Raw genomic sequence first — 121,896 nt, 5'->3', positions numbered from 1 at the left:
TTACAATTGTCTAAATGCAAAATGCATGATTTTGAGGGAAAATGTGTGTTGACTTCAAGAAATACATTATTCAAATCCACGTCTAGCGTATTTTTCAAATAATATCAACTAATAATGCCACGAAAAGAAGAGGTTTTACACGCTACATTAATCTCAACTCGTGTCTCTCGTGGGGATTTTGATTGATTTGACTATACAACTGTGACGGCCTTTCATAATAGTGGATGTAAAACCATTCTTTTTGACTAAAGTCCAACTAATTATTCCTATTAAATCGCAGCAGAGCTAGTGTCATGCTTCTGATGCAGCCTGCGAGACCAGACTCGGGGAAGTGCGCGTTTCCTCGCCTGTGCGTGCAACGTCATGACGCAGCCTCAGCTGCGCTCTTCTCGACCTCCGCGAGCTCCGAGGATACTCTCTCCGAGTCCCCGCCGTCATTTAGACGCTCATGCGGTTTGTCAATCGCCCGTTACCGGAGCATCTGCTGCTATGAGTGCTTTCTGTCGCCTGATCCATAGAGGGCTGTTGAGCCTCCGGCCGTCGTGTCGTTTTTTCCCCGGGCAGCAGGATGCGTGCGCGGTGGCTCCTTTGGCTCACACGGTCCGGACGGCTAGCTCATCCAGGTACCCGTGCTAGCTCCCCGGCTAACAGATGCCCTCTGTCTCTCCGAGCCGTTAGGGCGGTGTGATGGTGCTCGGAGGACATGACAGCTCAATGTTTCAGTCTTTGAAAGCCGCCCGTTCCATTGGGATTCATCACCGTGACTTCGTATCTCTCATCAGCTCGCGTTCATATAACGGTTAACTTTAAACATTTGAAATAAATGACATTCAGGCGGTTAGCAAAAGGCTTCCAAGGCAGTTGAGCTATTTTCATGTTTAGTTATGGATTCTCCCCCTTATTTCTATTTGGTTATTGTGCATCTAGCTACATAAAGACCGTTTGGTGATAACGTTACATGTTGTATGTGGGACGCAATGCTAAACCACTGCTAAGCTGCTAGTGTATTAACGTTAAGCTTAGCTAAAAGGAATGCAGCCTGATACAAAACCCTTCCAATAAATCCTATATTTATGAATGTCACTGCGTGACAGTGGTAGGTCTGTTTTTAAAAACTAATTTAGGAAGAAATAGAACTTACCGTTTGTTATATTTTATGTAGAGAAAAGTGTGCTGTATTTTGTCCACAGCATTAGTATTGAGAGTGTATATATATTATTATTATTGAGGCCTGTGGTATTCGACATGGGACACAGCGAGGCGCACCGGGGGTAGTTATTACAATATAATATACCTGCAAAGTGGAGTCCTAGAACATGTAAACGTACTGCTGTAAACTGTACTTAAGTAGGTTAGGTAAATTCTCTGTATAAAATGTAATATAAAACTACTGTTAAATTAAGGAGTGGGCTAAGAACTAGGTTGCAGTTACTCAAGTTCAACAACAAGTCCCGATTTGTCCAAACATGTGATTTGTCGTAGCTGTAATGTTTACACGCCCCTCTCACTGGACGCCACGCCCCCTTCGCCACATCCGGGCCACAAGTCTCAATGTGAGCAAAACGATCTGAAAGTTTAAAAAAAGATTTTAAACTTGAAAATATATGTTTTGAATCTGAAAATATAATATCTGCAACCCAAAAACCACAACAAATAACAAAAATCTATATATTTAAATAAAAATATTTTATTCAAAGCAAATGATAGAACTGAGCCAAAACTATATTGAACCCAAAATACTTTTTGTCTGCTTTTTATTTTGAATACATTGTTGTATTTTTCAATAGAACAAAACTTTTGCTCCGTATATTACTACATTATATGCAACTATGCCACTGTCAACAAACTTTGAAAGCTTCACACGGCTTTTAGACCAATTTTGTATTGTATTACTTAATTGTGTAGGTGGCAATCTGGCTGTAACATCAACAGTTGAACATTGTAATTTTGAAGTTCATGAACGTTGCAAATTATGCAGTCAAGTAATTCATTTAAAACCTATTCAAACATTTATTTAACAACAATTCTCTACACTTAATGTTAGCCTATATGCACAGCGGTTGCCACTGTATATAGTATGTCATTGAACAAGGCTGCCACTGTTGTCTTCTCTTTGTATAATCTGTGATATCCTATTTGAATCTGTCAATTTTGGAGAGTTAGGTACAGCGTTTTTCCCTGTTTCATGGGTTTGCAGGGTTTTGTAACTCATTTCTGTTCCTGTAGTTTCAATTCTCACCCCAGACATTACCAGAACCTACTGGACTCAACTGTTTTTCTTTCCTCAGCCCAGTCAACTTGACCTATGATGTCTTCGACGGGAAAGGGGAGAGCACTCCCCTGGTGTTTCTTCATGGTCTTTTTGGCAGCAAATCTAACTTCCACTCAATAGCTAAGTCCTTGGTGCAGCGCACAGGCCGGAAGGTAATGCAGTGATGAAGATATCCCACCTGTATGCCCCAAAAAAACAATACAGCTGACTTAGAAGTTTTCTCGTCTCTACTCAGTTGCCCCCCACCCCTCCTTTCCAAGTGTCCTGACTGTCCTTTGTCCAGTTAGGTGCTGACTGTAGATGCCCGTAACCATGGCAACAGCCCTCACAGCTCGGAACTGACCTATGAAGCGATGACCGATGATTTGAAACACCTCCTCGCCAAGCTGCACATCGAGAAGTGCGTCCTCATCGGCCACAGCATGGGAGGCAAAACGGCCATGACGACCGCCCTGTCGCAGGTTTGCAGCCAAGGAAATGTCAACATGACTTAAAAATGACGCCGCCGCCCGGTGTCACCTGATGTCACATTCCTGTCCTCTCGGACCGTAATGGCAGAGCCTCTTTGGGTCTAAATTTCCCAACCAGCTGTCGTGTTTCTATTTTGTCATTGGTTTCCTCCGCCCACCTACACATCTCTCCTTACCGGTTTACGCCCATCTACCTGTCTCTGTTTGCAGTCTGGTTTAGTGGAAAGGCTGGTGGTGGTGGACATCAGTCCAGCCCGGACCACATCGCGAACAAACTTTCGCTACTACATCCAGGCCATGCAAGAGGTGAAGATCTCCAGCGACATCCCCCGTTCCACCGCCAGGCGGATGGCTGAGGATCAGCTGCGCACTTTAGTCAAGGTCAGGACTCCTTCTCTGCATGTAGTTTCTCATTTGAATATTGCTTTAACTAATCTGCTTGGAATTTTAGGAATAATGTATGCAGAAATGTAAACAAAGCAAGGATAGCTTGAATATTAAGAGAGCGTAACTTCATTCTCTCTTCAGTTAGACATTACTCAGGGTTCCCGCGGGTCCTTAAAAAGTCTTAAAATGTCTTAAAATTCGGGTAATTAAGGTCTTAAATTGTCTTAAATTTCACGTAAAGTTGCTGTAGGTATTAATTTTTTTGCCGGTGCGCTTAATGACGACGAGAAAGCACAGTGGCGCATCGTAAAACATCTAAAAGTTGTTTAATTGAGTATTGTGCGAAATGAGTCTCCGCAATTGAATAGCTGTTTACGGTATGTCGGCTACAGACGCTGACGTCAGGCTGCGTGTCGCCATTACGCGGTTGTCGATGTGAGGTTGAAAATGCAAAGAAGATGGGGAAGTGCGGGGTCATTGTGGCGCAGGGGTTAGAGAAGGTGTGCTGGGAAGCACAAGGTTGGTGGTTCGATTCCAGGCTGCCCCATGTTCCATGTTGAAGTGTCCCTGAGCAAGACACCTAACCCCTAATTGCTCCCCGGGCAAAAATGTGAAAAGCCATGGGTTTAAAGTGTAATGTAAGTCGCTTTGGATAAAAGCGTCTGCTAAATGACCTGTAATGTAATGTAAAAGTGCAAATTTAACGACAAGTGGATGGAAGAGGATGCATTTAGGAGGTGGTTGGCGCCGATTGAAAACAACAATGAGGCAATGTGTAAACTATGCAAAAAGACCTTTTCATTAGGGACCATGGGGCTCAAAGCCGTCGAGTCGCACATGAAAGGAGGAAAGCACCAGCGATATGTTGCAGCAGCTAGCCATAGCGGGGCCAGGTTAATCCCTGCATTGTTTGCAGCACGACCTAACGACGTTACAAGTTCAGACGCCACCTCTGAGCCGGCTGTGACAAGTGTGTTAAAAAAGTTTTGATTTCCATTGTAGGAGGCAATAAATTGCGTATTCCAAAGAAATTGTGACATTTTGGGGTCTTAAATTATATTTTTTGAGGTCTTAAAAAGCATTACATTTTACTTTTGAAATGGTGCAAGAACCCTGCTACTGTATATGGACATAGATAGTTGTTTAGTACTGAATGTTGAATACAGATCAGAAGAAGCTAGATTGTTGCTGCCTTGAAGTCATGAAACACATGAAACGTGTTTTTGTTTTTAAAACAGTCTAATCATTAACTGTCCTTTCCTCCCCCAGGAGCGCTCCGTGCGTCAGTTCCTGCTGACTAACCTGGTGGAGCAGAATGGTCACTACGCCTGGCGGGTCAACCTGGAGGCCATTGAGGCGCACCTAGAAGACATCATGAGCTTTCCCAGCTTTAACACTGTCTATGACGGACCCACATTATTTTTGGGGGGAGCCAGTTCTGCATATATCAGGTATGAAACACCAAAGCAGATTTTTTTTTATAGGAACAGATACATAGGCTTAGAATACTGAAAATTGCACCTATTATATCATTTAGAGCCGAGCTGCTTCCTTGCTCCTGCATGGGCTTTTTATGATTTCCTTTAGAAACAATGCATGAACAACTTTTTTTATACGCGCGTCGGTCCAAACAACCTGCATTGTCCCAGTCCTGAAGGTGAGTCTTTATTTATTTATTCATTCATTTATTTTGCAGGGACATTCACACTAATCAACAGCCAGAGAGGCTCATTTCCATCTGCTGCCCCCAGCCAGATTTTTTTAAGGCAGCCTAAAATAGTCTAGAAGTCTTTGTCCTCGCGGTTTATTTGACGGTTGTGATTGGATTATCAGAAGATTTTGGCCGTTTACCTCTGGAAGCATGAAGGAATTCACATGACCATTCACGCATTCGAGTTCATACTGAATGTGTGAACACACCTCCTCTCGTCTCTCCGGTCTCCTCGTTTACCTCACATTGTAATGACTCCCCTCCCCCCCGTGTCTTCAATGTTGATTCAGCTCCGACGATTACCCAGAGATCCAGAGGCTTTTCCCGAGCGCGGATATCCAGTACATCCCTGACGCGAGCCACTGGATCCACGCGGATAAACCCTTAGATTTCATCAGCTCCATCAGCTCCTTCCTCCAGTCCTAGCTGACTTCTGCCTCCGCCTCAGGACTTTTTTTAATGCTCAGCACTCCTGAGCAGATCCTTACTGAAAATGACGGTTTGTATTCTGCAGCCTCAACAAGCGCAAGTGTCTTTAATGATGTCATTGATGATGCTATTATTTGCCAACACTGGACCAAACTTGCTCATGACAGCAGCAGAAGCCAATCCTCCTCTTAACCATTTTAATGTAGTAAAAATAAATTTGTACCAGACAGGTAGTGTTACCAGACGGGCTGATTTTAGATGTGTCTTCACGGATGTATTCCTCGCTAGGTAAACAAAATATAATTTAATGTGGTTTTAGAGATGATGTACTAATCCAAAGAAACTCTCATGAGTGCTTTCTTTATGTTACTGCATTAGAAAAGGTGGCACCAGGCCAAGTATAATCTGGTGAGGGGGACCAGCTAGAGGATCGTTGGATATGAACGTTTTGGACAGCACTGGAATGAAACAAATACTGTATGTATGAGAAGATGAGTTAAGAATATTCTAAGCAAAAGTTGTTTATTTGCCCGAGGGAGTGTGCTGTTGCGTCAGGATGTTTGAGCTGAAGACAAGAGAGTCTGTCGTGCAGAAATTGTCTGCATAGATGGTTTGTTGTAGAGACTTATTTTGATGTTGATAATTGTAATGTGTATTTAATATTTTGGCCTGTAACTATTAAGGTCCTCTCCTTTGTGTGCCTGCTGTACGCCAGAGATGAGGATTTACAGGTCAATGACTGAAGGTCACTAAGAGTGCTGGTTATGTTTCTTTGGCAACATAATGTATAATCTATAAACATGATATATAAAAGCTAATCTGAAACACTCATGTATGGTGTAGTCACAATCTGTGTCCTGATGATCTCAGTGTTTCCTCTAGGTTTACAGCTTTGGGGGGGAGGGGGCGCTCGAAAAATGAAGTTGTCGACCCCCCCGACGCCAGCCGCTGCGCAGGCAGAAACTGCTCACACATGGGACCCCCCCCCCGTTGCCCGGTCTGTCCACGTATGCCCTGGCGTGGGCGGGGTTCTACAACTCCATTTTCTAGGCGTTTTCTCTGTGCGCAGAGATCAGTGGATAATTGTAAGCGTAAAAAAAAAAAACGAGACTGCATTGGGGGTCCGGGGCACCCCCCTAATTGAACGGTGGGGGAGACACTGTCTCAGGTTGCAAGTGGAAATGCAAATTATTCAAATATTCTACTATTTTCCCGTCTGTGTGGCCGAAAGCCAGTGTAGTAATGTCAATGTATTTGTCCACAGTGTTTTGATTAAACCCGTTTCATAAAGCGTATCTCGCTTATCTTTACGAGACGAGGTTATCTCACGAATATGCTGCAGCATCGTATGTTGTTACCTAATCGTAATAGTGTTAATATCATTTCTGTTTCCTTTGTTTGGGGTGGGACAGTCCAGTGTGAACCTCCCATCTGTATGAAAAAAGCAGGGTGTTGTAAGCGTGTGCCTCTTTTGTTAAGAGCTCCTTTTCCATTTCTGTAAGACTTGATAAGAAAAAGAAAAAAAAAAACTTTTATTCTTCAATAAAAACTAGCAGACTTTGGATTGGCAGCTGGGTTGCCAGTTCTGTGAGAGTTTAGAGTTTTGTCCCGAGGAAGCTTGGGCGATGAGGGTGTATCCCTTCACGGCGTTAGATGTTTACAACAATCAGTGTTTTATGTGCGTTTGATGTGAATACAGATGTTTAAAAGGTTTTATTGATCTGAATCTATTTGAAAGAAACTCCTTATTTTTTTATAAATCTCCAGTTAGTGGAGAAGTCCCCACCCCCCGTCCTCCCTCAACTTCCTCAACCACGAGACAGTCACGTCCTGTTGCACAATACAAATAGCTTTTGGGGTGTTGTGTGACGCTGACGTTTGAATGCAGATCCTGATTCAGTTTCTGTGGTTGGACTGGGACAAGTATCTCTGTCAAACTGGGGAAAAATCTGTGTCAACGATGTAGAAAAAAAAGACATTTATTCAATTATATAGAAAAGTTATGACTGTAATCGTCTCCTCTGGATTGTATATTGTTCCACTATAAGCATGCCTTTTCTCTTGTCATCAGGTGTAGCTTTGCTGTGCTATGTACGTCTCATTCTCGATATCTGCATATATACATTTTAGATATGACAATGAATGAAATAGAAGTGGGTTACTAATATATAATTGAAAATGTAAAAACTGATATTATACAATAAAATCTGCTACAAAGTTTATGGTTCTTTCTTTTCAATCGGGAAAATACAAAAATGAAAAGTGCAGACAGTGAGGAGTCAAAAAGGCAATCAACTGTCACAGTGTTAAACAATTCTATAGGTCATTTAGGATCCCAGTTATACTTCAGAAAAATACATTATAACAGTCAATGATCCAAAGCATGTTTTCCCAAGATTATCTGCAAGATCCCCTTCAATTACCGTATTAAAACGTGTTAAAATTATATATATATTCATCCTCGCTTATTGAATCTATAAATATGTAACTATTAATCCTTCCAGGGGTTTAGCTGATGGATTTGATGCATCCAAACTCAGCACAAAGTCTATTTTCAGGGTTGTTGTGCCCTCAAGTCGCATACTTGACCACCATCGGCTACTTTCTGTCACAAATCCTTCACGTACGCAAGCGTGTCGCACTCCGCTTTTATATCACAGAGAGACTTTCCCTCTTCAGCAACTTAGTGTGGGAACAGCAATCTAGTGTCAAACTCACTAATAGGGACCATAAGACAAACACATTCGTGTTGGGGAAATTGTTACACGTGAGTAGTTTTGCTCTCAGTCCTCTCCCGTTTCAATCAAGCGATATGACCTTGAAGCCGGCGTCGCCTCTGACCTCCGACTCCAGCTCCGCTGCACCCTGGCCTCCGTCAGGACCGTTCTTTTTCCTCCTCAGCCTGTCCATCCATTTGCGTGGGGTGGACGGAGACGGGCTGGGATTCGGGGAAGTCGAAACTGCAGCTCTGGGGATGTAGATCTGGTTGTGGTTGGTTGTGGGGGAGACGGGCCGAGATAAAGGGAAGTTTGATGGCCGCTGGATGGGCGCTTTGATGTTCCTGCTCAGCGTGCGCAGGCCGGAGGGCTTCTTCTGGGCCTGCTCGGCCTGCTGCTGACTCTGAAGCTGCTGGTGGAGGATACGCTGAACGTCCTCCTGAATAAGAACAAAACAAAAAAGCTCGTCAGAGCACAACAGAAAAAAACGGTAACGTTGTCACAAATGATGACTAAATGCAAATTGGTCTTTAAGAGGCGTTTGTCTGGGCTCAGTTATTCACGTCAAAGTCAACTGGCTAATAGTGACATTAAACAACAGTGATTTCATGTTATTTCTGCCAACAGTCGTTTCCCCTTTCAGTTTAATTTTTATCATAATTAAAGAAATATATTTATATATCTTTTTTTTATTTATCTCTTTTATAAAATAGTGGCTGTAATATTTTAAAAGTTCCATTATAATTCCACTTATTTCATTTTTGGGATTATTATAAAAACAAGATTATTCCACTCATGGAATAATAATGTGACGGTGAAACAAGTTGTATCAGGTCAGTACTATGTGTACAATGTGAGGCAATAAATATAAATTACATCCAATATATATATATATATATATATATATATATATATATATATATATATATATACATACAAATATCCAATACGTCTGACCAAAAGAGAGTATAAAGGCACAAAGACGGGAGGATATATTTGATCATATCCAGAAGGAATTTAGAATACATTTTTTGGGGGGGGATGCCCCAAACAGCAAACACTTTTTGCTCACAGAGGCTGACCAGATGTGGCCCTGGGCTGGAACAGCTGGCGTTAATGCACATGCTGAATGTGATGTGTGTGGACTTTAATTTTCAGTTCATTCACTGTCATTCATTGTCTCCGTCAAACATGCCACTTGTCTCAGGTTTTACCTTCCAGGTCTCAAGCTCCAGCGCCAGCTCCAGGCGCTTCTGCACCGCCTCCAGCAGCTGGTTGTTCAGCACCATCAACTCTGTTTTACTCCGTAGTAGCTCGGCCTCCATTGCCTTCTTCCTGCACAGAAACAAACGTCATGTCTCGTAGCTTCCTTATTTGCCTCTTGAATCTTGATTTATTTTTGTGTTCCTACTTACTTCTCCATGGCCTCATCTCTGTCCCGTAACGCCTGCTGCAGGATCGTGCTCTCCTCTGCTCCTTTTCCAGATTTTAACTTTTGATTGAGCAATAACGGGTGGCGGGTTATGTCTTGTCATCGGGTTATTCTTTGTCTCTAAGCTCACTGACCACTTTTTCTTATCCAGATGATCTAGGATTCTGATTTAACCCCAGTCACACGCCTTGGGACTTTCTCGACAGCAAAGAGCAGAAAGACTCCGAGCGCTGATACTGTTGATTGTCAACCTGTCAACCTGTCAACCTGTCACGCCGCATAGATGCGCTTTAACATCTACACAGCGAATAGACATTCAGGGCTTTCTATATCTATTTCTATGTGTCTATATGTATTAATGGCTTTCTGCTTTACATTTTTTTAAACTGTAGTCTCACCACTTCTTGGATCAAGTTATCACAGGTTATAACTGACCTGTTAAATGCCCCCCCCCCCCCCCCCGCCCCCCCGCCCCACCTTCCTTCAGGTCTACTTGTGCTGGCAAAGAGAACATTCTTCTGGGTAACACGCCCTCTAAGGTGACGCCAAGCTGAGATCGACACGAATAACCTTTATCTCGGTGGGTGTGGCCTTTACCTGCTTGGTGTGGCTGATCGCCAACTTGCGGGCCACGTTCTGCAGCTCGGCCAGCGATGTGTCCAGGTGGTTTTCCCCACGAGAGGTTTTGGGACGCGGGCTGGACCCCGACTCTGTCAGCGGGCGCAGCAGCCCCAGAATGGACAGAACCTCTTCTTTGACCTGGGAATAGGAAGGTTCACAAATGAATTGTAGCCACTGTGCCGTGGGGATGTAGACTCGGCGGTGATCATGTGTGCATCCTCACCCTCTCTCTGTGCAGGCTCCATCCCGGTCGATCGCTGCTCTCCTGCAGCTTGTCCACCTGCGCCTTGAGCCTGATGCTGCGTTTTCGAGACAGCTCCACCTCTCTGCGCACTTCTTTTAGCTGCAAACAAGAAAACTTCACATCAGTACATTTGGACCCGTTTAAACAATGTAGACGTGCTGCTGAGAGAAACTTTAGAGAAGAAATTCAGTCGCTACTAACAAATATGCACTAAAGAATGCTTTTGTGGAAACACACTCATGGACTCGTGTGAAGATTACAGGAAATGAAAGTCATTAACAAATAACAAGGCAAAAAGAATTTCCCACCAACGCTGTTTCCATTGTTGCACTCTTGACCACAAATCAGACTCTGTCACCATCACGTGTAAAGTCATAAAGGTTCTTTGCTACAAAACTGACATTTATTGCTCTTAAACGTCAGAACATCACAATCATTTTGATCACACGACAATATATTGTTCTGGGGACAACTTTACATCTTTATTTGTGTGCTTCTCTAAGCGATACTCTAAAGTGACAGATGGGACCAACCCCTCCCGGTATAACAGGTTTGGTTGTTCTGCAGCGCAGAATGGATTGAAATGAACACACTGTAAAAGAAAAACATGTCGTGGACTCACAAACTCTCCCTCATATCAAACACACACACACACACATGAAGACTCTTAACCCACCGTCTCTGAGACGTGCCCCAGAGTCCGACGCCTGCTGAGCGGCTTGCCGCTGTTGATCAAGTCCGGTAAAGTCTCGATGACGCGGCCGCTCTGCAAGGGCCTCTCCCCTTCGGCGTCCGAGGCCACCGCCTGCGAGGACAGACCTGACCCGTCAGAGGGCGGCTCCCCCGGGGGGTCTTCCTCCTCCGACGAGGAAAGGCTTCCGTTGTCGTCGATGAGCTCGTGGATATTTGACTCAGTGATGTGGATTGGGTTGTTCGAGAGTCCCGGACAGTTGTCTTCATCAGAGGACGGGTCTTCCCGCTCCGAGTCGTCTTCTGGTTTAGTTTTGGAGGCTTTTGGTTCTTGTTCTGCCAGAACCGTGGTGCTGTCGGGTGCAGATTTGATCCTGTGCGAGGACGCCTTCAGCTCCTCTAGTCTGTTCAGGGAGGTGTACACCTGTTCGATAGGGGGTTTGGGTCTCAGCCTCTGGTTGAGGGCCGAGAAGGACTGAGTGTGTTCCATGATCAGCTCGGTCGAAGTCGCAGGCGGAGAGGCAAAGGCAGCTGTACCCTCTGCGGACACCGTCAGGTTGTATATATCCTCGGAGGAGGCTGGGACACAGAACAAACAAGGAGGGACGCTGAAAACACAATGTCACCAAACTCGTTTTTCCTGAATTACTCGCGTGGTCACATGACATGATGTGAGGTCACTGCTGACTGCGGCTTGACGTGGCTCAGCGTGCGTTTTCTCCCTCCTTTGAAGTGGCTTTCAAACAGTGACGTTCAAACATACCTCAGCTGCAGGGGGACAAAGGGAGGAGAACCTTCAGTCACATCGTTCAGGTTTGACCCATATCTGATTTGAAACGTTCACCGAGCACACAGTGACCCGAATAAAAAGAGTTATTCACAGCCACTGTCAAGAGGAAGCTTTTTTTTCAATCTCTGTGTTGTAACTCTTTTTTTTCATTTATTTATTTTGGGAATTGAAATGCGTTGTGGAAACCAGCAGTTGAGTCATTCCTCGTGCCAGGAGGGTTTGTTTCTCGTGACAAGCCTCAACACATGAGAAGAAACTAGTTAGAAATAACATAAATACATCCAATTTTACAACTGATTACCTGGTCATGTTTTTGCGTTGGAACGAGGTTTGTGCAAGTGTGAGTTCATTTGAATGTTACACCGAAAGAACAGAACTACCTCACAATTATCTGTTGTGTATAGAAGACAGTGTGATTCCTCTAGAGGATGTTGTTTGGAGGGCCAAATAATGTTCTGCACGTTTTTTAGTCGAGCCACGTTTTAGTAGGTCACATTGTTCACATGGCTGTGTGTATAAAGTCATGTTCTCTAATTCCATTTGAAATGTAATTATAGATATATCTTTTAATTATACCCTAGAAACAGGAAGTAGTTGACGTTTTTTCCCTTCCTCAGTTAAAGTAGCGTGCTAAATTGGATGTGCTGCACATTTTGTACACACTTTCCCAGTATAAGGTCACTGCTTAATCCACCCGCCTTAATAAGTAGGTTAAGGTTTATCTCTTGCTTTTTTCTCCTAATAACATTGTATTCTAAACGATAAACATAATGAAGTCTCATATTCAGCCTTATTTTGCTTAATTGGGTGAGACAGTTCTAATTAAAAAATAAAAACACCAAGATTTGTTTCTGCTGTTGCAGAAATATTCTGGGAAATAAATTATTAACAATACAGAACAGAAAAATCCCTGCAAGAAAAACGTCTAACAAAAGAGACACATGGCAAACATCCAGATCCTTAAACTACTCATTTATCATGCAGCAGTTTTACATCATGAGACTAATATCAGAGAGTGCAAAAACGTTAAAAAGCCCAATTCAAAGTAATTTTTGCAAAATTAGCTTTTTTAAACTTAAAAAATCTATTTATGAATACATAACACTAATCGCTCCCCTTTATGAAAATGTTTACATTGATTGATACCCAGGGTGTAATCATTTATTATTTTAGGTCTAAATGACAGCAGTGTCTCATAAAATGATAATAAATGATGCAGACTAACTTTAAACAAATACAGCTACTCTGATGCATGCAGGCTTAGATGAATTGTTGAAGTCAAAAAAGTTGGAGATGAACTTGAATCACCTTATACAGTTGGACAGTTTAGTCCTGAAAAGTGAATATTGTGTTTATGTTGTGTACAATATTAATAGGTCAAGTTTGTATTTTAGTACAAAATGTTCATTTGGAAAATAGGTCAAATATATTATTAAGCATTTCTATTTTCTGCTAAGAATCAACTATTTTTAATAACCTGGTCTGGATGTAGTTCGACACTTCTGCATCTATCCGGGCATTAATAGTACCCGTATATTTTGAGGCTGTGCATTCAGCTTCTCTTGAATTTTATTAGTACTATTTTAGTATCCAATTACTCTTCAATGAGTAGCCTAGCAACAGGAAATAGTTGACGTTTTTTCTTCCTCAGTTAAAGTAGCGTTCTAAATTGGATGTGCTGCACATTTTGTACACACTTTCCCAGTATAAGGTCACTGCTTAATGAGCTCTCCACCCACCTTAATAAGTAGGTTAAGGTTAAAACTCTTGCTTTTTTTCTCCTAATAACATTTTATTCTAAATACAATAAACATAATGAAGTCTCATATTCAGCCTTATTTTGCTTAATTTAATACTGTCTTGCTAGTTGGGTGAGACAGTTCTAATTAAAAAGTAAAAACACGATTTGTTTCTGCTGTTGCAGAAATATTCTGGGAAATAAGTTATTAACAATACAAAACAGAAAAATCCCTGCAAGAAAAACGTCTAAAAAAAGAGACACATGGCAAACATCCAGATCCTGTAAATTACTCATTTATCATGCAGCAGTTTTACATCATGAGACTAATATCAGAGAGTGCAAAAACGTTAAAAAGCCAAATTCAAAGTAGTTTTGCATAATTAGCTTTTTTTTTTACTTAAAAAACTTGTGTTTTATTTTTTCTAACCTTGTTAAACAAGTTAAAAAGTGCTCAGCTGGGATTTCCCTGCCGACTAAATATTGTTATCGGGATTGTTCGACCTGCTAGAAAGTCCTTTACACTGAAAGCAAAACTGGAGTTTAGAGAAAATCTTCTGTGGCGTTGGACAGAATGAGTCCAAACATCCGCTCAACGGGGTATTCATAGTGAGAAAGTAAACAAAAGTACAAAGACGGGATTATCGGAGGCGGTGACTAAACAAACGGACCGATTTACTCTCCGGTCACATAAAAACCAACAAAAGACGGATTCCAGCGTGTAGAAGGAAGATCAGCAGTGACAGTCTGTTCTATTTAATTCAGTGACATTAGTCAATGAGACAAAATGTCTCTTCAGTAATTCCTGTACAATGATTTGGATGATATTCTTGTTTTGGTAAAAGTTCTCCACAGGAGAAACATTTTATTCCCTCTTAATCATCATCGTCCCACATTCAAATCCATGATTAGTCATTAATACTTGTGCCCGGGATTCCTTTTTCTCTGTCTTTATTTCACTCCGCAGGACATTACTGTCTTTCTCTTGATGTTTTGCTAAAGTTCAGCTTGGGCTTTCTTCTTCCCTTGTTTGTGTCCATCACCGGCCGCACACCTGAAACCCAGGTTGTCCGAGGCAGAGTCCGGAGTGTTGCCCATCCTTCAGGACACACAATCATAACATCCTTCAGGACTTCTGTGCAGGTGCTGTGTGGGACTCAAGAGTCTGAAAATGTAGTGCGTCGTGTTTTTGAATAACTCACTTGGTCGTTATTCGGGCTTTATGATTGGCTGAGCCGTCCACCGTGTCGATCCAGGAGCCCCCCCGCAGCACGAACATGGGTTGAGCTGCTGAAAAAGGCGTGGACGTCCATTCCCACGTGTTTCCCATCATGTCGTACAGTCCTGCGTGGAGTAACAAAGTTGCTCGTATACTAACAGGAAGCACACAAGAAGAGTCCATATATATAATAATATGAGAAGGCGTTAACGCGCTTTGGTTTTAACATTTCTGTAACATCTATTTTCTGTCTACTGCTATAACATAAAGTCATTTCTGTTACAAATCACTTTTAATCTCATACCATCTAATTAATGCAGATTTATCCCCCCCAATTTAAACACACAGGCCGTTACCATGACTGTTCTGAGAAGGAAACGCTGTGACAGGGGCAACACCATGGTATCCATCCTCTGCAGTGTCTCCATCCGGAAAGGATCCCTAAATCATAACCAGGACTGAGTTATCGCAAGGCCTGCGTTTCACACGTCACAAGAACAAGCCTGATTTTTAAGAGAAAAATAGTACAAAAGAGTAGATCTAATGAAGTTTCATGAGTTTTTCCGCTCCAATTTATATGTTTTCAATCTGAGAAGCTCAATCTGCAGAAATCCCTTAAAAATAAAACACATCTTTGAGTCCTTAGTCAAAGCTGCCTCTGAGGACAATGACCTGTGCTAATGCTTCTGCAACGTGCATTACTGTTGGAGGCTGACCTGCCACAGGTTGGTTCTGTTGCCCTGGAACTTGTTTCCCCACGGATACGTCCTACCTGGAACACACGAGGAGGACAGCAAACAATGACACTCTATAGCTATTGTTCAGGGCTCTGTCTTTGGTCTTTTACTGGTGCAGCCTCCCTGTGAATCAATGCATTGTTGAATGGATGTTAATGAAGAATCAATAGACTAGAATAAACTGCGTACCTTGCAGCCCCCCACGCGCAGCCCACTCCCACTCCTCCTCAGTGGGCAGTCTCTTGCCTTTCCACCGGCAGAAGGCCTGAGCGTCGTTCCAGCTCACCTGAACCACCGGGAAGCTCAGGCGCTCCCGAATGCCCGAACCGGGTCCTGCGGGCTGGACAGCAGAGCGTTTAAAAGAAGTGGAAGGCGGCGCAATGAAAGGCGCGCTACAAGGTGTACGATTGAAAACTGAGAGGGTCGCCCGTGACCTCACCTGTCTCCAGAACGCTCGCTCTATGGGCAGCCACCAAGGAGCGGACTGGATGGGAAAGTAAGAGTCGATAGTTATTCATATATTCTGCTTTCATAATTGACTGATCTATTTATCCCTTGAATAATACATGAATTGTTTTGCCTGTAAAATGTAAAGGAAAACAAGATGTATTGTTCCAAGCCAAAACTCAAGACCCCGGTACCTCAATCCTCTGGGTGACTTTGCTCTTCAGCTCTTCTGGCACAAAGTCTTGAAACACAAAGCTCCAACCGAATGTCTCAGCCTCAGTTTTGTACTTTTGCGCCCTCACAAAGTCTCTGTGGGGCAAAGGAGGCCACGGCGCGTGACTTCGTTACACAACGTCTTAATTCATTATCAACATAATCGGATGTCACGTGGGTTTACCTGAAGTCGGCATTGGTGACCGGATAGGTGTCGATGTCAAAGGGCTGCAGCCGGACCTCCTGAGTGGGAGCCTCCCCGTCTCTCCCATCGGCTGCACTGGTTCCCATTATCATCCTCCCTCCGGGAATGTGCATCATCTCCTCCGCCGCGGCTGCGGGTTACGAGGACACGTGTTTCCATCACGTTGATGTAATTCATGCTTTGGTATGTTTAGAAATAACATTTTTTTTAAAGGTGACGTCTTACCCGACGCTGGCAATAAAAACATCGCGCAGATCAAGGAAAAGGTTTTAAGGATCATTCGCGACGAGCTGGTTTCACCTGACGTGGTTTTCACGTTGAGCATTTTACAATAATCTTACATTCAATTACAAGTTACGGAATAAACTATCAGCAGAATTTCTCTGTCGGACAGATTTAACGGTCGGAACGGAAATGTGTTCAACCATCAAACCCTTCCGTGTAAAACAGTTTTTAGAAAGTTGTTTTACGAACAAGCGTCCATTTCCTTTATCTTTAAGAAATACTAGAACAGAAACGTGATCAATAATCTGCAGTAAAGTTACGCAAAGAAATTAAACAAAATGTTTGTACAATCTGATATTAACAAAAATCTGATTATGAATACATAACACTAATCGCTCCCCTTTATAAATATTTGTGCATTGATTGATATCCAGGGTGTAATAATTTATAACTGTAGGTCTAAATGACAGCAGTGTCTCATACAATGTGCCAATAAATAATGAAAACTAACTTTAAACAAATACAGCTACTCTGATGCATGCGGGCTTAGATGAATTGTTGGTTTATGATTAAAGTTTATGAACTTTAATCACCTTATACAGTTGGACAGTTTAGTCCCGAAAAGTGAATATTGTGTACAATATTAATAGGTCAAGTTTGTATTTTAGTATGAAATGTTCATTTCGAAAATAGAAATGCTTAATTATGTCTTTGACCCATTTTCTGCTAAGAACCAACTTTTTAATAACCTGGTGTGGATGTAGTTTAACTATCCAGCCATGAATAGTATATTTTGAGGCTGTGCATCCAGCTTCTCTTGAATTTTATTAGTACTATTTTAGTATCTAATTACTCTTCAATGACAAAACCACCAACTTTTTCAAGAGCCAAAAAACCTTTAATGGAAACAGAACTGAGGGGCAGATGCCAGTGCTTTGAACAAAATCTCATAAATAAACCAATCAGATGAGGCATTGACATGAAATCCATGGAAAAAAAATAACATGACTAGCATTACGATGGTTCTGACAGACGCTGCGATGGATGCCGTGGGGATTACAGCTGGTCGTCCATCAGACTGCGGTGCTTCAGACTTCCTAGAGCAGGTCCACGTTGACCGAATTGTCAGGTAAACAACTATCCTTGTGAGTATAACAGCCGCCGCTTCTTTTGGTTCATCTTTAACCTTTGAGAGAAGACATTCCAGCGCGCATAATCTCATCCACCAACAAGATGTTGCTGGCGATGACCGTGCTGTAAAAGGAAAAAAAGCCACGTTAATGGCGACAATGGTTGAATATTCAAAATGGTCTTTGACAGTTTAGAAACGTGTGATCTCACCATGAGTGGAGAAGCTGTTTCTTTACGCTGTAATTATCCCAAACGCCTGCATCTCCTGCCACCATGGGTTCCCCTGAAGACCAACAGGATTTCATTCAAAACAAGCCCGATAAAGTGCAACCAAACTAGAGTTTGGGGATTTAAAAAGGAATCCAGCACGACTCAAACAGCAAAAAACAACAACAAAAAAAACATTTACAGTCTTAGAGCGGAACGATCAATAGAAGGCTCTGCCTCATAGGGTAATCTTACTAAAATAATGTTACTCTGCACCTGTTCTGCTTTTATAATTTATTGCCAAATGGACTTTATATTCAGTGTGTTCAAAAGGCACTTTGAAACAGACAATACTTCAGAATTCCTTCAGTTAACAGTCTTGTTACAGATCTCTGCTTTTGAAAATCCAAAATGGATATTGTGATGTACTGTGGGGGGTTTGAATTCTACTGTGCGTCACGGCCGTCAGATAAGGGTGTGTTGTGGTTCCTACCTGTGTTGAGGTCCACTCCCACTAGCAGACCACTGTCTTTGTACTCAGTCTGCAGTTTCAGCAGAGTCTCCTGAGGGTCATAACCAGAGTTCTGGGCCAGAACCTAACAAGGAAGATGAGCAATTCGAATTAACCACGGTTGATACGGTTTCAACATTAAAAAAAACAATGAATCCCGCATAAACTTCGGTAAGAGGAAAGCAAGGGATTTGTGGCATCACATGGATAAACACTGAAAGCCCCGGGGGAACAGGAAACACCCTTCACCTTGGGGATGACTAGAAGAGCATCTGCGAATGCTTGGACTCCCAGCTGGGCTCGGCCTTTCACATTGGGCTTGTGTTTCACCAGAGCGTCCGCCACAGCCACCTCGAACGCACCTGCACCGGACACCACGCTTCCTGAGGAGACGCAGCGGAAAAGAGGATGCTCAGAAAACACAAGCCAAATTGCCTTTGTTCATAAAAAGGCAAGAACCATGCGCGAGGGATCACTGAAGAGTTTGTGCTGATCAGCTAATACATGTAGGAGAGACTGAAACGCTCCCAATGCAGAGGAAAAGACCAGAGTCACTGTAGCACAGACATGAAAGGCCAGGGAGAACCACGATAGCATCCCTGGGTGTTCGCTGTGCAAATCAGACCAATTGAAGACACCCACAAAAGAAGAACGCAGAGATTACTTTCAAGTGTTCATTTTAATAAAATCCCCATTAGTAGAAAAAAAAAAAGAGAAAAGAAATAAACCTGCGCTAGTGTTTCATAAAGGATCGTTTGGAGAACTTCATGAACTCTGGTAATGAATTTAGTTAACATTTGAGTAACACGTTTCGAGGGCTTTACTTTGACGGTAAAAGAAAACCCTCTGAAGAGTGACAGAAATGACTTCAGGAAAGACGTTCCGTTTTAATTGGTAAAAAAACTATAATATTGCAATTTGAATTCCAGCAGGTAAGGTGATCACCAAGAATATTTCAACCATTCATTTAAATAAATTAAACATTTCAGGAACATTGAACATCCAAATTTGAGCTTCACCTTGGTGGCAAAACAAGACAACATAACACTTTTCCTACCAGATTACTGCCATTAATCATACCCCTATCAAACTACTTCATCGGAGACAAACCAATACTTTTAATAACGCTTTGAGGTTCAGTGTCTTACCATCTTCGATCGCGTTCTTGACGGCCCGTAAACCATCCCTGACGGCATCTTTGATCTGCGTCAGCGTGTGTTTGTTGGGTCCCTTCACCAGCAGGGTGACGGAGCGAGGGTTCCCACACTTCTCGATGAACGTGAACTTCTCCTCTCCCTGCAAACAGCAACTCTAAGTCAACAACTTAAGGGAGAACTTGTTTTTCCCACCTGGACCCCATTCTCCCAACTTTTTGTAATGTGGACTTATTTAGCTTATTTTTAAAATCGAGGAAATGGGGTAAAAGGTTAAAAGAAATCTCAAAGTTAACACATAGAAACAAAAATACTTACTAGTGTGTGTTCAAAAATCAACCCAGCATATCCCAAGCACTCAAGTGTGAGGTCGTCAACTGAATTCATGGCAATACCACCGCAAGCCAGGGTGAGCCTGCAGAGAAAAGGTGTATAAATCAGTTCTATGATACAATTTTTCAGTGGAAGGCAACATCAAAAAGGAAACGGTTTTAAAAACACATTATTTTACATACATAGGGTGAGACGTCACCTCTCATAATATAGTAAAAGCAACAGTTATTCTATACTTCTACAATTTGTAGTATTTCTAGAAGCAAATGACAGATTGCTCGGATTGCAGTAAAGTCGCGGTCCCAACCTTTTTTGCCTCACGGAACGGTTTCATGTTAGACAATATTTTGCGGACCCGTCTTGAAGAGAAACAGGATGAGCACTGAGAAGTATGTTCTATGTTGTGAGCCTCCCCATGATAACATGTCAAATGAAACAATCTTTATTTTATAAAGATTTACTTTTATATGATACATCTTAGATTACACACCCCAAACCCCAGATGCTCAACAATTGAGCTTTTCTTCTTTGTAAACAATGCAGCAGATTGTATTGTAGTAGAAGGTACTAAAAACAGTGACTACAGTCAATTGTACAGAAAAGGCCACTTAAACAAGTTAAATATGTCTCACCTTTCCATATTCCTCCTCTTTGCCCTGCGCAGGGCTACGATGCCCTCCTTGGCGAGGGAATCCAGGGAGAATGGATCAATACCCTACACAACAGAGAAAACGTTTGTTTATATTTTTTTCATGAAATAATGCACTGCGTTTGTCTGTAAGCAAAGTTTATTCTGATCCGTTGAATACATGTAGGAGAGGAAGGGACTCCCCAAATGCAGAGGTACAGATCAGATTTATTGTAGCACAGGTAAAGGAGACCAGGGGGAGCTACGTTAGCACCCTTGGGTGTTCTCTGTGCACTTAAGATGATTAATCTTACATGTGACGCAAATCCCAGAATACCAGGTGTCCATATAGAAAAGTCTTAAATCATGTGTGAATTGACCTGTACTGTGGTGGATATTAGAGCTGTAGAAATGTCTCATGTGAACAATTTTGCATTAATTCAGTACGGGAAAGTAGTCTGGAGTGGTTTTAATTTCAGGACAAATCTTTCCTGTGTTTTGCAGCCATTTATTGTATATCGTCCTCGTTTCTCTATCTATACTTCAGGTATTATGACGATGGAATAAACATACACATCTAAATGATTCAGGGAATTCTAAATGTTAACATTTAGTTTTTTCTAAACACACATTTTCAAAATAAATTATAGTATGCATGCTCATATCTTGCTCCAATTCCTCCCTATTTTACTAGACAGGTCACCACATATGACATTCTTCAGTTTGATTGTCATTCTAAAGCACATTTTGGAATTTAAGGAGACATGGAATGACAGTGCAAGTGCCCTGCAGTACTGCATGCGCCCTTTTCAAGCTTACCTTCTGGTTGATGACGACAAAGCCCTTCTCCCCATTGGGACAGACTTTGTTCTTGAAGCTGATGATCTTCTGCACGCGATCTTCAATGAACTTCCTCTCCGCAGCCACAAGCTTCTCCCTCTCCTCAGCACTCTTGTAGAAGAAGCCAGAGTTGACCTCAGTCTTTTCATACTCCAAAGAGATGTTGCAGGTCAGCACGTAGGCATCCTCCACCCTCTTCTTCATGTCCGGGTGTCGGGCACCGTGGTCCAACACCAAACCTCTGATCAGCCTAAGAAAGAAGAAAAGGACACATTCTTTAGATGTTAAGGACTCTTAGTCATCCACTGCGGTCGGTAAGGTTGTCTCCTGAACAGACTTTGTTTTTATTTGAACTCACTGTGTATCGCAGTCGGTCTTGTGCTTCATCTCCATAATCTCCACCATGTACAGGTCAATGGGCTCATTAGGTTTGTTGATGGCCAGCACAGCATCTACTACAGCCTGCAGACAAACGTATCACAACAACAGTTGGTTGTGGTAACTTAAGAGGGTTATTTGTCATTTGATAATTTACAGGCAAAGGGGATACATTTTACCCTACACATTAGAGGAAAGGGTTGTTTATCTTCATTTTTTCCCCATGAAATAATGCACCGGGTTTGTCTGTGCGCAATGTTTATTCTGATCCGCTGAATACATGTAGGAGAGAAAGGGACTCCCCAAATGCAGAGGTACAGATCAGATTTACTGTAGCACAGATACAAGAGACCAGGGGGAGCTACGTTAGCACCCTTGGGTGTTCTCTGTGCTTTTAAGATGCAGAAATGTCTCATGTGAACGATTTGGCATTGATTCAGTAAGAGAAAATAATCTGGATGGACAATAGAATAAACATGTACACATCATCTAAATGATTCAGGGAACTCTAAATGTTAACTTTTTTTTTAAACACCACATACCAAACAAATCAAATATTTTTTTAAGCTTTAAGGTTAATTGCAGACCCTCAGCAGTTAGTACACTGAGCTCTTTTCCCTTATGTCTCACCTCAGTGAGCAGGTCTGCCAGCTCGGAGTACACCTTGGTTCTGAGGGAGGTACGCGCTACGTTGATGAGCGTCTCTCGGTCCATTTCCCGAGTCACCTTCAACTCCTCCAGAACAGCCAACGCTTTCTCTTTAGCCGACTCAAAGCCCTCAGCAATGATTCTTGGATGAAGACCCTGCAAGACAAAATCAAAAGGGGAAAATATCTCTGAATTTTCTGGGGGGGGGGAAGGAAACTTGTACGCCACTCGCGCATCTCTTTCTCACCTCTGACACATAGAGGTCAGCTTGCTTCAGCAGTTCACCAATGATGAGGACATTTGACGTGGTTCCGTCTCCAGTTATGTCGTCCTGCGCCGTGGCAACCTTTGCAATGAGCGACGCCGTCGGGTGCTGAATTTGCTGCGCGGTGCAAAATAAAAGTCCTCAGTAAATAAAAGGGCAACAGGGCTAGAACTAACAATTATTTGCGTTACTGGTTATCACCAATAACAGAGCCCGAGGGGACTTCAGCATTTCTAGGAAATTCTTGATACTTGACAAAGAGGTACGAGGGTGCTTAACTTAGTGCTGCTCACTTACGGCCCAAATTAGATAGCAAAATGACTTATTCATCCACTCAAATATAAATCACAAGCCCCCAAAAATATACAACTTACATTTAACAGAAAAGGTCGACATCCTCAAATATTTAATATTCTCCAAATATAAGAGCACAAATTGTAAAAAAGTGGCACGCACATACATTCGGGGTGTGGTCGCGCCAAATGACGGAAGCCGAATAAACAACGTGACATTTGGACATTTGGTCCGTTTTCCAGATCAGCACTTTCTTACCATCTCGTGCAACAAGACGTTGCCATCTTTGGTCAGCTTAATGTCTCCGGCACCAGACACCAGCCTGCGGACCCCAGAAAAAAAGGGCAGGGAAGCGTTAACGGGATCCGGTTCGGTACCGGACACACAGCTCTCATACGCAGTTGTAATTCGGACAGAACCACGTCCGGGTTCTGCGTACCGAGTTACCCTGACAACGCCTCAGCAGCTGTAGCGCAGTCTGACTGAAACTTTCTGAAAAGTTCATCCTCCATGAGTCATTCAATCCGACCTGTTAAAACGTCCGTTCCCGGCAAAGCAAAAAACAAAATACACCTTGTGCTTCCGCTCCGTGAAATACATTAACGTAGGTACGTTTTACCGTTATGACCATCGGCTAACAGGTCGACACAGACATGCTAATGTTAGCTTGGTGGTGATCAAAAACGGACCCCGGCGATGACTGCGCACGACAACGTGCGCTGGAACGCTCCCGTTTAGCCAGCGGAGGCCCAAACTCACCAGAATTGAGTTAGAATTTTGTGGCGCAGGATAGCAGATTCGCGCACTGCGGACGATTAATCGTTTCTAGAGATATTCAGAATAAATGTGCGGATCATCTCCCGTGCTAACGTGGACTGTACGTGCACAGGCAGCCGAACTGCCGGTGAATCGCGGCTAACGTCAGCTAACGTTAGCAACGTTAGCTTGGTACGCGTGCTGCACAAAGGGCTGCGCAGACACTCACATTTTCATGGTCCCCTTCGGTCCCAGGTTACTTTTCAGCACATCCTGGAGCCCCCGGGCGGCACTGATGTTAACCGCGAGCGCGGCCTGAGCTCTGGCCACCTCCGCTTTTGGGTTCAGAGCTTTTATGGCAGACATGGCGACGCAGCTCAACCAGCGATGTAAAAGTAAAAAATTAACGCCGGTGGAGGGTCCGCACTGCTGGGTTCAGACGCTCTCGAAAGGAGGGACGCTTTCTAGAAGGCTCCAACACGTGCTCTCGTGGTGCATTTGCTTACCCAGTACGGGCTCGGACAATAAAGCGTTTGTGAGATCTTAAAACTCCAATTGAACCAAATAATGATTGTGTCATTATAGAGTATCCAGCAATATAAAAAGCCACGCGGGCGAAAGGTTGGGGTGAAATATTTATATTGTAGTTAGTTTTCCTAATCACAATGACTGGGAGATAAAAAGGCTAAATGTTAAACCACTCCTGCTACATATGCTTTAGAAAAGTTATGCAAATGCGGGCCCATTTTTTATTAAAAAAAATATTTTATAAAACTGTGTTGCATCCCCTGCGCCCAGCAATGTTTTACAATAATGACTACAATCTCAGGGGCCCAACAACGTTAGGAGGGTTTTAAGATTCCCCGATACACAGTGAAGGCAGCACAAGTCACACCCTTGACGAATCGCAGACTACAAAGTCTATGGGTGGTGCTAAAGTACCATCCTTTCATTACAGACAATACCATACATGAAAAAATGATCCCAACACGTTATCGGTTTGTACAAGGCGTTTAATTCAATATGTACAACTAAAATTATTGAACCACTATGATTCGCATTTACCAAATATGAATATTCCTCTTCTACCATTGTTATGATAGTTTAGAATATCCCACTTCATTAACCGATTGTTTACCATGAATCTGGATATATCAATAAACCCACTATGTATATCTACAATCTGACCATTCATTTTTAGTTAGTGCACACAATCCGGTTGGCATTTACGTCTTGACAAAGCGGTAAGTCAAACCAGTTAGCGTACGGCATTTAGATTAGTTCCATGTTGTTGCGTATTTCAGCTGGTGTGACATGGATGTGCACTACATCACAGTCTGGCTTAGTCTTCTGACTAGTCGGACTCCTGTGGTGCATTGGTGAACTTTAATTGCTCGGTCTTCATATTGGTGGTGTTATGAGTCCTTTTTTAAACAAATAACTGATACACGCTATTATCAGTTGACTGGAACAAATCCCCGTAGTTTCTTGATGAGTAGACCTGGTCAAACTTTACAGAATCTAAAGCAAAAGTCCATCTGTGGCCCTATAATAGACCTGTGACATATTAACAAGCTTATTCAATTCATTCGAACTCTGAGCTCTGGAGGCAGTAACTTTTGTTTGATTCGTTATCAATGCCAGTGCCACAGATTTTATAAGTCACATTTCTGAGACCTTCAAACATTATCAGGTCGTATTCCAAGTCTTTTCCTGGTATCGCACTCTTACACTGATGTTATCAAATTATCAAAAAATAGGACAAACCTTCCAAAATCAGACAATTTTAAAATATTGACATAGAAATAGAAGAGCAGGTGCATGTGAGATGATATTTTGTTTCCACAAAGCACATTAACAGATCAGTAACAGCTCTGGTTTTGATAATAAATGTTTTAAGCGCATCTGAAATAAGATTTTTGGCCCACAAAGAAAAGTGGGTGAAAAAAAAAGATAAAGGAAATAAAAATTGAAACATGATGTTGCTGCATATTTTCCTGGCAGTGCACCGACCGATGGTTGGTTAACGCTCCACGGATCAGTGTGACAGTTGAGGTTCTTCTGTGTACGTGGTTACTTCAAGGGCGAATTCTTCATGGGAATCATTATTCTAGATTCCATGTGCTGAATCAGGGGGACTGTTAAATGGGGAAGAAAAAGTATAATTAGAAACAGATTTCTGTGTCCGTAGCATGTCCACAATATATGTGTGTGTATATATTTATTAGGAACAAGAAGAATATATTTCTGATCATGATAATATCAATAAGTGGCAAATACAAGATGTAATAACACAAAAAGAGAAAGTCGGCATAATGGTATGAGTGAACTACTAAAATGTAACGGTTTTTAAAATAAGTAATTTTCTGCTTGTTGACATGTGCATCTGTGGGTTTAATAAACCTCAATAAAACATTACACAATGAATTGTAGGACAAACTCCAGTGACATATTTTGCTGAATGGCAAAGGAGAAGAGAAATAAGACAGCAAACTGACGCTTACCTGTGTAATAAACAACCTCATCCCAGCCGTCATGCTGCCAGGCTGAATTCCTCGTGTCTTCTCTGGACTGAAGGTCTTTGTAAGCTGAAATTAAAAAAATAAAAAGATAGTCCTCAATAAAGAACCCTTAACCACATATACAGGATAAATCCTTAGAAAAAGGTTGAATTATTTCTGAAATATTTTAACAACCAGGAAACACTGCTCACCCCATAAGTGGTGAACCGTGTACAGACTTCCAATCTGTGAGAAAAAGCCTCCCACGGCCTCGTGATTCTGCTGCCGAAAGTTGATGGCACGCGCCCTGCAAAATGTTTCGTTATGTTAAAAAACACCAAAAGCTTGCAATCGAAAGATCCTTGTGAATATGTACGATTCAAAGTACAAATAAAACCCAACATTTAAAGATGTCCCAATAATTTATTTCAAATCAAAACCTCAAATTTTTATGTCCACCTCAGAATTATTTAAAAGCATGTTTTTGTTTTATTATATTAACAGGCACATTTCTCCAAATCATCATTGTCAATTTATTCGGATACAAACATATATTAAATATAGGGTTAATAGGTCAATTATGCTTGAAATTGACCAATAGTATGCAAAACGTCTTTCGTCATGCGTCGGAGTCATGCATAGATTGTGTAGCCAAAAAGTACCGTTGGCTGATATTCATCTCCTACAATCTGCAAAACCAATAAAGCAGTAGTGAATAAGGTGCATAATAAAAGGTACCTTTACAAATGTAGCATCATGGAGAGAAAGCGGATGAGCTTCTGCGATTAGCAAAATGAGTCTAATTTGATGACTTTCCGATAAAGAAGGAGAAACATCCAGGAAGTTATGCCTTACCAGTAGTTCCCCCACTCGATCATCGTCCCTGGCTGAAATAAAGATGTGAATAGTGAAAAGTAGGTTGTCTGACGTTATACACACACACATGTACCATATTTATGCATAATGATGTATATTTTCATAGGAGTTACCCTGAGTTGGTATGATCGGAGTTCATAGATGTTGGGTCCTGGACGGGGGACAGGTTCGTTCCAGAAGCTGAACTCTAGCAGCAGCTGGTTCCTACGAGACAGCAGCATCGTCCCCCTCTGCTTCCTGTAGTCTGTAAACCTCTACAGCAACGACAGACAACAGCAACACACTACTCTGTAAATCTGCCTCCTAAAAACATCTGTAAAGATATTAACCTCTGGTCAGTACATGCACAAGTGTCGGTCACATGTGCATGTACGAAATTTGACGTCAGAAATTGTGCTACAGTTCGCCAACTGCCAATAAACTGAACTAACGCCAGCACCAGTTACCTCATTCTGCCGGAGTTTGTTCATGACTTCAGTGAGAGCCGGGTACCCTCCCCGATATCTCCACAGGTGAACTAGAAAGGAGCAGAGGTACCAAAAATTATTCAGCTCTTGAATATATCGTGATGTGTCTATATTTCTCTGGGCAATTTTTTTTTACTAAAGCTTGTTGCTTCATGCAGTTTATTAGTTGGTAGTCAATTATTATTCTGCTTTATTTTTTTAACTCATATAATAAGCCAATGTACAAGTATTGTGGATCGGTTTCTCATGACTCAACATGAAACCTCTAATATGTGTGTGTTGTGTGTCCAACCATCACTTAAAAACGCAGAAATATTGAATTTACAATATCAGATTAGAAAGAAGCCGCAAATGCTCACATTTAACAAGCTGGTTGAATGACTTACAAGAGTCATTTGTTTAATGGTGACCATCACACCCAGAACTCGTTGATGCGCTCACCTGCCTGATCCTGCTCTCCGTACCAGGTGTTCCAGGTGCCCACAAGCTCACAGGGATATTCAGGGTCAGCATGAATGGAAGGAAAGATGTCCGCACTAAGGATACACACAGACACAAATCTGTAAACAAATCCGCAGTTTCTAAAACCGGTTCCTTGATGAGAACCTGAATGAGGTCGGCTCAGGGACAGGGACTTCCTACCAAAGATCATTGTAGGCATCAAGGCACTCCGGCTTGACATTGTGAACTGGGAGGGAACAACAAAACATGAGTGGATGACACACAATCAGACCACAAAAGACAATCTTAAAAACGATACAACACATGCATTCAGGGTGATGAGTTTCAATGTGCCCCCAGGTCACCGACAACACATACACTGTATTTTGTACAGATTGTTGTCTTCCTTCTTGGCGAGCAGATGAGAGTGAGCGTCTTTTCGGGGGTCAACCTTTCTAACAAACAGAGACTTGAACCAGCTGTCTTCCCGCTGAGCTGAGAGGCTTCTGAGGTAAAACAAAAACACACAAGTTGTATAGGACACTACACAATGAGGAAACTAAGTTCCCCAAGATAACAGAAAAGCTCTGCATACAGTCAGCAAACACTTTTTGTGCTCGTACTCTACTACAAAGTCTCTAAAGCCGTTAATGGTGTTAAACGTCTGGCCTGCTCATATACTGCTGTCCAGCCAGATACCTCAGGCCATCAGCTGGTGGTTATCTGCGGGTCAAAGGTGATGCCAAATCCTGCAGCATTAAGCCTCTACAGCCCGCTCTGCTTGCGTTGGTCACAGTTGTTTATTAAGAGGAAAATGAATAAAAGGAATATCAGGTTTGTTTGTTAAAAACCTGCACTGTCCCAAATATTGCTACATTATATTTTAAACCTCTGTGTTTCGATTTCTGTCACAAAGACAACTATATATTTCTATATCATTGACTCACCATCACATATCAGTACATTAGTTATACGTAGATAATGGTTTTGTGTTAGTGTATCATCGCAGCATTGCGGTTGTCGAGATGTGGGCACAGCTCACGTCTGGACGCACACACCTGCCGCAGCGACACAGAAACCGGGTCACTCGCGTATCACAACAAGTTGGTGCCGCGCGGCAATTCGCAGCCCGCTGACCTTCAAGTTTGCGACGGACAGAAACTCAGTGGGGATTTTGTACCAACTTCTACATCTGAAAGTCTACCGACGAACTCACGCAGCTCGCGTGGACAAGTGGTCACACAAGTTGGCTCCCAACTTCATAATGAGAGTCGGGCGATGATTAGCATTAGCAGCGAGTTACCCGGTGAGCTGCGCGTGACGTTAGCCGACGTGCGTACGTTAGCCTGAAGTTTAGCGTTAGCTTAGCCAACTAGCCTACACGACTTTGTCACCGGTGTCAACTCCACGGGAGATTAAAAAAAAACACACACATTTCAAGTAGCATCGCCCCACAGCACTGGCAAATGTAATGTCTCCCCCCCCAAAAAAGCTCTAACCTCACGACAACCGTGACCTGTCCGTTCTCCCGAAGCCCATTTCTCGTCCGGTTGAGGCCTTTGGCCACCCTCCCGAGGACTCGCGCCGCCATCTTTCCGCTGGAAGCTGCCAGCTGGATGTGGTTTGAGGCTGCAGGTCCGGCGCGTTCCCGGTGGAGCTGACGTTGGCGTGTGTTGCAGAGCAATTCACCGCCAGAACAATAGGTGGAGTAACGTGTTTTTGTCGAAGACGACCTAGAGAGTCACGTCTTTGTGTGTGGAAGTCGTTGGTTTGTTTATTTATTTATCAGACTTTATTGCCCCGTGCATCGCCACTGCTCCTTTTCATCGCGGGCACATTTGTCCCGTACTTTCCTCCACAACTTTGTTCACCCCTCGCCCGGCAAACCAACGTTTGCGGAGATCTCCCTCCATGAATCATATTTACGCATTTCTTCCAACAAAACTTCTTCAATCTGATCTGTTCTCTCGTAAACATTGTTGTTTTAATAATGGCGGTATTGCGCTATGAAAACGAAATGTGAGACTCCGTAAAGGATGTAGTTATGAGACCAATCGCAGCCCGGCTTGCATAGCCTAGTTTATGCTTCTTTTGTTGCGCAGGTCGCTCTGAAAACGCAGAAGCAAAATCTAGGCCTACGCCTTTGTAGTAGCAGAATGTATGCATTTCATAATTTTTTCATAATCACTGATTAGGTTTCACTAGTTCTTCGGTCCGTTTCTGAGTTTTACATGAGTGACAGCTGAAGGGCTAGAGTGTGGGGCAGCGTCAGAATCTGGTTAAAAAAATATGGAACTTCGGTCCTTCCAGCCAAAGTATACACTTTTGAGGGTTCATTTCTTTGGATTAATGATGGCATGGTTGTGCTGATTGGATTAATGTGTTCATGGAATCCCAGAGTTCTTTAGTTTTGGCTTAAGGAGTGTTACAGTGACACAACCTCTGCCAAAAGCCCCATAGGCTCCAATACAAGTCTGCTGATATATTTCTAAAAAAATCCAGAAGGTACACGTTTTGCAAACAGCCATAAGAGCCGTATTTATTACCGGACAGGCGTCAAAACCATCTCGTTGCGTTTGGTAGAGTCTTGGGTCTCGCACAATTTTTTTTAGATAGCTGTTATAGTTTTGCGCTAGAGGACACTTGTTTGAGGTGTGGATTCTGTGTAACTCGCTGTCCTGTCTCTGCCCTGTTCAGCAGCTCGTTAATGGCAGGTCGGTCCGTACGTTTTGATAGTCCCTTTTACCGTAAAAACCAGAAAACGAAAACACTCGTTTTCTCGTTTTTCGTTTTAAATCCAAAACGGTAAAACGGAAGTGGACAGTCGTTTTCTCGTTTAGAACCAAAAAACGAGTCAAACTCACAACTTTTTACTCCGTTAATCTCTTTTAGGGTTTTGCCCATAAAACGAAAATACTTTTCACAGTAAGAGTCAACGCAATAGAACCGGTGTATGCTAGAAATCCAATTTCAACAATTATATTGTCACAATCTACAGCACACAGAAATACAATGCATACATTCTGCTACTACAAAACAGGTTTATTGTTTAACTGTGTATTGTGTGACTTTTTAAAAATTAATGTAAATTATATTGAGGCTTGAAGTTATGTATAATCGGACTGTACCAGGTCGCAAACTCCTAGCTGTCTGTCTGTTCAGCTGCATTACAAACCAATGGAAATACCAGACGGCGAACTAACTTAAAGCACGCGTTGAATAACCGGATCACAAACGTGACCTGGACCCCATCATACAGTACGTCGGCTCAGCGAACCAAGTGGCGGATGAATATCGTTAACCAGCGAGACGATGAACGTGTGTCGACTTTTGGTTAGTTTAGGTTAGTTTAATGCAGTTGTTCCAATACGGCAAATAGTACCGTGTTAAAGTAGCGTCAGCTAACTTAGCGTTAGTTTTCAACCTTTGAGCCGTAAATCCCGATAACCGCCCGTCGGCAGTCGGGCTCATCAACAGAGCCCGGTCCCCCACTGATTGACTATGACATTCCACCGGTCACTCCCCTTCATACTGCACATGTCACTTTAACTGTAATTTTTCACTTTGTCGTCACTCGTCACTTTGTCACTTGTTGGCTAGTGCACTTTATGCTTAATATTTTTTAACTTTTTTAATATTTTAAATGTTTAACTTTAACTTTATTCTCTTGTTTTATACTAGCCCATAGCCTTATTCTACTAACCCATTGCATTAGCATTTCTTTTTACTTGCTGCTGCTGTCTTGTTGTCTATTGTTACACTGTCTACTGTCACGCACCAACCACCAAGACAAATTCCTTGTATGTTTGACATATTCTGGCAATAAATGTTTCCTGATTCCTGATTCCTGATCCTGATCTGTCTTGAAACCAGATCACTAAAAAGGTAACACTCTGTTTTCACTTGATCCTAGCTCTAGAAGACCTCCTCCATGCCCATGTTTACTCTCATGATATATTACTGTAGACTGTAGTAACAGCTGGCCACGCCAGCAACTCACCACACCTGCGAGGAACAGACTGGAACAAAGACATGGGGAGGAGAAAACACAAACAGAGCAGCCAGACGTAACAGTGTTGGTGTCATGTAATCTTTGATGGCAGAGCTGATGCAGTTTTTTACTGCGACGTCCCCTAATTTAAAGAAAAGCAGCACCATTTCTTCATTGACAATCATCTTAGACAGCTTCTTGAGAATAGTCTTGTTGAGGTCATTGACGTTTTTTTGTTCTCTGTCTTCGTTCTCGAATTGTGAATTTCAGCTTTGTTGTAAACCTTTTTATCATTTTTGTGGCATGATTAAGCATTTGGTTGAGTCTTGTAGGTGGAGTGATGTCCCCAGACAGTAAGGCATTAGAGGTGTTAGAATTGACTCTGACTCTACTCGTCATTGATCATGCTAGTAAACATTTCTGAGCTATGATCCTTGATCTGGCCTTCGACTTGCATCACAGTGTCACCCACAACAACCTTGACTTCAGACATGTTTCTGGTCCTTAGATTGTTGAGCATGGCTTTTGTGAAGACCGTGACCATTTTTAAACACAAACTGAGCAGCCGGACGTAACTGTGCACCTTTGCTATATGTTGCACTCGGTAAACGAGATTGGAGGTTTTTGTTTTTTTCAATGGGCGAACCGGAGAACCTGGAGAAAACCCGAAACCAATTACCATGAGCGCTTACCTTAGTTTAAGCGTGTCACTGTTTTCTAGAGACGTTCATGTCTGAGCGCATGCAGCAGACTACCTGGCGCATGCAGCCGACTAACCGGCGCATGCAGCTTCTTCTTCTCTCTTTTGGTGTCATGTAATCTTTGTTGGCAGAGATGATGCAGTTTTCTCATTTCTCCTTGGTCCTGAGACGTGCTTGGGCGACAACATGCCCACCATCCGTTGGAAGAGCATGTTGGTCAGCTCCCGTGTGATGACCAGGGTTTTGCTTCTTGGAATTCCCTTCAACATTGGAGGCATACGCTTCTGTTTTCCAAATTGTGCTTCGTCATCATCCAATGTCAGCAGCTTGGGGAGGATGTGCTCTATGTCCTTCATCAATACAGGGCTGCATTCCATGTCCTTCCTGAATTTTCTCTTCATTTGATCCAATATGCGATTTAGCCATGTTTTACTTAAGTGCAGTGTAAAAAAGCCCTTGACACTGCTTCCTTGTGCTTTCTTGTCTGTCCCCGCCGATTCCTGCAGTTCTTCGAGAACTCCCCGATGAACAGTTGTTTCCAAAGGGCTGTTGAAATGCAAGTTCTGAAAGTCAGCGTCTGACATGTCGTCCAAGAAAGGAAGCATGGTCTCATTCACCTCCCTCACAATTACTGCTTCCGGAGATTGAATACTTTCCGTATCAGTCTGGCCGCCTGATGGGACATTCTTGTGGTTGTCAACAGCTTCTGAGGTTTCTGATGACTCTCTGAAAGTGGTTCTCTCTCTTCCTTCTCAAATTGTGAATTTCAGCTTTGTTTTAAACCTTTTCATCATTTTTGTGGCATGATTAAGCATTTGGTTGAGTCTTGTAGGTGGAGTGATGTCCCCAGACAGTAAGGCATTAGAGGTGTCAGAATTGACTCTGACTCTAACTTCGTCATTGATCATGGTAGTAAACATTTCTGCGCTATGATCCTTGATCTGGCCTTTGACTTCCAGGACATCTTTGAAGCCTTGCACCACAGTGTCACCCACAACGGCCCTGACTTCAGACATGTTTCTGGTCCTTAAATTGTTGAGTCTGGCTTCTGTGAAGACCGTGACCATTTTTAATATCATGTCGTCCAACAGCACTTTGGTGGTGCTGTCTGGGGAGCCATTTCGCAACAGTTCAAACTGTACTGGTGTCAAACTGTTGAAAAAGGACTCAATAAATGGCTTCACACTGTATTCTGAGTCCTCCATCTTCCCTGTCTGTGATGTTTCTACTTGATTTCTTCTTGGTGTCAACCTGTTTACCAAAGCACTTCTCATCCTCTGAGCCAGTGGGTCGACCTGAGTTTTCAGCCACCACCGCAACAGCCCCATGAAGTTCCACACGCTGTACCATATCTCATCGTACATGTGAGCATTTGCCCAAGATGCGCTCATGGTGCCGTCAGAACCCTCATTTCTCCTTGGTCCTGAGACGTGCTTGGGCGGCAAACTGCCCATCATCCGTTGGAAGAGCACGTTGGTCAGCTCCCGTGTGATGACCAGGGATTTGCTTTTTGGAATTACCTTCAACATTGGAGGCATACACTTCTGTTTTCCAAATTGTGCTTCGTCATCATCCAATGTCAGCAGCTTGGGGAGGATGTGCTCTATGTCCTTCATCAATACAGGGCTGCATTCCATGTCCTTCCTGAATTTTCTTTTCATTTGATCCAGTATGCGATTTAGCCATGTTTTACTAAAGTGCAGTGTAAAAAAGCCCTTGACACTGCTTCCTTGTGCTTTCTTGTCTGTCCCCTCCGATTCCTGCAGTTCTTCGAGAACTCCCCGAGGAACAGTTGTTTCCAAGGGGCTGTTGAAATGCAAGTTCTGAAAGTTAGCGTCTGACATGTTGTCCAGGAAAGGAAGCATGGTCTCATTCACCTCCCTCACAATTACTGCTTCCGGAGATTGAATGCTTTCCGTATCAGTCTGGCCGCCCGATGGGACATTCTTGTGTTTCTCAACAGCGTCTGAGGTTCCTGGAGACTCGTCATCTGTCCCACTCAGGTCCGACACCAGCCTGTCTCTGAAAGTGGTTCTCTGTCTTCGTTCTGGAATTGTGAATTTCCGATTCATCTTTGCTGTAAAACTTTTGATCATTTTTGCGGCATGATTAATCATTTGGTTTAGTCTTGTGGGTGGAGCAATGTCCCCAAACAGCAAGGCAATAGAGGTGTTAGAATTGACTCTGACTCTAACCTCGTCATTGATCATGCTACTAAACATTTTTGCGCTATGATCCTTAATCTTGCCTTTGACTTCCAGGACATCTTTGAAGCCTTGAATCACAGCGTCACCCACAACAGCCTTGACTTTAGGCATTTTTCTGTTCCTTGGATTCTTGAGCATGGCTTTTGTGAAGACCGTGACCATGTCTGCGTGATGATCCTTGATCTCGCCTTCAACTTCCAGGACATCTTTGAAGCCTTGCATCACAGTGTCACCCACAACGGCCTTGACTTCAGGCACGTTTGGATAGTTGAGCATGGCTTTTGTGAAGACCGTGACTATTTTTAATATCATGTCGACCAACAGCACTTTGGTGGTGCTGTCTGGGGAGCCATTTCGCAACAGTTCAAACTGTACTGGTGTCAAACTGTTGAAAAATGACTCAATAAATGGCTTCACGCTGTATTCTGAGTCCTCCATCTTCCCTGTCTGTGATGTTTCTACTTGATTCCTGCTTCTAAGCATATTTTGACAGACTTTCCAAATTTTTGGAGCTATCAGAAATTACGACCTGCTCTCACGAGACCAAGTTATTATCTGACGATCTCTTTGATGGACAGGCAACGGTTTCTAGGCAACGACTGCGTCACCGATTGACAGCTGATATACTGTCAGAGCGATTATCGTCGTTACAAAATGCGTCACAACTAAAGAAGTTCGATGGAGCGGACTTTTTCTCAGCTGTGAAAGAAGGTGCAATCTGGACATCGCTATTCGTCGCTGACGATGTACTTTGTGTGTGTTCGAATGGACTAGAGGACGTCAGCTAACGTTAGCATCACCGCCAGCGGTCTAATTAAAAAACAAAACTAGACCAAAACATAGCAATCAAACGTGACGTTGAATTGTTAAGTAGCTGTATGAGGTCTGTGTTTAATCAATGCATGCATTCTTTACCTAACGTCATAAAACAAAATACGAAGCGCAGCCGTTAAATCGGAAGTACGCACGTTAGATTTTCATAGTAAAAGCAGAGGCAACAACGTTAATATGATAGAAATTCGTCTATGATGCAAGCGTAACATTAGAAGAAAAGGTATTTTATGAATATAAATAAATCATTTGTGGCCAATGAGGCAATAAATATGAAATACATTTAATTATTTCATGGTACTTTTATTACATTTAATTATTTCATGGTATGAGGGGAGGAAGGGAGGGGTGTTGAGGAAGAGATAGAGAGGGGAGGAGAATTAGACATACTGAGTAATTTCATCTTTTCTTATGCCTGTATTAACAGCAATGTTTTAATATTCATTTCTGATGAAATTCAGTTCAGCTTTCAGCTTTTTGCATTCCAACGCATTTTCAGCAGGAAATGCATTTTCTAGTTAAGATTTGCAGATTTTCACTCGGATTCTGCGTTCAACCACGTGCTGCGTAAAAGACCACCGAAAAGGTTAGACCAATTTCTGAATACATAATAACAGCAATACCTGATTTGGACCAGCAAAAAAAAGATTTATATTTGATTGAAATGTCTGTAATGTGTTTCAATCATCTGAAACTAAAGGAGTATGAATAACATGTACAAATGTTTATGAATGAACCCATGCGTTTTCATTGTCATTTTATTGTAAATTCATCAGAAATGTGTCTTAAATTCAAAACTACCAAAGCAGGAAGAAAACGAATCTGCATTCTGTCCATGAATTGCTAATGTGTATGACTGGTTCATAAATGGATATTTAAGTGAACAGCTGAAACAGAAATGTAGCTGCAGACTGACATTTCAGCAAACCTTAATGCATATAAAAGAATGCAGTTTTCTATCATGAAGCGGGAGTTTGTGCTGGTGGAGAATCCACGTCACTGGAGGTGGCAGAGATATTGAGCTCCTGCAGTTTTTCTGATAACGTGGAGTCCTCTTTCAGGGTGAGTGGGAGGTCAGTCAGAGGCTCCACAAACTCCGTTCCTTCCACCCTCTTTCCAGTCAGCGGGTCGACCACCCGGCCCACTTTATACACTATCTCAGAGAGTTCGTGCTTCACGTGTTTGGACCTGGGCTCAGGCAGAGCCTTGAGAAGGACGGTATCTCCCACAGTGCACTGTCGCAAAGCATCATGGGCAAAGTAGGTCTTCCTCTTATTATAGTACTATGGGGAAGAAAAGACATGTTTAGACTTATTTGAATACAGGTACATTGTTATTGTACGGCAATGCATCACTGAAAGTGTTCATCTTTGATTGTATACAATAAAGTTCGCCAAAATTGTCAATTTTTTGTTGTTTTGAGTTATAATTACTTGCAATTTTAGATCTTCTCTCTTAACTTTAACAACTGATTGGTGTGACTAATGATTTCAATCAAATAATGGCAAATAGAAATCACAAGTTACTGCAGCTGACCTTGCAAGTCAAGCCAAATAACCTAATCTTTTACATTTTGTGAATATAAAAAAATATGAGGTTTTTAATATAAAAAGTCATGAATGTGTTATATTGAGGGTCAGAAAACTACAAGATGAGACACAGGAGTATCAGTATTAGTGGTATTCACAGTAACGGTGGCTGCAGCTACCTTTATTGATATATAATCAATCATGTGCAATAATAGGTTTAGTGTTGTAAAGTAGTTTGTGTATCATCCACCTGTCCTTCCTGTATCAGCAGTGGATGAACATGCTCACCTTAAGCAGGTATGGGTCCAGCACCAACCTTGTGACTCTCACTTTGGCAGTTTTGTACATCTTGGTTCCTATTACTCTGCCGATGATCCATTTTGCATGGACTGACACGTGTTTGGCCGACATCCTGGAAATCTGAATTCAAACCTGTAATACAGAATATCAAGAAATGCTGACATCACGAACACCTGCAGTCATTCTCATTTATTGGGGATTCCGTGAAAGGTAGCAGTCATACATTTAGCATATCTCCAATTTGTGCTAAACTATTCTTTACATTTGGTTATATTTTGAATGAGTCATTTATTTGCCATTGCCTGAGCTTGCAGCAGTGAAGAAAACGGGCTATCGTTGCGTGACATGCGAACACAAACAGGGGCTACATTTAGCTAGTTAGCCTTAATGCAGCTAACGTTAGCTTTAACTTAAAAAAAATGAATGAAGGAAATGAAAAACCACGCTAACTTGAACACAGATGTACCCTGAAGGAAGCACGTGAAGAATCAACTCACCGGAACTATTTCAAATGTATAAATATAGAAGGTCAAAAAAGCTAAAGAGAGGGTTCATCCATGCTGTTCAGGTCGGCTTGTTTTGATGACGCAATCTACGGCAAGCAACGAGGCCGCGGAGCCGATTGAAACAAAATCAGAAACCTTCATCTGTCAGGTATGTTGGACATACGAGGAGATTGTCAGGGTGTGTAGTGTATACATGGAACAAAGGATAATAATGTACAACAATACAAAAAGTCTCAATGCCTCAGCAAAAAAACAAAGCTTTTGTTTCCTCAAGTTGCTTTTGTCTGTTTAATGGAGTTTTAACATTGGCCACAAGATGGTAGCAAACATCACTTGCTGACATTGAGTAGAAAGTAAAAGATCTGTAAAAAAAAAAGAGAAAAGAAATAGAAGGTAAACTACGCGGTTCTGCTCAAACCTACCTGTTGACATAATGTTTGCAACCAGGACTGCAGATGAGGGCCTCCATGATAATGATGCATGATGATCAACAACACAGTGTCAAAACTCATAATGAAAAATTAAAGCAGGTATGAAAAATATGTGTTTGTAGCATGGAAGTTGTAAGCAACCTTTCTTGAATTTTATCTCAAGAGGAAGCGTAATTCTCTGGTAATCCCCGGTTAAGGTTAAGTTAAGGTTGACTAAACATTTCCGTAGATAAAGGTATTTGTTATCTCAAGATAGCGATACATAGTTGGATCATGTTAAATTACGTTGTCTGTTGGCTAACACAGCAACTGATAAACCATAACCATTGGTTATCCATCAAGTATTTAGAAATTAGGGGATCGGCAAACTGGATTCTGTGGAGACCATAAATGTCTGTACAGAATGTCATGCCAATCCATCCAAAACCTACGTGACATTTCACGTATGGATTTAATTGGTTTGACTGAAATTGCCATCTCTAAAGCCGAGAGCATCAGTAGGATGGCTAAAAGTAAGGCTTTCCCAGTAAGGCTCTTTACCTTGAGTGCCCGAGACCTATTTTAATTAAATTATAAAATAATCATGTTATCTTTGGATAATATGCATAACAAGATGGTTATCTTGACAAAAAATACTTTTCTTAACCAATCATCACAAGAAAACATCTCCTGATCTTTAGAGAGCGAGCTAGAGGAAGAGAAAATTGCGCCTTTCAACATTCCAATGGTGGAATACTTGTTTCTCTGTGTGAGTCAGAGTTACGTACGAGATTTCCAATATAACTTTACGGCCCTGTATACAAATATCAATGAAAGATGATCAGAATCTGAATTATTTAAGATACTTACTATAAGTATCTAAGTACTATACTTAGATTTTTGTAAAAGGAATACAAAATTGCCAATTACCTAACCAGCCATTTGGCAATGACGTACGCTCATCTGGATCTCCACAAAAGCAGATATAAGAGGCTAAAATGGGGGAGAGATTAACATTGATGTATTCAAACCATAACGTTAACAGTCCTGTGCCTGAGTAGTACTTGGCTGTGGCTCAGAACCAACCACAGGCAGACCGCTCTGGTCTTAATCAGAGCCATGTTGTAGTAAAGCACAGGTCTGCGTCTCTGTTACCCATTTAAGGCAGTGGAGCATTGATAAACCTCTGCCAGAATTACAGAATTAGCCCCCTTTAGCCTTCTTCATACAAGAACACTGAGACAATTCACATTTCACCAACTGTGTTCTGACGGTTCTCCGTTAAAAATGACAAATAACGTAAGACTAAAATAATGTTGCGCAGCATTCCTCAAAACAGAGGTTTTCCGTACATTGAATGTCACCATCATGCAAAATATATTTGTGGAATTAAACAATAGAAATCTGTTTTTTTAAAAGGGAAAAAGAAAGCACAGAAACAACCTCTTATCAAATCTGTGGGTAAGTGCAGATCGCACGGTATCAATGGCCAAATTACAATATTTATAATCAAAGATAATCGCATACATAACTAATTGCAATTGCAGCCAATGTTTTTATACATAAGACAGCTGAGACGGTCGGTTATCGGCTCTAAGTCATGTGAGACCGCGGCTGCCGTGACATAAAACAGAGGCCTGCGAGCACATAGACTGTGTGATTACACATGTATGTTTTCTATGATAACATCGTGACCTCTGGAGTTTTATTTTTTCATGCTTGATTAACATGCTGGAATAATGTTGGCCTAGATCCCCTTGTGTAAATTAGTGCTCTCCAGATATGACGTTTTTCAATAGATTAGACACGAAAATATTTCTGTATGAGTCTTTCAGTGAATTAAAATGAGCCCGTAGGACCTGTGCACGGGGTCCTCTCGGCGCTGGGAAACGTTTAGCTATCGTCTTTTGGAAATACTGTGAAGATTTGGTGATGAGGGAATGTTTTGTAATTTTCTCCACGGAATGAGACACACGGATATATGAGTTTCTTTTTCTTGAAATGTGTTTCCCAAACAGCACTGCTACTCGGACGCCCCCCCCCCCACCCCCCACTGACCCCCAACCAAGGGCCGGGGTTAGGAATCCTCATGGCAGCATTAAACCGCCTCCTTGATCTCTCCCTCTGTGTTATGTGTGTGTGTATAGTCAACACTTTCTTTGCCTTTCCTGATGGCCTTCATTAAGTTGCACATGCTTATGCTCATAAAAACTGTGTGTGTGTGAAGTGTGAAGGATGACAAAAGACTTTAAGGATCGTCTGTGCAGCTTACGATTAAAGTGGGTTGACTTGTTGCACGCAGCCTTTCCTCTTCTAATGTCAGAAAACAATGTTTAAACAAGCTGACAGCCACTTTAGTGAAAGCACTCTGAGGCCTTGAGGGTTGGCTGATGCTGGTGGACAAAAAGTATTATTGACAAAAATCAATAAGTGTGATGCTGGATATCATTATTGTGCAGTTTCTGAAAACGAAAAGGTCAGTAAGTCGGCTCCATCTGGCTTCCAGCACTGAGGGTTAAAAGTTGAAAGCGAGGCAGCGCAGGGCGTACAGGGAAAAGTTCGGCAGCGCTAACATCCTTGGTCAAATTGAAAGGGCGGTGAGTCACAGAATGGTTGGCGAGTGGGTTTGTTTTCACGGTGGATTGACTTTAGGCTTAATGAAAGTGTTCCACTTTTGGGCAGCAGCCAACATTTAAGGAGAGCTGGTGATGATTGAAGGGAGGCGGTCGCCCTCGAGGCCCTGCGCGTCTCCAACTATCCGCACGCTTTCTCTCGTCGCTTGTTCTCCTCCACAGTTACGGTGTTGGTTTAACCTTTAGTTACCGAGGACTCGTCTTTAGTCATTAGTCAGTTTTCCGGGCCGAGAGTTCACAAAGGCGCACAGCTAAAATAACAAGCTGGTTGCGGTTGTGCAATTATTGTTACAAAAGGTTTGCGCTGCTCTGCAACCGTCAGGCTTTCTACGGTAAATAACATATAGGCTGCATTTGGTTATATGGCCTTGATCTTTGTAACTTGCCTTGAGTCCCGTACGTTAAACACAACCAGTAGATAAATATGTTCTTATCTAACAAAAATTCAAAAACTACCTACTTGAATGAAGTAAAACTTGAAGCACTGCTTCCCAAACACCACTACGATGTGCTGCACATGTGTAAATCCCAACTCACCACGATCTTCTGCCTCGTACCCGTAGACTTGGATTAACTCCGACAATAATTAACAGACACAAAGAAGTGGAAGTTTATGATGCGTCAGTACGAGAAGATCTGAGAGCGTCATCCAGAGTCCCGAGGGAACAGATTATTCTAATTGACCTTTTCTGGCCATGAAGTCAGGACTGTGTTTTACCATCCATCCATCGTCAAACCGCTTATCCTGCACACAGGGTACATCCTGGACTGGTCGGCAGCCATTCGCAGGGCTACACAGAGACATACAACCATTCACACACCTACGGGCAATTTAAAGTCCCCAATTAACCTGATCCCCAGAGCATGTCTTTGGACTGTGGGAGGAAGCCGGAGAACCCGGAGAGAACCCACGCAGACACGGGGAGAACATGCAGACTCCACACAGAAAGCCCACTGGGCGGAATCAAACCCAGGACCTTCTTGCTGTGAGGCAACAGTGCTAACCACCACGCCACCGTGCCGCCCTACTGTGCTTTACCTCCATTTTTAATTTTTATTTAGCTGTACTTCTCAATACTTAACATAAAGACGTTTTGCGTGTAGCGTTTGCTTGTGTCCAGACAAGTCAGAGGTGAAGGTTTTTTAAATAATGTCACTGAGCTCATTGACGGCGTGATGCTGTCACAACACATGACATCCCGTCTTTTCCTTGGCCTTCACACCACACTTCCATCGTGAAGTATTACAAATGGCAGTTGTAATATGTTCTCACTCTCCTGCCTCTACAAACATTTGTTGCCACGGACGTGAAATAAAGGCCGGCTGTTTATTTCATACTTTGCATGTGAGTGAATGTGTCACCATGCTCTGTTTATACGGCTGTGGACGGGCCGCTCTGTCTGTGCGTGAAGTAAAGGCATCAACATGGAGCTCACGGCCCGGTGCGTGTGCGTGTCCGTGTGTGTATATGCCAAAATAACAATCAGCGTTTCTGGATTAAATGTGGAGAAAAGCATCACACTCTCTGTCTCTATAAATCTGTCTGTTGTATTCACTGCAACGATGGGAGAGACATTGATGGAGCGTGTTTCATTTTCAGGTATTTATGAAAGCATGACCCCTTGCAGTGGACGTAGGTGTTAATGTACCTGTCTTGACTCCTAGCATGTTTTTTATTTTAATATTCGTTTTCTATTACAATAAGTACATGTGATCATTTCTAATGCATAACGGTTTAGCAACACATTAGCAGTTAATCCAATTGGATCAAACTACTCTTCATGGCTGGATAGCTTTATTTAAAATGATCAAGGTTGTTTTTTTAAAGTAGATCATTAGAATAGAAGTTAGATTAAAAAACAAAAAACATACAATATTTCCATTTCTGTTAAATGTAAAAAAATCATTCAAGAACATTTGTATATTCATTCAATCACAAGTTACATACAGTGTATATTTAAACAGTTGTTTGAGAGGAAGGTTTGACACCAGCTTTAGTTATGTCGCCCTGCATGTAGAGGCACCAGTGTTCAGTGACATACGCTTGCATTAAACTCACATTAAACATTAAAGTAGGTCATAGGTAACAATATGGTTTCACTTTGACTAATGTGCTGTAAATGAAACATCCAAGTCGAGAGGGATCCAGAGATATTCCCCCCGGCAGTGATATCATTTCTTCTTGTCTCCGCTGCCAGCCCCCTGACCTCGTACATCACAGCGCAGTGCGCGCTGTAAGTGGATACTCGCTCTAAATGGAGCAGCACACATTCATTACAGGACTCGTGGTTTGCTGTAGGAGACATACAGCGTCTCTCTCAATACCTGTCGCAGAAATCCTGTCGTGCGTCTGAGCAGTCAGTGTGCTTCATATTTACAATTCACAACTAATGGTCAAACTATTTTAGTAAAGTTTATGAAACCTAATTTGTGATCAATCTGGGCTACGTCTTTGCAAACAGACAAAATGTAAGTGCAGGCAGGTGGAATAACGTATGAAGCCACTATGGACGACTCAGAATATGTAAATGTCATTTGATAAAAAAGAAGGCAAAAATGGATACACGTGTTTTTTATTTGATTTTGAAGTTTTGATTTTAATTTCTGTTCAACCTGTGCTTCATCACACACACTTTAGATCTCTATCTTCTAGAGGTTAAACTTCAAATGCTATTTTTGCTGAATCAGTCCACTTTACTCTGTCTGGAGCCCAATTGGCGTCCGTCTTTAATAACTCATGAAGCCGAGGAGATTATGGTCCCAAGAGCCACGTAGTTTTGCCGTGTGGATTACTTTTTGTCCAAGGATTAACAAAAATTGTGGTCGGGAATGCCAAAGCCGATATAAGTTATAAATGGTGAAAATAATTTTTAAATGCAACTGTTTACAGATGTTACATTATTATTGTTATCATTAGGTGTAGATTACATCGTCTTTAGTCAACGAAGTAACGACCACAAGTACACTGTGGTCCATAAGACACTTTTTGTTGCTATGAAACCCGGCCTTAGGAATCCATTTAGACATCTGCAAATCCAAACTGATTATAGTTACTTCCTGCGTGAAAGAGCAACACAGAGACATTGCAGAACCAGCAAGTCTACCAGTACTGCGTATTTGATACGGAAAAGATAATTTCCCGGGCAGCGTTTAATCAGTGGGAATCCCAGCACAGCAATGTGAATCCCTATCATTACAGCGACAGAGCAAATACATGATTCAATTAAACAGCAATGGAGGTACAACACCGCTGACATTTCCCACAGTGCAGTGAGGTCATGGTTATGGAACAAGTCCGCTGGGACCTCCGCTGATAATACAGCTTTATCTCTTAAAAACATGATGAAAAGACAACTTCAAGTCTGCACTGGTTTCTCTGTTTGGCAAACTCCAGCCAGAAAACTAATTGAGCGTATTAATAGAGGCGTCGCAATAAACCCAAATGAACAATGACTGCTGCACATCAGTTTAAATGTTTAAATGAAGGGCCAACAGCTGGGTTGTATTGAGCTGTGGGGATATTTCCGTCCCGTGTGGTTAAACATATCCCAGCTAAAGTCATCCAATGTCCAGGCTGAACTGAATTTTTGTGTCGCTGACTCTTCATAATGTTCTGCGTGCGTTTCTAGTGCAGGTTTGGTGAGGATCACAAAATGAGATGTGAAATTCCGTCTCTAATTATGTCATGACAGGCATAATCTTCATAATTTACACATAATCCATCACTCTTCTGAAGTAAAAAACCAAAAACCAAAAACGATTAACACTGAAACTGGAGAATATTTTGGCTCTGTATGTTTATTACTTTTTCAGGTATTAATTTTGTCTTAAATTATAAAGAAAATAATTCTCAGATTTAATAGTTTTTTGTAAATACGCATCGGAAATATGGACATTTTGTACAGATGATTTGAGACCTTTGTTGTAAGTACAACTATCAGCAGCGTGGTGCATTCTGTACATTGATGTGATCACCAATCACACTGCAGTAGGTCATGACAAGAAATGAATGCATTGCATTATTTTGTACAAACTGTAAACAAAACATTTGTCAGTGAATCTTAACTGCCCCCCCTTGCATTAGATAACTAGCTATTGAGATAACTAACAAATTAGAAATAAAAACATAAGGAGAACTGCTGTCGAATCACTAGTACTCTTTTTTGTATTTTCAGCATCCCATTCATATAAATGACACCTTGTGAGTCCAGTATAAGACAGCACAGTTCAACATCAGCACAAACTACAGCCTTCAAAAGGACCATAAAGAACATTATGAGCTGTATCAATACACGGTTCATTGCAGGACTACATGAGTTCTATCAAGCTGCACCTAATAAACTATCAAGTATAAAAGGAAAGCAAGAAAGTGTAGTTGAGTGTAGGCAGCTGAAGCTCTGGTTCAGTCTGTCTGACCTGTGACCTTCTGTTTGTAAATGTCATTTTTATCATTAACTCTGAGGTTTACAGCTCAGCGGTTGAAAATGTGAAAAGATCAGAAGGTCAATTTTATGTCTATCCAACTAAGTAAAAATTTTTTTTGCAGGAAACCAAACAGTTAATAGCAAAGCATCTCTATGGCCTATTGTATGTGTGGCAGTGAAGGCATGCACGTATGATAAATCTGCAGACTGCAGATAGTCTATAAAAAGATTACAGTAACTTCATTACTCGTATTTTCTCTCGTCTCTAAGAAACAACCTTCAGGTCTGTTCATAGTTTCAGCAATTAGGTCACAGCTCCTGCTGCCAAAATGTCTCAACTCAATATTTATATCATGGCTGCCTTTTTGTGCCCGATTCTATGTATGGTCAGGAGGAGAGGACGTATTGCAGCCATGCGGCACAAGAACAACTCATAAATCCTGCTGCCCTCGGCTTGAGTGGCAGCTCAGTCCAACTGTCTCGTGACTTTCTCTCCAAGTCTCGCTCTCCTTCCTTCGCTCTCACTGAAAAGTGGTGGAATTCTCTTGTTGCATTTTGGATGCGATTCAAAGATCAGACACTTTTAGAGTCATGGCTGTGGCATGTTGCACTGGCAACGAACAGCCACAACAGCCACAGCACACAAGTGTGCCTACATCCATGTAGTAATGTGAGTTTCTGATGTCTGAGGCTCCGACAATTAGACAAGGAAAAGAGATCATTGTAATCGCCCCTCAAGGTTATTTGACTAGCGAAGAATGTAGTAATCTAGTAAGCACGGATTTAACTCATTTTTAAGTGACATCATTAGTTAAATGACAGCACTTTGGCAAAGACAAACTTTTCTCTGGACAAACAACCGAACAAGTAATCTCTATTAATTTATGTCACCTGATACTCTGGGGAAAGGGCTTAGACTTTTGAAACATTACCTTTTAAGTTACTGTTATTATAACTATAATTAGGTCTTTATGTGAAGTTAAGCATCAGCCAATCAATCAAATCTACTGACACTGCAGTCTGAATTGTGCATAATAATGTCAAACTTGGCCATTTTGAAAAAGAGCAATGAAAGTCAGAGTCAGCGGGAGGATAAAGTGCACAGTAACAGGACAGTTTCTACATGCCACCAAACAGAATATCCACAATATGGTGGGAGCATCTCAGTGTGCGGCACGGTCCAACAGGAAGTGAGATACGGCTTTTGCAAATAATTTTGAGGCATTTTCGAAAAATACTAGCAGTCACCATTTAAAAGTATTTACCACTTGTATACCGTCAATTATGCAGCAGTAGCTATACCTTTTAACTCAAAACCGAATAGAAAATCACTATAAAAAGTCAAATATTACCCAAAGTTGTGATTCAGGACAGCATCCTCTTCTCTATGTCATTACTTAATCATTTAAAAGAAAGCGTGTACGGGAGCCAACACATTCCCTCAGAATCTTCTTTTAAATTAGTGACGCATATATTATTTTTGTGTTTACACTTTTCAGCCGCCTGCTGTCTGCCAAGATGATCAGATGGCTGACAGCCGGCCTAAGCTGTCGTCGGCCTTCTCCACATCTCCTCCTCATTCACAAGTGATTAATCACGGCGAATAGAATTTATGAAAATACTTCTACTTTGTCTTCTCAATTACAAAAGGGTAAGCACAGTTTAAATAAAACATATACTGTAGAACATTATCTGTGCTATCATGCAATTACATTCATTATCCCATGGGGTGTTCCATCCATCCATCCATTGTCAAACCGCTTATCCTGCACACAGGGTCGCGGGGGGGCTGGAGTCCATCCCAGCCAACTTCGGGCGATAGACAGGGTACATCCTGGATTGGTCGCCAGCCAATCGCAGGGCTACACAGAAAGGCCACTGGGCGAAATCGAACCCAGGACCTTCTTGCTGTGAGGCAACAGTGCTAACCACCACGCCGCCCTGTGGGGCGTTACACATGTTTATTAGTTCTCTCACTGTGTCGCTGCAGTATTAAGATTAGTCAAGCTCGTTGTCTTTGTTCTCAGACTTGCATTAGTCTGCATTCTTTTACAGTAAAAGTCATGTTTAATAGGTATTGCAAGCAAAACTGGACCAACATAATTGGAAAGCCTGTTGGTAACCTTTCACCTTCCAGGTTAATGGACGTCTCTGACCTCTTCTTGTCATTGGTCTTCATGACCTGTCCAGATGTGGAAAAAAACAGATGAACATTACAATCATGAATAATTTTTACACTAAACTTACCAGGATGATTTATAACTGTCTATCCAATGACAGAGCTTAAGGCCTGTACAATTTTGCTTTTGAGGGAAAATTATGTTCTCACTGCTCACGAGCAGCGCAGCAGTTCACTTGGAAAAGTACCAAGAGCTATGATTTCAGGTGGTGTGGATACAGATTGACTGGCAAGTTAATCACCAGGCCAACTGAAGAGAGTGGAGGGAGAAAGTAATGTCATTTCAAACATGGTGCTTAGACACAAGCACACACCGCGTGCGTTCACAACAGAAACACACACTTGCTGACTGATCACCTCTGGCTGTAGTTTCCCTGCAGTTTGAAAAGTTGTTCTTTCTTTCTTTTTGCCTCTAAACTGCCCGTAGGTGTGAATGGTTGTCGCTTTCCAGGTGTCAGCCCTGAAATCGACGAGTGACCTCTACAGGCTTTATCAATGCAAATCAGCTGCAGCACTTACTACTAATCCATGTAAAGGATAAGATTAAAGTAATAAAGTGTCAATATTACAAAATGTTTAAGGATTAGAGAGTTTGTTTGAGTCCTAATTAAAATAATTAACATTTAACCATCATATCCTTGTGTTTGATGCATAATACATACATTAGACAAAAGGTTATCTCTCACTTAAAGGTAATTATTAAATAACTACTGTATATGTCTATTTTACCAATCCTAGAAGGTTTAAGATATTTTTAACTCCAATGTCATTGAATTTTAGACCTCAAGATTATAGATTATTAGGCTAAGGAGCCCATCTCACTTTGCAACTAGAAAACTGCACCCAGTAGAGTGCCACACTGATTAGATTTGGTGCGTCTGCGATGACCAATGCTGTAATGTTTGATTCAATGAATACAAATGACATTGTCCTTCGTTAGATCCCAAGACAGACACTCGCTCTGATTTTAATCAACGTGGCTAAACGCTTCAAGTTCTCTTTTTTTAAACATGTCAGCAAAGTGTAAGACTCCCACCCGCTGCTAATGGCTGTCTTTATAAAGCCATCTAAGCAGAGGCTTACCGTCGTCAGTTAAAATGGTCTTCCACAGGTGGGATCACTACTGACTGAAGCATATAACTGATTTATTTTACCGTTTTCTCCCAAATACAGTCATTGCGAGGACAGTTTTTTCATTATCAATCCCTTCCATTGCGTTTTTTGTCTTGGGTTATAGGGTTATAATGTGCCTCCCCCGGTGCACATGGTAATCCACAGCCACATGGGAATGTAATGCATCAGAGTGAGATCCCCACAGTGCTGAGCAAACGGCAGACTTCCCTTTTCCCTGAAAGGTAGAGAATTATGGCAGTTGTGGGCGGGTGCTTTATGCTATCTATAGAGCGCTCACCAGTACGCTACTGTTAAATACACCTCACAGTCCCAGACTGCTGCATCACACATACGGCTAACGCCTGCTAATGGTGAATCCCTCACTCTGCAGTGAGATTAAAAATCAGTTCTGGCAGCTTCAGAAAACCAAAACAAAGAATCAAGAACAAGCGTATTTTTTATAGCAAATCAATGTACATTCAAATCTACATACGTGCATAAACTCTACATACGTGAAACATGCATCTGTGCATGTTATTATCCACGCAACAGGTCACACTGACTTATTCATTTTGTACCATGAACTTAATGACAGTTTGCACTTAAACCAACAAAAGTGGTAAAATAAACATTTTAGAAGAGGTCACAAGTGGGAACAGTGGCTTTTGTAGTGAGAATCATTTCATCTTGGAGTGGAAGGATCCATAGATGCACAAACAATTCAAACAGCCCCACTGGTAACGCAACATTACGGCCGCATGCTGCTAAAGAGACAAACAATCCCTAGTTGAGCCCATTAAATGTCCAACAAGAGATAACTAAAATCCAGTGAAAGGTTTATTTCCATGGTGGCTTGTATAAAGTGGGGGGTTTGTAGAGGTGGGCATGAGGCCTGTGGATGTGTCGGGAGATTTGCAGATTTAATCTTACTAGTCTTTGGCACAGACCAGAGCTTTAGCCTGATGGTCACCAGCACTCCGGCCATTTTATGAGGTCAAACGAGTGCATGAATAACTGAACTACCTCACTGAGGAATAACTGGTTCCTCAGTGAGGTAGTGTGTGTGTGCCAGAATTTCTAAATGAATGAACGTAAAAGCAGGATGATTCATTTACCCTCTGGATTACACCACTATAGTCAAACTCAATATAAAAATACATCTATAATGAACCCGAATCTAAAAGTACTCCCCTAGATCTTATACAGCCGTAAAACCCCAAAAAGGGGTGCACCTCTATTTAAAAAGACAAGTCATTGGGCCATTGGGCGAAATGGGTATTACTGCTACGAGGACAAACCAATTTAGAAGCCAAATGGCGGACATATTTGTAAAAACACCACCGTTCACAATCCTTGGGGATATACTCTACCAATCTACCTGCAACCCACCTGTCCACACTTCTCCAACTCCTGAATCCCCCCCCTCCATATATCACACCAGGCTTTTTTTAAAGGGGAGGTGTGGCACACCTGCAGACAATTTTGAGAGACGCACCTGCGGACAATTATAAGACACACCATTAGACACTTGTTAAAATAAGGCACAAAACAAAACCTCATCTGCAATAACACCACAACAACTCCACAGCAGATAATTAAAACATGCAAACAATTCAAATGAATAAGATCAACAGAATTAAAAGCATGCAGATACATATATCAAAAAATTGCTGTTAATAAAACAAGGTTGCGTCTATCGGTTACAAATGTCCGTCTCTCCTTCCTCCTCACTATCGCTCGCTTAAATTACCAGCCTGTCAGGAGGGGTGAGTGGTCCTGCACAGCTCACATGCCCATACATAGGCAGCAGACGTTAGGTAAACGCTAGGTAGACGTTAGGTAAACTCGACACACGCTATACTCAGTTGGCTACTTTAATACTAATATGCTTCTTTGAGCTGGCAAAGAGAGGCCGCGTGGCACTGCGAGGCGTCTGCGTGTGGGAGGTGGACGGCAGGTTGATGGGAGAGACTGTGTGTGGGTGCTTGTTGGGATGACTGAACGTGTATGAATCACACTATTTACACACATTACCACAGCGATGGCCATATTCAGAATAACACTTACATTTTGAACTGCTGGCAACAGAACCTGCCTTTCTGAGTTCTTTTTTTTCTCATTTCTGTGTACAGCTGGCCAAATGCAGACAACATGATGTCATGTCTACACGTTTGCACTGTAACTGAAGTACAAAAGAATTTGGTATGAATTATGATAACAATAATATTCCATCTAGGCCTTTACTAAGGGAAACCAGAGGAGGCACAACATATAAGAAGCAGGAATAAACGATTTTACCTCCATTAGTTACGCCACAGGTGTTTCTCTATCCTACATGTTTATTTAAATGCATGAAGTTTAGAACATTGAAAGACCTCTATTAATCCGATAACAGATGCTCCTGAGGAGGTTCTGTATTTGAAGTTGAAAAGTATTTCTGAAAATCCATTTTCAGCATCATGGTCCAATGTATAAAAGAGTATTGTGGCTTTTCTTTTTCAGTTGATTTTCCTTTATTGTAAAGACATAGCTTTCAGGAAATTGATGGCTTTCAAAATGGCACATTTTCTCGTCTTCTCATGTTCATAAGCGCATCCCAGCATGCATTTGGAAGGCCATTGGATGATACACGCCCCTATAAACTCAAATTCACAACTTTACTGTTTCCATTTCAACAGATTTGTGTGCCTCTAGATTTCTGACACATTAATTCCTGGACAACATGCAAATGTTTGTTAATGTTGATGTTTCTCTTCATGTCTGCACGTGCAGGTGGGAGGGTAATTATGTCAACACAAATAACATAACTGTAGTGCAGTGTAGAACGTAACCCTGCAACGTGATGGTTCCTGTGACTACTTCCACTCAATCTCTCCGATCACACAGAAGGATTTATTTGAGATGCCCTTCCCTTGCAGGTTTAGTGTCTAGACTTCAGACCACAATACTAAAATAATGTCCATTTTTCCACTTCATTCTTTAATCTTTACCCGAGTATTGTTTCACTGCATAACTATGTGGTTCCATCAACACAGAACAAACCAGTAAAACTACACTTTAAGACCAATTATGGGCGCTCAGGTGGGAACGCCTCTCTGCTTCTCTCTGCCTAACAAACACACAAATGTACATGCATACCTATGCAGAGCACACACTCCTGCAGCAATACAAATATACAATACACTCCTTTTGCTAATTGAGCCTTTTTGGACGGCACTCCGAGCCAAAGGGTTCCACATGATCACATCTCAGAAACATTCGCAGCCTGGTGTAATACACATCAGCCTCTGCCGCTGGCTCGCTCTGTCACTCATTAGAAGCTATTTATCACTTCATGCTAGAATCTCATGGCTGAGGCGGTGGCCATTGGGCAAGCAGACGGCGTGTAAAGTGGGCCTGATAGTGAGATCACATATGGTACAGGAGCAAAGATTAGTGCTACAGTTGAGCAGGGTTTGTATAAACAATGATACTCAGCTGAAGCTATATTCATCTTTCATTCAGTAGTTATCTGCCAAAGGGTGAAAATATTAAGAATTTCTCCATACGTCAGTCTGTCAATGTTAAGGTGACACTAGCCCACTTACTTTATCGGTTTCCAGGCCACTCACCTCCAGGGGAAGAATATGTGTCGGAAATTGACATCAACCCATAAGAGCTGGGACAGAACCAGCCAGCCCAAACATGGAGAAAAATCCCAGCAAAACCACAAGTCCAAGTACAAAAGAAGTAAACACTGATTGTTCGCAGGAATGCTGACTTGTGTGACCCTACGGCAGCTTGGACTCTGATGGAAGAACGAACGGAGAGCTCAAATAATCCTGGTCACTAACCAGGCAGGTGACATCTTTCAGGGTGATGCAACTCTTTCAAAGTGATGCAACCTTCACATCGAGCACAACCAGCAACTGCGTGAGTCATCAGTAGGAGCCTTGCACTGCAATGCTGATCTGAGAGTATTTTGCATTACCTTCATATTAATTATTCTCTGTCTGCTCCTTATTTTTCTTCCTTTCCTGTCCCTCTTATAATCTCTTTGGCTTCCTCATTTCTCATCCCAGAAGATACAACAATCTGACTACAAGGTTGTCTTCTGTCGGGTATTTATTTACTTGCCCAGGGAGCATGTTTTCACTTCAGGTTTTATTTTTACTGACATCTTGATGTCTTTGGCAGCTAGCTCTGATTTTTGGACACTTGACAATTCACCTCCAGCCCCCTTTTATTCACGTTTTAGACGAAAGGCTCCAACATTATTGTGTCTCCATGCATGTTAAACTGACATGCCAGTTTCACGCTACATTGTACATTTAGTTGTTAATCGATACCAGAAGAATATGTTTGCTATGCTAGTTCATTTAAAATAGATTTTTCTCACATAAGTATTATTTGAAAGATAATAAAAAGTATAACGTATAATATAGTAACACTTTTGCTCTGTTATTATTCTTAAACATATAACTAGAGGATGCTGATGAGATGTTTCTTAACCAACCAAACACTGTTTTGAAATCCAAAACTAACTTCTGGCCCGGTTGCTTTTTCTATTAAAGGTGTCTAGAGGGGATGAAAATCAGTGACCCTGATTGTTATAATTCACAGACTCTTTTACCTCATATAACTGTTCTTTCTCCCTCTCGCCTTCTTTCTTTATGTGTGTGTGTCTCTCTCCTCAGACCGCCACCCACTATAAACTCTCTCTTTTTGGCCGTACAGAACTGAATAAATGCAGCCCAACAGTCATTGGGGGGTTTGAACAACCCACTTGGTTTAATCAGGTGCTCCAGTGTTTTCTCTCCCCTCCTGTCCTAGTCTAGCTTTCTCTGTGTGTCTCTCAGCCAATTACACGGTGTCCTGTCTTGCATCCTGTTTTTTTCTGACCTCACTCATTTCCCCTCCTTCTTTGTGAAGGCCTTGTTGGGCCCTGATAAAACCTGGACCTTCGGAGAGGAGAGGGACATTCGGGAGCGAGATGGCGAGAGGGATGGTGGCCGCGTACCTACATGGAGTCTTTCTCTTGGCTCTGTGGAAACCCTCGCTGCAAGGAGGTGGGTTCCCTTCATTGCAGGTGTGCGGCGCTCAGCCGTGCAGCATCTGTGTATCAGGTGTCACATAAAGTTTAGGTAGTAGTGCGCACAGCTCTTGTTTTCTTTAAAGGTGGTTTAGAGCCTTTCCTGAGATTTGGGAGATCTTGGGAGATTTTGTGAATTGCAGCAACTATGATACGGATGACGATGATGATGACGATGGTGATAATGCGGATGTCATAGTAGAAACAGCTGCAGATTATTGAGGGTGATGATGTTAAAGAATACTTTGATCGATTTCAGGGTTCAGGGTTTGAAGAGAAGTGACAATATGTTTTATTGTGTTATTGTCACTTGTGTGAATGGATTTGAAATGTCTGAACCAAAGTTTAAACTCATCTCCAGTCTCGCTATTTTTGTAAGATTTTGTATTGGATTGAGCTTGGTCATACGTTCTCTGCATCCAAAAGCTTTCAGAATTACCGTACTCTTCCCTCAGGCTATTGTAATAAACAAAACTTTGGGGATTTGTTGACTACTTAAAACCTACTTGCTGTAACTTTCCACACTCATAAAAACAGTCAGTACCCACTGTTTGTTTGGGTGAACTTTGCAAGCACTTTAGTACGTAAACAACAAACTTAAAACAAGCTGCTGTTCAGGTGTGTTTTTCATGTCAGCTGAGCCTCCTCTCTGAGCCGCAGGTCAGGACGACATGGTCACAGTTAAATCTTTCATGAGGTGCTGCACGTGACTTTTAATAGCCCTTATTAAAAGGTTTGATGATAACCGTGTGCTACATCCCTCCAGATCCCACCTAGTTTTGTCTGCTTAGACTTTGCATTGGCTGCTGCAAGGAGATTCCTGTCATCCTCTTCCTCTCCTTGTTAGAGGTTGGTTTAAAGAGCTTTAGATTTGTGTGTATTTTGACTTTATACAAGGTTGGGCTCAACCAATTAATAGAGAGATGGGAGAAATTTCATTGTTTTTTTTGTCCCTTTACTGAAGCAGACTGGATGAGTATTTTTATATGTTCATAACATGTTCACTTGCTCATTTTAAATTATTTAGAATTATTTAGTATATAGAAGTAAACAGTGAAACGTGTAACTTTAAGATTAATAATCAACGACAACTGGCTATGAGTTGTAATGCTCATTAAAAAAGACATGTATCACAGAAGAAAAAAAAGAACTTGACAAATTTGTATTTTGTCCGGATGGTGGTGAATCAAAAGTCAGAGAAACGCTTTAGTTTACAAAAAACACAAATGTCTGTACCAAACGTCGGGCTCATCCATCTAACAGACAACTGATGTATTTTGACAAATGGATGAAAGTATTTACCTGCTGCTGGCGCTGGAAGAAAAGTCAGGGGATTACTAGTTAGTAAAGCTTTGCGGGGATCACTAATATCTGTAAAAATGTTTCATGGCAAACCTTCACACAGAGTCAAGCTGTTTCAGTCTCAGTCTTAGTTGTCAAAGTGGTGAGCGACTGGCAGAAGGACATTGTCCTCCTGGGGGGCACGGCGCCAGAGGGGCTAAAATCAGTAATGGTTGCAGTATGATCATGGAGCATTAAAAAGATACAAACATTTTTTATTCAATAATGACAAATGAACTCACCAAACAAACAATGTCTTTTTGAAGCAGGGAACAATGGACAAACTCATCACAATGTCAAATTCTCACCACGGATGACATTTGTCGCATTAAATATCCATTGTATATCATTTGAATTCACAAGCCCAACTGCTGTTCTTTTTCCCATGACACATCTCTGGTATATAAAAGTGTGTAGTTGTTCATGTCCAGGGTTTAATTTCAAATGAGCTTCCTTCTGAAAACAACACAAGCTTTTGTGGGCTGAGGTTTCTGTTCCTGCAGCATCGAGAGCTGAATGACTGAACTGTTGAGTGTGCCGTAACTGAGCTGTTCGTGAACGTGAGATCAGTTACTCACATTCTTTAGGATTCCCCATGGACCTCTTCTTTTCACATCTGGACTGTTGGATCTTAAAAAACCTTTCCTTTTATAGTATTTCTTCTCTGTATTTCTATTTTTGTCTATTGTGATTTGGAAGAAAACAAAGTGTGAAAATTATGACCAAAGATGCAGAACGTTTGGATGAGAGGCTCCTTGTTATCAGCTTTGGAGAAACTCAGAGCCTTGGGTTGATAACACACAAGAACACACATACACTGTGACCTTGTGAACACACACGCTCACACACACACACACACACACACACACACACACACACACACACACACACACACACATTTTTCTCTATGCTTGCAATTTGCAAATTGATCTGTGTTTAGCTGATCCTGTGTGACTTCATGAATTCATATTGTAATTTTTCTACTGAACTGGTTCTGTATCAGGTGTATATGTACCTGCTGGTGGAGCAGCAGGTGGAACTGGAGCCGGCATAGGAGCTGGTGCGGGACCTGGAACTGGATATGGACCAAGTGGGACAGGAACTGGATTTGGCCCTGGAGGCACTGGGACTGGATTTCAGCCTGGTGGAGGTGCTGGTCTTGGAGGCTTTGGGCCGGGAGCAGTTGGAGGTGGATGCCATTTGTGTTTTCTGTTAAATTGAATAAGTACTGATAATGACTTAATTTGTTGAGTTAGAAATGTGAAGACTGGTGTGTTTTAACTGTTCATGAAAACAAATCACACGCAGAACAGATAAAAACTGTATCTGATTTGCTTATTCTAAAAGCCTTTTTTCAATTCACAATGTCTCAACTACTATATTTGTAAGGGGGCTATGGTGGCCAAGGACCAGGAACAGGAGGATTTGGACCAGGAGGTGTTGGACAGGGAGGTGTTGGATCGGGAGGAGTTGGACCAGGAGGTGTTGGACAGGGAGGTGTTGGATCGGGAGGAGTTGGACCAGGAGGCTTCAGGCCCGGCTCCTTTGGCCCAGGCAGTGGTGGACTGGGAGTCGTACCTGGAAGTGTTGGGGCCGGTAAGACAGATAGGGCTGGTTGAAATATTGATAACCTGGAGAGCAACGTCTTGCAAGATTTCTATTGAGCTTGTGCTGATATAATTCCTGTGATTACTTCCTTTCTACAGGTGGAAAGGCTCCAAAAACAGGTAAGACCTCCAGGCCCACCTGTTGTTAGAGTACGGATTTAGTTGCAATATACCAGATTTAAAGCGTTAACATAAAATATTAATAATATTGATAATGTCATCCTAACCCATGGCTTCAGCCATAATGCCACCTATACGTTACCGCCATTAACTTCCACAGTGCTTTTGCCATAGTTAGCACTGTCATGCCGTTTTCACACTACAAGCGCCCGAAGCAGAAAAACAACCACGCGTATCAAGCTGCATCGACAGCGTGTTATTATATCGCTTTATGTCATGGCTTCCATGGAAAGTGACTTGCAGCCTGTGTTGCTTGTAGTGTGAACATGGCACCTTTGAGATTTTATAGAAAATGATTATCTTGTATCACCAGAGTTAAAATTATCCAGCATTTTGTTTATATATAAGTTGTACAGGAATAAACTTGCAAGCCGTGATGACCTTAACCTCTACATGAAAGTATTACTGATTTTTCTTGCTCTCTTTTTTATCTCTGGGAGGTGGCTACGGTGGTCGTGGAGGAGCGACTGGAGGGTTTGGAGAAGGACAGGGAGCTGGAGGTGTAGGAGGAGGACTGGGACCGGGCAGAGGCGGTTCAGGTGGTTTTGGACCAGGAGGTGTCGTTCCTGGAGGCTATGGAACTGGGCCTGGAGGAGCTGGACAGGGGGCTCGAGGCACAGGCATGAAATTAGTTTTTTTACCTACAGAATATTTTTAATGATAGCCATTAGATCTGGATGTATTGAAGGATTTGTGGTAAGCAGTAAGGTTTGTCAGACAGACATTTTAAATCATCAAAACCCTTTGTGACATCTGGAAAGCTCATGAGCTGCTGTTTACTTGCGCCATTTGACATTCATAGCCAGAGGAAGATTTCTGCTCTTCGTGGATCAGTGGTCCGAGTGTAGAAATTGGTCAGTATTAAGTACAGGAAACAGACTTGTATGTCACACGTCAGTTTACCAAACGTCTGGCCATTAGAGCCAAACACACAATAATGACCACAATGTGTGTTTAAGTTGAAACGCTCAACCCTGAAGAATAAGACGCGAACATCCTGGTTCACCTGAACAAGCAATGGGAGGAATCCATTTATAAATACTGAACTGTAATTTCAAGCAAAAGTCCACAAAACCAATTTCAGCAAAAACTGGCCAAACGAAAAAACAAATAAAAAAGGATTCAAACAAAGGCCAGAATTAAGACAGTTTAATAAATATTAATATTTTAATAAACTGTATTTCAAATGGAATGGTCAGGTGTACCTATTTTAATGGAGAATAAGACAAATTTACTTATAGCTCTCAGTGTTTTTTCTTCGCCATCCCCCCACACAGGCTTGGGTTCCCTCTCTGCAGCCTGAACATTTTTACTGGTTCATCTTCAGCCAAACCCACAAAGAGTTGTAAAGTCAAACATGCACACTTCAAACAACTACTCCAAACCTTTCTGGATAACAAGTTAATCCTATTGGGGTTTCTCCTGGGCAGCCATCATATATGTATAACGTAGAGGGTGGAGTCGTACATGGACACATTGAATTCATTATTGTGGGATGTCTTGTATGATAAAAAAGTGATTAACAAGTACTTTCCCCTCTTTTATCTGCTTGTTAGGCCTTGGGGCGGGGGGTTTTGGTGGAGGAGTGCTTGGGGCAGGAGACGTCGGGCCTGGTAGAGGTCAGGGAGCGGGAGCAGGCCACATACCTGGAGGTCAGTGGTTTCCATTTGTCTACATCTGTTCATTCACATGACACACAGTTACATCTCTAAATACATGAACAAATAATTGTCGATGGCCAAGTGTTTTGCATTTTGATGCAGCTATGAGAATCACTGAACAACATGAATTAACAGAGGTGACTCATGCTCCTGAAAATTTTACAAATCAACCTGCTGGCACAAAGCATCACAAATTAACCAGGCTGCTCCTCTGGAACTGCCAAAAGTATGGCTGAAAATGATCAAGTTCTCCTTAACTGGTCACACACAGGTTACATTGATATATTTCGAACCTGAAGAATGATGTGTATGAAAAATACTCTGTCCTGACCCAGGTGGCTATGGAGGCTACGGAGGTGGTTATGGTCCAGGTGGTGGTCAATATCCAGGAACTGATCGCAAACCTCCTAAAACGGGTATTTGCTGTTCAAACTAATCAAAATGTCAGATTAAATTACTGAAATATGACTCACTGATGTTTTCTTGTTTTTTCCTTAGGAGCAGGTTTTGGACCCGGAGGTGCAGGTTTTGGACCTGGTGGTGCCGGATTTGGGCCTGGCGGAGCGGGGAATGGGCCTGGTGGTGCTGGATTTGGGCCTGGCGGTGCAGGAGTTGGACCTGGAGGTGCAGGAGTTGGGCCTGGAGGTGCTGGTTTTGGGCCTGGCGGTGCAGGTTTTGGGCCTGGCGGTGCAGGAGTTGGGCCTGGAGGTGCAAGAGTTGGGCCTGGCGGTGCAGGAGTTGGGCCTGGAGGTGCCGGTTTTGGGCCTGGAGGTGCTGGTTTTGGGCCTGGCGGGGCAGGAATTGGGCCTGGAGGTGCCAGTTTTGGTCCTGGGGGTGCTGGTTTTGGGCCTGGCGGTGCAGGAGTTGGGCCTGGAGGTGCCGGTTTTGGGCCTGGAGGTGCTGGTTTTGGGCCTGGCGGTGCCGGAGTTGGGCCTGGAGGAGGTAATCAAAATTTTACTCTGAAAAGCACTAAAGATAAAATGCGACTCAGTACTTTAAGCCAAAATAGTAACAAAAATGGTAACAATTAAAACAAAAAAATATTCTATATCAACACAAAAAAGTTTTTTTTAAATAAGTATAAAACAAATTATACGTTCTCTTCTAAATTCTTATTCATTGTTGACTTTTTAGGCAACATTAAGTCTAGAAAAGGTAAATCTACGAAGGACTATGCAAATGAAATATGCTGTTTGCTATTTCATTTTTATGTAACATTAACAGTTTTTGACAAACTTCATTCCTGTTTCAGTTCCAATGCTGCCCCAGTCTGGCACAGGTGAGGTAGGACCCGGAGGAAATAGCGGTGGTAAAGCTTCAAAACAAGTTCCAGGTAAAAAACAAAAAGACACTCCCTTTTTTATTAAAGGAACATAAGTTGAGTTCAGATCAACCAGAAAAACAACCTTTTTGGGGTCACGCAGGAGTCGGTGTGCCTGGACTCTATCAGGGTGGATATGTTCCAGGCCAAGGTACCTTGTAACAGAAGTAACATATAACAAACGTACAAATATTACAATTATTAAACAATACGGTAATATAGAATTCTGTGTTTTCACAGAGTTACAAGTTATAACAGATTCTGTTCTCACCTTCCTTGGTTAGGTTTTGGAGGTCGTGGTGTTCTCCCTGGAGTGGCAACAGGATCTGGACTTGGGCCTCAGACTGGTGTGTGGATGCACTCTATCTTAAGCAATATTGGGACATCACATTCTGGCAAACATGCTTGAATACAGAGCCTTTCCCTTTATTCCTTCTAGGGGCCGGGGTACTCGGCCAGGGGGGTGCTGGACAAGGAGGAGCAGGCAGTCAGTGTTAAATTTCCTAACTGAGAAATTATTTTGAATTATAAGCAGATTTTGTATTCTAAGTATCCTAACTAATAATATTCCAGGCTGAAAATGAGTACTTCACATGATGAGCATGTCTGTGGTATATTTCTCTCCTTAGATGGTCATGGACAGCAGTTGCCTGGAGTTTTTCGTGGTTACCCTCTCATATCACCAAAGACAGGTACACGGACATATTAATGTAGTAAATTCAGCAGCAGCTTGTGGAGTTACATAACTTAAGATATAAATGTTAGGTCAGAAATAATGGAAAATAATTTATTTTTACTTAAGATATAAATGTTAGGTCAGAAATAATGGAAAATAATTTATTTTCTTAAATTACAGGAGCGGGCAAATCAAAGAATCCAGCCAAAATCGCAGCGAAATATGGTAAAGACACTTTGGCAGACGTTTTAACTTTCTGTACAACACAAAAGCATTGTAGGAGAAATAAGCATTATGTCTTTGTATTTACATATCTGGTAAACTAATCTGCTTGCTTTTTTGACAAGGTGGAGCTGGAGCTGGAGGAGGGCCTTTAGGGGTTGGGGCTGGAAGACTCCCAGTGGGAACAGCAGGAGCCACACCTGGATTTGGAGTTGGAACCGGAGGTGGACCTGGATTTGGAGGTGGAGTCGGAACCGGAGGTGGACCTGGATTTGGTGGTGGTGTTGGAACCGGAGGTGGACCTGGATTTGGAGGTGGAGTCGGAACCGGAGGTGGACCTGGATTTGGTGGTGGTGTTGGAACCGGAGGTGGACCTGGATTTGGAGGTGAGTTGGAACAGGAGGTTGACCTGGAATAGCCTGCAGTTTTTATAACTGCACATTTTGGATGTTTATGTTTACTTATGGTACTGGCTCAGCCAAAGCCATACAAATATTATGAGGCATATTTGCAATATATTTATACCAAAAATGGTGAATACAACATATGTAGCATGTGCATTTAATAACCTCCTTTAGTTGATACCTGAGAAACTCAAAATGTCTTGTGTCTCTCTGTGTTTGCTGTATGGTGCTGGCACTGGTACTGTTGGAGGCATTGGAACAGGAGGACCAGGTGGAGGAGCTGGAGTTGGTCTTGGCACAGGAGGAGGGACTGGTGGGCTGGGGGGAAGCTATGGTTTTGGTCCTGGCGGTGCAGGCACTGGTACGGCTGGAGGACTTGGAGGTGGAGGACCGGGAGGAGGAGTTGGACCTGGCTCCGGGGTTGGTTTCGGTTCTGGTGGGGCTGGCACTGGCCCTGGCGGAGTGGGTTTTGGCCAGGGTGGAACCGGGTACGGTCCAGGTGGAACCAGAACTGGATTGGCTGGAGTAGGAACAGGACCTGGAGGTAACAATGAATCAGTAGATTTGGGGTTTTGGGGAAATTAAGTTGTGCAATAGTCACTTAAGACACTAAGCAGAAAGGGCTTTAAGGTACAGTTAATAACATTTAGGGAAATCCATTCATAACTATGTTTCCGTAAATGTATAACCCCCTTAAACAAAAACAGTGTGGTTCTTTTTGTGAGCTTAAAATAAGCCATTCATGTCGACATAGAGAGTAGGTCTTTTTACTGCCCTTTTTGCACTTTGAAACTAACGTTACTACAATTTTCGAAAGGGAGGAGTATCCAGTTGGCTGCAATCTGAAAACAGATTGTATTGCATTGGCAAAAACAAATGTATAATTACTATACTTGTGTTTCAGGGTACGATGCTGATGCCAAAGCTCGTAAATATGGTAAGAATTGTATGAATGGAAAACTGCATGCAACTGAATCATTCTTTGTTTTTAACAAAGTATATGAGAACAAATACAATATGACTGTTCTGCTTCCAGGCATGTTAAGTGGAGCACTTGGAGGACTGGGAACAGGTCCTGGAGCAGTCAGGCCTGGTGGTGCTGGTACTGGATATGGGCCCAGTGGAGTTGGACCGGGTGGTGTTGGTACTGGCTATGGACCTGGTGGAGTTGGACCGGGTGGTGCTGGTACTGGCTATGGACCAAGTGCAGGTGTTGGGCCTGGTGGTGCTGGTACAGGCTATGGGCCAGGTGGTACTGGCACAGGCTATGGACCAAGTGGTACTGGCACAGGTTATGGACCAGGTGGTGGAGTTGGACCTGGTGGTGCTGGTACAGGCTATAGACCAGGTGGAGGAGTTGGACCTGGCAGTACTGGTACAGGCTATGGACCAGGTAGTACTGGCACAGGCTATGGGCCAGGTGGTGGAGTTGGACCTAGTGGTGCTGGTACAGGCTATACACCAGGTGGAGGAGTTGGATCTGGTAGTACTGGTACCGGCTATGGACCAGGTGGTACTGGCACAGGCTATGGGCCAGGTGGTGGAGTTGGACCTGGTGGTGCTGGTACAGGCTATAGACCGGGTGGAGGAGTTGGACCTGGTAGTACTGGTACAGGCTATGGACCAGGTGATGGAGTTGGACCTGGTGGTGCTGGTACTGGCTTTGGACCTGGGGGTGCTGGCACCGGCTACGGACCCGGTGGGGCTGGTACAGGCTATGGACAAGGTGGGGTGGGACCTGGCGGTGCCGGCTTTGTACCTGAAGGTAAGATAAAAAAATAACATTAAAGGGTAAAATACAAATGTATAATTCATGTAATTTCCCCAGTTAATAATCTTTTCTTAAAATACCTCAATGTGTCTGCATTTTGTAGGTTATGCTGGTGCCAAAGCTCGTAAATATGGTAAGCAAAAACATTTAAAAAGGAATTTACGAAATGCACAAACTTTTCTTTTTATCACAAACTGGCCATCTGGTCTTCACAGTAAATCCGGTTGGATGTTAAACTGCATTTCGTTGCCTCAGTACTTGTACCCTGTGCAATGACAATAAAGTTGAATCTAATCTAATCTAAAAAAATCTGTAATTTGATGTAATGTTTAAATGAATATAATAATACCCAATAATACCTATACGTCGTTAAAATATGCAGCAATTATTAGTAATTATACACTCTTTCCAGCTATAAGTTGTAAATGAGAAATGGAAACAGCTTGTTGTTTGTCAATAGAGACTAAAGTGCTTTCCGTTTAGTCTGCATTTTCTAATAAAATGCTGTTGGACCTGCCACATCCTTTGCAGGTCTGCCCGGAGGTGGCCTTGGTGCAGGAGGTCTTGGTGTTGGAGCAGGGCCTGGTTCTGGGCTCGGATTAGGAGGACGTGTCCCAGGACAAGGTGTTGGACTAACAACTGGTGGTGGACCTGGAGCAGGACTGGGGATCGGCATGATACCTGGTTATGGTGTTGGAACAGGAGGTGGACCAGGTGGCTTTGGACCAGGCACTGCAGGAGGTATGAAGAGAAGAACACCATTCTCACTTTCCTCAGGAGTGTGTAAAACAAACACACTAACATCAATTAACTACTCAAATAGAAAAATGGATTTGTGGAGTTTCTCTGAGCTTTTCTTTACGCAGCTGGTTGGGCTAGAATAACAGTGCATGTGACCCTTTTTGTGAGTACAGCCAATGGCCACCGCTGTGGACTGTGTTCATATCGTGGTTACCGCTGATAACAGTAGTGTATCATAAACTATTAGCCCTGTTGGGTGCTAGCCACCAGCTAGGTTGCGAAAAGGAAATCCCTCGATCGTAGATTTACTCTGAATTCCATATAGGACTAAATTAAACAAAACAAATTCATCCTGCAAAGCCACATAACGTGAAGCTCTGTTCAAGGCCCACAGCAAAAACTAACCATTTTTTTCAAACCATTACTCAATCAGCTGCTAAAGAAGAGAAACGGTCAACTTAATTTATACAGCCATAACCATAAAGTGTCTTACCTCTGTTTTTAAGGCCATATTGACGCTGCTAGGGGCAAATCAAAAGCCTATAGATCATTTCTGAGTGGATACTATTCTCAGCCTTCCACACAAAACACAGCCTAGATCTTGTCTCCATCTTGTGAATGAAATGTAGTACTGCGCTCATTCTAAATGCATTGGACTTCAAAATAGGCCAGCACTGGCACATAGACTAATGGGGTTTTCTTTGAACCTATACAGGTCTGATTAAAATATTCATTACAAAAAAGGCCTAGAGTTCAAGATGTTAGGACTCAATCCATTGAAAAGTCTCAAAATCCTTATATGTTCCTAGGGCTTCCAGGTGGAGGAACAGGAAGAACCGGGTATGGACCTCATGGATATGGGCCTGGAGTTGGACCTAGGCCCGGAACAGGGTACGGACCAGGTGGAGGCTACGGTGCAGGACCAGGAGCGGGATATGGAACAGGTTCAGAGGGAATTTTAATTGTCCAACTAAATCTTGTTAAACTTAAATTAAGCTAAATCCTAAATGAATTCTGTGATTTACAGGCTATGGAGCTGGAACAAAACCTGCTAAATACGGTATCAAAATACACATTTCTTGAAAAATGATCAAGGATATTTCCCCCAAATTCCAGTAAAGACTAAATCATTTTCATATGCTCCTGATGTAGGTCAAGATGGAATTGGGACTGGTGGGGTTCTTGGAGGTGCAGCAGGACGAGGTGGTGAGTTGTTTATGTGTGATGACCTTTACCCTTATAAACAGAGAGCAGAAGAGATTTTTGATTCCTGTTTGTACGGATTCTTCTTTTCGTTTGGTTGCATTTTTTCTTTCCAAGGCCTCTTACTAAAGTTTGTCATAATCACCTATTGTCTTATTGGTGGTTATGGAACTGGAACTGTTTGGTTTTCATTAGTGTGTAGCAACATCTTATTTTGTAAGCGTTAAGATCTGAACCGCGTTTGAAGTTTACATCTCATAAAAGTATGAACTAATCCTTTATTGCCCCCTATTAATGGTTAGTAGGAAAGGCAGCAATACCTGCATCTCACCATCATCAATATATTCATTGTCATCCTCAGGCTACGGCACACCAGCATCCAAAGCTGCTAAGTACGGTAAGGGTGTACTTGGACAAGAATGTCAAGTAGAACATTGTGTGTATATGATATAGTGGTTTAAACACTGTTATTTCTATAAACGTAGGGCAACCGGGTGGAGTAGTGCCTGGGGCAGGAACAGGGACCGGCACTACAGGATCCGCCACAGGGACCGGGACTACAGGATCCGCCACAGGGACCGGGACTACAGGATCCGGCACAGGGACCGGCACCACAGGATCCGGCACAGGGACTGGGACTACAGGATCTGGCACAGGGACTGGGACTGCAGGATCTGGCACTACAGGATCCAGCACAGGGACCGGCATTGGTGGTTCAGTAAATAGTTCAAGCCCCAGCAGCGGGGCAGGAAGAACAGCTGGACCGAGTGGTAAGCTTATGTTTCGTAATTAAGTATCTAACTTTGGGTAAGAATCAATTATTGAATCTGATAATCTGTGTGGTATGCACTATTTCTGCTGGATCAGGAGCAGGACTTGGGGCCAGTGGAGGCACACAAGCTCCAGCATCAGAAGGTATCTCCACCAAAAGTCACATGTTACCACAAAACAGAGGGCATCCTGTACAATAGATTAAAAATTAAATATTCCTAACTGTAATTAAAAGGTAGTTGGAGGGGAGCTTCTAAAATAGATGAATATAAACGGAAAAACTGACATGTCAATAGTTTTGCCATTGTCTTTGTTTGATTTATTCAAATCCACTACTGATATTTGAATCTTATTCTAGGAGATGGTGGGGCTAGCAGTGTGACAGAGGGGTCTGGAAGTTCTGGAGGAGAAGGTGTGTTTAAACTTGCAGGAGTCTAAAGAATATTTCATAACTTGTACAAAAAAATGTACAGATTGTTACAATTATTACAAACAAAACTCGAGTCAAAGGATGTAACAACATGGTTATACAAGATAGCCCAGACTGCATGGGGAACACCTGGAAATCTACAAAAAATGAGGAACACAACAATGCTATGCTAAATATATCAAATCCATAGTTTTTATGCATTCATTGTATGTGTATTAAAACAGGCGGTACCGGTGTAGCTGGCAGACCAGTGGGTGGAGGAGATGATGGAGATCGCTTGGGTGGGACAGGAATCCCCATCCTTGGAGCAAAGCCAGGTACTTATGTCATTTACATAACAAATTCCCCCCAAAAGGTAAAGTAAATACGTAGATACAGGTGTTGATAAAATCTGATACTAATTCAGTCAGGCGTGTTTTAGTAGTAGAATTAATAAAAATGTGTTATTCTTTAACATCTTCATAAAACACGACCCAACGGGACAGAAGTTCCAGGTCCGGCCAGAGTTTGTCTGCAAGCACAGCATGTTTAAAGGATCTGTGTCTCTTAGATTTCCTTGGGGACAGTGTCATCATGTGGACATTTATGAAATGCTTTATGTTTTCACTCAACCTGTGAACTTTAAAGTGAATACATTTTCCCCCAAGTTTGAGAAATATTTCCAATTTAAACATTCCTGCCAACACAGACTATTCATTTAGGATAATTGCTGGATTGTTTTTTACAGGGATACTATTTAACAGTTAAAAATTGGTATATAATTTGTATTTTTAGACCGGGTCATATCAATATCTTTGTTCTATTCTTACGTTGCAAAGCATTTGGACTTTATGGTTATAGGCCCCCAAAGTTTCAGCTCAGCTAACTCAGGCACTACTAAACTACTACAAAACTACTAAAACACTTGGAATTGTGCATTGCATGTAAGACCTACAAGGGACCAACACATTTGCATGTTTCCTTTATATTAGGGATTTAACATAGCTGACCATCTGGTTCTGTGGTACAATACTCCATGGCAGACTGACGCAGATAACAACTGAAGCATTTCTGATGCTTAAGTATGTACTGTATACATATGTATGTATACATACATATACACACACATAGAGGACTCAGGAATACTGAGGAGAGGACGCATACATAGAACACCCATTGTAGAGCTTTTCTGTGCCTTATACACCAACTATGATCCCACTTGTGCTTCTAACATTTCCCTGGGTCATTGTGCAGATTCTGATGGTGATCTTTTAGATGTGAAACTTCCTGGAGTCCGACCTCTCAAGCCCCCAGGTGAGTAAAATCAAATCCAATTCATCCTAAACACATACCACTGAGGTTTTAGGATAAATACTCACAGTGCTCACCTACAACCAAACAATAAAATTATGCTAATGGATGACAAATCAATATACTGCACAAGTGCTAACTATCTAAATCTGTTGAACATTCACCAGGCTTGTTATTGTTTTTTCTGCACTTTGTGTAAACTAATGGGGAACAAAATAAAGAATACTTATTAGTGTTGTTTTGGCAGGCGTCCCCCGAGGGGACACGCCAGGTGAAGGAGATGGAGAAGGAGGTCCTGATGGAGAGAGAGGTGGTACAGGAGGCACGGAGGGAGGACCGGGAGGAGCCCGAGGGAGTCCTACCAGTGCAGGAGCAGCAGGAGGCATTTCAGGTGGTGTAGCTGGCACTGGAGTCGGACCACAGGGAGCAGCTGGAAGTGTTGGAGGAACACCCAAACCACCCACAGGTGCCATTTCTGCCATCTGAATGCAGACGATTACATTTACCACCGTCCACCACTGGATATTCACCTTCTATCCAGCCACAAAAAAATCATATACTCGCAAAATAAATAGATTTAATCTGTCCATTTATTTCTATGTAGCACACAGTCCTGATGGGACTGTGGGAGGTGGCATAGGGGGTGGACCTGGTGGAGTAGGTGGGGTGGCAGGAGGAGGTTCTGGAGGAGCGGGCTTGGTACCTGGGCCTGGTGGAGTAGGAACAGGAGCCCTTAAACCTGAAAAAAGTGAGCTGCTACAATGTTTTGTTCTTTGAAATGTGTATGTGTTCCTAGAAAATATACACAAATAATGTTTATGCATGATCCATCATAGGTTATGCTGCTGGTGGAGTTTTACCAGGTGGAGGTATGCTAACTATCCAAAGCCTTACCACCTTACAGCAAAAACAGATACACAAAACATATCTGAAATGAAGTATATCTCATTTGATCTCCTTCAGGCATACGCTATCCCACTGGAGCAGGAGCAGGAGTTGGAGCGGGAAAATCAGGCAAAGGTCTTATGAACTGAACCTACATTGTCCCCTTTTAATAAGGTCACATGAGCCACATAATAAATTAAATGGTTTTTTTATACTCCAATCAGTATATCGGACTCTTGGAGCGGGAGGCCGGGGAGGAGTTGGGCCTGGTGGTTATGGTACTGGTCCAGGAGGCTATGGTACTGGTCCTGGAGGCTATGGTACTGGTCCAGGAGGCTATGGTACCGGTCCAGGAGGCTATGGCGCAGTACCAGGAGGTTATGGTGCAGGGCCTGGTGGATATGGAGTTGGACGTGGAGGCTATGGAGGCTCGACTGGAAACGGAGGCATTGGTGCTGGTCCTGGGGGAGCTGGAACGATTGGAACTGGCACTGGAGGTGTCGGGGGAGGAGGAGGCCCCGGTGGAGTAGGTGCTGGACTGGGGGGATATGGTGGTGGTGTGGCTCCTGGTGGTAAGTTGAACTTTCTACAAATATCATACAGTCTCTCAATTTTAATAATGCGGTGGAATTATATCAAAATATAGCATCTAATATGGATAGCATGTCATTGAAATATTACTGTGTTTTCCGCACTATAAGGCGCACCAGATTATAAGGCGCACCTTCAATGAACTACCTATTTTAGAACATTTTTCATATACAGGGCGCACCGGATTATAAGGCGCATAAGATGCTGCAGTCAAACGTTTGACGTCGGGGCGGGTGGACCCTGAAAGCACAGTCTCCACCTCCCCACATCCACCCCGGATGTGGGGAGGTGGAGACTGTGCTTTCAGGGTCCGATCGATGCTGCGAGGTGCGTCCGCTCCCGCCGCCCCCCTCGCCATCCACGCCTTAAATCTTCGGCTGCCAAGGGCCCCTTTTAGAATAACTTATTTTCCCTGTTAAGATGGTTCAGCCACTGTAAAGAAAAGGGCACCGTCTCTCGCTCTTTAATCTCATTAAAAGCTCGGCAAGAACGACAGCTTTGTTTCTCCGACGCGCCCTGAAACAAGCTCCATATCTCATGCGCTTGAGCGCCCGCTCAGCATCTCACCGTGGTAGACCGAGCTTTGGCATGTTTGGCAGAGCGCCTTGAGCGCCGTGTATCAGTATGGATAAAGGCTTTTAAGTGCGCCTTAAAGTGCGGAAAATATGGTAGTCAAATGATCTTTTCTGCTATATCCAGACTCAAGATATGGACTGGGCACCGGCACTGGCAAAGCACCCAAACGTATGTTAAAATTGACAATTTCCAAATGATGCAAACATTCAGATGTTCAAACTCGAACACTTTGTTTTTAGGTTATGGGACAGCAGCTGGCAGAGCCGGTGGTACTGGCGGCTATGGGACCAGACCAGGTGGAGTGGTTCCTGGAGGGGCTGGTGGTTATGGACCTGGAGGCTATGGGCCAAGCACTGCCGGGACAGGACTGGGTGGCGTAGGGATCAGGTCAGGTGGTTTTGGACCAGGTGGTGTTGGCACAGGATTAGGCAGCCATGGACCTGGTGGAGCAGGGCTCATTCCTGGCGTTTTTTCTGCTGGAGGTCAAGGACTTGACACAAGAAAGCCTCCCAAATCAGGTACAATGGTAGTTTATCATCACACTGACAACAACATTTAATTATGTTTGAAATTATGTTCAGGCTGTTAACTCCTTCTGACAGGCTATGAATCATCATCCCTGGGTGCAGCAGGCTATGGGCAAGGTGAGAAACTAATTTATCCAACACCAAGATTGTTTTCCTAAAGTAACGCAATGGCCTACAAGATTAAAGGCTTCTTCCCCTAAGAAGGTGCAGTTGTGTAAAATAAAATAAAAACGCTAAAAGTTTAAAAAATCCATGCTTGATTCCAGGGGCAGGAATTGGACCCGGTGGAACAGGCACTGGACCCGGCCAATACGGGCAGGCTGGATTTGGGCTTGGGAGCGGTGGACCAGGAGGTTTTGGTCCAGGCGGTGCCGGGACAGGAGGCTTCGGACCAGGTGGTACTGGGACAGGAACTGGAGGTTTTGGACCAGGTGGTGCTGGAACAGGAGGCTTCGGTCCAGGCGGTGCCGGGACAGGAGGCTTCGGACCAGGTGGTGCCGGGACAGGAGCTGGAGGTTTTGGACCAGGCGGTGCCGGTACAGGAGGCTTCGGTCCAGGTGGTGCCGGGACAGGAGGCTTCAGACCAGATGGTGCCGGGACAGGAGCTGGAGGTTTTGGACCTGGCGGTGCTGGGACAGGCGGCTTTGGACCAGGTGGTGCTGGGTCAGGAGGCTTTAGACCAGGTGGTGCCGGGACAGGAACGGGAGGTTTTGGACCAGGTGGTGCCGGATCAGGAGGCTTCGGTCCAGGCGGTGCCGGGACAGGAGCTGGAGGTTTTGGACCAGGCGGTGCCGGGACAGGAGGCTTTGGACCAGGCGGTGCCGGGACAGGAACGGGAGGTTTTGGACCAGGCGGTGCCGGGACAGGAGGCTTCGGTCCAGGCGGTGGCGGGACAGGAGGCTTCAGACCAGGCGGTGCCGGGACAGGAGAGGGTTTTGGACAAGGGGGCCAAGGTTTAGGAAATCGAAAACCTTCTAAATCTGGTAATTAACGACGAACCATTAAAAAAAAGGTTGATATTATTTATTTATCTATTATTATCAACCTATTTGGTTGTTCTATAAGAAAATTAATTAGTCAAACATTCTCATCCTTTTTTCTCCAGGTTATGGTGGAGCTGGGTATGGATCAGGTAACATAATGGCAAAGATCAGGGATGGTAATTATCTTTTTATACATTTTTACTATATATTTGTGCCTACATATTGACATTTTCCCAGCAGGAGGATTAGGAGGAGGTACAGGAAGTGGTCCTGGTGGAGTTGGACCTGGTGGCTACGGCCCAGCAGGGTATAGTCCAACTGGAACTGGAACATTCCCTTTTGGTTATCGACCTGGAGGTACCGCAACTGGTGGCTTTGGCCCAGGAAGTGCTGGAACTGGGCCGGGGGGCTTTAGACCAGGAGGTGTTGGTGGTTATGGACCTGGTAGCCAGGCACTAGGAAATAGGAAGCCTCCTAAATCCGGTTACGGCTCTTCGTTGGGCGGAACTGGCTATGGTGCAGGTAATATTCTCTAAATAAACAAATATTAAGTTTTATTGTTACTGGAGATTATTTATACATAAAATATATTTTTTTGAGAATTCCATATTTCCTGCATGATACAACTGGACAGAAAACCTCTTCTCCACTGTCTCCTTTTTCTTCCATGTTTATTTGTATGTTGCTGTGCTAACAAAATCAACTTACTCAGATATTTAAACATTATGTTACCTGCCATACCGTCAACCCAACCAAGGTCCATCGGGTGCTGGAGTAGGAGGACTTCCTGCAGCAGGAGGAGCAGGGGGAGCAGGGGGTCCTGCAGGAACCGGTCAGGGATTAGGAGGGGGTGCGGGCAGTTTACCAGGTCAGTTTAAGTACTGGCACTGAATGCAGACTGCTACACAGTCGATACCAATGCCTGACTGCTGGGATGATGCAGGTTGTAATGTGGTCATTTTTCCAGCAGGAGGCGGTAGACCAGGCTATGGTGGAGTGGCTGGTGGAAACTATCCAGGTAGGGGAGATGCACTTTGTCACACATTAACTGACTTTCTTTTCGACACTCGGAACATTATATGTATGGTTTAAAAATGAATAATATTTTTAAAACTGTATGATACATAACGATTACATTACATGATTAAATGCTTCCATCCTGTGTGTCCGGCCATGCATGGTGAATATTTGCTTTGGCACATCTTCATTTATGTCACTGCTGAGATAACAAATGGAACCATTGTAGAGTTTATCAATTGTTCAATATGACTCTGTCTTTCCTGTTATTGTTTTCTAGGATATACGGGGGCAGGACAAAAATGTAAGAGAACTCACTTGCTCTTCCGGGAAAGGCATGCTCTAATTAGCTCCAGCCCACATCAGATGTCGATGACGCTAAATCACTCATTCATTCATTCTTGATTTCTGAAAGTATTTTATATTTTTTATACCTAAGCACAAGAGAGAAATACAGATTTCTGATGTCCCGTACTTCTTAAAAAAAAGGTTGATTTAGATTTTTTTCATAAGTATGCTTTTAAAGTATAGAAGTAGAAGTATGCCTTTAAAATGTGCTGGTTGTTATTGTACATATGTTTACGTCTGCAAATTAACTTTACTTTCATGTTCTTTAGCTAAGGCACAGAAGGCAGCCAAATATGCAGCCATGCAGGCGTTCCTGGGTTCTGGGGGCTACAAAGGTAAAAACATTTTTTTTTAAACAAATAACAAATAATCACCCAAAAATGTTTCACACACTGGGAAACATTTTACTGAATGTTTGTGAGTCAACTAAACCTTTCTAGTTATCAATTAGACCCATTCCAGGAGTTCTTCTAACTTTGTGTTGTAAGTTACTATCACCTTCAGTAATGAGCCCTTTAAACTAAGAATTCAACAAAGCCAGTAGGAGCAGCTTGAAGTGTCATTTAGCACCCTTTTTTCTTTGAATTGGTTCTGGCATAACACATGGTTTTCACAGAGCTGAAACGATTACCAATTATCACAGCCTTGAAGAACTATGTGCTTGTGCGGAAATCAAATGAAAAACTGAGCCCCGAGATAATGTCCCTGGGACACAATTCTGACTAAATCATTGTCGTACATTACACCTCAGATCTTTAAGTCATCACAGAGTAGTTTCTATCCCTACAGTAGGCTGCTTCTATGTTAAGTAAAGAATAATCGTGTGTGTGTACCTAGGCGCTGGCTGTCAGGGTAGATACTGTGGCCAAAGGAGGAAGTGAGAGACCAACGGACGGGAAGTGACCTCATGGAAACAACATTGGTGCTACTGCATGATCCCATATTGTAGATGTAGATCCGTCATAGAAGCTACGGCTTCAACACATTTCCCATGTTAAACCTTTCATTGGCTTAGATGTTATACAAGGATATGGAAATGGTTGGTGTTGTGGTTCCTTAAAAGAAAATGGCAATTCCATTGTTGCAATCTTCTGCTTTAGCAATTTAAATCTCTGGTAAAGTATTTTAAATGGTCACCATTTCACAATACAAAAAGCACAAGTCTGACCTTGTTTCCCCCCCCCCCATTAATTACCCTGTGTCTCCCTGTGGATCCCGACTGCCAGGCTGGGCATAACTGAAATAAAGGACTAAGACTTCTGAGGCCAAGCAGTCCTTTGATACAGTTTTGGTTTATGTTTCTTGAACATCATCGTTGTTTCTTTGCAAATATGGGACATAGATCCTCATAGGGGAATGCTGATACCAAGGACACCCTCCGGGCAGCTCCTTCAGACCTGTCTGCATGCTGACACAATGTTTACGAACCTTAACCCGCTTACACTTGGTTTGTCTTAATAATTGACTGTTTTTTAGCTTTTACTTCAAAGTCCAAACACTTGGATAATCGGTGTGGGCCGAAGAAACAAACGGCTGCTATTTTGGGGGAACCGTGAAGTTGGTGTTTTGAGTCATTATCTGACCCCGAAAAGCAGTCTGTGTTGTTTTCAGGCCTCAGCAATATCTCTATTTCATGGCTACAGAACATCAGTTGGTAGGAGTGTAAACCTTTTGTTTACATGGATACATTTTATTATTAAAAGGATGTATTTGTTATGTGGCTTTGATTTGGCTTTCACATTTGCTGTTGTGGTAAGAATTCAAAACTAAATGTGAGGTAACATGATTAGAAGTCATTGAAATGCCACCTGAAGAACGTTGACTGCTGTTTTTTTTTTTTTACTTCAACAATGTTGGGACATTTTTCACGTTTGCTAGTATTTTTAAATTATGCTGACAAAAAGAAGAAAAAGCTGAGTTCTTTATCTATTTAATCTCATTTTACAAATCAAGTGCATTAATACAATATCAAATATTTTAGCTACTTTGTGTGTGTTTGTTTTAACAGTTTTTAAAACTTGTTTACTATTATGACTAATATAATTGCTTTGTTTTCTACGTTGTGCTAAGGAGCATTGTAGTCCGTGATGTCTGGATAAAAAGTGTTATTGACGCTGCTCTTAGATTTGAGCTTTTGAGTCTCTATCATGTCATTCAACAACTGTTTTCAACATCTGTGTTTCTATCAAGAAAAGGCTGCACTATTATAAACTTTTGGACGATGCCCTCTGAAATAAAGAGATTACCAACTATAGTTTCATGTTATTATTATTTAAAGGCAGCTAAAAGTAATTGACATGTCGCTGATGCACACCAATGTGAAACTGTCAAACAGTTGAGGGTGAGGGGCGGGGGGCTGGGGGGGACCAGAAAGAGGAAGCTACATGTGCAGAGGCTAAACGTTACCACCAAAGTTAAAGTGCGGTCGCCACTGTTACTCAGTTAATAGTGCAGACTTCTGCACATCAGTACTCCACAGAGCCCTGAAGGCATAAAGAAGATGCCCACCGATGGAGGCGAAACCATAGAAGACATAAAACAAAGAACAAACCTGACACTCCCAGTTCAAAGATAGAAGCAACCCTTTCCACACATGCACACCTTTTTGCTTTTTTTGTTACATTCTGGAGGTAAAAGTATTTTAAACAAAAGGGAAAAATAGCAAATGTACATTGGCATTGTTCCTAGTTCATTACTCTGACATTATAAAAAGTACTTGTTTTTCCTTTTTGTGATAAACTGAATTCTCCCTTTGTGTTGGTTGTGTGTAATAAATAGAGGGCTGCACTGTAAGATCGGGGCCGTTCAGTAATTGGAGCATTCATAAAGAGATTATCTCTGCGCTGACGGGAAGAGAACGCATTTCACAACAATCAAACTCAACACTTCTCAGAAAAACGCATTCACACCCAACCAGCAGCACACTATGCAGACTCTGCCGAGGAGTCCAACTCTGTCGCAGAGGTCTACATAGTGGAAGTAACAGGAGAGCGACGGTGGAGCAGAACTTCTATACTGGGATACGGCTCTTTCCTGGCAGCCAGCGGAGGGAGCCCGACCAGCTGGTGTCAGTGGGTCAGAGTGTTTTCTCACACAGGGACTCTGCTCATTAGAGGCTGAACTCATGTGCACAGGAAGCCTCTGAGGGAATGGAGATAGAGGGAGGGTAAAAAAAGAACATAGAAAACGCCTGCCGAGGCAGAACCATTGAGAACTACGCTCGACCACATGCAACTACAGAGCTCCTTTCGTAAAAGGGTGGCTTGTTTCTGAGAGGGGAAGAGTTGCCCATCGGTGAACCGACGGGGCAGAATGTCACGACGGGACCAGAGGTTTCGCAGAGGGATGAAAGGACGGTAAGAGCCACCGCCGACAATTTGCTGCAGCGCGTTTGTGTTGCTAAGAAAGAAAGCACGAAGGGGGCAAAAAGCAAAACACAGAATTTCTAAGGAAACTGTGTAGTTCAACGTTTGCGATACTTCCTCAAAAGGAACTGCGCTGTGAAAGGCGGACATGTGAGTAACCAGCGCTTCTTTGCTATTCCGTCTACTTTCACTTCAACAAGGGGTACGTGTGTGTGTATGTGTGTAATGACAGCGAAACAATAACAGACAAAAGATATCGCCTACAGTAAAAGCTACAACTAAAAGTGGATCCCCATTTGTACGACCCCATCACCAACTACTCTTCCTCAGGTCTACATCAAAAGATACATAATACTGCATTAAAAGCACAGTTGAAACAGTATCCCTGTATCGCCCAAACCGCTTCGTATCTACAGGCAGAACGTGGAGGAAAGCCTAATAGGTCCTCAGATTCTGAACAACTTACCTACGTGGGTCAGGTGTTAAGAATCTAGAGACATTCTGATATGAAAACGCGTTTGTTTAATGTACAGCAGGTGATACGTGAGCAGATTTATGAATGGCTGAAGATAATGTGAAGAGGCAGCACGAGCCGGAGCGGGGCGGGGGGGTCAAATAGAGTAAAGTGAGGAGACGGGTGTAGTGGTAGGAAAACAGACCATGGATACATGAGTGTTCTCACATCCAGATGTTTAGGTGGAAATCCCAAATGTGAAGCTGAGAGGCTCCACATCCGTCATCGGCACAAGAACAATAAAGACAGAAGGGGGGCGGAAAAGAAAACCTCCAGCTGTCTGACGGTTTTATTACTTAATTATTTCCCCAGCAATAATTGTGAGTGTGCCGTAACAGATGTCCAGTGGATCTGATAGGCGGCTAGAAATAGAAACTGCTTTGAGTAACAGTAACTTGAAAACTGAATGTGAACTTCAGCAGTGAACTTAAAGTTCAATGTCACATAATCATGTTGTTGTCTCCATAATGTGATGCTATTTAAATAAAATATTCAGTCTGTAGCAAAAAAGGAGTGAACATTTTACATTCCCAGTAACAAATAGTTTATTTGGAATGAGAAGAAAGGGAGAAGCAACTGGGTATCGAGGAGCATCTCAATACTCTCATACGAAACCATGCCAATCACCGATTAGCACGACAGCTAGAAGCAGATGTAGAATCTTGTAGAAACGACATAGAAGGAAACTCTCCAACTACTTTATTCTTCAAAGAAAGGCTATCTTTTCCTTCTCTATTGTAAGGACAGCGTGGCCTTTACAGAGGAAACCTGGGGCTGTACTCTGTCCAGGAAGTCACTTCCCACTAAGGCAGTTGCATTGAGGAGATAAGGAAGCAAGTTTTTGTTGTGTATAGGTATTATTCATCGTTTAGCTCAAGCCCGGGATACCGTTCTGTTTGCAGTTTTTAAAACGGACAGAAAGTGAACATTCTTTGCTGCATTTGTGTAACAAGAGCTTTATGAACAGCAGTAATGTTTTCACTTTGTTTAGGTATCTTTTGTAGTCTTTGAGTGGGTGTCTTTGGCCTGAAGTTAAGACATAAGACAGACCAGTGTCAACATGAATAGTCCCTTTGTAAGAAACAACTGGCTGAATGTGCTCTCTGTTAGTGCCTCACAGAAGTGTTCACCCCCTTGGCGGTTTTTCATATTTTGTTACGTTACATCTGGACTCATGATACACAACACGTATTTTCTTAGTTTTTCTGGACGCCCTTCTGTAAAGCTCCACTCTGTGGCGTGCACGGCTTTAAGTGATTCCGAACAGATACTCCGATACTCAAATACGCTCTCTCTCTCTCTCAGGTGTTATGAATGTGGCTGCATCCTGTCTCAGTGGTACTATGAAAGAGAGGCACAGCTGTTCTGTAAGAAGCACTACTGGGCCCGCTATGGAGAGCACTGCCACGGCTGCCAAGAGACCATCTCAAAAGGACTCATCATGGTAACACGGCTAATCACTGGAAATATACCTAAAATTAGGGCTTCAGTTAATAGCAACGTGCCTTATTATGGAATATGCTGGACAATCAAAAGGGGAGGGTGAGGCTCTGTACCATCACAGCACAGTAAAACGGTTTCTTGTTATTTTGGCTGTGTAGGACACAAAATGTACTGTTTTACAAACATTTCATTATAATTAGTCACAATATTGTAGTTAAAAAATCCCAAAGCCACAGCCGCCGAACATAAAACCATCCTGTTGTTTTCTTGCAGCAAAACACATTGATTGATAGTTGGAGGGCTAGTTTAAAAATAGCTGCTTCATTGATCATTCAAAGCCGCTATACAATCAAAACGTATGTTACGTAATATTCACAGATGGACGTATGGCAATAATGTAGCAACAAATAATGCTCTTAGCATGATGCGCCGACCATTCAGAAATTCAGAGCTTCCCTGTCTCTGGGTTTCTTCCGGGTATGAAAGCATAACAGCATTTTGTCTTTCATCACCAGAGGATATCCTCAGAAAACGTCACTCGCTGCAGGAATGCACCAAGACAACTCTTTTGATTTCGGAGCCGCATTTAGTCCCTGATCTCAAACAGCATCGTCTGCATTGATATTTTAACAGGTTGCCGGAGATCAAAAGTACCACCCTGAATGCTTCACTTGTGTGAGCTGTGAAATGTTCATTGGAGACGGAGACACCTACACGCTCGTCGAACGCACCACACTCTACTGGTGAGTTTATTGGAAAGAGTTCTTTGCTGAATTTGATGCGTGTGGAAAGCTAAAACAATTGTATCCCCAAACAACGCATATAGAAAAGGCACTATGTGTTAAACTATGAATACGGTTATGATTCTGATGAGGATCCTTAATTCCATCTCTCGATTTGCTCATTCTGCAGTGGCCACTGTTTCAGGCAGGGCGTAGTGTCAGCCGCAGGGTCAGCTTCTCCACTTGCCAAGAGTCCTCACATGGTGGCACTGGTGTCCCTCCCCCCCCTTGCGGGTGGCCGGCGAGCTATGACTTTCGCCACTGACCTCAGCCAGGAGAACGGCCCGCTGGTCACCGTGACAGGGTGAGCCTCTGGATCCAAGTCACGAGCGAGAGGAAACATATTTAGTCAGATCTGGTCAGAGCGCACGACCCGGGCTCCTTTAGCCTAACCCCACCCTTCCTCCACCCGCTAACTCGTTGTCTTCCTCCCTTAGGTTAGACCCGGCTGCCCTCAGCCCCGACCTGCTGTCGTCCATCCACAACGGTGACCGAGTACTAGAGGTCAACGGGATCCCTGTCCACAACATGTCCCCAGACGAGGTAGGCCTCAAACTACCGAGCCGTAACAGAACCAAATGAAACAACAAGCAAGTCCAAATATCATGCTCAAAGGGAAACATCCTGTCATCTAGCTGAGCGGCGTGTTCCAGGACACAAGCAGACCACTGCAGCTGACCATTGAGCACAACCCGCCGTCTCCAGACGGGCCGCTTCCCTCACACGGCGCACAGGATGACCTCGGCTCTCCTGAGCCACGCGTCCGGGACAAACTTTCCTCAGCACACAAACTCCCAAGTCTGGAGGAGGAACCAAGTCCAGAGGATGAGACGGACGGACCAATCAGTCTGAGCCTCTTGCCTCCTCAGCACCAGGGAAGCACGGGAATGCGATCCAGACATATTATGTGAGTGACGACTGGCGGTTTACTTTACTTGGATACTCTTCTCTTTCTCTCCGTCTGAGAGTCTCTTTTCTTTCTCAGGCGCAGCTGTAGTATAGATAAGTGTCCGCTGTCCACTGGGGCACTGCCGCTTTTATCTCAGAGGAGAGACATGGTTCGCTCAGAGTCCCTTCGTGTGGATCCTGGAGATCGGACCCATCGCATCTTCAGACCTTCAGACCTCATCCATGGAGAAGTGCTTGGAAAGGGCTTCTTTGGACAAGCTGTCAAGGTACCGCGGTTACTTTTCCCTTTCATTATTATGGGTGACTCTCAAAACATTCTACTCCTAGTTGTCATTTTCTTTTTGGGAAGATTGATTCTAATTGACCTGTTGTCGTCAAGGTAACGCATCAGGAGACGGGGGAGGTGATGGTGATGAAAGAGTTGATACGTTTTGACGAAGAAACCCACAAGACTTTCTTAAAGGAGGTAAATGGTCCGTATTGACTCGTGCGCTGTAGCAAAGCGTGAAGTACTCGTGCTGTGAGTGCAGACTGCAATATTCCCATTCCTGATTCTATGACTGTTTGTAATATGACATGGCTGCTATGCATCTCTTTGATTAGTGCCCGGAACATGTTGGTAGCTTCTAGGCCTAAAAGACAGTAGTTTGGAAAACGTCCTGGCTAAATGTCAAGGGATGGTTGGCACTTCAAACACAGCCGTCAAATGATGAGTTGAGAGTAAACTGCATATGAAGGTAGCTTTCTGTCTTTATTATGCAAACAAAAAAAAATGTTTCGAGAGCAAATTTCTCAAAAATAAAAGTTTGTAAGTAAAACTTTTTACTATTGAAAGCCTTCATTTTATAGGGGGGCACTAAAGAATGAATAGGTATGTGTGAGTTAAGGAAAATAAATGCTCTTCACTATGGGAGCCCACTTTAGTTGTTTTTTTTAGTTGGTAAGAAAGAAACTTCTTGCAAGCACAGTTTTAACCCGTCTTCAATCATAGGAAGGATTATGTAGGTCATAAGCTCACCTGTGAGTAATTTCCACGTTGCTATAATGAGACAAAGCATTTGTTAAACTACTCTACCTCTCAATTTGTACAGGTGAAGGTGATGCGCTGTCTGGACCACCCCAATGTCCTCAAGTTCATTGGACTGTTCTATAAAGACAAAAGAATACATTTCATCTCTGAATACATCCAGGGAGGAACTGTCAGAGAAACCATCGTAAAAATGGTGAGTTAAAACTGCATCAGGACTGTGATAGTGTGAAAGAGTTACACAGACACACTATGATGATCACAGCCGTGTTATCGTAGGATGAGGACTTCCCCTGGAGTACGAGAGTGGGTTACGCCAAAGACATCGCAGCTGGAATGGTGAGTCTTTCAAGGTTAACACCCCAAACCATTCTTTCATCCATAGTAACAACTGTCGCTCAAGTATGAAACATGTCTCCTTCTTAGGCCTATCTGCACTCCATGAATGTGATCCACCGGGATCTAAATTCACACAACTGCCTGGTCCGGGAGGTAAAAAAGTAATTTCTTCACAAACGCATAATTCCCCGCGCTGTTGAGGTGTTACATCAATAGCAGGACTGCTTCCTTGAATCTGATACACACACCTAAAATTAGCTTGACACCTCTTCTCCAGGAGAACCGGTGGCTCAGGTGTCTCAACTAATATTATAAAACTGACCTGTTGTACAAACTGCCGTTTTAGGAAAACTTGGCTCCGCCCACTCAGCCCGCTGTCTCGCCACAATACTATTACACCAAACACAAACAAAAACAAACAAAACAACATAAACGCTCCTAATATTTCACTCCCCCTTCCTCTCACCCCCTCCCTCTTTGACTAGAACCAATCTGTGGTGGTGGCAGATTTTGGCCTAGCGAGGCTGGTGGTAAAGGAGAGGAATCAGTCGGCGTCATCGTCAATGGAGCGGCCTGTGAAGGGCACGTTGTCAGAGCTCCGGAGGCCCGACCGGAGGAAGCGCTACACCGTGGTGGGGAACCCCTACTGGATGGCCCCTGAGATGATCCATGGTGAGTCCATCAGTAAAAGCAATCTGTGAACCTGAACCACTTGGACGGAGGCATGTTGGCAGTTGATGAGATCCCTATAGGCGGAAACTAATAACACCTTTGATAGACTGGAAAATCTGGAGGCCCTGGACTATGTTACCTCAATACTTCTGACTACGAGCGAAGGGTTTTGGATCCTGTGGGATCTCACGGAGTAGGACTAAAATTAATTTGTGATTTATACCTTCCTTCGTTAATTTCCTTTTACAATTATCTAACACGTTCCAAAGAGTGACAACTTGCACATATATTATTGAACCCCATGGTGCTTGAAGTGACAATTTGGAACAGTAGTGACATTCTCAACCTGCCTGAAAGGCCTGGAATTATTCTGAGGTCTAGTTGTAGGTTTATTATGAATACACTAAAAACATGATGTCTATATCTATGGTACAGTAAATCTGTGGGTCACATTCTCCAATCCTTCCTCTGCACCTCACAGGGAAAAGCTATGACGAACGGGTGGACGTCTTTTCCTTTGGTATCATGATATGCGAGGTAAGAACATCTGGGCAAAGGAATAATATTGCTAAAAGAGACGTTGACGGAGATTCCTTTGTCAAAATGTAGTACAAACGTAAAAACAAACAAACCTATATTATACTAGGACTCGGCAATAGAGATAGGAGATTCTTTTTTAAAACACTGGTAATTCCAGAAAACAAGATGCCTTTACTGTAATGCAGCCGTCACAACATCCAAATAACGAATCTTATCCTTTTTAAAGCACTAAGTTTATACCTCTATCTCTCTTAAGATCATAGGCAGAGTGAATGCTGACCCGGACTACCTGCCCCGGTCAAATGACTTTGGGCTCAATGTAGCCGGTTTCCTGCAGAAGTACCACCCTGCCCATTGCCCCCGGGCCTTCCTGCCCCTGGCTGTCCTCTGCTGTGACATAGATGCTGATCAACGGTACGACCGACTAAATTTAACCCAACGTACAGTTAGGGTCAGGGTCATTTCTGCTCAGTTTGCGTTAACACAACAAAAGCGACCACGACTACTTACACTATAATGTCACAGGCACTTCATTGGAGAGGGAATACTGAAGTTGGTAGTATTATGAGGTCAAGGAAATTGACTTCCATGTTTTTTGCTACGACTACAGTCAGAAGGTCTGGAGGTTACTTTCTTGGCAGATGATGTGAAGTGTACCAAGTGTACTGTATCATGTTTCAGCCTATATACTTTACATAAACTATGAATACTTGAAGCAATGCATTGCACCAACTAAACTAATACGGTGCAGAAAAGACGTGTAATCACCACAAATCTTTGTCTTTCAGTCCCTCCTTTGCAAAGCTGGAGGAGTGGCTTGAGAACCTGCTGATGCACTTGAACATCCGCCTGCCTCTGCTCTCCGAGTTAGAGCAGCAGAGCAGAGTCTTCTGGCACAACCACAGTCATCAAAGGCTCTGCCACAGCCAGGACAAGACGCTGGACGATGACGAAGAAGCAACCCACCGTTCACAAAGAAAGAGCTCCGGCCCCACTCAACACTCGGGCAGTGCCAATAACCACACGGAGCCCCAAACCAAGAATAGCATGCCTGAAAGCCATTCGGAGGGAGAAACACCCACACGTGACCTGACATGTTGCAGGTTGGCGAGCACAGGCCCAGGCAAGCATGGGTCAGAAACCGATGCACACGCTGACCCCTCACGAAAAAAGAAAGCCGAGGACGAGCCTTTACAGCCGCTGCAGGTCAACCTCACGGTGCTGGGCCGTTCCAACAGGCCCAGAAGGACGTGCAGAGTGCTGTGGGACACGTCTACAGAGGACAGCTCTTTGCTCTGACTGTACAGCATTTGAAGACATTTGTGCCTTTTTAAACCACTGGGAAAGCTAGGAAAGTTTCATTAAAAAAAAAATTGTGTGGAGGATTAATCCATGGAGAACCTGCAGAGGCATAATGATGGGATCTTTTTTAAGAAAAGCAGTTCATGTTTATTTGCTGCTTGATGTAAACTGCGTAGCACCTTTGCTCGTATTTCTCTGGAAACCAGTATTTATGATGTTTTAGGAAGAGCCCAACCAATACTAGATTTAGTTGGTGTCCATAATGACTTTTTAGAATCAAGCAAGTGTTCCTAAAATTCCACAATGTTTGGCAGCGCCCTCTGCTAGACAGACGACGTAATGGCAACACGGTTTCTACTTCTACACGGTCATATCTTTGGCATTCTAGACTACAGTTTCCATTTAGTTATCAGAAAACGTCTATGATGCTGGTAAGAAATGGTTGGCCAAAGTATCGTTTAAGTTACAGTGTCAACAAGCTGTGAGACAAATGGCACTTTATACCTGCTGTTACACTGCATAAGTTTAGTATTTATGAGAATGCCTTTTTTATTTTCTGTTGAAATATTCCCACCCATATTTATCATGGCGAGCAGTGAACATATGAATGTATAGCTGTAACTTATAAAGTAATAAAGTGAAACAAATTAATTAACAAATTAACAAAAAGCTTTGCTCTCGGATAAAAAAGTTTTGCGGTCTGTTTGTACATAGTGGGCGGGGCTAACGCCGCCGAATGAATCAGGAGTTTCTATTGGTGGATCGACTGGGCAGTCGATGTCTGCTTCAACCATTAAACTCTGACGGGAGGTGACTGTGAGGAGCGACACAGAGGTAAGTTGACTTTGTAAATAAAGGCTTGAATAAAAACAAAACTGAAGAAATATCTCCAATTAAAGATAAAAAGTATTAGGCTGGAATAACTGAGAACAACTCTGTGAGTGCACAGGGCTTTTATTGAGTTCCACAACCACTTCACAGTGCCATATAATAAATACGGGGGGAGCAGTGGGGCTTCTTGGGACATCATGGCTTATTTGGGAAACCAGGGACTGGAGATACAACTTATTGTTCATCAATTCTATCAAATTCATTAAAAAAAAAAAAGAATGTGTGATGTCACAGTTGGGGACACTAATAACATTCATCATCATTCATCATTTCCTCCTTGGAGACACTTCAATATTACAGTTTACGACAAAAAAATATATATATAAAATTTAAACTAATTTATACTATAACATTTATAGTATAAAATAAAAAAGACCTGGTAGACAGACCTAGTAGCATCATAAAGTAACCCAGGCAACCTGTCCAGTGACATCAAATGATGTCACGGCTAATGTGATGTCCCCAACTGTGACATCATGAGTGACATCACACATTCCTTATCAGGAATCAGGAAACATTTATTGCCAAAATGATTTATGATGCTACCAGGTCTTTTTATTATATATATATATATATATATATATATTTTTTTTTTTTTTAACATGTGGGCTCATGTTGTAAACTGTAATATTGAAGTGTCTCCAAGGAGGACACACTACTAACTACATAGATATGTTAGCTTAGTTAGTGGTATCATGTAGGGAAGGTGAGGCAAAAGTTATAAATCATTTTTTTGTTATTTTTGATTAAACAATTAATCTTAATAAGCATTATATAACTAGTGAAACATAATCAGTGATTATGAAAAAAGTAGAATAGATATCAACAAGAAGTTTCTTTTATAAAATAGTTGAGACTTGTGTCAACATTTGAAAGTTTAAATGGTGTCTGTAGCTGAAAGAATGGCGAAGCTGAAAAATCTGAAAGTTTAAGAGGATTTGAAAACGATCTCCATTGGAAAACCATGTGAAGAAATATTCATGATTATTGATTCATATAAATTACTGATTTATAGAAACTCAAGCTCAAGAGGTAGAAAGCTGAAAAGTCATAGCCCCCCCTCTCCTGAATGAGCTGAACATTTTAATATTTGAACAGTTTTAATAGCTGAAAGTGTGAAGGAGTTGAAAGCTGCAACGGAAGAAATAGAGGAAGATGATGGCGGAATAAAGAATAGAAGAACAATACTTGGAATGCTTAATGCATTCCAACAATTAGCACTTTGGGCTTGACCACAACACTCTGAAACTGGATATTGAACTTCCTAACAAACGGAGCTCAGTTAGTTCTGATAGCCCAACAGGGCTTTCGGACGGGACCCGATGATGCTGCAGTCCGATGGTGCTCCTGTCCGAAGGTTATCCCGTCCGATGGTGCTGCTGTCTGGCTCCATAGGCTCCATAGGAGTCTTGGGTCTCTCACAAACGTCTCTCACAATGTCTGTGATGTCACTCATGATGTCACAGTTGGGGACATCACATTAGCTGTGACATCATTTGATGTCACTGGACAGGTTGCCTGGGTTACTTTATGATGCTACTAGGTCTGTGACATCACAAAGAGTCATCATTGGAACGTAGAAATAGCCCTTCGTGGTCAAATCAAGTTATTTTGACTGTTTTACTCATTTTTTTGAACAGATAAAATCTGAAATGAATTTGAAAGAATTGATGAAGAAAAAATAAGTTAAATCTCCAGTCCCAGGTTCTCAGATGTCTGTGAGCTTGACGGTCATCCGCTGGATTACTGAGGCTACAGTCAAAGCCTCTTCTGCATTCTCCCCATCAGGTTGTGCATCCTGAAGAGAATTACAAAATGTAGACTAAACTAAATCTCTCCAGTTATTTTATATGCAAACAGTTATACAGTTATATAATGCTTATTGTTGGAATGCATTAAGCATTCCAAGTATTGTTCTTCGAATCTTTATTTCTTCAGCTTCTTCTTCTTCTTCTATTTCTTCCGCGGCACCTTTCAACTCCTTCACACTTTCAGCTATTAAAACCGTTCAAATATTAAAATATTCAACTCCTTTCCTGCTTTCCTGCTATGACTTTTCAGCTTTCTATCTCTTATGCTTGAATTTATATAAATCTATAATCATGAATATTTCTTCACGTGGTTTTCCAATGGAGATCGTTTTCAAATCCTCTTAAACTATAACAGCTATCTAAAAAATAAGAAGTTTGTGAGAAGTTTGTGAGAGACCCAAGCACCCAAGATACCGAACGCAACAAGGTGGATTTCATGTCTGTCCGGTAATAAATACGGCTCCTGTGGCAGTTTACAAAACGTGTACCTTCTGGTTTTCTTGAGAAATATGTCAGCAGATTTGTATTGGAGCCTATGGAGCCAGACGGCAGCACCATCGGACGGGATCACCTTCGGACAGGAGCACCATCGGACGGCAGCACCATCGGACAGGATCCGATGGTGCTGCCGTCCGAAGGTTCTTCACTGGTACTAGTTTTCTAAAGCTATTCTTTAGAACACAACATAAACAGAATCACACACTCACCTCTTTTTGGATTAAGAGGTAGTTCTGAAAAGAATCATAGATGCGCAACTAATTTTGCATGTGCTACAAAGGACAACGTAAAAGCATTAGACATTGAGGGTGGAGGATGAAGGGAGTGTCACGGCGAGAGGAAAGAAGCCGCTTTGAATTCTCGTGGTTCGCCAGCAGATAGTTCTGTATCTCTTTCCAGAAGGCAGCAGGGTGACCGGGTTGTGGCTGGTTTCGCCTTTTAATAAACCTCCAGCTCTTTGCAGGCTCCAATATCACTGACACTCAGTAAAAGGGCACCAATGACATTCTGGGCATTTTAATCACCCGTTGCGGAGTCCAGTTAGTAACGTGCAGACAGCACACTTTCTATTGCTCCTCTGTTCAAATTGTAAAGAACTTAAATTCCCTTCAACAATACAGCGGTTTAGTTTTCTTCACCAGGATGGAGACGTGTGAGGACCATGTCAGGTGGATCACCAGGAACTTGAAGCTGTCCATTTGCTCCATCGATGCAGACGGGTTGGAATTTTGCCTACTTTTGTTCAAAACCAATACTCTTCCTTGTCCTTGCTATCTTGAGTAGTCCTGGATGAACGTGTGAACAAGAGGGGGCTGAGCACCCTGAGGGGCTCCGGTGTGAGATGGTCTGGAAAGCCAGACAATCAGTGGGTAGTTCTAAAGTACTAAATTCTAAGAACAATGTTGCAAATAAAAAAAGGACAATTTGCCAAAATATTTGAACAGCTTATGACACTAAAATTCACATTTTCATAATGTTGAGCTTGGGTTGGTAACGTGGAGAAACCCGTCGCCCCTTAACGCATCACTGGCAGCTGGCTCGTCAGGACACTGCCCCAAAAATGAGCATTATGAGTATTTCAATATCATAATAAAGTTAACAGCGAGAGTGGCTATTGTTAGTACTCACCTGGTTATCGCAGCAGCTGATTGAAGACTCCGGTGACGCGCAATGCGTGCACGCGGATAGAGAGGCACGTCATTTCATTCGGAGTAACTAAAGTTAGATTTTTTCTTGTCTCAGCATTTAATAAATTGATTATCGTTTGAATTAAACGACAATTTAAGTAAATTCAATATAATATTCGTATAATATAAAATATTTGTCAAAACGTCATAGTTTTATGTTTATAAACATAAAACGTTATGTTGCCAACCTTCCAATGTGTTGAAAACAAACCGATTCGCGTAACTAGAGCAGAGTGTAGTTTAATGGTTTTGATGGACTCTTTTCAATATACATTTTCCAATGAGACTAATTGCTGGTCCGTCCAAGCGGGCACTTCATTCTCGGACAAAACTTCAACAAGCCGAGGACAGGTGAGGTTTGTATTGAACCTTGCTAGCTAGATAGCTAATGCTAACCTATGTTACACGATAGCAGAAGCGCACGAAATGGCCATTAACCATTTTTTGCAACCGTTATTAGGTTGATTATGAGAAAAAACAAAACATGTATAAGTTAACTAATGCAGAAATAGAAATGATTTATTACGAATCTTGTTATGGTTATTGTTATTAGAATTAATATTGTCAGTACTAGTAGCTGGCTAGCTCTAAGCATGCTGCACTGAAGTTGTATCACGGAGGTGCTAACGTCAGAGGCTGCGGTCAGTGAGTCTCCATCTGCACCTTTCACGCACTCGGAGCGTCAGTGACACTGAGTCAGTGCGAGCGGACTGCATCCGGAGATCAGTCCGTGCATGAACCTACATTGCAAGTTAAGTCTTCGTTTCGGCTTCACTCACGCTCCGGTTTGGTGCTTTTTCTTTTCCTCTGATCTGGGGTCTGTTTGAGAAGCCAGCAGCATCATGCAGCACATGTCGTCTCCCGTCAGGTTCCGCAGCAACAAGAAAGGTAACGTTCGTTTTGTCTGTAACACTTCTAGGGTCAATGACGGTTTTATTTTGGGTAACCGATAGTTTCTGCAATATTAGTATTAACTAATAAAAAATCAGGTTTTTTTGTTGTATTTATGTATGACTCTTTCGTTTGCCCTTTATTGAAATATAAGTATAATATAATATAAGTATAGTGCATTATAGGAATTTGCACCAGGAGTGTGTTATGTTCCGTTATTTTAAAGTTTGTGGATTTTGTTGAAAGAAGGAGGGTTTTGTAAAGCTACTTACTTATCTCACGAGGACCCACACTTTTCTACTTATTGCCCAGCGTATGAAAGTCTCTGTGATTTGTATTTTCTTTTTTTCCACAAATATTAAAGGATTTCCTTTTTATACTTTCTATCCTCTGCTCAAAAACGATGCAACTTTTTCAGTAAAGGAGGTAGGACACTTATAGAATAGCCTTATGTGATTGTGTTTATAGCTTGTGTGTGTGTGTGTGTGTGTGTGTGTGTGTGTGTGTGTGTGTGTTTTAAGAGTTAAATCTCCAACCCCCACCCTGGCACAGCATTAGAAGCTGGGTTAAGCCTGCTGCAAATCTTCATGGGTAATGAGAGGTGACAGGTAGAGGGACGGCACACCAACCCGGCAGCACTGTGCTCTTCTGCTGGTGTCTCAACAGGACACCGTCTGCCCTGAAATGGGGGTTTTTCTAAAGCAGGCGTGGAGTCTCTGCTCTGCTAAATGTTCATGATTGTGAGTAGAATCGCTTTGTGGGGATTAACAGCTGTGAGGTATCCACAGCTGGTGTGGGCTTCATTGGTCGGTCTTGTGGCCCCGATGAATATTTGGATCCTCCACGCCGAAAGGTAGTCTTTGGGGTTGTTTTAAGAAAAAAAAAAAAGTGTTACTTCAGTCTAGTTGCTTAATCCAGCTTGACAATAGTGTTAACAAGCCTCCCACTCCAGGAGGTGTGTTGTCGGTCTCCCCACCCTGCCTGGACAGATGGATGAAGGCCTCTGTAATAGTATAATGAGATCACAAGCCAGGACTAATCAGGGAACAAAGGCTAGCCGCTACAACAAAAGAAGACCACCCGCAGCCAGTTAGTGTGTTTTGTGATATCAAGCTGCTGTACGTACACACACATAGATTATTGCATATCCTTTTAGGGGAAAAGGATTTCTAATCCAAAGAAAACAGTCAGAATTTGTTTTTTAATTAAATACAGATTTTAAGGTGATATATATTGTTCTCTCTAGCTTTCTGTCTTTTTCATTGGACACGAAAGTGATCTACTTGTTTACTGTGCCATCGTCTTTCAAGAGAGATTAACAAATAGGACAAAATAAATCCCTCCCCTTTTGTAGTTTTAAATAAATGTGTTTGCTGTCACAGTTGTCCAGTCTGTCCATTGAGGACCGGGATGAAACTCCATTCCCTTTTGCCATGAGGGATCTGCCTCCCATCTCGCAGTCTGGCAATCAGCAGCAGACACCTTACCAGCAGGCACCAGTGCAAGCAGAGGGAACTGGGACATCGACACAGAGACTGGCCGGCCTACCGGGGACGCCCATGCTGCCTCGCGCCATCCTGTGCAACCCTGCGGGCTCTCCAACAGTCCCCCATAGACCAGGCCGCATTGGAGAGAACCCGGACCTTCAGCTTTCGGCGCTGAGGAGGCCGCTCTTCTCTCAGGTGTCGGTAGATTGTCCTCTCAGCCCGGCGTCACGTCCCCACAGCCCCTGGGGACGCTTTGACCCGTACGACTCTCCCGAGGTGTGTTTCTGTGGGTCAGAAGAAGTCCGTAGGTTACATCATTTCTGTTTTAAGTATTGGTGCCCATTGTTTAAAGATGAATGGGTTGTTTTGGTCTGAGTCGGCGAGGAATGCTTTAGTCAATTAGTCATTTTTTATGGTGGTTTTGCGTGATTCTTTAGGGAGAAACTAATTTGTAAAGTCAGTCAATAAATCAGCCAATAAATCAGCCAATCAACTGCTCAACAAAATCATGTACGTTAGTAAACTAATTATTTCTTTGGTCAAGGGCTGCCCTAGTTTTACACATTTCCTCATTTTGTACACCATTCTAAACAATGTTCTAACAGCTACATTTCTATGTCTTAATACATTTTCAAACCATTGGAAAATCCTTTGCAGCTGCTTGAAGTACACAATTAAGATGTCCTAATATTGCACGCTTTGTACTGCAGCTCTTAGACTTGTGAGACAGAGGCTGCAGATCGGGTCATAGTTTTCAGGTCAGGCACCAGCAGTGATGGTTGTTACTATGACTACCCACAATCCTTACTTACATGATATGTTTGTGTTTTTTTTATTCTGCAGGACCAGGACAAAGAGTATGTGGGTGTTGCCACATTACCCAACCAGGTTCATAGAAAGACCGTGAAGAAAGGTTTCACATTTACCCTTCTGGTGGCAGGTGAGTCCTGCCACACGTCTGCTAAAGGGGATCCTGCACCAGGCTGCCACGTCAGAATGTAACATCTCAACAGAGATTGTAACGCACACTTTTTAAAAAGACACTGCAGATCACAGCGCAATACATTAGTGTTGATTACTGATTTCCACATGTTTCAACCATGAGTTAAAGAGATCCAATGAGTTTCGATTTATTTGTGAAGAAGCTTTTTCTCTTTTCGTGATATTTTTTTGGGACTGTTTACCAGGCAATGCGCTGTTAAATGTTCCCGTTTTTCCTCCCTGTAGGGGAGTCTGGCCTCGGTAAATCCACACTAATCAACAGCTTGTTCCTGACGGATCTCTACAAAGACAGGAAGGTTCCCAATGCACAAGGTGAGATCAGTTCAGTTGTTTATTTAGTTATTTGTGGATCATTTTATGTTTTGGGAAAATAAGTGTAACCAGACCATACAATCAAATTAGGACAAAGACTTTGTCCTTTTTTTGTTATGAAAATGTTAAAGCTTCCACTCCTCTCTGGCCCGGAGGTGTGCGTGTGTTCTCGTGCCGGTTTGCACGGGGCTTGTGTGGATTGAGTTACTTTCGCACCTGCATGTGTCCGCAGAACGGATTGATCAAACGATCAACATCGTCAAACACACCATCAGCATCGAAGAGAAAGGAGTCAAAGTGAGGCTCACCATCATAGACACACCGGGGTTCGGAGACGCTGTCAACAACGCAGAAAGGTGAGGTCATCGGCGTGCGCTCCTCCCTCACACTCCACCCGGCCCGATGCTGACGGGACACTGTTTCATTGCTCTGTTGGAGATGGTTAAAGAGTTGATAGTGAAGCAGTCTGCGACTCGCTGCTTCGCAAGAACTCGCTGGATACGCTTCCATCTTCTCCTCAAGCTGTAAACTGTCAGCTGTTCGCCAGGCTTGTTCGTTTTGATCACAGATATTTTACGTCCGCATCAGCTGGAAGCCGATAGAAGACTACATCGACCAGCAGTTTGAGCAGTACTTCAGAGATGAGAGCGGCTTGAACCGACGGAACATCCAGGACAACAGAGTCCACTGCTGCCTCTACTTCATCTCTCCGTTCGGCCACGGGTGCGCTGACGACACGTTTTTTACTCACGTCTTTTTGCAAATCCCCCGCTGGTGTAAAATCACATAACACTTTGTTTGTGACATCAGTCTCCGGCCTCTGGATGTTGCGTGTATGAAGGCGTTGCATAACAAAGTCAACATCGTTCCTGTTGTGGCCAAAGCGGACAGCCTGACACAAGCGGAGGTCGACAGAAAGAAAGTGAAGGTATGACATCATTAAACCCTCACATGATTGAGGAGAAGTTTCATCTCTATTTCTCTCTAGTTCTTCCCTGTTGTGATGGGTTCAATGTGTCCATGTACTCTAGATCAGGGAGGAGATTGAGCAGTTCGGCATCCACATCTATCAGTTTCCGGAGTGTGACTCAGACGAGGATGAAGACCTACAGAAACAGGACCAGATACTCAAGGTTCTTCACTTGACGCTTACTGTAAATCGTTAGAAAGTGCCATCTCGTCCATGTAAAGACTGGCCGCGTCCTGTTACTGATTCTCTCCGCAGGACAGCATCCCATTTGCAGTAATTGGGAGTAATGTTCAGGTTGAGAGTGAAGGTCGCAAGTTCAGAGGTCGTGTCTATCCCTGGGGTCTAGTCGAAGGTAATAAATCATATCCAGATTTATTTATAATTTCTTGGTTTTACAGTGTCGTTGAACATTCCATTACTTGGATGGTATTTGGGGTGTTTTTTGTTTTTTAAATTATTATTCCCGAGACTTTTGTTCTATGTGGTTTCCCGCTGTCGTTGCATGGTCAGTAGAGAACCCGGCTCACTCTGACTTCCTGCTGCTGAGGAACATGCTGGTGAGGACGCACATGCAGGATCTGAAGGATGTGACGGGGGAGACTCACTATGAGAACTACAGAGCCCAGTGCATTCAGAACATGACGCTCATGGTGGTGCAGGAGAAGAAACGCAGGTGCGTGGCGTCGAAATCCAGAGGAACACTGCTTGATTGAAGTTCTTTCAGTCATTAAAACTCTGTCTCTGAAGTTGCTTATTTAATAGCTTAACGTAAGTGTCACAGTCTACACATGTACACACGTACCTTTTTACATTGTTGCTTTTAGATGGGGATTTTTCCCGTGATTTTTTTAAAACATAATGTAGGCTATAAAAACATCCATGTGCAAATTTTCTGTGAAGCTTGAGTAAGATGCTCATGCAGCTTTTGTTCTTCTGCGTGTATGTGGGCGTGAACATGGGTCTTAAGTTTGCGGGAGAACCATCGAGAGCAGAGCGAGACAGACTTTCCTCTGCCGCTGGCTGCCCCCAACTCTCGGACGGAGAGAACCATATTGGACAAAGACAAAGAGGTACGTTTGTCGTGTATTCACTCGGGGCCGGTGGTGGTCACCGCTTACCTCATGTATTCCCCTCTGCAGCTGAGGAGGATGCAGGAGGTGCTGGAGAGGGTCCAGGAGCACATGCAGCAGAGCCAGAGGGGGGGATTCTGATTGGGATTCTCGAGAGAAAGGAGAGGGTCTACAATCCGAGATGGAACTTGTATGAAAACAGAAGAAACGTTGTGGACTGAGTCTTCCAGCAGATCACACGGACTCACAGGTCGATCGATTGTGACAATCATCCAACATCTCCATCCGGAGAAATGATTACCTTTTATTTTATTAAATCACTAAATGTGTTCCAGGACTGCAACTTGAGTAATAACCTTGTTAAGGATGTTAAAGTCATCTTAAGGTTTTTTTTCTTTAGCGACGTGACTGAGTCAACTGTATATTTTTTTTTTTTTACATTTCTTTTTGTAAATACAATAAATAAAAAATAATTAAAAACTTGTCTTTTTTATTTAACTCTTTGGTTATATTTTCACTCAAGACCAATAAATACAGGAGCAAGATGTGTTGTAAATGTAATAAGATTTATTATTTCATCAGCATAATTCTTCATTAATATGTTTTATCTATTATCATCATCTTAAACAGTGGACAGTTAGATCTAAAAGGCAGCCCAAAGTGTACAGGCGATATATAACTTAAAACTTTCTCCATAGGGAAAACATGTTTTTTATATTCATATATAATATCAATGTAGCATGAGGTCCAAGATCCTGCCCACGTTATACAGTATTGTACATGGTCCCAAAAAGAAACAAAAACGTTTAAACAAAAGGAAACTAAAAGGGAATTCTACATGCATAACAAAACCAAAAGGAAACAAGCATTTTAAGATGCATACACTCGTATGCCAAAACGTGCATACCATCACAAATTCACAAATCTCGCATACATTAATACAAATATTACAAAAAAAGTCATATTAGACATGTTAAGAAAAGAGCAATAACTTTTTTAGTTTTTTTACTTTTTCCAATCCACATCTCAGTCCAACTCGCCAAATGGGAAACTTAAAAACATACAAAAATAAACTGACAGTAAACCTCTTGTCTCTTCCATTCGCTCAATGTGTTCGTGCTTTGCCGGAGTTGTCACAGTGTTCAGGATAACTGAGTATAGGCACACACGTCGCATTCAAACAGGCTCATACCATAAATCGCCTCTGTGTAAAAATATATCTCGCTTGCTACACACACACACACACACTCCATCATGCACGGGGCAAACTGTATAACTTACAAACAGAGCCATGCTACAGGTACAGTAGGATTAACTATAGTACAGAATATAAAACAAAGTGAGTACAGTCACATACAGACACAACACACAGAAACTGCAGAAGAGGAGCGGCGCAGATCCACGCAAACACGTACAGAGACACGTGTGTAGGCTGGCAAGAAGGCTGCGAGTCCATGAACCTCTTGAGCGTGTGGACATGGACACACAAAGACAGACATTTCACAACACATTTTTCCTTTTTTGAAATAAAAACATTTTGAAAAGGTTTTTCTTCAGGAGGATTTGGCGTGATGTTTCATATCATTTGTCGGAGGAAAAAAAAAAAATCATGTCACTGCCAAATTAGTTGCCACGAAACTGATTATGGCCTAGCATTAAAAAAAATATACATTGCTTCAGCCCAATTGTTTAGTGAGACAATTGTACCAAATAAAAATCTTAACTCGGGGTCCATTAACTGGCTTCTGGAGTTTCATCCACATCTCACAATCTGCAGTTTGTGTATTATAATGGGGGGGAAAAAGATTTTCTTTTCAAGGGAAGTTTGTGTTGTGCCGTGTGTGTGTGTGTGTGTGTGTGTGTGTGTGTGTGGAACATCAGCATGAGGTCTGAGTTGAGGCAGCAGAGGGAGCTGTTGCATTAGAGTGAAGACGGTGACCCCCCCCCCCCCCCCCATTTTTGAGAACAGATGTACAAGTTTCTTTCAGTATTTCACTTTAAATTTACCAGACCAATTTGAGGTATTTAGGATAATGTTGATTCTTGATAAGCATCAGGTCAAAACTGTCCGTTAACAATTCATGTTTTAACTGACTGCATGAATTACATTTTCATCCTAATTCAACTCTAAATTGTGTCTCTTGAATAACAAACAGGCAAAGGTCACGTTGTCTCCAGATTTGTCCAAAAGGCTTGTAAAAAACAGATGAGTGTGTATGTAAAGCAAACCAAGACACTTTACAAATTCTCCCCTCATCGCTGGACTTGATCGGTATTTAATAACACAGACGTATTGGATTCAAAATAATTGTGGGATTAGACATGTCTTTTTTTAACTTTTCCTGGTTTTATACAGTGCTTATGGCTTTATTTCTGCGCTGTTTGTTCTTTTTCTTAATTTGCCAGGTGCCACGCGGAGTGACGAGGAACCTTAATTTGGAGGTAAAATGCTAAATAGCTTCCCGGTCACATCGTGGCGCCAGATTGGAAAACAAAGGGAGGAAGAAAACTGGATGCGATTTAAATGAATAAACAGTGAGCTGCATCGGAATCTGACAACGGTGAAATGTGCTCTACCTCCCACTCGCCTGTAATTAGTTTGGATCGGTGAGAACACCGAGCTCCCGCCTGCTGCTCTCAAACACATCAGCGACATTATGTCGCCAGAATCATGATTCAGAGTCCAAAAACGGGCACATACACACAATCACCATGGCAACAGTCCAACGACAAAATACTCTCTCTAGCTCGCTCTCTCATTTTTCCCTCAATGAGTGCATGAAAAGTTATGGGAAATCTCTGATGCCTGAGTGTGAGCTTATTACGTTAGTGCTTCTTGTTGTATAGGAGGGAGAGGAGGAAGGAGGGAGAGGAGGAAGGAAGGAAGATAAAACAGAGTTCCAGTCTTTGCAGCGCGGACAAATGTCTTATTTTCACAAACAATGGCCTGACCCACTGACTGCTTCAACGTTATTGTTCACAAACTAACAGAGCCGTGACCAAAACATCTCTGGAGATTTTCGTCACAATCTTTTCTTGGTCAATCCTGCAATTGATTATTGATAGGAGTGTAAAAATGCAATCCAGAAGTTCTGAATCTTTCTCCCCTTCAATCCACATCCATCAGTCCCACTGCGATTCCCCCGTTACCTTCACGCCAGTTTGAGCGTGCTGACGGGGAAGGTCGGGACCGTAACCATGGTGACAGGGTTGAGGACGGCGGCCTGTCCCACCAGCTGAGGGTGGGGGGCCAGCACGGCCGTGGGCTTCCCTAGCGACGGGCTCCCCTGGCCGACCAGCGCCGCGCTGTTCATCTGGGCTCCGTTAGTGTTAGCTTGAGGGTTGGCCTGTACGTGCGGCAGGGTGTGATGGGTGAAGGTGTGCGTGATGTGGCCCACCACGGTGGGCTGGGAGACGGACACGCCCTGGGGGTAGAGAGTCGGGAGGTGGGACGGCAGGGGACCCGCCAGGTGAGCCACCGGGTGGACGGTGATGTGTCCGATGGGCTGCGCGGTGATCTGCTGGTGAGCAGCCGCCGAGGGCGCCGCCGCCACGGTCTGGTGGATGGAGGAGATGGGGCCGGGCGACGGCGCGATGTGTGTTAGGTGCTTTTGATTTGCCGGCAGGCAGGGATTGACGGCCTGGATGACCGATGGGTGGGAGACGGCGGCGTGGGCGATGACGGTGGACTGGAGCTGCATTGCGGCGGGCTGAATGGAATGGCCGGCCTGCGGCGGGGGCGGGCCTGGCGGCGGAGCGGGTGCGATGGCGTGTGGCGCCGCAGAGGGGGAGGCTGTGTGCAGGACTCCAGAAAGAGGCAGCGCGGCGTGCTGGATCGACGGCTGACGGTTGAGGAGCGGCTGGGCTTGTAAAATGGGAGGTGGCGGTTTGGGCAGCGACGAGAGAGCCGGGGGAGCGAGGACGTCCTCGTCGATGTCCTGCTCAAAGTTGTCTTCTCCTTCTGCAGACCAGAAAGGAAAACAAGTTAGTCCTCACGGAACGATCCCAGACACAGTGGCATGAGAGAGGCGTCCATGAAAATCCACTCAGACGGAGTCTAAAAGGTCAATCTTACTACGAATGACTCTCCTGTGTTGGCCTTTCTACGGGTGAACCGTAATCTGACACTTCTGGAAGGTTTGTCGGAGTTAAAAGACACAGGATGAAATACTGTTCGGCGTGAAAGAAACCCTGATACACGAGACCTGGTGCTGCATCTCATCCCTGTACCTGAGGCGGTGGACGTGGAGGCCTGGTCGTCCTCCGGCTGGATCGTCTGACGGAGGACCCGGTCGATCTCCGTCACGTCCATGCATTGGCTGAGCTCGCTCTTCAACTCGGCCAGCCGCTGCTGCGTAGCGATCTTCTCTCTGGCCAAACGCTCCATCTCGTGCTCGTACTCCTTCTCCTTACGCTTCAAAGTCTACCGGAGGAGATACGGACAGCAGAGGAGATCGAGATCTCTAACACATCTGAAGCTAAATGGGGGAATCGGTTTTATAGAAGAATGCAGTATAGTAAAGAGACTGGGACTGCACGTGGTTGGGACATAAGCCGAATCAGCTCTTAAAATAAAGGCTGCTTTCAAATGAGGCTTTCATTTGCAGAAAGTAAAAGGGTCAGAATACAGGAGCACCTTTCACAAAAGATTCTATTGCCAAGCAAGTTCTGCATAGCACAGATTTTAATACGGATTTTCCTCAGAAATGCAATCATGCAATTGTCGTTCCTAGTTTTCTCTTTAACATCACATTTGTCCCCCATTGTCCCCCTTTTCATTTGTCTTTATTTCTTCCCTTCGATGTTGAAATCGTCCGCAGACATTTTTAATAAAAGCCTTTCAGGGAAGTAGAGAGATTATGCCACCCGAAATGCTGGACATGTGTTAATATGAAACAGAAAAGAGGAATTTGAGTATTAGTGGGTTTTGCACTTAACCTGGAGGATTAAAGCAGATTAAAAAAAGGGAGATAAAATCTCCTTAACAATGCAAATGAATCATGTGTTCCATCTCAAGCCAATATTACTACTAGAATGTACCTTATGCTACGAAGTTAAAAGTAGTGTTGAATATTAAACACAAAAAAATGTCACTGCAACCGAAAAAGGAAGTAAGACAAAAAAAAAATTCTGTGCAGTCTCGGCGCCTCCCACATTGCCCAATCCAGTTTGCACAATCCTGAAAGAAAATGTTCCCCGTGCTCGCTCAGATTCACACACCAGGACGAAGCCACGCACGCAAAATCAAGCATGTTCACACTGCTTATGTTGAGGTAATCCAAAGAATCTCCTCCCATTTCCTGGATATCATGCTTGTTGTTTTGAGGCCGAGGGGTCAGAGCAGGAGCAATCGTCACGTTGTGTTTCACGTTGTGTTTCACGGCGACCAATCCATCAAGTTTAACATTGTCCCACAAATGAGAGACTGAAGCCTGAACATTACGGTCACAATAAGATTGAATGGCAGGAAGACAAGACACAAAACGACAGAAAACTAAACAGAAAGATTTAAAAAGAGCTCTGCTAGTCCCAGCATGCGGCCTCTGTGACCCAGTTTCTGTGCAGGTCAGCTGCTGCATGAGCAGCAAATAGTATGGCAGGCTAAGGACATCAACAGATTACTAGGCAGGCAAGAGGGAGAGAGGGGAGGTACGGGAGGAAAATGTCATCGCATTACAGGAAATAAATGTCCAGCTGAGCTGTTAAATTGTCCGACATAAATTGGGGGGGGGGGAACTGTCCTACTGGTGATACGAAAAGTGAGAAAAATTGCGATACATAAGATTGGGGACATTAAATAAGCCCATGAGGAACACGTTGCCACTAGGGGACACTTCAGCGACCACAGCCACTTACTCTCTGCTCACGTCCAAATCCACAGCGAGACCTGGTGACCTCTGAGGTCATGAGTGACGAGGAGGTGGAGATTAAGGATAGATTACATTTACAGCTGCTTTGTGTGATTTCATGTCTGCAGCGTATTCCTCTACAAGAGTTCAAGACAAAAAGATATTTCTTGACCTAAGCTGGCCACAGAGGAACTACGGCCGCTTGTTAATGTGCGCATGTGCATCACTTCAAGGTCTTATGACCCAGACACCATTAGGCCTGCAGCAAATCACCAAGGAAACAGCTGTCCCCCATAGCAGTTTCCTAGGCAACCTCATCCGGGAGGATTTGGCTGCTTGAGCAGCAGTTTGTAAAAAAAAAAAAAAAACATAAGGAGCCATCTAATTGGATGAAACGTGGAGGTAATTAAATAAAAGTCGGGATGTGACTGGTTGGTTGACAGCAGCCCCCCCCTCATCCTCCTCTACACTTCCATCTCACGACCCCCCCCTCTCCATCCATCGCTCCCTCGACACCATTCCCTCCTTTACCCATCCTCCCGTTTCATTGACACCTGCTTTATCTCGCCCCACATGTCCTCCCAAAGAGAGAAAAAAAAAGGGAAAATAACTCAATCATTATGATATTTTTCCAGGATTTGCATCTGTGGAGGCATGAGATCTTTATACGGTCGACACTAGAATAAAGCGGACAAACAGTCTGTAAATAAGAGTGAAAGGACATGCGGAAAGCTCACATCAGCATAACCATTGGCAAAAGATCCATAGACCGATTTCACATCACACACTGCTGTGCACACACAAACACGGGAGAACCTGCGACAGCGCCCCGGGCCACCTGCTGCCTGTTGCCATGGTTACCAAGTTACAACAGCGGTGAAACGGGTCGAGACAGACAGAGGTATGGAGAAGACGGGGGGTTTGCGACAAACGCGGTCGAAAAAAGACAAAAGACAAACGGTCATAGCTGTTACAGCTGCTGCAAATGTGCTGCGGCGCCAGTGCTATCGCCATGGAAACGCTGCCGCGCGCGGCCCCTCCGCAGTCTGGAGGTGCAGAGCGGAGCGGAGTGGGCGAGCGACGGTGACGTCAGCGGGCTCGCGCTAGCCATGTGCTCAGATCTCACATGGCTCAGGGAGGGGAAGGGAGGTTTACACGAGGAGAGAGAGAAGGTGGGGGCCGAGCCGCTCATCTACAGTAGAAGTGATCATGTTACAGCGAGGAGGAGAAACGCAGCCATAAGCAGCGTGTGATCGGTGCAGCGGTGTACGCGTGATTTGGTAAATGATTCTGTCTTATTTTTGTTGACTTTCAGTAGTCATATCGTGTTCATATCAACAAATTGTTATTATTTTACGTCAGTTTCAAGTCAAAATGAGAGATTCAGTACAAGTGCAAAGATTTTACATGGAAGAGTTGTCAGTTGTGATGAAGTCAAAGGATTACAGTTTTTTAATTGGCATTCACATAAAATAGAGAGGAGCCAGACCACCCTCAGGAATACAATCCCACATCACAACTTCAAAATGCAGAAAGTAGTTCCCCGACAACAGATTAAAAAAATTAAAAAAAACTACATTCTTGACAGTTGTTTTTGGGACAACCAGACCCCTTTCTTTAACATTCTTCATATACTGCCTGACTATAGAAGAGTTACACAGCAAGACTTCCACGGGATAAGAATCTCAAGTAACGGTTTATTAAATTAAACGCTCATTACATTGTGTTGACTCAACTCACTACTTTCTTATGTGTACGTGGCATTATTGGAAGGAAGCTGTTGTCATCAGTCACACGACACTAAACAACACAAATGGGCCAAATTGCCGATCAATTCAAACCAGAGAAAGATGAAAAACAGAAGCCGGAAGCACTCAGGACAATGTGCCACCAGTAAAGCTGAGAGAATTTACTTGAACTCTACCTGTATGTACCGCAAAGCGCTGCGGAGCACACTGAGGTTGGAGGTTTTCTTCTCATCGACGTTTGGAACGTTCTTCTTCAGCGTCTCAAAACACTCTTTGAGGTGCGCTCGCCTGAAGGGCCAAGGGTCAGAAACGAGAAAGCGTCACACTTTTGACATGGTTTTCATTAGCTTACTGTCTCTAGAAATGCTCACCATCAATTAGATGGTCAAGGAGTTTAAATGACTCAATTGTTCATGCTCGGGGCGGATTTAATGGCTTTGCCTGGGTTTGAGGAAATGTCATTGATGAAACTCTTCCCCGACAAACTTGCTAAACACACTAAACACAGAGCCTTGTGTGACTGTGGTGGTCAACATAAAACCAACATGGCGGCTTTCCTCCGTCCCGGTTGAGTGGTCACCAAACAACAACAGAGAGACGTTTAGACTAACCTGTTCTTCTCCAGTTTATTATGGACCTCTCTGGTGCCCGCCCTGGAAACACAAAACAAAACCATAAACACAACCTGAAACTCATATACACTCATACCAACTTTAACACACACACACACACACACACACACAAACTGACCCTCCGGGTCTCCTCTTCCCTTCCATCCCCCTCAGGTCATCACTCATCATCACCCCGTTGGGCCGCGGTTGGGCTGAAGGTGGAAGTTGGTGGGGGACCAGTGCATGTAGAGCGCCGGATCCATTCGTGCTGATGGAGGTCGAGTACTGAATCTGAACCTCGGGCTGCGACTGGCCGGGCTTTGCACTTATCAGCTGCGAACTAGTCTCTACCTTAATCTGCTGCGTGCACAACAGGTGAGGAGAGAGCGACGGATGCTGCTGCTGCTGCTGATGGTGCTGCTGATGGTGCTGGTGCTGCAGGGGGGAGGAAGCCTTCTTGACTAGCGGGGAGCCGTTGAGCGCCGTCGCCGCTGCAATCTGCGTTGCAGGCGGACGGGGCGGCACCGAGGGCGTAGCGTTGACGACCGGGACCATCGGGATGACGGCGATGGGGACTTGAGGGGGCGGGAGAGGGGGGGGAGGAGGGTGGTGCGGCTGTTGGTGGTGAGCGCCATGGCCCCAAGTGATGTGGTTGGCCCTGATTGGCTGAGACAACGTCGTCACAAGTTCCACCCGCCGCGAGTCTGCGTCCCTCTGGATGAGCTCCTTCTCTTTGCGCTGCTCCTCTTCTGCGTGAGGCGGGACAAGACGTACAAATGAGAAGAGAAGAAAAGAGGAATCAGGATCGTTTGGAGGAGGAGACAAACCTGCCCTGAGATCAGATTTAGGATGAACTTATGGTTGATCATTTAATAATGGGTCGTCGGACCAACAGCAAAGGACTGTTGTCTGTTGGCACCATGACAACGTACAAAAAGAAAACAAAAAAAAGGACACAAAAAAAAAACAGATCTAAAAAAGGCAGACCGTCGGAGAGGGATGTTCCCTTGGTGTGCCCGCGTTGAGCACGAGCACGTTAGCACGCTGTGAGTGTTATCAGTTAGTAGCTGTGCACCCCGCAGCAGGCAGACCCAAAGCAGTGTGGAAAGCCCTCCGTAGCCATGGAAACAGCAACATTAGAAAAGAGAAGATCCCAGGGATTCCTCAAATGTGCGCAACGCCAACACACACGGCTCAGCCATCACACACGGCTCAGCCATCTCCACCGTTGTGAAGAAAATAGAAACAGCACATGGCATCATGTCGGTCTATCTATTCAGTAGTACTTTCATTTCTTCTCAAACCGCATAAGCACTGACGAGGCAATGTTGCATCTAAATGATGGTGTACCTTTTTTAAAATCCTATATTGTGTTGTGGGATTTGTCGTCTATTAATAGTGCTCATGAATTACTCATGAGCTCACATTTCGTGTAACTCTTGTTGAGCAGTGGAAGGCAGGCGTACAAGAAAAAGTCCCACTTAGTTAAGTCTTAGACCTGGTTTAGAGTCAGACTGCTTTGCGTCTTTTTATTCATTTGCAGAAGCAATACAAAATAAACAATAAACAAACATGAGAAAAATGAAGAGGCAAAAAGCCAACAGGGGATTATTTGAAGCCTCCACCTATATAATATGTATATATTTTACAAAACAGAAAACAGATGGGTCTATGCATGAGAAAGAAAATAAAAATAATTACAGAACATGTGATAATATCTAGATCTGAAAAAGACACATTCTGTGGATTCTGATGAATGCATGCGGCTACATTAAAAGATCAACCAAAAGTTGACCAAAGTTAGTTGCTTTTATGACATCATCTCATTCGCACGTTGTGTGAGTTAGAGGGCTCGCGCACGGAGACGCGCTTGGTCGGGTCGGGGGTGAGCAGCGAGGTTGCCCTACTTACCTCCCCCCGCTCCTGTCAGAGAGCTGAATGGGAGGGGCGGGGACGAGGAGCGCTCGTTTGTGCAAGTAGGTGTGTGTATCTAGACGTGTGGGTAGGGGAGGGGGGAGGGGGGAGGGGGGGTGCACGTGGTCGTTGTGGGCGTATCCCAGCACGCGGTAGGGTAAGTATGCGCGAGGGGGGAGGACGGGGTTGATTTGTCTGACACGTCATCAGAGGGGAGAAGCACAGAAATGCAGCCCCCCCCCCCTCACACACACACACACACACACACGTCTCCCTCTACCAAGTCACGGATCATTATCTCGATTCATTTTCACATCGGTTAGAATAGAAATTAAGGAAGACAAATAAATAGTTAAAATGCCCGCACGCAGATAGACAAGAAAGGGAGGCGGTGAGCGCGTGAGTGGACCCGCCCCAGTGTGTACGCGTACGTGCGTGTGTGTCACAAGATAGCTGTGCAGTGTCAGGGTATTATGTAAAGAGCAGCCTCCGCTCGCCACCGCCCCGCCGGACGGGTAAAATGGGGCAAATCGATCCTAAGAGCTCGTTTGTTACAGATATGTGAGCCGGTGATAAAAGACGATCGCTGAATCTGAAGCATTTGGGTGAAATCGCCACAAAATATCCGAGCTTATAAATGTTTCTACATCGATAGACTGCACACAATGAAAGTTACTTCACGACAAAAGATACAGCAGATAAATGGACCATCGGTTCCTGACAGGAACTCCTCTCGCACACACATACACACGTATGGCGAGTCACTACAGTCTTAAAACTGTCACACACACACACACACACACACACCGAGACACCAAGAGCGCGCAAAGTAGTTCCGAAAACAAATAGGACCGTTTCCGCAATAAGGGGAGACGCATTTGTGCAACACTTAGCGCCTCGGGATTGGCCGATAGTTTGCAGATCGTTGTCTTTTCTTTTCTTTTTTCTTTTTTTAACCAAAATCCTGCTAGCGTGTCCGTTCATCATAGGCGGGTCGGTTGAAAAGACGCAAGCCCGGTCGCCGATAGCACACGGGAGACGGTTCATCTAAAGCGCAGTTTAAGGATGTAGCACGCGCTGTCACGTCCGACGCAACCGCCTGCAGTTGAACTCACCACGTGTGATCTGTTGTTGCTGCTGGGCTTGCCATTCCAAATATCTGGCCGCCTCCAAAAGTGTGTCGATGCTCATTGCGCGTGAAACCCTCGCGACAGGCGACCCGCTAGCTCGGGACGGAGAGGAGGAAAAAGACCGAGGGGGGTAGGTGGGGTGGTGTCCCGGTGGGAAGCGCCGTGTGCACGGTTCACACCCTCGGGGCCGAACTTCTCTTCCCGTGTGTTTCTGCCGAAACCAGACGCTCGGTTTTTAATCCGGTCAAACGGAAAGTAGATCCTCGCATACGTTTAAAAAAAAAAAAAAAAAAAAAAAAATAGGATTGCTACAAGATGGCGATGTGAGCACGGGAATACACACAACAAGGCGAGTCGTGTTCTTCTTAGGGCCCGCCCTCCCGAATTTCTGCCCCGCCCTGTTACTACGGCTTCTGGCAAAACCCGGCGACCGCACGGCCCCCTCCTACTCCGCCCTGTCGTTCAATCACAAACGTTTAGCTCTCCCAAATCACGTTAAACTTTACATTAAAATTATGAAAGCGTTTTTTTTTAAAACACCCCACATCAAAAAGCTCGCGTTGTGTTCTCGGGTATCTCCATGGTAATAAAAAAGGGAAGTCCGCTCGATGGCCCCGGGTTGCCGTGTTTTCCTTCTCGCCGTTGGCCCGCAGCGCATGAAGAACAATCAGGCAACTGCGAGCCAATCAGCGCTCAGAACAACAAGGCATGGTGCTCGTCCACATGGGCACCCGCCCGGCCGGAGCGCGGCTCATTTGCATGGCGAGAGCGTGACTGGCCACCCTGCTGTCTCGGGATCAGAGATGTCAATCAAACGGAGGCGGGGCTTACGAATGTCCTTGTCTGATTCTGAGGACGAAATTAGCCATTATCACTAGTATTAAGGTGGTTTATAATGGGGGTTCAGGCAGCACTTAAAATTGGTTAATACTTTAAGACATTTTATTATACAAGGAGGATTTGTTCTATACCGTTACCTGTGCTGTATTGATAAGATGGTGTGTGTGGTTTTTGCAGTACACTTGTTTTATTAAAGTCATGTATGAGTGCTGGCAGTTTCTTATTAGTTTTATCACCACTATCCATCGTCTATGATGTCATTCATTTCCCTTTACCCCGTGGTTCCAGTTTACTAGATCTTTTTTCCAGATTTTCTTCAACTCACACCCTGCTTCTGTCTCGCAGACTGAAAAGATATTTTTAATCCCGAGGATTCTTTTTTAAAATTTCCATATGGTATGGTGCATGCCGTTTTTGTTGCATGTTGTGTAGCCATGCTGTGAATTTGCAGTGTTATCTGATGTAATGATATGTAACAGGTGATGCATGATGTGGTGGTTTATGCAATACATCTTTTCCCATGGGAAAATACAACTGGTTTCAGTTTTAGGATTCAGGGTTTACATTAAAGGATTGTGTTTGTCTATGTATACAGATGCACGTATGTAGGGCATGTGTTGCTGCATGGTAACAGTCTTTGATTGGACACCGCTCAGTCTTATATATCCTTTAACACATAACCGTTTCTGACGGTGTCAGCCAATGAAAACAGCAGAGCTGCTGCCTCGCCACGCATGCTGCACTCACATTCAAACTTACAAACATCCATTACGGTTAAACTGTCAAACATTAGCTTGACGGGTCTGTATTTAAATAACAGTAACACAAGATAACAGTAAATTACTATGTGTGTGTGTTTGTCCTTTTGCAACAGGCTGTACTGCAGGATGGATGACAGAAAATGAATCAGGCAGAAAAGGGGGAGGAGGGAGAAAATAGGGAAGAGCGAGCAGCTCCACATGGTGTGCACATGAGCAGTCCATAGGGATGTTGTGCATTTACAGAGGAAAAGGAGGAAGAGAAGGAGGAGAGACAGTGAGGAGGAGGAGGGGGGAGGGGGGCAGAGATGGGGCTGACCCAGTTAGAAGTGCTGCATCACGAGTGGATCTACGGGAGAGACAAGGGGGAAGTAATGCAATGCAGGGGACTTTAAACAGAGTTCAAAGTCATCAGACAGTGTTTGGAGCCCGAGAGAGGTGAAACCTGAGTCGTTTGGCTTTGATTAACCGTAGAACCTGAATATTTGTTTGTCTATGATGAACGTGTGAAAACAGCACCTAGACGCAAAGTATACGGAGGACCAAACATGCAATTTTCATAATCTATTCCCATAACCCCGAATCTAACCATGCCACCGTGTCCCAAAAAATGTCCATGAAGGGAGGTTGAAACATTTGAAATCTTAAATTTCACGGATGTTAACACATCAGATCAGCGTTGGGCATTTAAAGCAAACCACACCTTAATTACAACCCCTGTAGTCCTGACTGACTGTCATCTTCTCACCCTCGTCCATGTGACCACCGCTACGTTGTGCACAGGAGAGAGAAACCGCAGCTTTCTTTCCTTTTAGGGACATTGGACCCTTTCTACACATTCCACCACTAGAGGGCGCAACATGCTGTAAAACAAAAACAAAAAAGAATTAAAAAAATACCTCATCCCACCTTCCTACCGAGGCTTTGCGGGGATTAGAACGCTGATCACGTGATCTGTAGTGTGACCCACGCAGGGTGCGTACCGGGATGACACACAAACCCACGTGTCAATATGATACACCGTATCCGCCTGCACGCGTTAGTAAAGAACCTCCAGCCGGGCCAAACGAGCCTGTTCCATCTGAGACCCTTCTCAGAGAGGGTCGATACCTGCCCGTCTGCCCGCCTGCAGCACGCGGCGGGTGACCTTGAAAACCTCTGCGACGCTTCCATATCACGCCAGCGGGCCGGAATCAACGCTGGTTTACACCCCTGTCTGCTGCTCATTTCACTTTCGCTCTGCGCCGGTTGGGTCGGATGGGAGAGGAACGGGCGACCTAGAAGAAATATAAATGAGGAAGTGGGCTTCTTCTTGCTTCGCAGGAGGGGGAAGTGTCTGCTAGGCATGGATATGAGAGAGGGAGGCCGGGCTGGCAGATGTGGGCCAATGTTTCTACTCCGGTGCCTCCGTTGAGGAAACTAGACAGACTTTCAGACTTGAGACAGGTTTATTATCTTTTCATAAGGTCCTGTGAAGCCACTTCTCTGCACACCCACACACACACAACAGTTTTTCAGTCCCCCCCTCCCTACTTTGTTCCCATAGTCGGTCCCCTTTCACCACACAGGCCTTGTGCCTTGCCGTTTGGGATCGGCGTCTTTCTCTGCTCCCCTCAGGCCTTCAGGACGGAGCAAGGTGTGGTGCTTGCACACTTGCAATCCTAGCAACTGTTGCTGGGATACTGCAGAGCGCTGGGAGAGAGTAATTGCTGTGTGGGTGAGTGAGCAGGTGTGTGTGTGTGTGAGCACACAGAAGTAGGCTGGGGTACTGTACATAATTGATAAGGAGGTCTGATCCGTCCCTTTTTGCCTCCTGATGTTTTGGCTTTTCCAGTCGGCGCTGGCAACGGGAGGAAGCAGGCTGTACCAGAGGAATTCATTTCAAATGTCTCTCTACATCACACCTGGCATCTGAAACCACATAGGTGATCTTATCTTTCATTTAATAAGATTTAAAAAAATAAAACCTACAACTAGGTCAGGGCTGATTTCTTATTATGTGAATCAAATCCGCAGTGAATATCAACGTCTGACATCAGCTCAGATTGAAGTCACTTAAAAGATGCCAAGAGGCGACGGTGTAGCACCATATCATCATCATCATCTGTTAACCAGTCAGATAGGTATACATAAATAAAATGTTTCCCGTTTGTCTCCAGTGACCCACTTCTTTCCCTTAAGTTCTCAAACCAAAGTCACAACATCTAAACTTTTTTTCTTGTGCCACAGGCACTGGTCACCTTTTCCACTGAACTAGATTAGTCTGAAACAACCAAGTTTTACAGCCACACAGATTAAAAATAGTTTGGGAATATGCAGACAGGTACATAGAAGCTACAAACACTCCTTGTGAGCATTGCTGCTTTTACTTCATTCATTTCGCTTTAGTCATTTCTGGCACGCACGCGTTTTCCTTCATCTCATTTCACCTTCTTTCCTCAAAGAAAGAATACAAATAGATCAACTATATTTACAGAATTTTATTTCATTATGTTGCAAACAATGACATCCAGATATATTGATACACAAGTTTAACTGTGCGTGTATGTGTATTTGTGAGTGCATGTGTGTGTTAGAGAGCAGTGAGACCACAGAAAGCAGAATGAAAATCCTGTGTGAAGGAGCCCTCGAAGGGTTAACAAGGCAGAGAGAGTGAGCAAGAGGGCACAGGGCAATTCTCTGGGGCGACATACACACACACACACACACACACACACACAAACCTCATTAGAAGGTGAGCAGACTTTTTCCTCTGTCAAACACACTTTGCTATGGAGGCGTGTGCCTGTGCGCTCAGCAGCTTGGGGATCGTTAAGGTCCTGTGAGTGTCTACTAGAAAGCAAGTTTGTAAAAGAGATGAAGTAGTATGAATGAACACGGTGGACGAGAAGCTTCGCCTCCTCTCTCTCCTCTGAGCATCAGAGCAGAGACGGTGGACAGATTCTCCTGTCGTAATAAACACACACACATTCAAAGTATACACACATGTACACGTGCACTCGCCCACAGAACCTATTGTGAGGTGACTATGGAGCTGCATCCTGCTTCATCTTTTCTTCACCTACCCCTGGACAGCTTCCGCTCATTCTTTCTTATATGCTTTCTTTCCTCACACCTTCTCCATCACCATCCATGGTGTCTCAGAACACCACAATGTAAGCAATGGAGTAGAATAAAACAGAAAAAGCTAAACCCCCTCATAGCGGGTTGCCATTGGTTCTTGTGCACTGTCAGTTTACTGGAATCCGCCTGCACCAGCACACAAGGACATTTAGCCTCTGACCCCACAAGAACAGGGTGCAAGGTCGGCAAATTTAAACAGTATACAACTTTTTTTGTTTGTTTGAATCACCATGCAAGGAATACTTCTCGTCTTCTGAGTGTGTTTATGTGTCAGAGATTGCGTGACATTTATTAAGCGAACCCTACATCCAGAATAATTTACATAAAAGGACAATAGTCATCTTAATAGGGCTGGACCGATGTAGGAGGGGGGGGGGGGGGTAACGGACAGTGGACGGGGAGAAGGTGAAGCGCCATGGTCCACTCTGGTTTGGAGTGCGAGACGTAAGGACCGAAGGAAGAGAGGGGGGGGGGGTCTAAGGGCTGCTTCAGGGCTTGGGGAGGGGGAAAGGTGGGAGGGGCGGGGCAGGACAGGGCAAGAGGTGGGGGAGCAGTCTCAGCGGCACTCCCAGACTTTGACTGTCTGATCGACACTGCCCGTCACCACGTAGGGAGCAGTCTTGTGGAAATCTGCAACAGAGGTAAACATTTGTTCAGGGATGCTGAAGATAAACTCTGGTTAATGGGGGATGTTTTTTTTAAATCCCACTCGTCACCGCGTCTTACCCAGAGAGGTAACGAAGTGTTCGTGGGCACACAACGTCTTCATGCAGCGTTTGTTCTTGTAGTCCCAGATCCGAAGGGTTTTATCGTCGGCACAGCTCACTATGAATCTCCCTCCGGGGTGAACCAACACGCCGCGCACCCAGTTGTCGTGTCCCACCTGAAGAGAGCAGGCGTTTAGACCCCACTCTCACCCCACTGCTGAGCACAAAAAACACGAGACAGTGCCAGAGGTCAGACCCACTCACCAGAGTCATGAGGCAGATGCCGATGCTGACGTCCCACATCTTAATCGTTTTATCTCTCGATCCGGAGAGGAGGAAGGGGCCAGGTTTACCACTCTTCTTGGTCTGCAAAACAGGGAGACATGGACAAAACAGAAACAGATAAGAGATGCCTGCCTGTATACTGGGCTAAGAACATGTATGCAGGTATGTAAATGTCCTTTAAAAAAAAAAAAAAAAAGACAATATTTGGGGGATGAAACTTAATTATTAGCTTGATAATCTTCATAAAAGCCTCAATGGCTTTGCTGAAAAAGGCCCTTTTCCATAATGCCACAGTTGTATTTGATAAAAGTGCATACATGTCTTATGATGCTCTCAGTACTTGCTATGTGACCCCCCCCCCCCCCCCCTCCAGCTGTACCAAATGTACACAAACATCCTCTGTAGGTGAATATTAGATCCTGCAGCAGCTGCACATACCTCGGAGCCTGTGGCCTCCAGGATGGTGGGGTGAGCACTGTCAGGGGCCCAGGCGATACACTCTACCACATGTTCATGCTCCCGTAACTCAGCTTTGCACTCCTTGGAGGCGACCACCCAGACACGCACTGTCTGGTCGTTGGAGCAGCTCGCAAGCAACGAGCCGTCCTGGTTGGGACGCACCATCCTTACCCATTCCCTGTGGCCTGTGAACGTCTTCACACAGTACCTGTAGATGTGAATGGGACAAGTTCAATCGGGAGCTGCAATGAACATTCATTGCATTATTACTGGGGAACAAATTAAGACCATGGAAAAGAAGATGGAAAATAGAATGACAGGAATCTCAGTCTGTATCGGAGCTTGTGGCAGTGAGAGCTGAAGCTCTGTCCAGCTAACTCACCCAGTGGCCACCTCCCACATCTTCATGGTCTTGTCTCTTGAGGCGGACACTATGTGGTCCCCATTTGGCATGATTGCTACAGACGACACATTGTGGTCGTGGCCTGGAAGACACGGTCAAGAGTTTAGTCATGCAAAGGGTCAGAGTTATGTTGATACTTGAAATCTATCAAATAAAAAAGGCAAATAAATCTAGTAGTTAAGAAATTGTAATATTTCAAAATCAAATTGCACAAAGAAAAACATTGTGCATCGGTATCATTGAGAACACTTTCACAGTTGCTCCTGTTATTTATTTCTGTAATATTTCTTACCATGCATTGTTCGGATGCACTCAAACCCCTGAAAGTCCCAGAGTTTGATGCTCATGTCAGCTGAACATGAAGCCAGCAACTTCCCCGTCTGGTCAAAGGAGATGTCCTGCACAGAATCCGTGTGGCCCTTCAGGGTCCGCTCAAAGTCCCCGGCCTCATAGTCCCACACCTAAACACAGGGGTATCAGAGATGTTTATCCCACCTAAAAATCATATGTGACCATGACATTACTGATTTGGGTCACTTTATTAAGTCTAGGCAAAAAAAACTATTGACATAATTGAATGTCACGTTCCATATCATCTCACAGGAATTCAGTGATTGGTCACGTTTCCGTGGTTTCAAGAATCAGACCATAAATGTTTTGCCGTTTAATTCAACAGGCAGAATGGAATGCACGTCTCATCATGCGTTTTGGCATTAAAGACGTGCAGGTTAAACTGTTTAAACAGTGCATGCTTCAGAATATCAATTCAGCTAAAATCATGTTATATATATTAATCAAACAGTCTGCTGACACCGTTAAGTGAGTAAATAAAAAAGCAAAGACTAAGGACGAGTTTAAACCGAAAGCTCTGACAACACGAGCATCAACGATTAGTGACAAAGCAGAAAACAGAAAGTTATCCCATGCACACATGAAAAAATAAGAATTAGCTAAGATTCATAACGCAACAGGGATATTGCAGTGAATCCAGGGGGGTGGGCATCTTAGTGAGTTACCATGGCGCACTCCCGCACGCGCACACGCACACGCGCACACGCACACGCGCACACACACACGCACACACCTTGATGGTCGCATCCTCGGAGGCTGTGACCATGACGGAGAAGACTGGGTGGAATATGACACGCGTGACTGGAGCGCGGTGCCCGCTCAGGGCGTATCTCTCTGGGGGGCGGGGGATCCACTCCTTGGGGTCCCTCTTCTGACCCACAGGTCCGCCGTGTGTCATCTCCTCCTTTGCCTCATTCAACTTTGATTCCAGCTCCATCACCTGCGGCAGAATGGTGACGAGGAGAAAAAGGGAGTCAGGAGGACTACTTTATGTTGTCCCTCTAGTAGTGAAGATTTAAAAAAAAGGTTTTTTGTTTTAAGGTAGGTTTACAGCATGTTTTAAAAACATCAGGCAAATTTAAAATATACTGAGCACACAAACATTACTGACCTTCTTTTGTAATCGGATGACCGAGGTCCATTTCTTTTCCAAAAGGCCCGCATACTTTTTATCTACCTCCTCATTCTATGGATGGAGAAAAGGAAGACACTGAGAAAGGGATCCATATTCTTCGAATGGACAGAATGGTATTGTCCTTTATAGATTTTTGTGCACCCATCTCTCCTCACCATATCCAACTCAGCCTCTTTTTTGAAGGTGGAATAGGCCTCTTCGTATCCATTGGAACGGAGATAGTCGGCTATAGCTCGGTTTCTATAAATTAAAAAAAAAAAAAAGTGTTAACTTGACGTCAATCACAGATTTGATCCTCAGAGATGCTCGCATGTAGCTTCTAAAGTGGTCTGTATCAGTGCCATTACATTTCTTGAAGTACAAAACCGTGCTAAATGAATTCATTTTATCCAATAAAGGGATGGGGTCATGTTAAACATTAGCTCCACCTGTGCAACACAGTAAAAGACACATGGGATTAAAGTTTCACAGTTCCACCTTAAATGTTAACATATTTGTGTAAGTGCCACGAGAAACTACAATTCTTCAGTGATGAACACAGAACACAAGGATTGAATCACTGGTTTCTTTTGTTTTAGGTTTCTATGGAAACCAGTCACAAAGAGGGAGAACCGATTATTGACAAGGTAAGGATAGGGAAACCCCCAACACATGGAAACACACCCTTAAATACAAAGTACAGACTCACACGACGACTTACGAATTAAGGAATACAAAGAAGAGAGGCAGCGCTTTCACGAGAAGAAGGGCGAATAATTCATGAGTAACTGCTAAATTTAGGCTGCAGCTTCAGGGCCATTTTGAACGGCTTAGAAATAGAACCCTGATAAGACTGTCGGTCTGAACTGTGGGCCATCACTGGCAGACGGACTTTGCCAAAGTTATTGCAATCAAATCATTTTTTATAAAATCCTCTTCACAATCCAGACATACTTGACCAAAAAGTTGCACCATGACGATAATATAAAACACCTTCTGTATTGTGCTCCGTGTGGCCTGGGTGTTAATGAAATGGGGAGCTGTATGAATCCACCAGGCACACGGCTGCGTTCCTCCTCCTGCCCCCATCCCCCTCACAGGGTTTGCCCCCCTGTCATGTGCCTTATGAAATATTCACTGAGCAGCTACCAAATGAAGCACCTCGGAGCGCACATCTCTTCACATTTCCTCAATGAATACAGATTCTCGTAAAGGTAGAACACCTGCATCAACCTCCACCGGATTATTCCCCCTAGACAGCTTAACATATTCCAGTGTGCTCCGTCTGACATACATCTGGGCTTGTGGGAACACCTGGAAGTCTGGCTAAAAAGACGCACAGGCCTCTTTGTTACTCTTGTGTTTACTTGTAACGAGCAAATATTTATATCCAGGCACTCACAGTTCATCTCTTTGTCTCTGTGACAGCACCATGTTGGCTGCTGTGCTCTCCCTCTTGGGGGAGGTGAGGGTGAGGTGATGTTCTGGGGGGGGGGGGGGGGGGTCTGGCTGGGGAAGCGCGCGGCGGTCGGATCCCTCGGTGATGCTCTTCCTTCGGAGGCGGTGAAGAGAGTGCACGCGAAGAGGGAGTTGAACTGGAGGTGCTGCTGTCAATCAACTGTTGAGCGGAGGCTCCACGAGTTTTCAGCGGCCACAATCTTGATCAACAATCAGTCGTGCCCATCACCTGATGAGGAGAGAAGGGAGAGGGAAACTTTAAAAAAAACAACAACATACATATTTCAGGATTGAAAGAGTACATATGAGTGACAGCTAAATGTACGACTCTCTTACAAGACAACTCCTCAAAATACAAATAAATCACATTTCAACAAGGCTCGGCTGAATTAATTACAGAGGCAACTTCAGGGCGGGTGGGGGGGTGACATATTCGCTCACATGTCGGTGAGGAACTGCCGTGCTTTTCAGTTCTAGACTTTTTTTGGAGAGTGTTTCAATGGTTGGGGAAACACTGGGAAGTGAGGAAAAGCATTTTAGAGGCTCGTTCACACCAGAGACTTCAATGACTTGACAAACCTCTGGCCGTTGCATTAGCAAAGGATCGTCAGGGAATGACTGATTCCTTACACTCATGTGGGACAACATTTCCGATGAAAGATTTAAAGATTTAAAAAACCCACTCAGTGATTGTGAAGCTGAGGAGACCATTTACCTGCTGAGCGTCCACCTGGGGCAGCAGCAGAACTAAGCTGCTTAGTGGCTAGACCAGACAACCTAGAGTGTCTGCGTGTGCGTTTCCAAGTAATAGAGACCACACGTCCTCCATACAGCTGACCGTGCATGCAAAGAAGGACCGGGACGGTGGCTAACAGGATTAACCCCCGACACAGAGAGGGGACCTTGACAGTAAGCCGTCCTTGTCTAAATTAATGTCTGGTGCCTCGTTCTTGTGAGTCTCACCGTCTGCTGCCAGTTGCCAGTTTCTATGCTTTTTGCGTACATTTCTATTTCCTAGATGAGCAGACAGCTTCAGTGGCAGCACTACTGCAGACACAGGCCTTTACCCAGGGACACGTATGATGTGTCCTAGAAAGAACTCTGTCCTGCCTCCAAACATGAGATGTGAGCTGACGAGACTAAGCTAATGACTTTAGCCAAACAGCATTCTCAGCGTTGCTCAAAAATAGCCAGTCGACTAAACTGACTAACCTCCAAACTGTTACGTAAACAGAGACAATTGTGTGCTTGTGCACCTGTCTGAGACGGCTGAGCAACTGTACGCGAGAGAAAGGTTTTAAAGGAAAACATAAACTGAGCCAGCGACAGTATGAGGCCTGGTTGCAGACAGAGAGAAGGTAAAACTGCATTGAAAGACAAATGAGGTTATCGAAGCTCAAGAACACAGTGAGAACATGATCCGAGTCATAAATGAAGAAGTGTTCAAGGGCCCGTCGGCGTATCGATAAGTAATAAAGTAGGGAGGAATTTCTTACAACTGGTGTGATCATATAAAACAAATTCAACGTAATAATACGATTGCGTTAAAAAATTACACATATTCTGCCAAAAGAGAAGACAGTAAAAGGTTTGCAGTTTTATTATAAAATGTACTTTGTATTTGCACATTGCTTGTCATCAACTACTGGTGATAAACATATTTGTCATCGGACTTGGACCTCAAGATAAGTTTTATTATTTCAGTATTACTGCTAGTATGAAGATTAGGTGGTCGGGAGTTTGGCTTTTTTAAAGATAGTTGAAAATAATTGCTTTCAACCATCTTGAAAGTATAATGAACTATAATAATAAACTATTTTGAACTAAATGCCTACTTAAGTAATTAATGAATTAAGATGAGAGCTTCTAAACTGTGAGGATTTGCTATTTTTCTTTTACTATGTACTTTTCTGACATTTTAAAAGCTTACTCAAAAACAGGATTTTTTTTATTAACATAAAGAATTGTCAGTAGTTTGATCCCTAAAACCGTAATTTGGGGAAAATAACATGACAAATCTGTTCAATTTAACATTACAACAGATAACAGGCCCACGGTCAAAGAACCACCCCAATAATTAGTCTCACGGTCTCGATCCCGACGAGAGTCCTTTATCAATGGGGAGTCCCATTCGATACTTTAATGTACCGGAAATCTGTCACACTGAAACAACAACATAGCCTTCTATATTCAGCTCGCCAGATACATCATGAACTACCTGACGGGAATACGGAACGGTCCGGCTATTAGGAAAGTTACACAATATAAAGTTAACAACATTATTGATAATATGATGTTGCCAAGTAGGATTAGACCTTGAGTAGGCAATACAAATGCATTTAGGATAATAGCATCAGCTAAAGAGAAGAAACATTGCTGTTGGAGTTGTTGTGATCTACAGAAACACTTGTGGATGTACAATACTGTTACAGAGAGATGCAGAGCTTGCAGAGAACACACAAAGTCAACGGCAGAAAAGTTTAATTTTGACGCTTTGACATCAAAATCTAAATAGCATCAAGATGAACAGCAGTTAATTGATTACATCAGTAGGACTATTGTATAATGTCCAATGTCCAATGCAAATTTAATCAGATCAAACATAGCATCAGCAGAAAAACAATAGTAAATGACCCGAATCCCAATTAGGTGTAAATGTCAAGTACACGCGTCTTTGTAGTGGCGACCAACTGCGTGAACAGCAGGACGACCACTGGGGAAACTGTAGCGGTCATTAGGAGATGGAGCAGCCTCACGGCCTTCTGTATTTACTCATAACTGGACTGCACTTTTATAGAACTGTCCTCAAAGCTTTTTCACACATCATGTCATCAATCAGCCATTGATGAGCCATTAATAGACCAATGACAGGAGATACTATGCGAGGTCTCACCTGTGCAACAGAATGTTCTACTCATTCATACGAAGCAGGGACAACAATAATGATAATGGTGGGAGCCGAATAGGACGAGAGGAGGATTTGACTACATCTGGGCTCTCGATGATCATGTTTTTTGATCATGACTGTGGTTTGTGAAAACAGCCCTTTAAATTAAAAAAAGAAAATAACTTCCAGAAACCAAATCCTCAAATTGGAGAAGTAGGAGGCAGAGAAAACATCAAATTGGAGAAGTTGGAAGTACAGAACGGTCATTCTCACTTGTTTATAGACTTTGGAACTCAAATAAAAAGATTAAGAATTACTTTCCTTTCAATTGACAAGTATTTGCTATTTCAATGTTGTTTCTAAAAGCAGGTGTGATTAGCATTAGCGAACCACTTTGAATTACTGAGTAACCAATGTTTATCCAAGTAAAGAATAAGGCAATAAAACTAGTGACCTGCATACATTCTGGTGGAATATCCAGCTGCAGTCATCCTGTATCAGCTGTGGTACAACGCCCCTCCTTATGGGTGACCTTCAGGCCAAACAAGTTCCTGCTTACAAAACTGAACCACACCGCAATGTTTGATTACATATCAAACTTCAGGTCGATTCATGTTTTCACTGTAACTGGCAGCCCACCCGACCGTTACGTTTATATTAATCTCTGCAGTCTCTCTATAGACGGATTTCTTGCAATACCAGTCTCCTTGGCTACAATACATTTTTTTAAACACACCTTACTCAACCTTTATCTAAATGTTATCAATGCCAACAGTCCAATATAAAAATGTGACAAGCCTGATGGAATAACATGACGTCAAAACATATACATTCGATTTTCCACTTATTTAAAAAAAAGTTAAACAATTTTAAACAGATAATGAGAGTACATAAAATATATATTTGAACTCTGAAAAGTTCATAACCTTTTCCACAGTTAATGCCATGCACAAGCAGCTACTGGACTATTACTAAAAGGCATTCATTTGGTATTAAACCCACCTCATCAGACAGCTATAGACATCTCGTTTAAATCTGCACAGCTTTGTTGATTATCAGTATTCCTGGTCCCCTTTCAAGTCTCCACCCTGATTGGGGTTACTCAACCATAAGGACGTTGCCTTACAGTTAACTGTAAAAACACTCAAATTGGCGAAAGGCTGCTTTAATATTTTTCAGAGATCTGCAACGTTACTCGGTTGAAAATGTGGCCCGTGTGACGTCTTTCCAGGCTTCCATGGCCACAAGGGCAAAGTTGCAGCAATGGCTCAGCAACGCCCTTTCCAGCTAACGTTAGCTTAGCACGAAAACGTAGACGCTGACTGGTACTGTCAGTTTGAGCAGACTAGATTTATACCACACAGCCACTACACAAAACACACACAAAGGGCGTTGGTCTATGACAACAAGGGGCTAAGGAACACAGCCCTATGTATGAAAAACAAACAGTTGTTCGTTACAATTAAAAAGGGAAATGTCATATTTAACAGGTTTGATAATATGGCTATTAGCTAGATGTTATTCCCCGGTAACGTTACAACACTGGTTTTACGTTGTTATTCATACCAACGCGGAGGTGTCCGCAACAACTTCTAGAATAAAAACACTCAGCGTTTGACTTGAGCATTTTCTAGCAAAATCCACAGCAAACATTTATTTGCACAGGGCAATATAAAAATACGGCAGCAAACTGACAGCACCTACGTTAGCTTAGCCGGCTATCGCACCACGTTAGCTCATCCCCAAAGAACTTCCAGAAATAGACGTCGCTGCGTTAGCCGAACGCTCAGCTAGGTGTCACAACAAGTGTCTCGGTACAAATCCCACATCGATCTGTATACGCAGAAGTAGTTTGGATATGACCAACATGTTCAATGTAGTGGATTAATATCGCCGTCAGATTATCTTGACGTTCTGTTTTCAAATCGATGCTCTTGCGAATGCCAACTTTGCACCTTAGCTTAGCCCAGCTAGCGGCCTCTCCGCCATTTTGCGATCGGAACGGGAAAGCGCAGGGACCGCGGTTCTTCGTCAAATATAACCAGTCTCTCCAAGTGGCAAAAACAAAAATGTAGACGTGCGTAGATAAACAACAACCTACCCTTTGACAAACGGTCATTCTCATATCCCAATGACAGGCCTAACCATGCGACTGGAATCCCCGGTTTTGCTGCGATACTGTGACTTTTCACATCACCCGGCACAGACGGTCAGATTTTTCTCCTCCTTGGTACCACCGCATTAGCTCGGCCCCGGCTAACGGTCGCGGTTGGATATCGGCCGCGCGCACGTTAAATTGAGCGGAGGCGCGCAGCGTGCACCTCTCTGGTTCTTGTTGTGGAAAAATACATCGTAAATTAGTTTTACAAGATGTTTTTATTGTGACGTACAGCGACGTTTTAATTTGAGCAAATGCACGTTTCTCACGGAGATCAGCCGCAGAGGGACAGTTTGTTGGGAAGATGTCACTCTTTTCAGACTAATCGTTAATCTCTTATGATGGGGAATATTGGAATAACTTCTTAGGAAACGGAAAAAACCTTCCAAACTTTTAAAATACTATATGGATACATTAGCAATTGTAATTATTTGTATTGAAAGAGCAGTTATTTGAGTTTAAATCTCAAATTGATTTCTCTAATCGCTAATTAGTCTGTAATTTCAGGCCAGTAGATCAACTCAACAATATTTGAACTTTTAATAACAATACATTCAAAGTGTAATGCTCTACATTCCAGTTTAGGCAGCTATTAATGTACCGTTAAAATGTCTTCTTCTATTAAAATAAAGACATAAGATACTCAGATGTTTATTTCTCTACAGTCTTTCGGTTATCAATAAAAACAACATGAATTAAACAATAACTCGAAACACATCCGAAACAATTGAGTTGAATCTTAGGATATCATGTTGTGAGAAGTGTCCACGGCACTATTGTGAAGCCCAGTGGACACACAGGGGACTACAAGGGGGGGGGCACATTGTTAAGAAAACTACTGTGCTTCTTTATTCATCTAGCAGTATGATTAGATTTAGTGTGGAGCTTATATTCATTTATCTGATAAAAAGGAAAATAGTTGACATATGTTATTATGTGTTATTAATACATGGATTGCACATATTTTAAGAGCTTGTGACTTAAGGCTCTTCGCTCCTCCACAGACAACGACAGAACAACTGCTCCTTCGAAGGGAGCCTACTTCATCTGTTCATGGCTTGGATTTGTTGCAGGAGTTGGACTGATACACAGACGCTCTATTGTAACCATTTCTTCGGTCCGTAGTTCCAGGGTTGTTGTCTGTGGTTCTTACGTCTTTTTCCAGCTCTCCCACTGAACTTTTTCCATTCCTTTCACTTCCGTCCTCAGGTCTGCACGTTCTTTTGCACTACAAAGAAGGACAAAGTGGGTGAGGTGAACATTACTAACAAAAAATGTAGTAGTTATTTTTTGATTTCATAAAAGGGACTTACAGCGCTCATCTGAGGGTAACGACAATGATTCCACATGCCAGGTTGAGCTGCTGAAGGATCGTATTAAAGCTTGGTGTGGGAACCTAGAGGGAAATACGGATGCAATAAATGTACACACAACCAGATATACTTGCATGCATGTATGCGTTAGTGTGCTTCAAAGCCGTACAAACCTTTGGAGGTGAAATACCGGCAGGTGTGTTACTGTCAATGTGGTTGATGACTTTCTGATGAGTGAGGCTCTTCAGGTACTTTGAGCTTTCCTTCGCACTGTCATGGTTCTCCCCCACCTGAATGCGTCCATGAATGAAGTCACTTCGTGAAAAATATGAGTACGCAACATAAATATGACAGATACCATGGCATTCCAGGCTTTTGACGCATACCTGGCTCTTATATATCGAGAAGGCCTCTTCCTCGTGTTGCAGAGCCAATCGAAACTCTCCTTTGCTCTCGTACACGGTGGCAAGCAGATGATGGCTGCACCGAGAACAGACAGAGACGGGCAGGGAAGTAGTGAAAACTTTAAAGCAACAAAACAGAGGAAGCTGTCTTACCTTTGTGCACGTTTCAGGGATGTGGCACCGTGGTATTTTGCAGTTGACATTAGGGCATTCTGTAGGAACTTCAGGGAAAACCCATCCTCCCTGAGGCCATGAAGCACTAGACCCAGCATACTCTAATCAAGTGGAGAAAAAAAAGGAACATCAACATTAAGCCTCAGAGTTTTCTCGTTATCTGACAAAGGCTCACCATTTCCTGAAAACCAAGACACTTGGTTCAGGTCCCACTTACATCCAGCAGGGCGACTTGTGGATGGTCTTCTCCCGTCACAAGCAGGGTGAGGTACCGAGCGCGATACAGCAGCTGAAGGGAGGTCGAATGCCGGCCACCAGCAAAGCAGTACAGGGCCAGGTGAGTCTGAATCACACGTAGCAGAATGCTGCCTCGTGAACTTGCGTTTGGAATATGACATTAAAAGAACAACAGGGTTAACGTGTTACGATCCAACAATTTGTGGATGAATGTAAAGAGGAACTCACATAGTCTTGTATGGTCTGTGGGTGGTCAATACCTCGTGTCCTCTCACTACTCATGACAGCCTTTTCCTGATGGCTGAGAGCCTTCGTGGAGAAATGAGGGAAGCAATGCTTTACGAAAGCTCACGAATGAATGAAGGGTGGAACCACGTTATAGGTGAAAGCTCATCGTAGACATGAATCGCAGTGCATATTTACATCCGCATACTCCCCCATCATGTAGCAGATCCGTCCCAGGAGACGAAAGCAGCTGCACACGTCCTCATGCAGGACACCGCATACGCTGCTGAACAGAGTCAGGGCCTGGCTGATCAATCCA

The 121,896-nt window shown here is 43.4% G+C and overlaps 12 protein-coding genes, 1 long non-coding RNA gene and 2 other non-coding genes across 24 annotated transcripts in view; 4 read left to right on the top strand and 11 right to left on the bottom strand.

The window, feature by feature from the left end:
• Positions 1 to 355: 355 nt before the first annotated feature.
• On the top strand, positions 356 to 7,488 carry abhd11 (abhydrolase domain containing 11). The gene is made up of 6 exons (XM_040180824.2): positions 356 to 623; positions 2,289 to 2,424; positions 2,560 to 2,733; positions 2,953 to 3,123; positions 4,399 to 4,580; positions 5,131 to 7,488. The coding sequence occupies exons 1-6, from the start codon at positions 364 to 366 to the stop codon at positions 5,264 to 5,266; spliced, it is 1,059 nt and encodes a 352-aa protein (XP_040036758.2). The 5' UTR covers positions 356 to 363; the 3' UTR covers positions 5,267 to 7,488.
• On the bottom strand, positions 7,233 to 11,743 carry bicdl2l (bicaudal-D-related protein 2-like). The gene is made up of 6 exons (XM_040180807.2): positions 10,960 to 11,743; positions 10,263 to 10,382; positions 10,016 to 10,177; positions 9,402 to 9,478; positions 9,201 to 9,321; positions 7,233 to 8,425 (listed from the first exon to the last, which is right to left on the bottom strand). Exons 1-6 carry the CDS (start codon positions 11,461 to 11,463, stop codon positions 8,069 to 8,071), a joined length of 1,341 nt encoding a protein of 446 aa, XP_040036741.2. The 5' UTR covers positions 11,464 to 11,743; the 3' UTR covers positions 7,233 to 8,068.
• Positions 11,744 to 14,241: 2,498 nt separating this feature from the next.
• On the bottom strand, positions 14,242 to 16,758 carry sumf2 (sulfatase modifying factor 2). Its single transcript, XM_040180821.2, has 9 exons — positions 16,548 to 16,758; positions 16,302 to 16,452; positions 16,099 to 16,213; positions 15,897 to 15,941; positions 15,647 to 15,797; positions 15,437 to 15,492; positions 15,077 to 15,161; positions 14,704 to 14,845; positions 14,242 to 14,600 (listed from the first exon to the last, which is right to left on the bottom strand). The coding sequence occupies exons 1-9, from the start codon at positions 16,645 to 16,647 to the stop codon at positions 14,498 to 14,500; spliced, it is 948 nt and encodes a 315-aa protein (XP_040036755.2). The 5' UTR covers positions 16,648 to 16,758; the 3' UTR covers positions 14,242 to 14,497.
• Positions 16,759 to 17,423: 665 nt separating this feature from the next.
• cct6a (chaperonin containing TCP1, subunit 6A (zeta 1)) lies at positions 17,424 to 24,261 on the bottom strand. Its single transcript, XM_040180785.2, has 13 exons — positions 23,922 to 24,261; positions 23,195 to 23,258; positions 22,625 to 22,759; positions 22,360 to 22,533; positions 21,710 to 21,813; positions 21,331 to 21,601; positions 20,516 to 20,598; positions 19,869 to 19,965; positions 19,545 to 19,692; positions 18,646 to 18,779; positions 18,379 to 18,481; positions 17,889 to 17,961; positions 17,424 to 17,801 (listed from the first exon to the last, which is right to left on the bottom strand). Exons 1-13 carry the CDS (start codon positions 24,056 to 24,058, stop codon positions 17,729 to 17,731), a joined length of 1,596 nt encoding a protein of 531 aa, XP_040036719.1. The 5' UTR covers positions 24,059 to 24,261; the 3' UTR covers positions 17,424 to 17,728.
• On the bottom strand, positions 20,670 to 20,806 carry LOC120823186 (small nucleolar RNA SNORA22). The gene has a single exon (XR_005712824.1). It is a non-coding gene; the product is annotated as a small nucleolar RNA SNORA22 (small nucleolar RNA).
• On the bottom strand, positions 21,987 to 22,123 carry LOC120823184 (small nucleolar RNA SNORA22). Its single transcript, XR_005712822.1, has one exon. It is a non-coding gene; the product is annotated as a small nucleolar RNA SNORA22 (small nucleolar RNA).
• Positions 24,262 to 24,687: 426 nt separating the features above from the next.
• Positions 24,688 to 29,824, bottom strand: LOC120821815 (protein NipSnap homolog 2). The gene is made up of 10 exons (XM_040180842.2): positions 29,477 to 29,824; positions 28,356 to 28,483; positions 28,179 to 28,224; positions 27,978 to 28,072; positions 27,516 to 27,586; positions 27,183 to 27,323; positions 27,049 to 27,080; positions 26,406 to 26,500; positions 26,197 to 26,280; positions 24,688 to 25,830 (listed from the first exon to the last, which is right to left on the bottom strand). The coding sequence occupies exons 1-10, from the start codon at positions 29,566 to 29,568 to the stop codon at positions 25,766 to 25,768; spliced, it is 849 nt and encodes a 282-aa protein (XP_040036776.1). The 5' UTR covers positions 29,569 to 29,824; the 3' UTR covers positions 24,688 to 25,765.
• A 6,627-nt stretch (positions 29,825 to 36,451) lies between these two features.
• On the bottom strand, positions 36,452 to 38,277 carry mrps17 (mitochondrial ribosomal protein S17). Of its 2 annotated transcripts, none has more exons than XM_040180863.2 (3): positions 38,034 to 38,277; positions 37,525 to 37,668; positions 36,452 to 36,990 (listed from the first exon to the last, which is right to left on the bottom strand). In XM_040180863.2, exons 2-3 carry the CDS (start codon positions 37,645 to 37,647, stop codon positions 36,667 to 36,669), a joined length of 447 nt encoding a protein of 148 aa, XP_040036797.1. In that variant the 5' UTR covers positions 37,648 to 37,668; positions 38,034 to 38,277; the 3' UTR covers positions 36,452 to 36,666. The 2 variants fall into 2 exon arrangements, with proteins under 2 accessions (XP_040036797.1, XP_040036798.1); XM_040180864.2 differs by having other exon boundaries at positions 37,987 to 38,132.
• A 9,283-nt stretch (positions 38,278 to 47,560) lies between these two features.
• On the bottom strand, positions 47,561 to 52,540 carry LOC144410198 (uncharacterized). The gene is made up of 3 exons (XR_013468082.1): positions 52,413 to 52,540; positions 50,191 to 50,296; positions 47,561 to 47,691 (listed from the first exon to the last, which is right to left on the bottom strand). It is a non-coding gene; the product is annotated as an uncharacterized LOC144410198 (long non-coding RNA).
• A 123-nt stretch (positions 52,541 to 52,663) lies between these two features.
• On the top strand, positions 52,664 to 74,671 carry elnb (elastin b). Its single transcript, XM_078105259.1, has 46 exons — positions 52,664 to 52,713; positions 53,713 to 53,849; positions 56,217 to 56,402; positions 56,603 to 56,809; positions 56,920 to 56,940; positions 57,441 to 57,620; positions 58,557 to 58,652; positions 58,997 to 59,077; positions 59,160 to 59,603; positions 59,914 to 59,994; positions 60,086 to 60,133; positions 60,267 to 60,329; positions 60,422 to 60,469; positions 60,612 to 60,674; positions 60,839 to 60,883; positions 61,006 to 61,266; positions 61,535 to 61,828; positions 62,189 to 62,221; positions 62,321 to 63,049; positions 63,159 to 63,188; positions 63,587 to 63,796; positions 64,606 to 64,740; positions 64,824 to 64,856; positions 64,949 to 65,002; positions 65,361 to 65,396; positions 65,485 to 65,769; positions 65,867 to 65,914; positions 66,129 to 66,182; positions 66,425 to 66,517; positions 67,434 to 67,493; positions 67,738 to 67,956; positions 68,095 to 68,238; positions 68,327 to 68,359; positions 68,454 to 68,510; positions 68,600 to 68,947; positions 69,666 to 69,710; positions 69,782 to 70,060; positions 70,145 to 70,186; positions 70,336 to 71,052; positions 71,175 to 71,201; positions 71,290 to 71,574; positions 71,810 to 71,920; positions 72,023 to 72,070; positions 72,350 to 72,373; positions 72,687 to 72,752; positions 73,255 to 74,671. Exons 1-46 carry the CDS (start codon positions 52,679 to 52,681, stop codon positions 73,296 to 73,298), a joined length of 6,579 nt encoding a protein of 2,192 aa, XP_077961385.1. The 5' UTR covers positions 52,664 to 52,678; the 3' UTR covers positions 73,299 to 74,671.
• A 565-nt stretch (positions 74,672 to 75,236) lies between these two features.
• LOC120821753 (LIM domain kinase 1) lies at positions 75,237 to 83,979 on the top strand. The gene is made up of 15 exons (XM_040180720.2): positions 75,237 to 75,773; positions 77,602 to 77,740; positions 78,373 to 78,482; positions 78,652 to 78,825; positions 78,959 to 79,064; positions 79,157 to 79,428; positions 79,507 to 79,696; positions 79,810 to 79,896; positions 80,522 to 80,653; positions 80,737 to 80,796; positions 80,884 to 80,949; positions 81,282 to 81,468; positions 81,950 to 82,005; positions 82,265 to 82,422; positions 82,797 to 83,979. Exons 1-15 carry the CDS (start codon positions 75,730 to 75,732, stop codon positions 83,305 to 83,307), a joined length of 2,292 nt encoding a protein of 763 aa, XP_040036654.2. The 5' UTR covers positions 75,237 to 75,729; the 3' UTR covers positions 83,308 to 83,979.
• A 3,671-nt stretch (positions 83,980 to 87,650) lies between these two features.
• LOC120821774 (septin-5) lies at positions 87,651 to 93,909 on the top strand. Of its 3 annotated transcripts, none has more exons than XM_040180775.2 (13): positions 87,651 to 88,048; positions 88,529 to 88,585; positions 89,971 to 90,351; positions 90,919 to 91,015; positions 91,303 to 91,389; positions 91,622 to 91,745; positions 91,978 to 92,112; positions 92,200 to 92,317; positions 92,421 to 92,522; positions 92,615 to 92,711; positions 92,870 to 93,032; positions 93,327 to 93,429; positions 93,499 to 93,909. In XM_040180775.2, the coding sequence occupies exons 1-13, from the start codon at positions 87,875 to 87,877 to the stop codon at positions 93,568 to 93,570; spliced, it is 1,710 nt and encodes a 569-aa protein (XP_040036709.2). In that variant the 5' UTR covers positions 87,651 to 87,874; the 3' UTR covers positions 93,571 to 93,909. The 3 variants fall into 3 exon arrangements, with proteins under 3 accessions (XP_040036709.2, XP_040036710.2, XP_040036713.2); XM_040180776.2 differs by having other exon boundaries at positions 87,670 to 88,048; positions 92,873 to 93,032; XM_040180779.2 differs by lacking the exons at positions 87,651 to 88,048; positions 88,529 to 88,585 and adding an exon at positions 89,196 to 89,328.
• Positions 93,910 to 93,976: 67 nt separating this feature from the next.
• On the bottom strand, positions 93,977 to 105,046 carry mntb (MAX network transcriptional repressor b). 2 transcript variants are annotated; one of them, XM_040180766.2, is made up of 6 exons: positions 104,667 to 105,046; positions 101,777 to 102,386; positions 101,638 to 101,679; positions 101,203 to 101,314; positions 97,660 to 97,852; positions 93,977 to 97,390 (listed from the first exon to the last, which is right to left on the bottom strand). In XM_040180766.2, the coding sequence occupies exons 1-6, from the start codon at positions 104,740 to 104,742 to the stop codon at positions 96,582 to 96,584; spliced, it is 1,842 nt and encodes a 613-aa protein (XP_040036700.1). In that variant the 5' UTR covers positions 104,743 to 105,046; the 3' UTR covers positions 93,977 to 96,581. The 2 variants fall into 2 exon arrangements, with proteins under 2 accessions (XP_040036700.1, XP_077961390.1); XM_078105264.1 differs by having other exon boundaries at positions 101,203 to 101,324; positions 101,639 to 101,679; positions 104,667 to 105,034.
• A 3,698-nt stretch (positions 105,047 to 108,744) lies between these two features.
• LOC120821788 (lissencephaly-1 homolog A) lies at positions 108,745 to 119,495 on the bottom strand. The gene is made up of 11 exons (XM_040180808.2): positions 119,168 to 119,495; positions 114,124 to 114,408; positions 112,898 to 112,982; positions 112,719 to 112,793; positions 112,341 to 112,547; positions 111,549 to 111,717; positions 111,236 to 111,338; positions 110,833 to 111,061; positions 110,374 to 110,475; positions 110,129 to 110,285; positions 108,745 to 110,032 (listed from the first exon to the last, which is right to left on the bottom strand). Exons 2-11 carry the CDS (start codon positions 114,153 to 114,155, stop codon positions 109,959 to 109,961), a joined length of 1,233 nt encoding a protein of 410 aa, XP_040036742.1. The 5' UTR covers positions 114,156 to 114,408; positions 119,168 to 119,495; the 3' UTR covers positions 108,745 to 109,958.
• A 256-nt stretch (positions 119,496 to 119,751) lies between these two features.
• The window catches only part of LOC120821746 (clustered mitochondria protein homolog), an 11,969-nt gene continuing 9,824 nt past the window's right edge, over positions 119,752 to 121,896 (bottom strand). For all 6 annotated transcript variants that reach the window (XM_078105261.1, XM_078105263.1, XM_040180705.2 and 3 more), the window contains exons 22-29: positions 121,776 to 121,896; positions 121,581 to 121,661; positions 121,333 to 121,458; positions 121,095 to 121,216; positions 120,924 to 121,017; positions 120,711 to 120,827; positions 120,538 to 120,620; positions 119,752 to 120,452 (exon numbers count right to left, since the gene is read on the bottom strand). The exon at positions 121,776 to 121,896 is cut by the window's right edge and continues 19 nt beyond it. In XM_078105261.1, the coding sequence (XP_077961387.1) occupies positions 120,543 to 120,620; positions 120,711 to 120,827; positions 120,924 to 121,017; positions 121,095 to 121,216; positions 121,333 to 121,458; positions 121,581 to 121,661; positions 121,776 to 121,896 (739 nt within the window). In that variant the 3' untranslated portion in view covers positions 119,752 to 120,452; positions 120,538 to 120,542. The remainder of the gene's footprint in view (positions 120,453 to 120,537; positions 120,621 to 120,710; positions 120,828 to 120,923; positions 121,018 to 121,094; positions 121,217 to 121,332; positions 121,459 to 121,580; positions 121,662 to 121,775) is intronic.

Source organism: Gasterosteus aculeatus, chromosome 7 (genome assembly GCF_964276395.1).
Source record: "Gasterosteus aculeatus chromosome 7, fGasAcu3.hap1.1, whole genome shotgun sequence".
Classification (NCBI taxonomy): domain Eukaryota; kingdom Metazoa; phylum Chordata; class Actinopteri; order Perciformes; family Gasterosteidae; genus Gasterosteus; species Gasterosteus aculeatus.
This window is presented reverse-complemented; position numbering and strand designations above follow the sequence as displayed.

Coding starts and splice junctions, on each gene's coding strand:
- elnb (XM_078105259.1), top strand. CDS start 52,679: ATGCAACCTTCACATCGAGCACAACCAGCAACTGC. Junction 62,222..62,320: donor TGCCAAAGCTCGTAAATATG/GTAAGAATTGTA, acceptor TTCTGCTTCCAG/GCATGTTAAGTGGAGCACTT. Junction 72,753..73,254: donor GGGTTCTGGGGGCTACAAAG/GTAAAAACATTT, acceptor GTGTGTACCTAG/GCGCTGGCTGTCAGGGTAGA.
- LOC120821815 (XM_040180842.2), bottom strand. CDS start 29,568: ATGGCGGCGCGAGTCCTCGGGAGGGTGGCCAAAGGCCTCAACCGGACG. Junction 28,225..28,355: donor CAATCTGTACAAAATACAGT/GTATGTGTTGTC, acceptor GTTCCCTCCCAG/TTCACAATGTCAAGCCGGAG. Junction 28,073..28,178: donor GATGCCTACAATGATCTTTG/GTAGGAAGTCCC, acceptor GTGTATCCTTAG/TGCGGACATCTTTCCTTCCA.
- bicdl2l (XM_040180807.2), bottom strand. CDS start 11,463: ATGGAACACACTCAGTCCTTCTCGGCCCTCAACCAGAGGCTGAGACCC. Junction 10,178..10,262: donor GGAGCCTGCACAGAGAGAGG/GTGAGGATGCAC, acceptor TCCTATTCCCAG/GTCAAAGAAGAGGTTCTGTC. Junction 9,322..9,401: donor AGAGATGAGGCCATGGAGAA/GTAAGTAGGAAC, acceptor GTTTCTGTGCAG/GAAGAAGGCAATGGAGGCCG.
- mrps17 (XM_040180863.2), bottom strand. CDS start 37,647: ATGTCGGCCAAACACGTGTCAGTCCATGCAAAATGGATCATCGGCAGA. Junction 36,991..37,524: donor TGGACCCATACCTGCTTAAG/GTGAGCATGTTC, acceptor TCTTCCCCATAG/TACTATAATAAGAGGAAGAC.
- mntb (XM_078105264.1), bottom strand. CDS start 104,742: ATGAGCATCGACACACTTTTGGAGGCGGCCAGATATTTGGAATGGCAA. Junction 102,387..104,666: donor GCAACAACAGATCACACGTG/GTGAGTTCAACT, acceptor CGCCTCACGCAG/AAGAGGAGCAGCGCAAAGAG. Junction 97,391..97,659: donor CTCCACGTCCACCGCCTCAG/GTACAGGGATGA, acceptor TCTGGTCTGCAG/AAGGAGAAGACAACTTTGAG.
- cct6a (XM_040180785.2), bottom strand. CDS start 24,058: ATGTCTGCCATAAAAGCTCTGAACCCAAAAGCGGAGGTGGCCAGAGCT. Junction 21,602..21,709: donor AAGACCGACTGCGATACACA/GTGAGTTCAAAT, acceptor CTTCTTTCTTAG/GCTGATCAGAGGTTTGGTGT. Junction 19,966..20,515: donor AAGAGGAGGAATATGGAAAG/GTGAGACATATT, acceptor TTTTCTCTGCAG/GCTCACCCTGGCTTGCGGTG.
- sumf2 (XM_040180821.2), bottom strand. CDS start 16,647: ATGCTCAACGTGAAAACCACGTCAGGTGAAACCAGCTCGTCGCGAATG. Junction 15,493..15,646: donor TGCGCGTGGGGGGCTGCAAG/GTACGCAGTTTA, acceptor CGTGTGTTCCAG/GTAGGACGTATCCGTGGGGA. Junction 15,162..15,436: donor ACAGAACCAACCTGTGGCAG/GTCAGCCTCCAA, acceptor GTTATGATTTAG/GGATCCTTTCCGGATGGAGA.
- abhd11 (XM_040180824.2), top strand. CDS start 364: ATGACGCAGCCTCAGCTGCGCTCTTCTCGACCTCCGCGAGCTCCGAGG. Junction 2,734..2,952: donor TGACGACCGCCCTGTCGCAG/GTTTGCAGCCAA, acceptor CTCTGTTTGCAG/TCTGGTTTAGTGGAAAGGCT. Junction 3,124..4,398: donor AGCTGCGCACTTTAGTCAAG/GTCAGGACTCCT, acceptor TTCCTCCCCCAG/GAGCGCTCCGTGCGTCAGTT.
- LOC120821788 (XM_040180808.2), bottom strand. CDS start 114,155: ATGGTGCTGTCACAGAGACAAAGAGATGAACT. Junction 111,718..112,340: donor CCGAGGATGCGACCATCAAG/GTGTGTGCGTGT, acceptor CCCTGTGTTTAG/GTGTGGGACTATGAGGCCGG. Junction 111,339..111,548: donor GTGCATCCGAACAATGCATG/GTAAGAAATATT, acceptor CGTGTCTTCCAG/GCCACGACCACAATGTGTCG.
- LOC120821753 (XM_040180720.2), top strand. CDS start 75,730: ATGTCACGACGGGACCAGAGGTTTCGCAGAGGGATGAAAGGACG. Junction 81,469..81,949: donor GGCCCCTGAGATGATCCATG/GTGAGTCCATCA, acceptor TGCACCTCACAG/GGAAAAGCTATGACGAACGG. Junction 82,006..82,264: donor TTGGTATCATGATATGCGAG/GTAAGAACATCT, acceptor ATCTCTCTTAAG/ATCATAGGCAGAGTGAATGC.
- LOC120821774 (XM_040180775.2), top strand. CDS start 87,875: ATGTTGCCAACCTTCCAATGTGTTGAAAACAAACCGATTCGCGTAACT. Junction 91,016..91,302: donor ATTTACCCTTCTGGTGGCAG/GTGAGTCCTGCC, acceptor TCCTCCCTGTAG/GGGAGTCTGGCCTCGGTAAA. Junction 92,712..92,869: donor TCCCTGGGGTCTAGTCGAAG/GTAATAAATCAT, acceptor TTGCATGGTCAG/TAGAGAACCCGGCTCACTCT.